This window comes from Xenopus tropicalis, chromosome 10 (assembly GCF_000004195.4).
Source record: "Xenopus tropicalis strain Nigerian chromosome 10, UCB_Xtro_10.0, whole genome shotgun sequence".
Classification (NCBI taxonomy): domain Eukaryota; kingdom Metazoa; phylum Chordata; class Amphibia; order Anura; family Pipidae; genus Xenopus; species Xenopus tropicalis.
In genome coordinates this window covers 28,834,521-28,978,699 of record NC_030686.2, presented here as the reverse complement: position 1 = coordinate 28,978,699, position 144,179 = coordinate 28,834,521, and the positions used below count along the sequence as shown (strand labels likewise).

The 144,179-nt window shown below is 40.1% G+C and overlaps 4 protein-coding genes and 3 long non-coding RNA genes across 7 annotated transcripts; 2 read left to right on the top strand and 5 right to left on the bottom strand.

Annotated features, from left to right (window-relative positions):
- Positions 1-4,067: 4,067 nt before the first annotated feature.
- LOC116408010 lies at positions 4,068-5,283 on the bottom strand. The gene is made up of 2 exons (XR_004220670.1): positions 5,038-5,283; positions 4,068-4,257 (listed from the first exon to the last, which is right to left on the bottom strand). It is a non-coding gene; the product is annotated as an uncharacterized LOC116408010 (long non-coding RNA).
- Positions 5,284-17,276: 11,993 nt separating this feature from the next.
- Positions 17,277-19,391, bottom strand: LOC116407921. The gene is made up of 3 exons (XM_031894193.1): positions 19,373-19,391; positions 18,509-18,582; positions 17,277-17,852 (listed from the first exon to the last, which is right to left on the bottom strand). The coding sequence occupies exons 1-3, from the start codon at positions 19,389-19,391 to the stop codon at positions 17,310-17,312; spliced, it is 636 nt and encodes a 211-aa protein (XP_031750053.1). The 3' UTR covers positions 17,277-17,309.
- A 45,099-nt stretch (positions 19,392-64,490) lies between these two features.
- LOC116408009 lies at positions 64,491-65,838 on the bottom strand. Its single transcript, XR_004220669.1, has 2 exons — positions 65,804-65,838; positions 64,491-65,045 (listed from the first exon to the last, which is right to left on the bottom strand). It is a non-coding gene; the product is annotated as an uncharacterized LOC116408009 (long non-coding RNA).
- Positions 65,839-80,263: 14,425 nt separating this feature from the next.
- On the bottom strand, positions 80,264-82,636 carry LOC116407920. Its single transcript, XM_031894192.1, has 3 exons — positions 82,547-82,636; positions 81,991-82,064; positions 80,264-80,806 (listed from the first exon to the last, which is right to left on the bottom strand). The coding sequence occupies exons 1-3, from the start codon at positions 82,563-82,565 to the stop codon at positions 80,264-80,266; spliced, it is 636 nt and encodes a 211-aa protein (XP_031750052.1). The 5' UTR covers positions 82,566-82,636.
- Positions 82,637-85,252: 2,616 nt separating this feature from the next.
- On the bottom strand, positions 85,253-88,341 carry LOC116408067. Its single transcript, XR_004220710.1, has 2 exons — positions 88,299-88,341; positions 85,253-86,080 (listed from the first exon to the last, which is right to left on the bottom strand). It is a non-coding gene; the product is annotated as an uncharacterized LOC116408067 (long non-coding RNA).
- Positions 88,342-102,812: 14,471 nt separating this feature from the next.
- LOC101732615 (tubulin gamma-1 chain) lies at positions 102,813-104,715 on the top strand. The gene is made up of 2 exons (XM_031894838.1): positions 102,813-102,842; positions 104,177-104,715. The coding sequence occupies exons 1-2, from the start codon at positions 102,813-102,815 to the stop codon at positions 104,372-104,374; spliced, it is 228 nt and encodes a 75-aa protein (XP_031750698.1). The 3' UTR covers positions 104,375-104,715.
- A 2,131-nt stretch (positions 104,716-106,846) lies between these two features.
- On the top strand, positions 106,847-141,068 carry LOC105947951. Its single transcript, XM_031894777.1, has 4 exons — positions 106,847-106,879; positions 107,844-107,913; positions 108,360-108,433; positions 140,454-141,068. Exons 2-4 carry the CDS (start codon positions 107,895-107,897, stop codon positions 140,994-140,996), a joined length of 636 nt encoding a protein of 211 aa, XP_031750637.1. The 5' UTR covers positions 106,847-106,879; positions 107,844-107,894; the 3' UTR covers positions 140,997-141,068.
- Positions 141,069-144,179: the final 3,111 nt, after the last annotated feature.

The following is a 144,179-nucleotide window of genomic DNA, read 5'->3' as shown; positions in this document are numbered from 1 at the left end:
CTCCATTTTGGTTAAAAATGTCATATAAGCTTCATCTCATGGAATCCTACATGTAGAGACAGATTGCTGAGGGATTGTGACAATAACTTTTTAAATGATTTGGTTTAGAAAGTCTCTTTCCATGAGATTTATGTTATATTAAATGTTTATTTTGATGAAAGTTCCCCATAAATTAAATATTTTAATATCCTTACCGTTTTCCTGCATGGCAGGCAACAAAAAAGTCTGGAACACATTTTTAAAAAACTGCGATATCTCTGTTTTTTTTTATCAGATGACAAGCTCGCCTTCACGCTCTGATGGGAGGAATCAAATGTGGCTGTGCCTGAGTGTGTGTGTTCTACAGCTAAACAGTGACCATTGTGACATCATCACATTGTGATGATGTCATAATGGCTCTGGTGTTTACATTGTGGAATACACTCAGCCTTAGAATGTCGTTTCTATGGAAACCTATTGCACACATACCTACAGAGAGTTTCAATGCTCTAAATTGCAGTTAAATGGTAACTGTCAAGAAAACAAAAGTGTAATACAGGCTTCATTTCATGAAGGTCTCCATGTTGAGACAGATTGCTGAGAGGGGGATAGCGAAAAGCCATTTTTAAAATGACTTTGTTTAGAAAGCTCTATTAAATTACATGTAAAACTATACTTAATAGTTCCCCAGAAATTAAATACTTGTTTAAACTTTTCTTGCAAGTAAATACCTCTCTTCCAGCCTCTGACTTTATTATAATATACAATCGATATCAAATGTCAGTAACTAACCTTAAAATATTAAATACTCATGAAGTGTAAACTTGAACACAAAAAATAATAAAGAATCAGTTACTGGGTCAGGAGTGAGTTTTATAGTGATCGCTGATGCACAAATATCCAAATACAACATCCAGTATCAGGGCTGCCATCTGGGGGGGAGGGGCAGTTGTGCTGGGCCTGGTGAGATCTGCATATGAATTTGGGCCCAATTGTATCATTAAAGTCATGAAAATTGCACAAGTTACCTATAAAGTTACACTAAAACTTACACACGTTGCCTAGAAACTTAATGTAACTTAATAAATAGGAGCTTACATAACTAGCGTAGCAAGCAGTGGCAATGCTGAGAAGCTTAACAGGGGCAGGGGCAAACTCCACTGATCATCAATGAATTAAAGAACTTAGGGTGATGTCAGATGTGGCGTATTCTTGTCAAGCCGAAAACGCTTGCCGAGTATACGCCCCGCTACTGGAAATGCCCCCTATATGTGCCTGCACCCGAATGAATGAGATACGCATAAAAACGTGAGAGAATGCAAAGTCTGGCGGTTTTATGCATATTTCGGCTACATGTGCCTGCACCTGAGCGTATCTCATTCATTCGGGTGCAGGCACAGGTTGGACGCATTTACAGAAGCGGGGCGTATTCTCGCTAAGCGTTTTTCAGCCTTAAGGTAAATTCCGCATTCCCCCCAATGACTAAATATCACATTAACTGTTTTATTAACTGTTTATCTGAACTGCTTGTTAGAGAGTATGGCAGTTTATATTTCGATCTATTTACTGAATTATATAAGCTATTAACTTCATGATTATTGGGCCCCTAGACTTACTTCTAGACAATTTACGTAAATTATGCAGAAACTTGCAAAGGTTGAAAGAAATGTACTTAAGTTACTTATCAAGCAATGAGAGTACAGAGCAGCGTGACAGGGGCCGGTAGGGGGGTAGGGTCTAACTTGGGCAAGCTCCACTGAGCCCCAAATCAACTGACTGACTTATTAGCAAATTAATCATTTTTACTGTATATATGAACTACTACTGTCTAGTTACTGGCCCCCTAAATGTAATGGAGATTATTGGGGGGTGGCGCCCTGATGGCAAATCCGATGCTGCGTGGCTCTTAAGAATATTCTCGAGTATAGTCGCATTTGCGTTTTTTTCACTAAATATGAAAAAAAAACAAACTTGAATTTTGATAAATCAGCCCCTATGTTTTTGAAACTAAATAGAGCAAAACAGTAAATGGCAGCACCCAGAGCACTGCTCAGTGAGAGCTGTAAATGACTGGCCTGCTATTGTTTAAATAAAGATAAGTAAAATGCTTTTTATATTTTTTAATATGGAATATCAAAATAAGTGCGAAAGAAAACATAACATTTATAGCAAGGAAATTCTGTGGAACTAAGCAATGTTATTAAAAGGCACCTATTGTAGCAAAACAGTTTTCCCGACCAGAGGTGCCAGCTAACAGAGCCTGTAGTCTGATTGGGGAATATCATTTTGGCCAGAAAACGCTCCTAGCGAGCACTATGCTACCAGCAGGGTATTATATCAGCTGAGCGCTGTGATTGCCAAACCTCTTCACATAATTTTCAGGATTCATTGAGGTCTGGCATGGTGCCAAGAGACTGGCGGATTGCTAATGTGGTGCCGTTATTTAAAAAGGGATCCCGTTCTCAGCCTGAAAACTATAGGCCTGTTAGTCTGACATCAGTAGTAGGAAAACTTTGGAAGGGGTAATAAGGGATAGGGTACTTGAATACATTGCAGTTCACAATACTATTAGTTTGTGCCAGCATGGTTTTATGCGTAACAGATCTTGCCAGACTAATTTAGTTGCCTTTATGAGGAGGTGAGCAGGAACCTTGATGCTGGAATGGCAGTTGATGTCATCTACTTGGACTTTGCTAAAGCGTTTGATACAGTACCTCACAGAAGGTTAATGATCAAATTGAGGAATATTGGCCTAGAACATAATATTTGTAATTGGATAGAGAACTGGCTGAAGGATAGAGTACAAAGAGTGGTTGTAAGTGGAACATTTTCTAATTGGACCAGTGTGGTTAGTGGAGTACCGCAGGGGTCAGTCCTTGGGCCTTTGCTTTTTAACTTGTTTATTAATGACCTGGAGGTGGGCATAGAGAGTACTGTTTCTATTTTTGCTGATGACACAAAATTGTGCAAAACTATAAGTTCCATGCAGGATGCTGCCGCTTTGCAGAGCGATTTGACAAAATTAGAAAACTGGGCAGCAGACTGGAAAATGAGGTTCAATGTTGATAAGTGCAAAGTTATGCACTTTGGTAGAAATAATATAAACGCAAACTATCTACTGAATGGTAGTGTGTTGGGGGTTTCCTTAATGGAGAAGGATCTAGGGGTTTTTGTAGATAACAAGTTGTCTAATTCCAGGCAGTGTCATTCTGTGGCTACTAAAGCAAATAAAGTGCTGTCTTGTATAAAAAAGGGCATTGACTCAAGGGATGAGAACATAATTTTGCCCCTTTATAGGTCCCTGGTAAGGCCTCACCTTGAGTATGGGGGGCAGTTTTGGGCTCCAGTCCTTAAGAAGGATATTAATGAGCTGGAGAGAGTGCAGAGACTGCAACTAAACTGGTAAAGGGGATGGAAGATTTAAGCTATGAGGTTAGACTGTCGAGGTTGGGGTTGTTTTCTCTGGAAAAGAGGCGCTTGCGAGGGGACATGATTACTCTGTACAAGTACATTAGAGGGGATTATAGGCAGATGGGGGATGTTATTTTTTCCCATAAAAACAATCAACGCACCAGAGGTCACCCCTTTAGATTAGAGGAAAGGAGTTTCCATTTGAAGCAGCGTAGGTGGTTTTTCACGGTGAGGGCAGTGAGGTTATGGAATGCCCTTCCTAGTGATGTGGTAATGGCAGATTCTGTTAATGCCTTTAAGAGGGGCCTGGATGAGTTCTTGATCAATCAGAATATCCAAGGCTATTGTGATACTAATATCTACAGTTAGTACTAGTGGTTGTATTTATAGTTTATGTATGTGAGTGTATAGATTGGTAGGTGTGGGTTAGGTGTGCTGGGTTTACTTGGATGGGTTGAACTTGATGGACACTGGTCTTTTTTCAACCCTATGTAACTATGTAACTATGTAAGCATCGAAGCACTTTCTGGCTAAAACAGTATGGGGTCCCCCAACCAGAGTGCAGGCAAATAATAGTAACCGGCAAGTGCTTTTATTTCCTTCTAAAGGAAAGCAATTTACTCCAATAAACAATATGAAAGATGAATATAATTTAACTATATATTCCTACTGTTACATGCTAAAATGTAGCACATAAACACACAAGTGAAAAGGCCCAAATAACAAATCATCCAGAAACTGCACAGATAAAATGGGAGGCAACAACGGTCTCGAAACATGTCAAAACATGTCTTCCTTACGGAACTGCTCCAGGAAAGCCTCACGTTTTCGCAGTTTATCGTACTGCCGACAAGTTCTCTCAAACAGCTGGAGAAGAGAATATAAAGTAGATGAAGCTGGAGCAGAGCGTAGTATAGATATGAATAACCTTAAAATCATTCAGAAATCCATGGAATAACTATACTTCCTGGAAACTAATTGTATCATTTTGAGGGCTGGGACTGCATGAGATGATACCACTGGGTCAGTGCCAAAAAAAAAGTTCATGGAAAAGGATTTTTTATGATCAGAACACAGGGCCCTCAAAGTAATATGTCTTTAAAGGTTGCTAAAACTTAGATAATGATGCAGTTGCCTTGGGCTGGTACAGAAGCCCAAAACATAATGTACATTTCTAGCCTATTTCTAAGCATTAGTTCTCCTTTAAACTATGGGGGTAGACTGTCAAGGTTGGGTCTGGAAAAAAAGGTGCTTGCAGGGACATTATTATTATCAACTCACCAGAGGCCCCACCCCTTTAGATTAGACTAACAGAAGTTTCATTAGAAGCAGTGATGGTGGTTAATTGCAGTGCGAGCAATGAGGTTGTGGAATTCCATGCCAGGTGCTGCTGTGATGGCAGATAAGAGGGGCTTGGATGATTTCCTTATATGTTATGTATAGCAGAAATAAACAGAGGAAATGCCCAGTATACGTGATAAGCAACACCCTTATCCTTTTCTATATATGTAAGAGAAGTTAACCGAAACAGAAATTACTTTCTATAACAGTATAATAGCCTACTCACCGAGGAGATATTGGTGTAATTAGCCATTAATCATTGTAGCATAAATAAAACAGCTAGAAAGCCCTAAAAGCCCTGTATACCTGTGTGGGATCCACTTCCCCTTGAATGATGTTCAGTATTGCAATATAGCAGTGGTTGGTTTGCCGGTCACTGCCAGTGGATACCATAACATTTTTAGGCTGCAGTAGCCTTCTCATGACATCCAGCACTGTGGTCTTACGCACACTGGCCACCTATGAACAAGAAGAATAATTACTTGCATGGAAATACAGGATTTGGTTTTCACGCAGAAGTAGGAAATGTTGATAGTATTTGTGTTCTCTCTCTGCAAAGAGCAGATATTTTTATCTGGTGCTCACAGCACAGCAGGCAGAGGGGTGCAAGTGCTTGGCAAGTGAGCATTAAAGATCGCACTTTTTAACCCCTTAGTGTTCTTGCAATTGCTCCCCCTGGGGTCACAAATGATCTCAAGTGGTGCTAAAGTGCTAGAGTTACATACAATAGGTTATGTAGGCTGATACAAGTTCTTTTTTCTTTAGATAATTCCCTATGGGAGCAGGCAAGTTAAGATAAAACAAATTGACCAAATTGTGAGCATTTTGTAAAGTAAAGGAAACAAAATATTAATTTCATACATGAAGAGCGAATAACGTTCTATGTTCTGCAACATATATACTAATGCTAACTCCTTATAAATGGTTTATGTTAAAACTAATACGTACCAAGGTTTTTCAAGGTTTACTTGGAAAAACATGAGCAGATGCATTCCACCATTAACACATTTATATGCAGTCCTTATTTAAACACAAGTAAGTCATTTATTATATGAAATCAATTATATTTGTATGTCAAAATAAAAAATTCAGTAATGTAAGGGGTGAGAACGGGGGAAGAGATGGATGTAGGTCAGGGATCCCCAACCTTTTATACTTGTGAGCCACATTCAAATGGGAAAAGTATTGGGGAGCAACACAAGCATGGAAACAGTTCCTGGGGTGCAAATAAGAGCTATTATTGGCTATTTAGTAGCCTCTATGTGAACTGGCAGCCTATAGAAGGCTCTGTTTGGCTTTACACTGGGTTTTATGCAACCAATACTTGCCCCCAAGCCAGAAATGAAAAAATAAGCACCTGCTTTGAGGCCCCTGGGAGCAACATCCAAGGGGTTGGGGATCAACATGTTTCTCACGAGCCACTGGTTGGGGATCACTGATTGTAGGGGGTGCAGATATAGGATACAAAGGCCCAAGTAACCCCAATTATAACTGTATAGTGATGACACAAGATCTTGACTTGTAAGAAACATTAAAGGAATTCTGTGATGATTTTTGTTGTGGAGCTTTTATTACTATATTATACTGTTCACATTGCAAATAATTCATTATACCATTTGAAATGCTATTCTCCAATCAATAAATGTATTGTTTTTGCTGTAATATTGCTGTGTAGGTGCCATCTCGGTGCATTGTGCCTGAGTCTGAGCTTTCAGAAGGAGCCAGCACTACTCATTAGAACTGCTTTCAGGTAACCTATTGTTTCTCCTACTCCCATGTAACTGGAGGAGTCCCAAGCCGGACTTGAATTTTTACTATTGACTGTTATTCTCGTATCACCACTAGGAGGCATGGGAACATTTTTATCAGGGAGCTGCTATCTGTAACCTTCCCATTGTTCTGCTGATTGGCTGCTGAGGGGGGAAGGGGGTTAGATCACTTCAACTTGTAGTGCAACAGTAAAGTGTGAGTGAAGTTTATAAGAGCGCATGTCATATCACTAAGGGCACCTAGGAAACTAAGAATATGCCTTGCCCCATTTTCAAATTTGAAAATTAAATATAAAAAAGTCTGTTTGCTCTTTTGAAAAACAGATTTCCATTCAGGATTTTGTTGGAGAAGCACTATTAAATGATGCGTTTTGTAAAACACATGTTTTCCGATGACAGAATCCATTTAAGATGAGATGAAATCTTGCAGCAATTTGTGTGTACTGTAGAGTGACCTCCCTGCTATTCTTACAGGACCCCCAAACAATGTTCCCTAACTGTGTGCTCGTGGGCACGCACACAAATTTTTTAATTCTGCAACTATCAGTTTTTTCATTGGAACAGCTACCTTGTTGCTTGAGCTTAATTACCCTAGCAACCAAGCAGCAGCTGGGAAGACAGAATGGGAAGACAACTGAAAAGGATTACAATAACAATAATCAATAATAAAAGTGAAAAATTGCTGATTTTAGTTGCTGGGGTTAGTGATCCTGACAACCAGTATTTTCAGTTGCTGGTAAGGTAGGCCAATGAAAAAAACTCAAGAAATAAAAATGAAGGCTTATTTCAGAAGTGCTTAGAATAGGTCCATCTTTAACATACAAAGGTGTAGTTCTTCTTACGTGTGTCTAGCACTGCAAATACACGAGGCCCAAAGTGTGTGATTCTTGTATTGTAATTATGGCTACAAATTATTACATCAAAGATACATATTAAAAACATATAGTAACTACACAAATGACATATAAAGCTGCTGATTAGTCATTTTATTTAATTACATCATTAGATACCAGAATAAAACATCCTAAATATAAATGCCACTGAACAGTTTGATGCCCAATGTACATAGGTTTACCTATTTTGCATGCAGGGACCCCAAGATAGAGAAACTCCATATTATCTGTCATTTCTGTCATTTCAGGCAAAACCAACACATTTGCAACATTGCATGTGGGGTAAAGTCACAAAAAGTGCACCCCAAAAAGCCATATATTTTTGGAAAGTACTCACGCACCCAAATTCAAAATGGGTTACCAAGTCAAGTACCAAACCATTTTCCTAAAATTGTTTCAAAGTTTCCACTTTGCGGGATCTTATCTCCCATGTATCAATAGATGCCATGAAACTCCCTAAATATGAGTGCCATGAAATGAAAGGGAAAGATACCCCCAAAAGATCTATAATTTATGTAATTTCAGCAACTGCAAAATCAACACTTTTGCAGCATTTTATGTGGGATGTGACAAAAAAGTACACACCCCAGAAATCCAAATGGGTACACAGCTTAAGTACCAAGCTGCAAAACAAAATTGACTCTACTGCTGAAAAAAACACATTTACTGCATTTTTTCGTAAAGCCACAAAGAAATACATTTACACCCCAAACCATATTTGTTTGGAAAGAAAGTAAGCATTTAAGCAAATCCAAAATGGGTAACCATGTCTTTCTACTCCAGTCTACTAACCCTTTACTAAAATTAGGGTTTTTAATGAAATACCTGAAAATTGCTTCAAAACTTTCACTTTCTAGCATCTCATCTCCCACATTTATCCAGGGCTACACTTTGTGGCAATAACAGAACAGAGAGGATCAGAAGTTTCTCTGCAAATGATCCAACGCAGTTACAAATATAACTAGGTTTCTTTTCAGAAAAAGCCTGTGATATAAATTTGTGTCGTATTTAGTTGCTTTGCAGCTCACCAGTCACTAGATGGCACTGTTTAATCCATATTGCCTCTCACTCTCTTGTCCAAATGCTGAGCTTTTTAATTTACCAAGAGCCTATAGTGCCCTAGAGCAGTGCCCATCATTTTTCCAAAATTGCTCCTGTACAGTCAGTTATCCCCCAATACTGAGTTTAAGAAGTCATTGTCCTGGTTTTTCCTGGGCAATGTTTGTATACGTAAAAATAGGGATTTGCGAGCTAGCATGAAGGGTAAGAATAGGATAAGGAGAGAATTAATGAAGGTTACCCAAGCTTTCAATGTACTTTTTGTTAGCCAAGGTCAGTCACATTAACAACAAGGTAGCAGTTTAAATGAAAGGCTGGATAGAGCACAAATGATTTATTTTTATATTGTAATTAAATTGTTTAATCATTGATTCACTGATTCCTAGGAGCTGGCAATCTAATTTCCATAGAAGACACATTATTAAGGGATACTAAGACAAATTCAGGGAGCACATCCAAGTCTCAGACAGATAGTATCCCGGTTGCAGTGCTCACACTGTGCCAACATCAGAATAAAGAGGCTTATAATACACACAAATATAAATAATACAATAGATGATTATGATGATGATGATCTTCATATTTTAGTGAATTATATGCAGGGTCAGACTGGCTGAAGAGAGTGCCAGAGAAACATTTGGTGGGTGCAGACCCTAATGTGCCCCAGCCTAGGAGATTTCCCACCAGCCTGTCTTTATTTCCATTGTATGAAAAAATTTAATTTGAAATGCTTTACACATATAATACTTTAGTAAAGTATGCAGCTAATAATAATAATAAATAATAATAGCAGCGTGGTAATAGAACTGCATGAATTACACCACTGATCCCCGACCAGTAGCTCACAAGCAAAATGTTACTCACCAACCCCCGGATGTTGCTTCCAGTGGCCTCAAAGTATGTGCTTCTTTTTGCATTCATGGCTTTTGGGCAAGTTTTAGTTGCAAAAGAAACAGTTGTACTTACAATCACAGCCTCCTGTAGGCTTCCAGTCCACGTAGGGAATAACAAATAGCCAATTCGGCACCCCTAGGAACTTGTTTTTATGCTTCTTGTTGCTCCCAAACTCTTTTTACATTTGAATCTGGCTAACAAGTAAAAAAGGTTGGGGACCTCTGAATTACACTATAATCACTAAGGGTACACAGGGCTCTTTTAGCCAAAAACCAAGGCATTACAGTGCCCAAAAAGTCTGCAAGTCAGATGACTTGTAGTGTTAGTCTACATGGGTGTCTGTTTTGGGTGCTTTTGTACTGTGTGTAATTACCCTATGGGCATGTACAAACAAGCATTTCTTGGTCTATTTGGGCAGCTCTGGGGTTGAACAAATTGTAATAGTGTGGTGACTTGAAGTACATGTGTCAGACATGGCTAGACAGGTCTTTTTGTGCATCTGGTGCACGTACTAGTGATCTCCATGTCACAAAATGAAGGGAGGAGACCAGTTTTATGGAGTCCCAGGATTGATGGTGCTGCTTCCATCATGGCCTTTGTTTAAGTAGTGTTCTCCTCTAAGGCCATGGGCACATGAAGCATTTGCCTTAAGACACAAAAGCAGGCATTTTTGGGCGGACCTCCCCTCCATGTACCTGCAATCAAGCAGGAGCTGTACTTTTTAGTGCAGATACACGGGGATGCGGAAGGGAGCAGATCCCCTTCTCTAACCCTGCAGACAAAATGCTCTCCTACATAACCAACTGTAATATTGTACCATGCTGACATCTAGAGATAATACAGCAATATTTCTGTATGACAGAGATACTCAAAATTTATTTTGGTATGTATTAACCCATTAGGTACCCTGTCCATTTCTAGTGGTTTAGAAGGGAATGTACTAAGTGCTACTGAATTGTAGGCAAAGAATCACAACCCTCAAAGGTCTTGAAAAAAAAGAATTCTTCTTTATCTTTAAAATTTGTAAATAACTAGTGATAGTCAAATCCTCAATATTGAAGGTGCTAATAGTTTTATTGTAAGGCTTATATTCTTGTTTCATGACATCACTTTACTGAAACGAAACCAACAAATTACTGTAAACTTCAAGTTTTGCAATAAAGAACGGAGTTCAAAACATTCCAACAATTATAGTGAAATGCCAATTAATGTAGTGTTGCCTGATTACTCTCTGTATAACCTGTCAGATGTATATATTTATATGGACTGGTTATTATAGAATAACATCAGCAATTTATATTGGGATCTGTTTACTGAATTATATCAGCGTTTTATACATTATCTTTTCAGCAGGGTAATGGCTCATTTTTGGGCCCCACAGCAACATTTTTGGGTCCTTACAATTACACAATTTACCAAATTTATTCCAAAATTTACGCTACTTTTAAATAAATTTAACTTACTTATAAACTCCACTGTCCCCTCCCCAATTCAAAGACTGACCTATTAGCACATTTTTGTTACTATTTTTTTGAACTAATACTGACTAGTTATTGGGCCCCTAAATTTACGTACTTTACAAAACCTTGTGCAAAAACTCACGTAACTTACATACAGTATAAAGCAATGACAGCACAGAGCAGGGGCAGGTAGGTGGGAAGGGGTTAAACTTTGAACAAACTCCACTGACCCCCAATGAACTGACTTTTTAACACATTAATCAGTGGAACTCTTTATATGAACCGCTTATTGTAGAGTAACATCCGCTGTTTATATTGCACACATGGACACAAGGGGCATGGGCAGAATTGTAGTACTGAGCACTTGTGTTAATGGGGGGCCCATATAAATAACTTGAACGGAGCCCCATGTTTTCCATATTTATATAATGCTTCATAACCCACAAAAGCACACCCCATCATAGAAAAGTGCTGCGTTTCCATTGTTTTATTATACTGAGATTCCCCCCCCCCCGAGTGTGAGCTGTGCCGCTACACTATGCTTACTGAGTGCCGGGGCCACAGGCTGAGGATGAGCATTCGCACTACTGAATTTTAGCTGCAGGAAGTGGCGATAAGTAAAGCCAAGATAGGGGCCACAATGTATAAGGTATAGGTCATACATGTGAAGGCCATGCCTTTAGTTTAACAAATTGGAAGAAAAATCTGTAGGAGACATAATGATGCAAATCTGGGTAGGATAATGGGACAATAATTGAAAGAAAGAATCCTAGTTTCGCCATTTTCGCCAAGTTCTTACCCATAGTTGAACCCAGCCTGGTTTCAGTGTGCATCCAACTCTACACAGAATGATGGGAAATGTTAGCTTTTATCAAGGAAATTGGGAGTGGGCTTTGGGGCCTGGGTATATCAGACCTACTCTTGTTGAACTTTTTTGTGCTTGGTGAATGCACAGTTGGCTTGTTATTTTCAGTACTTTCTGGAACCATGCAATGGCTTGAGTTGTTTAAAGAAAATTTCAAATATTCTATGGCAAAATTCTAAAGTTCATACAAGGACAATATTTTTTATAAAAAACAGTTTTAAACCCCAACCTACTGTTGTTCGACTTCAGCTTATTCTTCTTCTTCTTAGCGCCCCCCATTTTCTAAACGTTACTCCTCCTACAGCTTTAGGGGTACAACACCCAAACTCCCCACACATCTTCGCCCTATAGCAGAGCAGGTTGCTTGTGCTTTTCTAAGCAATCCTGCCCCCCATCTTTTTGTAGCGCCGCTCCGAACCCCCCAATTTTCCCATTGACTTTGACGGAAGACTTTCAAACTGCTGCCACACTTACAGCTTTGAAGCTACACCCCCCCAAACTTGAATAACATAATAATGGGATCACCTGAATGAAACAGCGACATTTGTTGGATGACTCCAAAGTGGGAGGGGCCACCAGCAGCCAATCAGATTTAACCAAACTTTGCACAGTTTGTCACTGGGTGACTATGTTCCAAGTTTAGAAAAGAGGGCAGTGCCAACAACAGCCAATCAGATTTCACCTATAGACTTCATATGTTTACATTTAAACTGCTGCCATTCTTTATATATTAATACTAAGGTCCCCAAACTTTGCAGAGCTAGTCACCAGGTAACTGCAGTTCAGAGTTAGAAAAAGTGGGTGGAGCCACCAACCTGCTGCCATTCTCACTGTATTAACAACAGGGTCACTAGGGGGCTGCATTTTTAGGTTTTAAAAAGTGGGTGGAGCCACCAACAGCCAATCAGACTTCACCTATTGGGTTTTTTTTTTGGTTTAAATTTAAAATGCTGCCTTTCTCACACTATTTATTTCAGGGTTCCCAAACTTAGCACAATCAGTCACTGGCTGACTACATATTCAGGGTTAGAACAAGTGGGAGGAGCCACCAACAGCCAATCCATTTCCACCCATTACATTTCATTGGTTTATATTTAAACTGATGCAATTATTTAAGTATTAATTCCAGGGTTGTTAAACTTTCAAGAGTTAGTCACTGGGTATTTGCAGTTCAAAGTTAGAAAAAGGTGGGTGGGTCCACATTCACCTATTTACTTTCAATGGTGAAGTGTAAAATACTGTCAGTCCCACAATTTTTATGCCTGAGTTCCTAAAGTTGGTCACTGGGGGACTGCAGTTCAAAAATAGGAAAAGTGGGTTGGGCCACTAACAGCCAATCAGATTCCATCCATTGAATTTTATTGGTTTAAATTTAAAATTCTGCCATTCTCACACTATTTATGCCAGGGTGCCCACTGTTTGTCACTGGGTGACTTCGACTCAAGGTTAGAAAAAGTGGGCGGAGCCACCAACCGCCAATCACAATTTACCTATTGACTTTTATTGGTTTAAATTTAAACTGCTGCCGTTCTTTAACTATTAATCTCAGGGTCTCTAAACTTTGCAGTCGCTGGGTAACTGCAGTTCCAGGTTAGAAAAAGGGGGCAGAGCCACCAACTATTAAAACCAGGGTCCCCAAACTTTGCACAGTGGTTTTTACTATATAAATGTGGTCCAAAAATTAGAAAAAAGTGGGCGGAGCCTACAACAGATCAGATTTCATTCAGTGACTTCACGCTTTTCAACCCAACTTTTAGTATGATGTAGAGAGTAATATTCTGAGACAATTTGCAATTGGTCTTCATTTTTTATCATTTGTAGTTATTTCATTTTAAGTTCAGCAGGTCCCCAGTTTGAAGTTTCAGCAGTTATTTGGTTGCTAGGGTCCACATTCCTTTAACAACCAGGGAGTAGTTTGGATGAGAGACTATATGAACAAGAGAAGGCCTGAATAGATTCTTATTAGGTTACAAAAAGTAACAATAACAATAAAACTGTAACAGGCGTAGACAGCAGGAGCGCTTATGTGAAAAATAAAGAATATATAATAGTGTAACAACGTTTTACACAGATTTGGTATTATATATACCCCACTAACAATAAAACTGTAGCCTCACAGAGCAATAGCTTTTTGGCTGTCGGGTCAGTGACCCCCATTTGAAAGCTGGAGAGGGGCAGAAGAGAAAGGCAAATAATTCAAAAACTATATAATAAAAACCAATTGCAAAGTTGTTAGGAATAGGGAATTCTATAACATACTAAAAGTTAGCTCAAAGGTGAACCACCCCGTCAAGTTTTTAAGTTTTCAACATTTTTTTTTTAATAACTACATTTTTTGAGCTTCTAAGTTGTTAATAAATTAACTCATATTCGAGTTTGGTGAGTTTTTGAGTTTTGCTTATTTAACTAAGCTTTTATTTGAAAATTCAATTTTTGTTAAATGGGCCTTTCAATTGATTTTGGTCACTCTCAGGAGACCTTGCTCAAGACATTAAAACAAACAAAACCCCCCACAACCTTTAAACCCAATGGTACAAACACCAGAACACTCCCCCTGATGTCACATTCATTGTATAACCAGTTTAAAAGAAAACACAGTTGCCAGTCACCTATACCAAATATCTTAGTCAAAGTGTATTAATATTAAGCCCAAAAACACAAGTACATCTTCCCGATAAAGCCCTGCACTGCTACAGGGGGAGTATATATAGGAACACACGTATGAAGTGTGCTGGAGCGATGACAGAGCATATAACTAGCACTTCCACAGAAACGTACTGTTACAATCATGAGCAGATCCCAACCATGAGTATCTGTTACATTTGCACAGCCTATAGGGCTATCCCAAACCCAAACCACGCACTGTTAAAGGAGAAGGTTACATTACTAAATGTTAGGCACGGCCCCATGATTATAATTGTTTATATGATACCCCGGGCCAGTGCTCCTGTTAGAAGCAAAGTACACCGGGCTGGGGTACTTCTGAGTGAGCACCATGGTGCGATTGTCTTCTTCCCCTACTTCTTTCTCTGATTGCCCTAGGCCTACACACGCTCACTGGGGTGAAAAAAATAGTTACGCTTTCACTCTCCTGTGCATGCACATCCAGAGCAGGGAAGAAAGAAGGTCGCTCCGTGGTGCTTGCGCACAAGTACCCCTGGCCAGGGCAGTTTTTTTGCTAACAGGAGCACTGGCTTGGGGCATCAGGTAAGTGATTATAATTACTAGGGGTGCTTTATTGATAATTTACTTCATGGTTAAAAAACATCAACGTTTTGGTCCTGGTCTGGGACCTTGTTCACAATGTCAAACCCCAGAACCTATACACACAATGAAGCTATATAAAGGAAACATAACCCCACCCACCTGTTTCGTATCAGCACCCTGGCACCACAACCCCCAACCTGCATACCATGTAGAAATCATATATATATATATATATATACACACAACCAACCACCCTAAATTTGTATCTTACAATATGGTCTGTACTATGGTGCATTCACATACAATCTGTTCAATGTGTGGCCAACTTTCATTGGGGAAAGGACAAAAATAGAGAGCCCTTTAAGTATTATGTTATTAAGTTAAACACATTTTTAGATTTTGAATCCTGTTTTATTTAAAATATAGAAATACATGTGTAATAAATAACATATTTTTGAAGAATCACATAGTTATTCATCACAGCTTTTTTTCCATCAAGGGATCTCATTGTAGGTGCAGAGATCTTCTGTAAATGTAACTTGCTTCTCCTTCTGTCGTAGTTATACTTCTCCCCATCATCTCTTCATCCTCATTTTCTTCCTCTGACAAAACCATGCTTAAACCAATTTCTAAGTGAAACCCACGGAACTTCCAGTTGATCCAGAGGAAGGCAAAAAAACCCATCTGAAGTTGTGGCCAATTTGTCTCAGATGGGGAAAAATTCCTTCCTGACTCCAAATAGGCAGTCGGACCAGTCCCTGGATCAACTTTGCAACAAGAAGTCAGTTCACTAATCTTGTAGTTTCTCCTTCACTAAACACAAATCTATCAAGATCAACGTTTTGCTTCTAAGAGAAACCCGCCAAGCTTCCAGTTAATCCAGATTAAGACAAGAAACCCCAGGCAATTAGCCTAAGATAGGGAATTCCTTCCAACTTCTGAGTCCATCAAGATGAAACTTTTATTCTATATAAAACCCACCAAACTCTCAGTTGACTCCAAAAAGGCAGGCAGGCCATTCCCTTGATCAACTTTGCAGTATGAGGTCATTTCAGTCAACTTGCATTTTTCTCCTGCTAAAAATCCATCCAACGCCGTAAACTATCTTTATAGTTTCCAATAGTACAAGATTCCAATAGTACAAGATTCAAAGAATGCAGATAAAAATCCAGTTCAGAGCCTATCATAGGAAATAAATAACCACTAAAAACATTTCATATCAGACAAAATAGTAACTGCAAACAGCTAGATACAGGGATCTGCCCCTCCACTCGATAAAGTTACCCGCTCGCAATTCATAATCACAATTTTCCCAACTCCCGCTGCCTGCTCCCCACTCCCTGCAGCGTCCTCAATCTACGGCCCGCTCCTGCGTCCTTCCTCGCTCTGTACTGCCGCTCCCCACTGTGTCCTCCCACTCCCTGCTGCGTCTTCCTCACCTGATCTTTTCTCTTCATTTCCATTATCAGGGCCTGTATATTGGTTATGACCCTTGATATTTCATCTACTCTGCCCTACAAGGAACTTGTAGCTGGACTTTTACAAGCATCTAGGGCAGGGTTGCTCAAACTTTTTTAACAGGGGGCCAGTTCACGGACTGTTCGGGAGCCAGTCTATAGTCCTCAAAGTACAACCCCGCCCCCCCACTCCCCACTGTGTCCTCAAAATTACGGCCTGCCCCCACTCTCCCTGCTGTATCCTCAAACTGTGGCCCCGCCCCCTCTCCCCGTTGCATCCACATACTACGGCCCGCTCCAGCTCCATGCTCCCCACTCGCAGCTGCGTCCTCAAACTATGGGCCGCTCCTGCGTCCTTCCTCGCTCCGTACTGCCGCCCCCCCTCTCCCCACTGCGTCCTCATACTACGGCCAGCTCCAGCTCCCTCCTGCATCCTCAAACTATGGGCCGCTCCTGCATCCTTCCTCGCTCCATACTGCCGCTCCCCACTGCGTCCTCCAACTACGGTCCGCTCCTGCGTCCTTCCGCGCTCTGTACTGCCGCTCCCCACTGCGTCCTCCAACTACGGGCCGCTCCTGCGTCCTTCCGCGCTCTGTACTGCTGCTCCTCACTGCGCCCTCAAACTACGGGCCGCTCCTGCGTCCTTCCGCGCTCTGTACTGCCGCTCCCCACTGCGTCCTCCAACTACGGCCCCGCCCCCCCTCTCCCCGCTGCGTCCTCATACTACGGCACGCTCCAGCTCCATGCTCCCCACTTCCAGCTGCATCCTCAAACTACGGGCCGCTCCTGCGTCCTTCCTCGCTCCGTACTGGCACTTCTGCAGTCTTCTATTATTTCTTTTTTTTTTTGCCTTTTTTGCTTTTTTTGTATTTTGTCTTTTTTTAATTTTTTTTGCTTTTTTGTTTTTTTTAAATTTTTTTTTAAATTTTGCTTTTTGTTTTTTTTAAATTTTCTCACTGCTTCCTCGGACTGCTTTAATCATTCAGCAGCCGATCTTCCTCATGATCAAGCATTGCGCTCTTCCAATGCCGGGTCCCATCATCTATTATGGTGGTAGACCCTCTTTCCATGTCTGTGCGTTGTCCACTTTCATCGCAGTTTTCCGTGTTCTCTTTAATCCAACTTTTCTTAGCTTTCTTTCCAAAGATTCTTCTAAAGAATCTTATGAATTTGCTTCCTTTTTCCTTCTTCCTTTGCGGGATCTCATGAAAAGTGCAGAGGTTTCCTGCGAAGCTCACTTGCTTCACATTGTTTTTATCCTCTGCACTTTCACTTTTCTCCATTCTTTCTTCCTTACTTGTCCCGCTTTCCGATCCTTCCTGTTCCTCTCCCTCACTGTTAGAGCCCTCACTGCTTGTAGGTTGCTCCTCGGCAGTGTTTTCACTGCTTAAGGAACTCCCCATAGCAGTTTCATAAGACTCTTCAGTGAGTTCTAATTCTTTCCTTTCTTTTGCCTTCATTTCAAATATTAGGGTCTGCATATCGTCTATGACCCCTAATATATCATCAATTCTGTCCTGCAAGTAAAGCAAAGAATAAAATCATCAGGCCAATCATTTTTACATTTCTAATTTCATACAAAAAAGTAGTTGTATTTTAAGATAAATAAGTCCATTTATACCATTTAAGAAAGCTGACCTACTGCAACAATTCAGAATCTGGGAATAACTGGCCTTTGTTCTATACAGTAAATACAGGGTGAGGCTCTGCACAAGTGTTGGGAGGTGGTACATTGGGGTGAGTGGCAGATGGCTGGGTATTGTGGGCTGGTAATTAAAATGTCATTTAGATGCAGGTACAAATGATTGCTCTGCAGCCAGATTCTAGTTATTACGTTAGATGTAACCCTGAAGATGAAAAACTGCAATACTGAAAGTACTAAAGGTAGCAACAAGGAAACCATATTCCCTATGGGTAGTGCTTTAAGTTATACGGGAAGCCACAGTTACATAGGAACTGAGCGCGCAGTGAGGTCATCTGGGCTCATTGGGAACCAACTAAAGGACTGTCTTAATGGGGACTAAGGGGCACTAATCATGAAAACGGTAAATAAAGGAAGCTGCATTTGAACATTGAACCATTTGGGTGCTCAGCTCTCTTGATATATCATATATTTATATACAGTATATAGAATTCTTTAGTGGAACACAGAGTATATTTATTATTTACATACCTCTAAATGAGCCAGCGAATCCATCCAGGCTTCCCGGATCTCCTCTAGCTGCTCCTTGTAGATTCCTTCTATTTCTGGAGAAAAGGAAAAATATTTGTGAGATATGTTCTGCTTTACATAAACGATAACTCAAACCTTGTGATTAAATTGAAAAGGCGCAGAAAGGTTGTTGAAGTAAAGGTTTAGTGCTATTACAGGGGAAATATGTCTAATTGTTAGGTTCTTTTATACAGATATTCTTATTTATATATATATATATATATATATATATACAGATGCTTGGAAGAAGGTACCGCTCACGCAGGTCTTAGATTCAATTTTGTAAATTTTTATTATAGAGGCAAGAGAACTGACGTTTCGGCTGCAACACCAGCCTTTGTCAAAGGCTGGTGTTGCAGCCGAAACGTCAGTTCTCTTGCCTCTATAATAAAAATTTACAAAATTGAATCTAAGACCTGCGTGAGCGGTACCTTCTTCCAAGCATCTGTGTACATACTAGTGGAACTGCACCCAGGCATATTTTTTCGCTTTACACGTGAGTGCCGGCTTCTACTGCATATTATATATATATATATATATAAAATATATATAACTAGAAGCTGCCATGCTGATTGCTTCTTACTTGTTTTTAATCTTGTTCTTAGTCTTTAAACAAACACTGCCTTCCAGTGGCTAAATTGCCATAAAAACAAGCAAAATATTTATTTTTCTATATCCATAATTGGCCCCTATACTGTCCTTAGAGAGATAATCCATAGTACATTATTAAATGGTTATAGAGTTCCAAACTTTGTGTGTGTAGGTACATAGGAGTTAGCTTATGAAATATCTATTAAGGGAATATCGAAAGAATTTGATTATTACCTTTCAATTCGCGCTCCATTTCGCTTCTGAATTGTCCAATGACAACTTCAAACTCATCCAGCTTTTTCTGCTGAAATATAGATATTTATATGATTAGTGAATTCAGGTTAAATGAAGACATTTCACTTCAAACTAATTCACTTTAAATTGAAATGCAGTCAGATCAACTACTGGGGCGCATCTGAGTTTCTTTAACTGTTACATTAGCTGATTCATTATTTTGATTAACATCTGCATACACATACTTCTAATAAGCTAATACTACACATACTTCTAATAAGCTAATACTACACATACTTCTAATAAGCTAATACTACACATACTTCTAATAAGCTAATACTACACATACTTCTAATAAGCTAATACTACACATACTTGTAATAAGCTAATACTACACATACTTCTAATAAGCTAATACTACACATACTTCTAATAAGCTAATACTACACATACTTCTAATAAGCTAATACTACACATACTTCTAATAAGCTAATACTACACATACTTCTAATAAGCTAATACTACACATACTTCTAATAAGCTAATACTACAGATGCTTATAATAAGCTTGATTACAGTTAAGGAGTGGGAAAAAAAAAATTAACAAAAACCGCCAATTAACAATGCATTTTGCATATTTTTCAGCAGTTTCATGATTTTTTTGCTGAAGCAAAATGGGACAGATTGGCTCGTCACTATTCCCCAGAGTTTATATTAGAGGATTTATTGGATTGTAGAATCTGCATACAGATCGCTCTGACATTCTCCATTTTGGTTAAAAATGTCATATAAGCTTCATCTCATGGAATCCTACATGTAGAGACAGATTGCTGAGGGATTGTGACAATAACTTTTTAAATGATTTGGTTTAGAAAGTCTCTTTCCATGAGATTTATGTTATATTAAATGTTTATTTTGATGAAAGTTCCCCATAAATTAAATATTTTAATATCCTTACCGTTTTCCTGCATGGCAGGCAACAAAAAAGTCTGGAACACATTCTTTAAAAAACTGCGGTATCTCGGGTTTTTTTATCAGATGACAAGCTCGTCTTCGCACTCTGATGTGAGGAACCAAATGTGGCTGTGCCTGAGTGTGTGTGTTCTACAGCTAAACAGTGACCATTGTGACATCATCACATTGTGATGATGTCATAATGACTCTGGTGTTTACACTGTGGAATACACTCAGCCTTAGAATGTCGTTACTATGGAAACCAATTGCACACATACCTACAGAGAGTTTCAATGCTCTAAATTGCAGTTAAATGGTAACTGTCGAGAAAACAAAAGTGTAATACAGGCTTCATTTCATGAAGGTCTCCATGTTGAGACAGATTGCTGAGAGGGGGATAGCAAAGAGACATTTTTAAAATGACTTTGTTTAGAAAGCTCTATTAAATTACATGTAAAACTATACTTAATAGTTCCCCAAAAATTAAATACTTGTTTAAACTTTTCTTGCAAGTAAATACCTCTCTTCCAGCCTCTGACTTTATTATAATATACAATCGATATCAAATGTCAGTAACTAACCTTAAAATATTAAATACTCATGAAGTGTAAACTTGAACACAAAAAATAATAAAGAATCAGTTACTGTGTCAGGAGTGAGTTTTATAGTGATCGCTGATGCACAAATATCCAAATACAACATCCAGTATCAGGGCTGCCATCTGGGGGGGAGGGGCAGTTGTGCTGGGCCTGGTGAGATCTGCATATGAATTTGGGCCCAATTGTATCATTAAAGTTATTAAAATTGCTCAAATTACCTATAAAGTTACATTAAACTTACACACGTTGCCTAGAAACTTAAAGTAATTTAATAAATAGGAGCTTATATAACTAGCGTAGCAAGCAGTGGCAATGCTGAGAAGCTTAACAGGAGCGAACTCCACTGACCATTAATGAATTAAACAACTTAGGCCGATGTCAGACGTGGCGTATTCTTGTCAAACCGAAAACACTTGCCGAGTATACGCTCCACTACTGGAAGTGCGTCCTACCTGTGCCTGCACCCGAATGAATGAGATACGCTCAGGTGCAGGCACATGTAGCCGAAATACGCATAAAAACGCGAGAGAATGCAAAGTTTATGTGTATTTCGGCTACATGTGCCTGTACCTGAGCGTATCTCATTCATTCGGGTGCAGGCACAGGTTGGACGCATTTACAGAAGCGGGGCGTATTCTCGGTAATCGTTTTTCGGCTTGCCGAGAATACGCCACGTCTGACTTCAGCCTTAAGGTAAATTCCGCATTCCCCCCAATGAAATGACTGACTAAATATCATATTAACTGTTTTATTAACTGTTTATCTGAACTGCTTGTTACAGAGTATGGCAGTTTATATTTGGATCTATTTACTGAATTATATAAGCTATTAACTTCATGAACTTTCCAGCAGTTGAAGGATTGGTTATTGGGCCCCACAGCAAGATTATTGGGCCCCTAGACTTACTTCTAGACAATTTATGTAAATTGTGCAGAAACTTGCAAAGGTTGAAAGAAATGTACTTAAGTTACTTATCAAGCAATGAGAGTACAGAGCAGCATGACAGGGGCAGGTAGGGTCTAACTTGGGCAAGCTCCACTGAGCCCCAAATCAACTGACTGACTTATTAGCATATTAATCATTTTTACTATATATATGAACTACTACTGTCTAGTTATTGGCCCCCTAAATGAGGCAGGGAGGTGGGTAGGTTAAACTTAGGGAAAACTCCGCTGACCCAATGAACTGGCTGTTAATTAGTTTATTATAGAGTAACATCAGCTGTTTATATTGAGATCTATTTACTCAATGATATGAGCATCTTCTACATGAACTTTCCAGCAGTGGAATGATCAGTATTGGCTCTTCACTTCCTGCTGTTCCAAATGTTGGCCCTACTTATTGGAACAATAGAAAGGTGCCCATGCATAAGTCTGGCCCATCACATGGTATTCGTTTGGTTGGGCTGTGGGCCAATCAGTTAGAGTCTGTTAATTGTTGGACCTTTAGATGATTCAAAATCTATTGCTGATTGGTTTGATACCTATATTAGTAAGTAAGCCCCCCCGGAGTTATTGTTACCAGCACTTTCAGTATGAAAGAAATTGACTCTGCTACTGAAAAATCAACACATTTACTGCATTTTTGGGTAAAGCCACAAAGAAATACATTTACACCCCAAACCATATTTTTTGGAAAGAAAGTACGCATTTAAGCAAATCCGAAATGGGTAACCATGTCTTTCTACTCCAGTCTACTAACCCTTTACTAAAATTAGGGTTTTTAATGAAATACCTGAAAATTACTTCAAAGCTTTCACTTTCTAGCATCTCATCTCCCACATTTATCCAGGGCTACACTTTGTGGCAATAACATAACAGAGAGGATCAGAAGCTTCTCTGCAAATGATGGGAGATTTCCTACCAGCCTGTCTTTCCATCGTAGGCCTGTATGAAAAAATGTAATTTGAAATGCTTTACACACATACTACTTTAGTGAAGTATGCAGCTAATAATAATAATAAATAATAATAGCAGCGTGGTAATAGAACTGCATGAATTACACCAGTGATCCCCGACCAGTAGCTCACAAGCAAAATGTTACTCACCAACCCCCAGATGTTGCTTCCAGTGGCCTCAAAGTATGTGCTTCTTTTTGCATTCATGGCTTTTGGGCAAGTTTTAGTTGCATAAGAAACAGTTGTACTTACAATCACAGCCTCCTGTAGGCTTCCAGTCCACGTAGGGAATAACAAATAGCCAATTCGGCACCCCTAGGAACTTGTTTTTACATTTGAATGTGGCTAACAAGTTAAAAACGTTGGAGACTTCTGAATTACACTATAATCACTAAGGGTACACAGGGCTCTTTTAGCCAAAAACCAAGGCATTACAGTGCCCAAAAAATCCTCCCCTGCAAGTCTGATGATTGTAATGTTAGTCTACATGGGTGGCTGTTTTGGGTGCTCTAAGGAAAAACTTCCTAACTGTGTGTAATTACCCTATGGGCATGTACAAACAAGCATTTCTTGGTATATTTGGGCATCTCTGGGGTTGAACAAATTGTAATAGTGTGGGGACTCGAAGTACATGTGTCAGACATGGCTAGACAGGTCTTTTTGTGCATCTGGTGCACGTACTAGTGATCTCCATGTGGTTGGTGGCACTGCAGGTCCTCCAGCTGCTGTTAATGCATGGTCAAATACATTCCAGCAGAAACACACCAAGTAAACACACCCCAGCCCAGGTCTATAGCGCCCAAGTTTTTGCTTGTATCCATTATCCATTACACCATATATATATATAGTTGAAGAATGGTAATAAAATGATGATATCATGAAAAGGCATCAGTGGAGTTGGGAATGATGAGAACCAATATATTGGACGGCCACATCTGACTATAATACTCCAGCTAGACAGGCCTCTAGTTGGCTATACATGCCCAGATATTGTAGGCAGTTTTGGCTAGCTTTGACTATGCTGCCCGACCATCTAGGCATGTATGTCCAGCCAAATGGCCCCTCCAACAAATAATTCTATGATCCTTGTGGGTTAATGATTATTGGCCCTGAAAGAAATTGAAGAAATTGAAGAGAAACTGCATCTTTGTGTCACTTAGATGGTTAAGGAATAGGAAACAATCTGATGGGCCATTATGGATAATAGCTTAGAGGGCACAGAACTGAACTGTAATGGCTCCCAGGCAATATACCGAGTATTCCTGCCAAAATTCTGCTCGTCACCACTAGTGCCAGACTGATTTTATTCTAGTAAATGATAGAATGCAAGGCCATGTAAAGGCTTCTCCTCCTACAGTTTTCAGAGCACATCCCAGGGGCCATTGGCATAAGGCTTTACAGGCACATGAAATTGTATTTGATGTATTGTGAAGTTTTATGTGTTTCCCCTTAATAAGATATAAAGATATAAAAGTCTTTTCCCCAGAGGACGTGCAAATGAAACAGGGCTGTCAGGTTTAAAGAATCCCTAAGCTGAGCACTTGAAATCAGATCTAAGATTCCAGTCTTCCCTGCTCCAAACTGTAGAACACAAAAACCTAACACATATATATATAGTTTATCAGTAAGAAACCAAGAGCCAGTGCAAAGTATGTGATACTGTTCTATTCAGTAACAGGTACACAGCATGGGCAAACAGAACTGCTGGGACAATGCGTTGCCAGCAACAAAAAGGTTAAAGGGCACATTTGACAACGTAGGCAGATTTTTAAAATTCATTTTATATCATTTTCAGAAGGGTCAAGATTATAATAACAGTGGATTTATTTTCACGGTGCAATGTCATTATCCTGTGCAGGGCCTTAGATGATCAACCTGCAGGCCTCTGACTGTTATGAAACATGTCCCAGCATGCCCTGACAGCCTGTGCCTGCTAGGGGTGCTGGGAAATGTAGTGCTAAACCAATAAAGAAGGAATCCACTCCTTCCCTCCCGAGAGGCTTATTTAAGATGCAAACGTAGAAGAAAGCAGTGTGTGTACTCAGTACAGCTCTGCAGTGCAGCGGCGTCAGCGAGGCTAAAGAGTGCAGTAGTCGTGCTGGTTAAGATCTGTGCCAATCAATAATGAGCCTGACTGTGCAAAAGGCAAAGAAAGGGAACCCAGTAATCCCATGTGAAGAATGCACAGATAGCTGGATGCTGAGCCTGTCAGTGCAAACTATAGATAAAGCAGAAAGTTCTTCAGAAAATGTTATGTGTTGTGTTTCTGCTGCCTGGAGAATGTATATTGCAATCATTTTAATGCATATGGATAATGCAGACAAAAGGATATTCATTGTGAGGCTTCTACAGAAACATTTATATCAATATATTAAAGGGCACTATTAGCCTGCACCTCAGGCGGAGGAAACCATATTCTCAAGATAGGTGCCCTTTAGGGCTAAACTCCACCGGAGATTTTGATCAGATTCAGTGGGTCAGATTTTACCTGATCTTGTCATGCAACAGCACCCAACCCAACCAAATCTGATCTCCATAAGCTGTAATGTAAAGTTGGATCAGATCAAGTCTGATGGAATGTTCTGTTCCTGCATCTTCATCAGACTTTATCTTGTCGGATGCAACATAGAGCGTTTGTATCCCACAGGCGTGTTGTGTCGATGGCAAATCTTTAGGGAAGGGGTATTTGGTAAGATCCTGCTGTCAGACATGGCTGTATATTGATGATGACCAGATTTATGCAGTGAATGCAATGAATTGGATCTATTGTTTATTCACATGGCCAGAAGTCTACAATCTGTCCTTAATTGGAAAATGTGTTCCCCTGAAGTATTTATAGGGATTTATATTGGTGAGACAATTCTTCAGGGCCAGAAGGGATCCTTCAGATCTACAGATCAGATTCAGCCATGAACGTTAGTGGCGGATTGAACGATCTTTTGATCTTTTGTGCGCCACGTGTATCGCCACCTATATGCCTATATATAACCTGCCTACCTGCTAATATGTAATATGTTGGAAAGTAGATAATTTGTAAAGAATTTAATAAACAGTAACCTCAGATTATAATAATTCGTATTTTTAAGATCCTGGATCTGTGTGGATTCTGATGCTGCAGTGCCATCACACACGGAGCCAGGCACACTGCTGTGGGGTATCAGGGCCGGCACAAAAACACTGGGTTGAATGAAGCAGTGTGATCTGCCACCTCCCCGTGCCTCACTGTAGGCTCACAGTCATGGGCACAAATATTGCAATCTGCAAGACAAGTTATTTTGTTCCCATAATTCCTTGTTTCTCTATTAAGGGTACATTACTTGATAAAGATCTTAAAGGGAATTTTACCTTCAAAAATAAGTGTGAAATTGCCCTTCTGAGTGCCACTGCAAGTTTTCTAGTTTTCATGATATTAGCTGTTTTACACTGTTATGATGAATTTAAAACAACAGTGCCACCTGCTTTTGGTTGTCTGACAGGACACAGCCAGCGGTCTGATCAGAGATATGTCAGATGACTCTTCACTGCTCACTAACTTAAGTTTCTTCCGAAATGCTACATTTTACTTTTTTAACATCAAATAGTTTTCACACTAATAAATTTTTTTTAAAATATTTAACTAAAATGTGCCTTCTATTCAGCAGGCTCCCATAGACCTTTCTGAAATTTGTTGTACTGTGTGGGTACACCACTTACATAATTCCATAGGGTGCATTCAGTTCCACTGCTGCTTCAAGCCAAATCCATAGATCTCCAGAAGCACCCCGGCACACCAGCAATTGCCTTTAGCACATTTACATGTAGCCACAGCTTTCTGCAATTGCCAGTATGCCGGTGTGCTTCTTCCCTCTATGGAGGTGCACAAAAAAGGCAACTTTACTCCTTGGCCTCTATAGCACTGTGCCATGTGTCTTCATTAGAAATAGGCACAAAGGAAATACAGGTATGGGATCTATTATCTGGAAACCCATTGAATTACTAGAAATGCCATGATCAACTTCATATTATATATAAGCAAATAATTCTATTTTTTTTTCAATAAATTCCTTTTTCTCTGTAATAATAAAACACTACTTTGTACTTGATCCCAACTAAGATACTAAAGATAAAATTAACCCTTATTGGAGGCAAAACACTCGATTCAAGGCTACTGACTGATGTGAAAAAACTTTTTTCCCAAATCTGCCTCTGCATGTATTTTTGGTGTTACACATGCCTGACTTTTAAATACAATCAGCACACTGAGTTTTACTGATTCCTGGAAATAAAATACATCTCCTATAGCAACGAGCTATGGTTTCAGACTATAAACCTTTTCTATCACAAGGATCCCCCTCCCATATTTGAAATTGTGTGGGGTATTTTTGTTGTTTGAGAGATGTTGAGGAAATGTCGCACACAGAAAGAAACAGAGTCACAAAACAGAAATGATAATCAAAGTATATTCAGAATTAAAAGTGCATTAACCTTGAGGGACTGGCGGGGCCAGACCCGACCTCCATTTAGAAAGGTTTCACAAAGACCTAAAACAAAGCTCAGTCTTATTACCAAAACAAACCTAAAGCCACAGTCTGCACAACACTATTACACCTTCTTGAATCTGGTAACAATCTTCTGGAAGATCAACATTGCATTTTATCTAGTTCCATGGAAATGTAAGGTTAAAGTGCCAGATACAGGCTAGAACATACACTATGAGCAAAACAAAGTGTGCAAAGGAAAATTAAAATGCCACAAACGCATTTAAACATAATGTTCATGTAACGTGTACTTGTGTTTTTTACAAAGTATGATGTTTACATAAAGTTTCTTTTGAAGGACATTTGGGGGAATGTCTAGAAATACACATGATCTAAAGCTGCCTATACACAGTAAGTAAACCATTGGGCCAATCCAATCATAATGACCCTACACCAACAGTCCAATTAAATGGTAGGGTCAGACCTGTCAGAACAGGACCACACCCACAACCTGGTCCTCAACTGATGGACTTTTCCAGCCTCTCCACACATGGTACTTTCCTCCACTTGTGTATTTCAGCCAATGTTATCACAGAATTACCCATGTGGATAATACCATTTATTTTATTTTTACACAAGCTTTGGGCTATAGAATGCATTGAATGACAATACATCCCTTGCGCCATTACTCTTAGAAGTGTTTTTTGTTTCACTGGAGCTTCAGATATCATGCACTTACATGAATTATAATTATAAGGCGTCTGTTTCATATCCTCAGCTAGCCCTCATTCTCTCTTTTGCAGGCATTCTAAGCCACAGTGTAGTAAATGTTATTCACCAATTAAGATAAAGGGTATTTGTTCCTATTTTGTCCAATGGGACACAGACTCTGATCCAGAGCGTGTATCTAAAAACCCTGCCATAATGCAAGAGAGGCTTCTGTTGTTTTCCTTGAAGTACACAGAATTAGTGTGATGTGCACCGGAAATAAGTTCCCCCATTAAAGCACAGAAAAGCCAATAACTCTTCTCCCAAAACAACAGAATGTAAAACAATATTTCACAATGTATTTAGTTCAAAGTGAACGCACTACAGTGCCAGGACTAGTGTTAGACCTAACTGGAGCCAATACCAGTGCAGTCAGATGTTTCCCATTTAAATTGATGAAAGGCTGCGTGGGTAGATGCCGTCACTTCTCCGCTGGCTGAAATATACAGGGAGAATAAACGTCCCATGAGCCATCAGCCTATTGAATATATCAGACCAGGTGGGACCTTGTTTAGTCAACAGAAAAAATGATCATTGCTTCAATGAAAACCTTCAAAAGAATAATGCTCATTTGTTCATATTGCTGGTCTTTTTAAGTGCTAAAGCAAGATTTTATCAGTGCAAATCCATAGGAACTAGATATCACATTCCTCTCCGTTATACCAATAGGATAAAAACACTGAACATTTTGTCTGTAAAAACAGATAAATGGGCAACACAATTAATACAATTAAAAAAAAAACACTAGTTGTTTATGAATCCAAAGAATAATTACACGTCTACTTAACAAATGGATCTCCTTATCCTGTAGAAATCACCTTTAAAATAGTGTGTATTTATTTATTCTAGACTCACTACTGGTACAGACTTCACAGTGATAAAACGGCAGACGATATATCAGTCTGCAATAAGAAATGAAGTCCACACGCCTGAGCCCAATTAGTCTTCCACTATCCAAACACTTGAGAGTAGAAGCGCAGTTGTACAGCACGGCCAAAGATAACCCATCCTTCCTTATAGAGAAGATAATATGGTCTTGTTGTTGTTAATCAACTTACCTGAGAGCGAGTGTGCACTTCTCTGCTCTGGGATCACAGAGTTAATGTAGATATTGTATGTATTAGCAAAGGGAAGATTCACAGGAGGAGAGGTTATTTATTCCCCTTAACAATTTACTGGCAAGGCCTCAAGTTCCCTATAGGTCATGGTGATCATTTCTCACTAATATGGCTGCTTTTGTAAGTAATTGTTAGTTGAAGTCCCTAAACCTGACTGTTTTGCCAACCTGACTGTCCCTTCTCAGCCTGTCAGTTATAGCTTCTAATTCTAACAGCCTCCTGCTGCACAAATATGGCCGCCCCCTCATAGAGGAACATGGAGGGTAATAGGTAATGGGTAATGTAAAAGCACTGGGCAAATATTCTATGGCAAAATTCTAAATCTCATGCAAGGACAATATTATTCACCGTATATACTCGAGTGTAAGCCGAGTTTTTCAGCACCGAAAACGTGCTGAAAAAGTAACCCTCGGCTTATACTCGAGTCAGGTAATAGCAGCGCATCCGGCATTCGATTCGCACCCGCCCCCCCCGCCTGTGTGTACGTACACATGCACGGGGGGAGGGTGGTGCGAGACGAATCTTATGTTCTGACCTCCACATGAAACATGCTTCCGGAGCACGCATGCGCAATCTTCCCCTTTCAGCGCTACAACGTTATTCGCTGCCCGGCATCACGTTGCATTATGGTACTTGTAGTTCCAGGGTTTGCTTTCCTTTACACGTACTATATGCTCGTGGACTACACCTCCCATAGTAGATTGGGCTGACGTGACAATTCATTGGCGGTCTCAACTGTCATGCGAAAAGGGGAGGTGAAATGCAGTGTCAAGGGCGGTCTAAATTAACTCTATCCTCAGGCTGATGAAATCGTTAGCAAACCATTTTATTTCTCTGCATGCCTGGAATTTAGCCTTTAGTAGGGGAGGGCAGGGTGGACCCGTACGTGAAGTGCTCCAGCTAGCTAGATAACTCCTGTTGCTCTCTGTATGTAATACAATAAATATAATTACTGCTTCCTCATGCTCCATTTTCCTACTTTGTACAGGATTCTGTACTGAGAACCTCCCTGCCTGTGTCCACCTGTGGTTTAGCAAGCCTTTTAAACTCAATGGTGTTGGACTGCACCATCTCTTCACACAGGGGGATCCTACTGTAGCAAAGGAATATACATATGTGTGCGAGACGAATGCCGGATGCTCTGTTACCTGACTCGGATATATATACAGTACCCTTCAGTCACTAGTCATGCCTTTTAAACTCCAAGTCCCACCATTAGTGCGGTGGGACAAGCATGGGCACTGGAAATCCTGTCCTTTAGGTGGAACACATAAAGGGGGCCATTTACTTATTGTCTGGTCAAGGCAGGGCCACCCTTAGCCAGAGCATGTTGCGCCCTGCGCCCTTATACACCAGCTACACACAGCAAAATGGTGTTTGTTGCTGTTCTCTCTCTACGTAAAATATAAACGAAAATATTAACTATTTAATAAAACAGACAATTGCGGGTTAATAACAAAATGATCACTCCTTTTATTGTCACATAACATTATGTTAAACCCTAGAATTGACTTTTTATCTAGTTCACTCCCAAACACTGAGCACAAAGAGCAGATATTTTCATCTGGAGCTCACAGCACAGCAGGCAGAGGGGTGCAAGTGCTTGGCAAGTGAGCATTAAAGGTCGCACTTTTTAACCCCTTCATGCAATTGCTCCCCCTGGGGTCACAAGTGATCTCAAATGGTGCTAAAGTGCTAGAGTTACATACAGTAGGTTACGTAGGTTGATACAAGTCCTTTATTCTGTAGATAATTCCCTATGGGAGCAGGCAAGGTAAGATAAAACAAATGGACCAAATTGTGAGCATTTTGTAAAGTAAAGGAAACAAAATATTCAGTTCATACATGAAGAGCGAATAACGTTCTATGTTCTGCAACATATATACTAATGCTAACTCCTTATAACTGGTGTATGTTAAAACCAATATGTACCAAGGTTTTTCAAGGTTTAATTAGAAAAACAAGAGCAGATGCATTTCACCATTAACACATTTATATGCAGTCCCTTATTTAAACACAAGTAAGTCATTTATTATATGAAATCAATTATATTTGTATGTCAAAATAAAAAAATTCAGTAATGTAAGGGGTGAGAACGGGGGAAGAGATGGATGTAGGTCAGGGATCCCCAACCTTTTATACTTGTGAGCCACATTCAAATGGGAAAAGTATTGGGGAGCAACACAAGCATGGAAAATGTTCCTGGGAGGTGCAAATAAGAGCTATAATTGGCTATTTAGTAGCCCCTATGTGAACTGGCAGCCTATAGAAGGCTCTGTTTGGCTTTACACTGGGTTTTATGCAACCAAAACTTGCCTCTAAGCCAGAAATTCAAAAATAAGCACCTGCTTTGAGGCCCCTGGGAGCAACATCCAAGGGGTTGGGGATCAACATGTTACTCACGAACCACTGGTTGGGGATCACTGATTGTAGGGGGTGCAGATATAGGATACAAAGGCCCAAGTAACCCCAATTATAACTGTATAGTGATGACACAAGATCTTGACTTGTAAGAAACATTAAAGGGATTCTGTGATGATTTTTGTTGTGTAGTTATTATTACTATATTTTACTGTTCACATTGCAAATAATTGATTATACCATTTGAAATGTTATTCTCCAATCAATAAATGTATTGTTTTTGCTGTAATATTGCTGTGTAGGTGCCATCTCAGTGCATTGTGCCTGAGTCAGAGCTTTCAGAAGGAGCCAGCGCTACACATTAGAACTGCTTTCAGGTAACGTATTGTTTCTCCTACTCCCATGTAACTGGAGGAGTCCCAAGCCGGACTTGAATTTTTACTATTGACTGTTATTCACGTATCACCACTAGGAGGCATGGGAACATTTTTATCAGGGAGCTGCTATCTTGTTACCTTCCCATTGTTCTGCTGATTGGCTGCTGAGGGGGGAAGGGAAGGGGGTTAGATCACTTCAACTTGTAGTGCAACAGTAAAGTGTGAGTGAAGTTTATAAGAGCGCATGTCATATCACTGAGGGCACCTAGGAAACTAAGAACATGCCTTGCCCCATTTTCAAATTTGAAAATGAAATATGAAAAAGTCTGTTTGCTCTTTTGAAAAACAGATTTCCATTCAGGATTTTGTTGGAGAAGCACTATTAAATGATGCGTTTTGTAAAACACGTGTTTTCCAATGACAGAATCCATTTAAGATGAGATGAAATCTTGCAGCAATTTGTGTGAACTGTAGAGTGACCTCCCTGCTATTCTTACAGGACCCCCAAACAACCTTCCCTAACTGTGTGCTCGTGGGCACGCACACAAATTTTTTAATTCTGCAACTATCAGTTTTTTTTTATTGGAACAGCTACCTTGTTGCTTGAGCTTAATTACCCTAGCAACCAAGCAGCAGCTGGGAAGACAGAATGGGAAGACAACTGAAAAGGATTACAATAACAATAATCAATAATAAAAGTGAAACATTGCTGATTTTCTGATTTTAGTTGCTGGGGTTAGTGATCCTGACAACCAGATAGTATTTTCAGTTGCTGGTAAGGTAGGCCAATGAAAAAACTCAAGAAATAAAAATGAAGCCTTATTTCAGAAGTGCTTAGAATAGGTCCATCTTTAACATACAAAGGTGAAGTTCTTCTTACGTGTGTCTAGCACTGCAAATACACGAGGCCCAAAGTGTGTGATTCTTGTATTGTAATTATGGCTACAAATTATTACATTAAAGATACATATTAAAAACATATAGTAACTACACAAATGACATATAAAGCTGCTGATTAGTCATTTTATTTAATTACATCGTTAGATACCAGAATAAAACATCCTAAATATAAATGCCACTGAACAGTTTGATGCCCAATGTACATAGGTTTACGTATTTTGCATGCAGGGACCCCAAGATAGAGAAACTCCATATTATCTGTCATTTCTGTCATTTCAAAGGCAAAATCAACACATTTGCAGCATTGTATGTGGGGTAAAGTCACAAAAAATTGCACCCCAAAAAGCCATATATTTTTGGAAAGTACTCACGCACCCAAATTCAAAATGGGTTATACTGCACCAAGTACCAAGCCACGGAGCTTTCCTAAATTTGGCGAATTTGCTAACATTTCCACTTTGCAGCATCTTATCTCCCATGTATCAATAGATGCCATGAAACTCCCTAAATATGAGTGCCATGAAATGAAAGGGAAACATAGGTTTACCTGAGTATTTGGCATGTAGAGGTCCCGAGGTAAAGATACCCAGGCTCGGATTTGTGGAGAGGCCACAAAGGCCCGGGCCTAGGGCGGTAGAAGTTTAGGGGCGGCATGCCGTCCCGCCACAACTAAATTTTAAAATGTTGCTCCCATATGGAGCAATGGGGACCTACCTCTCCCCACTGCTCCATATGGGAGAATAAATGTATGCACATGCGCACTTGCGCTCGCTGCTGGGGGGGGGGTGGGTGTCTTCGTGCATGTGCTCGCTGCCGCGCGGGGGGGAGGTTTGTGCATGCCCACAGGGGGAGGTGGAGGCGACCAACGGGGGCGGCCTCGGGGCACCCGTATCACAAATCCGGCGCTGAAGATACCCCCAAATGATCTATAATTTATGTAATTTCAGTGACTGCAAAATCAACACTTTTGCAGCATTTTATGTGGGATAATGTGACAAAAAAGTAGACACCCCAGAAATCCAAATGGGTACACAGCTTAAATACCAAGCTGCAAAAATAACTGACTCTGCTACTGAAAAATCAACACATTTACTGCATTTTTGGTTGGGTAAAGCCACAAAGAAATACATGTACACCCAAAACCATATTTTTTTGGAAAGAAAGTACGCATTTAAGCAAATCTGAAATGGGTAACCATGTCTTTCTACTCCAGTTTACTAACCCTTTACTAAAATTAGGGTTTTTAATGAAATACCTGAAAATTGCTTCAAAGCTTTCACTTTGATTATTTACGTTTTAATCTACTTTTATATTCTCTTCTCCAGCTGTTTGAGAGAACTTGTCGGCAGTACGATAAACTGCGAAAACGTGAGGCTTTCCTGGAGCAGTTCCGTAAGGAAGACATTTTTAAGGACAACTTTGATGAGCTGGATAATTCAAGGGAAATTGTGCAGCAGTTAATAGATGAGTACCATGCAGCTACTCGTCCAGACTACATCTCTTGGGGAACCCAGGATAAATAAAAGGCCCTATAAGGGTTAAGAGCTTGAGTACAAGGAGTGACAGTCCTGAGAGAGAACACAATCCTTAACTCTAAATACCACTGTCCTCCAAGTCAAAAGACATTAAAACCTGGAAAGTAACAAGCATTACCATAAAGAGCAAGAGAAATATACAAAACATGTAACAGTTCTGTTGTCGAGACCGTTGTTGCCTCCCATTTCATCTGTGCAGTTTCTGGATGATTTGTTATTTGGGCCTTTTCACTTGTGTGTTTATGTGCTACATTTTAGCATGTAACAGTAGGGATATATAGTTAATTTATATTCATATTGTTTATTGGAGTAAATTTCTTTCACTCACTGCTTACTATTATTTGCCTGCACTCTGGTTGGGGGACCCCATACTGTTTTAGCCAGAAAGTGCTTCGATGCTGGTAGCATAGTGCTCGCTAGGAGCGTTTTCTGGCCAAAATGATATTCCCCAATCAGACTACAGGCTCTGTTAGCTGGCACCTCTGGTCGGAAAAAAGGTTTTGCTACAATAGGTGCCTTTTAATAACATTGCTTAGTTCCACAGAATTTCCTTGCTATAAATGTTATGTTTTCTTTCGCACTTATTTTGATATTCCATATTAAAAAATCTAAAAAGCATTTTACTTATCTTTATTTAAACAATAGCAGGCCAGTCATTTACAGCTCTCACTGAGCAGTGCTCTGGGTGCTGCCATTTACTGTTTTGCTCTATTTAGTTTCAAAGACATAGGGGCTGATTTATCAAAATTCAAATCAAAGTTTTTTTTTTTTCATATTTAGTAAAAAAACGCAAATGCGACTATACTTGAGAATATTCTTGAGAGCCACGCAGCATCGGATTTGTCATCAGGGCGCCACCCCCCAATTATCTCCATTACATTTAGGGGGCCAATAACTAGACAGTAGTAGTTCATATATACAGTAAAAATGATTAATTTGCTAATAAGTCAGTCAGTTGATTTGGGGCTCAGTGGAGCTTGGTCAAGTTAGACCCTACCCCCCTACCGGCCCCTGTCACGCTGCTCTGTACTCTCATTGCTTCATAAGTAACTTAAGTACATTTCTTTCAACCTTTGCAAGTTTCTGCATGAATTACGTAAATTGTCTAGAAGTAAGTCTAGGGGCCCAATAATCTTGCTGTGGGGCCCAATAACCAATCCTTCAACTGCAGGAAAGTTCATGAAGTTAATAGCTTATATAATTCAGTAAATAGATCGAAATATAAACTGCCATACTCTGTAACAAGCAGTTCAGATAAACAGTTAATAAAACAGTTAATGTGATATTTAGTCAGTCATTTCATTGGGGGGAATGCGGAATTACCTTAAGGCTGATGTCAGATGTGGTGTATTCTCGGCAAGCCGAAAAACGCTTAGCGAGAATACGCCCCGCTTCTGTAAATGCGTCCAACCTGTGCCTGCACCCGAATGAATGAGATACGCTCAGGTGCAGGCACATGTAGCCAAAATATGCATAAAACCGCCAGACTTTGCATTCTCTCACGTTTTTATGCGTATTTCGGCTACATGTGCCTGCACCTGAGCGTATCTCATTCATTCGGGTGCAGGCACAGGTAGGGGGCATTTCCAGTAGCGGGGCGTATACTCGGCAAGTGTTTTCGGCTTGACAAGAATACGCCACATCTGACATCACCCTAAGTTCTTTAATTCATTGATGATCAGTGGAGTTTGCCCCTGCAACGGTTAAGATTCTCAGCATTGCCACTGCTTGCTACGCTAGTTATGTAAGCTCCTATTTATTAAGTTACTTTAAGTTTCTAGGCAACGTGTGTAAGTTTTAGTGTAACTTTATAGGTAACTTGTGCAATTTTCATGACTTTAATGATACAATTGGGCCCAAATTCATATGCAGATCTCACCAGGCCCAGCACAACTGCCCCTCCCCCCCAGATGGCAGCCCTGATACTGGATGTTGTATTTGGATATTTGTGCATCAGCGATCACTATAAAACTCACTCCTGACCCAGTAACTGATTCTTTATTATTTTTTGTGTTAAAGTTTACACTTCATGAGTATTTAATATTTTAAGGTTAGTTACTGACATTTGATATCGATTGTATATTATAATACAGTCAGAGGCTGGAAGAGAGGTATTTACTTGCAAGAAAATTTTAAACAAGTATTAAACAAGTATTTAATTTCTGGGGAACTATTAAGTATAGTTTTACATGTAATCTAATAGAGCTTTCTAAACAAAGTCATTTTAAAAATGGCTCTTCGCTATCCCCCTCTCAGCAATCTGTCTCAACATGGAGACCTTCATGAAATGAAGCCTGTATTACACTTTTGTTTTCATGACAGTTACCATTTAACTGCAATTTAGAGCATTGAAACCCTCTGTAGGTATGTGTGCAATTGGTTTCCATAGTAACGACATTCTAAGGCTGAGTGTATTCCACAATGTAAACACCAGAGCCATTATGACATCATCACAACGTGATGATGTCACAATGGTCACTGTTTAGCTGTAGAACACACACACCCAGGCACAGCCACATTTGATTCCTCACATCAGAGCGTGAAGGCGAGCTTGTCATCTGATAAAAAAAAACAGAGATATCGCAGTTTTTTAAAGAATGTGTTCCAGACTTTTTTGTTGCCTGCCATGCAGGAAAACGGTAAGGATATTAAAATATTTAATTTATGGGGAACTTTCATCAAAATAAACATTTAATATAACATAAATCTCATGGAAAGAGACTTTCTAAACCAAATCATTTAAAAAGTAATTGTCACAATCCCTCAGCAATCTGTCTCTACATGTAGGATTCCATGAGATGAAGCTTATATGACATTTTTAACCAAAATGGAGAATGTCAGAGCGATCTGTATGCAGATTCTACAATCCAATAAATCCTCTAATATAAACTCTGGGGAATAGTGACGAGCCAATCTGTCCCATTTTGCTTCAGCAAAAAAATCATGAAACTGCTGAAAAATATGCAAAATGCATTGTTAATTGGCGGTTTTTGTTAATTTTTTTTCCCCACTCCTTAACTGTAATCAAGCTTATTATAAGCATCTGTAGTATCAGCTTATTAGAAGTATGTGTAGTATTAGCTTATTAGAAGTATGTGTAGTATTAGCTTATTAGAAGTATGTGTAGTATTAGCTTATTAGAAGTATGTGTAGTATTAGCTTATTAGAAGTATCTGTAGTATTAGCTTATTAGAAGTATCTGTAGTATTAGCTTATTAGAAGTATCTGTAGTATTAGCTTATTAGAAGTATGTGTAGTATTAGCTTATTAGAAGTATGTGTATGCAGATGTTAATCAAAATAATGAATCAGCTAATGTAACAGTTAAAGAAACTCAGATGCCCCCCAGTAGTTGATCTGACTGCATTTAAATTTCAATTGAATTAGTTTGAAGTGAAATGTCTACATTTAACCTGAATTCACTAATCATATAAATATCTATATTTCAGCAAAAGAAGCTGGACAATTTTGAAGTTGTCATTCGACAATTCAGAAGCGAAATGGAGCGCGAATTGAAAGGTAATAATCAAATTCTTTCAATATACCCTTAATAGATATTTCATAACCTAACTCCTATGTACCTACACACACACAGTTTGGAACTCTATAACCATTCAATAATGTACTATGGATTATCTCTCTAAGGACAGTATAGGGGCCAATTATGGATATAGAAAAATGAATATTTTGCTTGTTTTTATGGCAATTTAGCCACTGGAAGGCACTGTTTGTTGAAAGACTAAGAACAAGATTAAAAATAAGAAGCAATCAGCATGGCAGCTTCTCTCTATATAAAAATAAGAATATCTGTATAAAAGAACCAAACAATTAGACATATTTCCCCTGTAATAGCACTAAACCTTTACTTCAACAACCTTTCGGCACCTTTTCAATTTAATCACAAGGTTTGAGTTATCGTTTATGTAAAGCAGAACATATCTCACAAATATTTTTCTTTTTCTCCAGAAATAGAAGGAAACTACATTGAGCAGCTGGAGGAGATCCGGGAAGCCTGGATCGATTCGCTGGCTCATGTAGAGGTATGTAAATAATAAATATACTCTGTGTTCCACTAAAGAATTCTATATACTGTATATAAATATATGATATATCAAGAGAGCTGAGCACCCAAATGGTTCAATGTTCAAATGCAGCTTCCTTTATTTACCGGGTCTTCACCATGTTGGTTACGTATGTGAATATCCAGAGGGAAGCGCATGAAACACTAATAGTGCAATACTGTAAACTCTAACGGTAACAATAAGTTATACGGGAAGCCCCTTAATAATGTTCTGCACGCAAGTTGTAGTTAAACAACAGAAATCATTTTCACCCCAGTGGTTCCAATCCCCAGGTAGGTGGGTACTCACAGGATCATAAGCAGAAATTGAATAATATCCTTAGGGGCTGATTTACTTACCCACGAACGGGTCGAATGGAGTCCGATTGCGTTTTTTTCGTAATGATCGGTACTTTGCGATTTTTTCGTATGTTTTGCGATTTTTTCGGATTCTTTACGAATTTTTCGTTACCAATACGATTTTTGCGTAAAAACGCGAGTTTTCCTATCCATTACGAAAGTTGCGTAAAAAGTTGCGCATTTTTCGTAGCGTTAAAACTTACGCGAAAGTTGCGCATTTTTCGCGTAAGTTTTAACGCTACGCAAAATGCGCAACTTTTTACGCAACTTTCGTAATGGATAGGAAAACTCGCGTTTTTACGCAAAAATCGTATTGGTAACGAAAAATTCGTACAGAATCCGAAAAAATCGCAAAACATACGAAAAAGTCGCAAAATGTTCGTTTTCAAGTCGGAACTTTTCCAATTCGGGTCGGATTCGTGGGTTAGTAAATCAGCCCCTTAGTCTCACAATATCAGTATTCCTCTCCGATGAACATAGAAATGATAGCAAGGTATAGATAGTATTATACTGTTTTACTATGAAAAACATTACAATAACATGTTTACTCACTTTACTTTGTATGAATCTTGCGCTCACTATATTAAAAGTGTTTGTCCAGCAAACGAATAATTGTTGAATAAAAAAGCTCTGTTTTTTGCCGCTCTATACCTCTACTCGTTTCGAGGGCTTCCGACTCAGGAGGAGTGGCTATTAAATTAATTGAACATCTATTTAAATTATCTCAACGTAACGACTATTTCCCTGATTAGTGCCCCTTAGTCCCCATTAAGACAGTCCTTTAGTTGGTTCCCAATGAGCCCAGATGACCTCACTGCGCGCTCAGTTCCTTGTGCGTCCCTGTCGGTTCTGCTCTCGCTTATGAGCTGTATTGTGCCTGTGCGTTTCAAAGAGCAGAGCACATCTTGAGGGCGCATTGTGCTGCTACGATGGTATGTGTCCCCATCCCATGTAACTGTGGCTTCCCGTATAACTTAAAGCACTACCCATAGGGAATATGGTTTCCTTGTTGCTACCTTTAGTACTTTCAGTATTGCAGTTTTTCATCTTCAGGGTTACATCTAACGTGATAACTAGAATCTGGCTGCAGCGCATTTGTACCTGCATCTAAATTACATTTTAATTACCAGCCCACAATGCCCAGCCATCTGCCACTCACCCCAATGCACCACCTCCCAACACTTGTGCAGAGCCTCACCCTGTATTTACTGTATAGAACAAAGGCCAGTTATTCCCAATTTCTGAATTGTTGCAGTAGGTCAGCTTTCTTAAATGGTATAAATGGACTTATTTATCTTAAAATACAACTACTTTTTTGTATGAAATTAGAAATGTAAAAATGATTATCCTGATGATTTTATTTATTCTGTGCTTTACTTGTAGGACAGAATTGATGAAATATTAGGGTCCATAGACAATATGCAGGCCCTAATACTTCAAATGAAGAGAGAAGAAGGGAAAGAAGAAGAAGAAGAAGAGAGTTATGAAACTGCTTTGGGGAGTTCCTTAAGCAGTGAAAACACTGCCGAGGAGCAACCTACAAGCAGTGAGGGCTCTAACAGTGAGGGAGAGGAACGGAAAGGATCGGAAAGCAGAAGTGAAGAAGAAAGAATGGACAACAGTGAAAGTGCAGAGGATACAAACAATGCGAAGCAAGTACACTTCGCAGAAAACCTCTGCACTTTTTATGAAATCCCACTAGGGAAGAACAAAAAAGAAAGCAAATTTCTAAGATTCATTAGAAGAATCTTCAGAAAGAATGCTAAGAAAAGTGGGATTAAAGAAAAAACAGAAAACTGCGATAAAAGTGGATGCACAGATGACATGGAAAAAGGGTCTACCACCATAATAGATGATGGGACCCGGCATTGGAAGAGTGCAATGCTAGATCATGAGGAAGATCGGCTGCTGAATGATTAAAGAAGTCACAGCAAGCAGTGAGAAAATTTAAAAAAAAACAACAAAAAGCAAAATGTAAAAAAAAAATTTAAAACAAACAAAAAGCAAAAAAAATTAAAAAAAGACAAAATACAAAAAAATCAAAAAACAAAAAGGCAAAAAAAAATTTAAAAAACCCAAAGCACAAAAAAAAGAAATAGAAGACTGCAGATGAAAACTCTGAAAGCAGGGGCAAGGGTAGGGGTGGGGGTCTCAGAATGAAGGCTTATTTGCATGACATTTGGAAAAACGGACGGAGCGGGGGAGCAGGAAGGACGCAGGAGCGGCCCGTAGTTTGAGGACGCAGCATGGAGCTGGAGGGGGCCGTAGTATGAGGACGCAGTGGGGAGAGGGGGAGTGGGGCCGTAGTTGGAGGACGCAGTGGGGAGCGGCAGTACGAAGCAAGGAAGGACGCAGGAGTGGCCCGTAGTTTGAGGACGCAGCAGGGAGTGGGGAGCATGGAGCTGAAGCGGGCCATAGTATGAGGACGCAGTGGGGAGGGGCGGGCAGGCCGTAGTTTGAGGACGCAGCAGGAAGAGGGGGGCAGGCCGTAGTTTTGAGGACACAGTGGGGAGTGGAGGGGCAGGGTCGTACTTTGAGGACTATAGAGTCCTAACAGTCTGAGGGACCTTGAACTGACCCCCTGTTTAAAAAGTTTAAGGAACCCTGCCCTAGATGCATGTAAAAGTCCAGCAACAAGTTACTTGTAGGGCAGAGTAGATGAAATATCAGGGGTCATAACCAATATACAGGCCCTGATAATGGAAATGAAGAGAAAAGATCAGGTGAGGAAGACTATAGAACACCAAAAGAAGAACTCACTGAAGAGAGTTACAAAACTACGCAGGAGCAGCCCGTAGTATGAGGATGCAGCAGGGAGTGGGGAGCAGGCAGCGGGAGTGGGCTGTAGTATGAGGACTCAGCGGGGAGAGGAGGGGCGGGGCTGTAGTATGAGGACGCAGCGGGGAGAGGAGGGGGCGGGGCCATAGTTTGAGGATTATAGTCTGGCCCCAAACAGTCTGAGGCACCATGAACTGGCCCTCTGTTTAACCGCTGCTTTGAACAATGGCTGAAATGCTGTTATACCAATGTGTTACATTTTTGTTATGGAAGCAAGCAAGAAGGCACTGGGCAGAGTGTAAAAAACAGGCACAATCCGCCATTTTTAAGCTTTGCACACTGCCTTTCTTTTTAAATTGTGATTATGAATTGAGAGTGGGTAACTTTATCGAGTGGAGGGGCAGGTCCCTGTATCTAGCCGTTTGCAGTTACTATTTTGTCTGATATTTGAATTTTTTTTAGTGGTTATTTATTTCCTATGATAGGCTCTGAACTGGATTTATATCTGCATTGTTTGAATCTTGTACTATTGGATATATTAGATAGTTTACAGGGTTGGATGGATTTTTAGCAGGAGATATATGCAAGTTGGCTGAAATGACCTCATACTGCAAAGTTGATCAAGGGAATGGCCTGCCTGCCTTTTTGGAGGCAACTGAGAGTTTGGTGGGTTTTATATAGGAAAAAAGTTTGATCTTGATGGACTCAGAAGTTGGAAGGAATTCCCTATCTTAGGCTAATTGCCTGGGGTTTCTTGTCTTATTCTGGATTAACTGGAAGCTTGGCGGGTTTCTCTTAGAAGCAAAACGTTGATCTTGATGGATTTGTGTTTAGTGAGGGAATAACTACAAGATTATTGAACTGACTTCTTGTTGCAAAGTTGATCCAGGGACTGGTCCGACTGCCTATTTGGAGTCAGGAAGGAATTTTTCCCCATCTGAGACAAATTGGCCACAACTTCAGATGGGTTTTTTGCCTTCCTCTGGATCAACTGGAAGTTCCGTGGGTTTCACTTGGAAATTGGTTTAAGCATGGTTTTGTCAGAGGAAGAAAATGAGGATGAAGAGATGATGGGGAGAAGTATAACTACGGCAGAAGGAGAAGCAAGTTACATTTACAGAAGATCTCTGCACCTACAATGAGATCCCTTGATGGAAAAAAAGCTGTGATGAATAACTATGTGATTCTTCAAGAAATATGTTATTTATTACACATGTATTTCTATATTTTAAATAAAACAGGATTCAAAATCTTAAAATCTTTAACATAATACTTAAAGGGCTCTTTATTTTTGTCCTTTTTCCAATGAAAGTTAACCATGAAGTAAATTATCAATAAAGCGGGTTGAAGGAAGCTGGAGTGCGCATAATTATTGGGAATATATATATATATGAATTTTTATCTGGAATGCTTAATGTGTAAATACAGTTACACATTAAATAAAACAAGTATAATTGCTTTGGCACTAATATGGATTCCTGCAGCTTACTTACAATCAAGCAAAAGCTTTTATTATTTCAGAGAAAAAAAATTGACCTATTTGAGTATAAAGGAATCTATGGAAGATGGCTTCCCTGTAACTCAGAGGATCCTGGATAACTGGAAATCCTCTCTCTCCATATATATATATATATACAATTGCAATAAAGGCTAGCACTCACAGGACTTTGGTTAATATTCAACAAGAATAAAACAAAAAAGAGTTTTAGCAATATCTTACATGGTTTTTATTAATCCGACGTTTCAGCTCCACACAGGAGCTTTCTTCAGGGAGAGGAAGAAAGCTCCTGTGTGGAGCTGAAACGTGACCCCAGGAGTGCTACCTTTGCCTGAACTGTGTGTATATATATATATATATAGAGAGAGAAATGTGTTTATTTCACATACCATCGGTCCTGCTTGTAAAGACTATAAACTGTGCCCCTTCCAGGAGACGTACATGCACAGAAGCGCTTACCCTGGGAATCTCCTTACACCCTGCTGCTTATCTGTGTGGGGAGTGGGTGATAGCGCATCATTAAGGGTCCAGTTATTGGAAATTTTAACCACTTAGGATGAAGAAATAATTTTTTCAAACTGATTCCACTTTGTTAGGACTTTGCAAAAGATGAACATTCCCTTTAAACACTGGGTAATGACAAATTTTAGGCACCCCTAGTAATTATAATCACTTACCTGATACCCCAAGCCAGTGCTCCTGTTAGCAAAAAAACTGCCCTGGCCAGGGGTACTTGTGCGCAAGCACCACGGAGCGACCTTCTTTCTTCCCTGCTCTGGATGTGCATGCACAGGAGAGTGAAAAGCGTAACTATTTTTTTCACCCCAGTGAGCGTGTGTAGGCCTAGGGCAATCAGAGAAAGAAGTAGGGGAAGAAGACAATCGCACCATGGTGCTCGCTCAGAAGTACCCCAGCCCGGTGTACTTTGCTTCTAACAGGAGCACTGGCCCGGGGTATCATATAAACAATTATAATCATGGGGCCGTGCCTAACATTTAGTAATGTAACCTTCTCCTTTAACAGTGCGTGGTTTGGGTTTGGGATAGCCCTATAGGCTGTGCAAATGTAACAGATACTCATGGTTGGGATCTGCTCATGATTGTAACAGTACGTTTCTGTGGAAGTGCTAGTTCATACGCTCTGTCATCGCTCCAGCACACTTCATACGTGTGTTCCTATATATACTCCCCCTGTAGCAGTGCGGGGCTTTATCGGGAAGATGTACTTGGGATTTTGGGCTTAATATTAATACACTTTGACTAAGATATTTGGTATAGGTGACCGGCAACTGTGTTTTCTTTTAAACTGGTTATACAATGAATGTGACATCAGGGGGAGTGTTCTGGTGCCAGTTTGTACCATTGGGTTTAAAGGTTGTTGGGGGTTTTGTTTGTTTTAATGTCTTGAGCAAGGTCTCCTGAGAGTGACCAAAATCAATTGAACGGCCCATTTAACAAAAATTGAATTTTCAAATAAAAGCTTAGTTAAATAAGCAAAACTCAAAAACTCACCAAACTCGAATATGAGCTTATTTATTAACAACTTAGAAGCTCAAAAAATGTAGTTATTAAAAAAAAATATTGAAAACTTGACGGGGATGTTCACCTTTGAGTTAACGTTTAGTATGTTATAGAATTCCTTATTCCTAACAACTTTGCAATTGGTTTTTATTATATAGTTTTTGAATTATTTGCCTTTCTCTTCTGCCCCTCTCCAGCTTTCAAATGGGGGTCACTGACCCGACAGCCAAAAAACTCTGTGAGGCTACAGTTTAACTGTTATTGTTACTTTTTGTAACCTAATAAGAATCTATTCAGGCCTTCTCTTGTTCATATAGTCTCTCATCCAAACCACTCCCTGGCTGCTAAAGTAACGTGGACCCTAGCAACCAAATAACTGCTGAAACTTCAAACTGGGGAGCTGCTGAACTTAAAATGAAATAACTAAAAAAACTACAAATGATAAAAAATGAAGACCAATTGCAAATTGTCTCAGAATATTACTCTCTACATCATACTAAAAGTTGGGTTGAAAAGCATGAAGTCACTGAATGAAATCTGATCTGTTGTAGGCTCCTCCCACTTTTTTCTACTTTTGGACCACATTTATATAGTAAAAACCACAGAGCAAAGTTTGAGGACCCTGGTTTTAATAGTGTCTAAATGGCAGCAATTTAAATTTCCCCACTGAAAGTCAACGAGTGACATCTGATTGGCGGTTGGTGGCTCCGCCCCCTTTTTCTAACCTGGAACTGCAGTTACCCAGCGACTAGGGTTTAGGGACCCTAGGATTAATAGTTAAAGAACGGCAGCAGTAAATTTAAACCAATAAAAGTCAATAGGTAAATTGTGATTGGTGGTTGGTGGGTGTGCCCACTTTTTCTAACCTTGAGTTGAAGTCACCCAGTGACAAACCGTGGGCACCCTGGCATAAATAGTGTGAGAATGGCAGCATTTTAAATTTAAACCAATAAAACTCAATGGATGAAATCTGATTGGTTGTTAGTGGCCCAACCCACTTTTCCTATTTTTGAACTGCCGTCCCCCAGTGACCAACTTTGAAAAGTTTAGGGACTCAGGCATAAAAATTGTGGGACTGACAGCCTTTTACACTTCACCATTGAAAGTAAATAGGTGAAATGTGATTGGCTGTTGGTGACCCCACCCACCTTTTTCTACCTTTCAACTGCAAATACCCAGTGACTAACTCTTGAAAGTTGAACAACCCTAGAATTAATACTGAAATAATGGCATCAGTTTAAATATAAACCAATGAAATTTAATGGGTGGAAACGGATTGGCTGTTGGTGGCTCCTCCCACTTGTTCTAACCCTGAATAAAACCTAAAAATGCAGCCCCCTAGTGACCCTGTTGTTAATACAGTGAGAATGGCAGCAGGTTGGTGGCTCCACCCACTTTTTCTAACTCTGAACTGCAGTTACCTGGTGACTAGCTCTGCAAAGTTTGGGGACCTTAGTATTAATATATAAAGAATGGCAGCAGTTTAAATGTCAACATATGAAGTCTATAGGTGAAATCTGATTGGCTGTTGTTGGCACTGCCCTCTTTTCTAAACTTGGAACATAGTCACCCAGTGACAAACTGTGCAAAGTTTGGGGACCCTGGCATCAAATCAATAAAATTCAATAGGTTAAATCTGATTGACTGTTGGTGGCTCCGCCCACTTTTTAAAACCTAAAAATGCAGTCCCCTAGTGACCCTGGGGTTAATACTGTGAGACTGGCAGCAGGCTGAAATTCCCCATTGAAAATCATTATTTAAAATCTGATTGGCTGTTTGTGGCCCCTCCCACTTTGGGGTCATCCAGCAAATGTCATTGTTTCATTCGGTTGACCCCATTATTATGTTATTCAAGTTTGGGGGGTGTAGCTTCAAAGCTGTAAGTGTGGCAGCAGTTTGAAAATCTTCCCTGTCAAAGTCAATGGGAAAATTGGGGGGTTCGGAGCGGCGCCACAAAAAGATGGGGGGGGGCGGGATCACTTAGAAAAGCACAAGCAACCTGCTCCGCTATAGGGCAAAGAAGTGTGGGGAGTCTGGGTGCTGTACCCCTAAAGCTGTAGGAGGAGTAGCGTTTAGAAAATGGGGGGCGCTAAGAAGAAGAAAAAGTGGAAGAATCAGCTGAAGTCGAACAACAGTAGGTTGGGGTTTTAAACTGTTTTTTAAATCTATAAATTATATTGTCCTTGTATGAGATTTAGAATTTTGCCATAGAATATTTGCCCAGTGCTTTTACATTACCCATTCCCTATCTGATCCCCATGTTCCTCTATGAGGGGGCGGCCATATTGTGCAGCAGGAGGCCGTTAGCATTAGAAGCTATAACTGACAGGCTGGGAAGGGACAGTCAGGTTGGCAAAACAGTCAGGTTTAGGGACTTCAAGTAACAATTACTTACAAAAGCAGCCATATTAGTGAGAAATGATCACCATGACCTATAGGGAACTTGAGGCCTTGCCAGTACATTGTTAAGGGGAAGAAATAACCTCTCCTCCTGTGAATCTTCCCTTTGCTAATACATACAATACCTACATTAACTCTGTGATCCCAGAGCAGAGAAGTGCACACTCGCTCTCAGGTAAATTGATTAACAACAACAAGACCATATTATCTTCTCTATAGGGAAGGATGGGTTATCTTTGGCCGTGCTGTACAACTGCGCTTCTACTCTCAAGTGTTTGGATAGTTGAAGGCTGCAGGATTTAAATGGTACAGTATATACAATATGGCCAATAGTATTCCATTATTTGCCTGTCTGAAGTCTCCTTCCCAGACCATATATTCATATAAAGCTGGTTTTCTCTTTTTTCCTATAGCGGCTTTACTATTCCCAGGAGGCTTTCCCTTAGATGTTGGAAAATTGTTGGGGGGATCTACTTCCAATGTTGGGCACTGATGTCAGGCCTGTATTGCAGTTAGTGTTCCAATTGATCCCACAGATGTACAGTTGGGTCAGGGCTCTGTGTAGGCCAGTCAGGTTCTGCATGGACTTCCCTTTGTCCCTGTTTATGGGCACTGTTGTGCTGAAACAGAAAAGAGCCTTTCCCAAGCTGCCTTACCGACATATCTTACCGATATATTAACATACACAGTAAAAAGGGGTAAATCAGGGATACATTTAAGGTTACATTTTTTATCCTTATGGTATGGAGATCTAATTTACAGAAAAAAACCCAGGTCCCAAACATTCTCAATAACATGTCCCATCCCTGTATTTTTGAAAATATTCCTTGGAATGCAAAAATCCCAAATAGTAATTCAATCACAGTACATTGCTCTGTTACACAAAGCGAGTGTTCCTTGCAGCCACTTTCACTAGAGTGGGGCTCTGTGATATATTCTTGGCACCTGATGCCAATGAAACCCTTTCCAGGAGGTAAAAAGATTAGGATTATTTAGCAGTTTCAGGCAGATTACATTGCCCTCCAAACATGCCTGCAGTTGTTCCTGCACCATTTCTGTATGTAGATGAGTTTATTAGGTGAGTTCATATTTTTCATATGAATTTTTCACCGCGCTCACTTCCGTATTCTAATCTACATATGTAAATTAGGATTTGGATTTGGTTAAGAATTCGGCCAAATCCGTTACGAAGGATTCTGGGTTCGGCCGAATCCAAAAAATAGTGGATTTGGTGCATCCCTAACAGCAAGTGCAGTGTGCCCTTGGTGGTTGATAGATATCAGGGTGATATACAGCCAGATACCTGACTGGCAGGCCTTCCTGAGGGTCAAGTCAGTAGTTTTTATTGGCCTGTGTATGACCAGTTTAAAGGTGACCATCGGTCGCACGAAAGATCCTCAGATCCACCACTAACCTTCAGGGCTGAAACAGGCAGATAAGGAGGTAGAAACAATAGGATTTCTACCTCCTTCTGCCGATTCAGCGCTGAAGGCAGATTTTGGTAAGGGGCCTTCTATGGCGCCCAATCAAAATCTTTTAACTGGCCCGATCGGCGAGTCGACCGATAGCAGCAGGTTCCTGCTCGCCGACTTGCCATACACGCACCGAATATCGTACGAAACGAGGTTTCGTACAATATTATCGGTGCGTGTATGGCCAGCTTAAGACTGGGGGATAGACCCTTATTTGCAATTCTAACTATTCTTGGAACTGTGGATGACTGGCTGGCACAGCAGCATGTTCATATGTCTCTAACCTGGATATGAGGTACGGGGGCTCTAGTCAAATGATGGGCAGTTGGACTTGAACGGCTTGTACCAAATGATGGGCAGTTGGACTTGAAGGGCTTGTATTGATAGCTTCTGCTGTGCAACTCTGAACTGTACAACTGTATCTGAATTGAAAACCTTATCTTAGTTTGAGAAATGCTTGCAATACAATCATATGGAAAACCCCCTTTCAGTATTCACAAGTGTTCTACTGATATTAACCCATGATACCCCATAACTACATGCTTCCCACTGAGAAGCGTTATTGGTACAGCCCAGAACTGCTCAGTCAATCCAGTGGTGTCTATAACCCTAACACCGGGAACATCTGCCCTTTGCAGTAACCCATGTCATCCTAATAAGGGATTTGGTTTTAATAATCAGGTTGCAGTAGACTGATCAAAGAAAATTGCTGATTGGTTGCCAGGATGTACGGGGCAAGTCGGCGAGCAGGAACCTGCTGATATCGGTCGACTCGCCGATCGGGCCAGTTAAAAGATTTTGATTGGGCGCCATAGAAGGCCCCTTACCAAAATCTGCCTTCAGCGCTGAATCGGCAGAAGGAGGTAGAAATCCTATTGTTTCTACCTCCTTATCTGCCTGTTTCAGCCCTGAAGGTTAGTGGTGGATCTGAGGATCTTTCGTGCGACCGATGGTCACCTTTAAACTGGTCATACACAGGCCAATAAAAACTACTGACTTGACCCTCAGGAAGGCCTACCAGTCAGGTATCTGGCTGTATATCACCCTGATATCTATCAACCACCAAGGGCACACTGCACTTGCTGTTAGGGATGCACCAAATCCACTATTTTTTGGATTCGGCCGAACCCAGAATCCTTCGTAACGGATTTGGCCGAATTCTTAACCAAATCCAAATCCTAATTTACATATGTAGATTAGAATACGGAAGTGAGCGCGGTGAAAAATTCATATGAAAAATATGAACTCACCTAATAAACTCATCTACATACAGAAATGGTGCAGGAACAACTGCAGGCATGTTTGGAGGGCAATGTAATCTGCCTGAAACTGCTAAATAATCCTAATCTTTTTACCTCCTGGAAAGGGTTTCATTGGCATCAGGTGCCAAGAATATATCACAGAGCCCCACTCTAGTGAAAGTGGCTGCAAGGAACACTCGCTTTGTGTAATAGAGCAATGTACTGTGATTGAATTACTATTTGGGATTTTTGCATTCCAAGGAATATTTTCAAAAATACAGAGATGGGACATGTTATTGAGAATGTTTAGGACCTGGGTTTTTTTTTCTTTAAATTAGATCTCCATACCATAAGGATAAAAAATGTAACCTTAAATGTATCCCTGATTTACCCCTTTTTACTGTGTATGTTAATATATCGGTAAGATATGTCGGTAAGGCAGCTTGGGAAAGGCTCTTTTCTGTTTCAGCACAACAGTGCCCATAAACAGGGACAAAGGGAAGTCCATGCAGAACCTGACTGGCCTACACAGAGCCCTGACCCAACTGTACATCTGTGGGATCAATTGGAACACTAACTGCAAGTCAGGCCTGACATCAGTGCCCAACATTGGAAGTAGATCCCCCCAACAATTTTCCAACATCTAAGGGAAAGCCTCCTGGGAAAAGTAAAGCCGCTATAGGAACAAAGAGAAAACCAGCTTCATATGAATATATGGTCTGGGAAGGAGACTTCAGACAGGCAAATAATGGAATACTATTGGCCATATTGTATATACTGTACCATTTAAATCCTGCAGCCTTCAACTATCCAAACACTTGAGAGTAGAAGCGCAGTTGTACAGCACGGCCAAAGATAACCCATCCGTCCCTATAGAGAAGATAATATGGTCTTGTTGTTGTTAATCAATTTACCTGAGAGCGAGTGTGCACTTCTCTGCTCTGGGATCACAGAGTTAATGTAGGTATTGTATGTATTAGCAAAGGGAAGATTCACAGGAGGAGAGGTTATTTCTTCCCCTTAACAATGTACTGGCAAGGCCTCAAGTTCCCTATAAGTCATGGTGATCATTTCTCACTAATATGGCTGCTTTTGTAAGTAATTGTTACTTGAAGTCCCTAAACCTGACTGTTTTGCCAACCTGACTGTCCCTTCCCAGCCTGTCAGTTATACCGTCTAATGCTAACGGCCTCCTGCTGCACAATATGGCCGCCCCCTCATAGAGGAACATGGGGATCAGATAGGGAATGGGTAATGTAAAAGCACTGGGCAAATATTCTATGGCAAAATTCTAAATCTCATGCAAGGACAATATAATTTATAGATTTAAAAAACAGTTTAAAACCCCAACCTACTGTTGTTCGACTTCAGCTGATTCTTCCACTTTTTCTTCTTCTTCTTAGCGCCCCCCATTTTCTAAACGCTACTCCTCCTACAGCTTTAGGGGTACAGCACCCAGACTCCCCACACTTCTTTGCCCTATAGCGGAGCAGGTTGCTTGTGCTTTTCTAAGTGATCCCGCCCCCCCCCATCTTTTTGTGGCGCCGCTCAGAACCCCCCAATTTTCCCATTGACTTTGACAGGGAAGATTTTCAAACTGCTGCCACACTTACAGCTTTGAAGCTACACCCCCCAAACTTGAATAACATAATAATGGGGTCAACCGAATGAAACAATGACATTTGCTGGATGACCCCAAAGTGGGAGGGGCCACAAACAGCCAATCAGATTTTAAATAATGATTTTCAATGGGGAATTTCAGCCTGCTGCCAGTCTCACAGTATTAACCCCAGGGTCACTAGGGGACTGCATTTTTAGGTTTTAAAAAGTGGGCGGAGCCACCAACAGTCAATCAGATTTAACCTATTGAATTTTATTGATTTGATGCCAGGGTCCCCAAACTTTGCACAGTTTGTCACTGGGTGACTATGTTCCAAGTTTAGAAAAGAGGGCAGTGCCAACAACAGCCAATCAGATTTCACCTATAGACTTCATATGTTGACATTTAAACTGCTGCCATTCTTTATATATTAATACTAAGGTCCCCAAACTTTTGCAGAGCTAGTCACCAGGTAACTGCAGTTCAGAGTTAGAAAAAGTGGGTGGAGCCACCAACCTGCTGCCATTCTCACTGTATTAACAACAGGGTCACTAGGGGCTGCATTTTTAGGTTTTATTCAGGGTTAGAACAAGTGGGAGGAGCCACCAACAGCCAATCCGTTTCCACCCATTAAATTTCATTGGTTTATATTTAAACTGATGCGATTATTTCAGTATTAATTCTAGGGTTGTTCAACTTTCAAGAGTTAGTCACTGGGTATTTGCAGTTGAAAGGTAGAAAAGGTGGGTGGGGCCACCAACAGCCAATCACATTTCACCTATTTACTTTCAATGGTGAAGTGTAAAAGGCTGTCAGTCCCACAATTTTTATGCCTGAGTCCCTAAACTTTTCAAAGTTGGTCACTGGGGGATGGCAGTTCAAAATAGGAAAAGTGGGTTGGGCCACTAACAACCAATCAGATTTCATCCATTGAGTTTTATTGGTTTAAATTTAAAATGCTGCCATTCTCACACTATTTATGCCAGGGTGCCCACGGTTTGTCACTGGGTGACTTCGACTCAAGGTTAGAAAAAGTGGGCACACCCACCAACCACCAATCACAATTTACCTATTGACTTTTATTGGTTTAAATTTACTGCTGCCGTTCTTTAACTATTAATCCTAGGGTCCCTAAACTTTGCAGTCGCTGGGTAACTGCAGTTCCAGGTTAGAAAAAGGGGGCGGAGCCACCAACCGCCAATCAGATGTCACTCGTTGACTTTCAGTGGGGAAATTTAAATTGCTGCCATTTAGACACTATTAAAACCAGGGTCCTCAAACTTTGCTCTGTGGTTTTTACTATATAAATGTGGTCCAAAAGTAGAAAAAAGTGGGAGGAGCCTACAACAGATCAGATTTCCATTCAGTGACTTCATGCTTTTCAACCCAACTTTTAGTATGATGTAGAGAGTAATATTCTGAGACAATTTGCAATTGGTCTTCATTTTTTATCATTTGTAGTTTTTTTAGTTATTTCATTTTAAGTCAGCAGCTCCCCAGTTTGAAGTTTCAGCAGTTATTTGGTTGCTAGGGTCCACGTTACTTTAGCAGCCAGGGAGTGGTTTGGATGAGAGACTATATGAACAAGAGAAGGCCTGAATAGATTCTTATTAGGTTACAAAAAGTAACAATAACAGTTAAACTGTAGCCTCACAGAGTTTTTTGGCTGTCGGGTCAGTGACCCCCATTTGAAAGCTGGAGAGGGGCAGAAGAGAAAGGCAAATAATTCAAAAACTATATAATAAAAACCAATTGCAAAGTTGTTAGGAATAAGGAATTCTATAACATACTAAACGTTAACTCAAAGGTGAACATCCCCGTCAAGTTTTCAATATTTTTTTTTAATAACTACATTTTTGAGCTTCTAAGTTGTTAATAAATAAGCTCATATTCGAGTTTGGTGAGTTTTTGAGTTTTGCTTATTTAACTAAGCTTTTATTTGAAATTCAATTTTTGTTAAATGGGCCGTTCAATTGATTTTGGTCACTCTCAGGAGACCTTGCTCAAGACATTAAAACAAACAAAACCCCCAACAACCTTTAAACCCAATGGTACAAACTGGCACCAGAACACTCCCCCTGATGTCACATTCATTGTATAACCAGTTTAAAAGAAAACACAGTTGCCGTCACCTATACCCAAATATCTTAGTCAAAGTGTATTAATATTAAGCCCAAAATCCCAAGTACATCTTCCCGATAAAAGCCCCGCACTGCTACAGGGGGAGTATATATAGGAACACACGTATGAAGTGTGCTGGAGCGATGACAGAGCGTATGAACTAGCACTTCCACAGAAACGTACTGTTACAATCATGAGCAGATCCCAACCATGAGTATCTGTTACATTTTGCACAGCCTATAGGGCTATCCCAAACCCAAACCAACGCACTGTTAAAGGAGAAGGTTACATTACTAAATGTTAGGCACGGCCCATGATTATAATTGTTTATATGATACCCCGGGCCAGTGCTCCTGTTAGAAGCAAAGTACACCGGGCTGGGGTACTTCTGAGCGAGCACCATGGTGCGATTGTCTTCTTCCCCTACTTCTTTCTCTGATTGCCCTAGGCCTACACACGCTCACTGGGGTGAAAAAAATAGTTACGCTTTTCACTCTCCTGTGCATGCACATCCAGAGCAGGGAAGAAAGAAGGTCGCTCCGTGGTGCTTGCGCACAAGTACCCCTGGCCAGGGCAGTTTTTTTGCTAACAGGAGCACTGGCTTGGGGTATCAGGTAAGTGATTATAATTACTAGGGGTGCCTAAAATTTGTCATTACCCAGTGTTTAAAGGGAATGTTCATCTTTGCAAAGTCCTAACAAAGTGGAATCAGTTTGAAAAAATTATTTCTTCATCCTAAGTGGTTAAAATTTCCAATAACTGGACCCTTAATGATGCGCTATCACCCACTCCCCACACAGATAAGCAGCAGGGTGTAAGGAGATTCCCAGGGTAAGCGCTTCTGTGCATGTACGTCTCCTGGAAGGGGCACAGTTTATAGTCTTTACAAGCAGGACCGATGGTATGTGAAATAAACACATTTCTCTCTCTATATATATATATATACACACAGTTCAGGCAAGGTAGCACTCCTGGGGTCACGTTTCAGCTCCACACAGGAGCTTTCTTCCTCTCCTGAAGAAAGCTCCTGTGTGGAGCTGAAACGTCGGATTAATAAAAACCATGTAAGATATTGCTAAAACTCTTTTTTGTTTATTCTTGTTGAATATTAACCAAAGTCCTGTGAGTGCTAGCCTTTATTGCAATTGTATATATATATATTATATGGAGAGAGAGGATTTCCAGTTATCCAGGATCCTCTGAGTTACAGGGAAGCATCTTCCATAGATTCCTTTATACTCAAATAGGTCAATTTTTTTCTCTGAAATAATAAAAGCTTTTGCTTGATTGTAAGTAAGCTGCAGGAATCCATATTAGTGCCAAAGCAATTATACTTGTTTTATTTAATGTGTAACTGTATTTACACATTAGCATTCCAGATAAAAATTCATATATATATATATTCCCAATAATTATGCGCACTCCAGCTCCTTCAACCCGCTTTATTGATAATTTACTTCATGGTTAACTTTCATTGGAAAAAGGACAAAAATAAAGAGCCCTTTAAGTATTATGTTAAAGATTTGTAAGATTTTGAAATCCTGTTTTATTTAAAATATAGAAATACATGTGTAAATAAAATAACATATTCTTGAAGAATCACATAGGTTTTTATTCATCACAGCTTTTTTTCCAATCAAGGATCTCATTGTAGGTGCAGAGATCTTCTGTAAATGTAACTTGCTTCTCCTTCTGCCGTAGTTATACTTCTCCCATCATCTTCTTCATCCTCAAATTTTCTTCCTCGACAAAACCATGCTTAAACCAATTTCCAAGTGAAACCCACGGAACTTCAGTTGATCCAGAGGAAGGCAAAAAACCCATCTGAAGTTGTGGGCCCAATTTGTCTCAGATGGGGAAAAATTCCTTCCTGACTCCAAATAGGCAGTCGGACCAGTCCCTGGATCAACTTTGCAACAAGAAGTCAGTTCAATAATCTTGTAGTTATTCCCTCACTAAACACAAATCCATCAAGATCAACGTTTTGCTTCTAAGAGAAACCCGCCAAGCTTCCAGTTAATCCAGAATAAGACAAGAAACCCCAAGGCAATTAGCCTAAGATAGGAATTCCTTCCAACTTCCTGAGTCCATCAAGATCAAACTTTTTTCCTATATAAAAACCCACCAAACTCTCAGTTGCCTCCAAAAAGGCAGGCAGGCCATTCCCTTGATCAACTTTGCAGCTATGAGGTCATTTCAGCCAACTTGCATATATCTCCTGCTAAAAATCCATCCAACCCTGTAAACTATCTAATATATCCAATAGTACAAGATTCAAACAATGCAGATATAAATCCAGTTCAGAGCCTATCATAGGAAATAAATAACCACTAAAAAAAATTCAAAATATCAGACAAAATAGTAACTCAAGAGCTAGATACAGGGACCTGCCCCTCCACTCGATAAAGTTACCCACTCTCAATTCATAATCACAATTTAAAAAGAAAGGCAGTGTGCAAAGCTTAAAAATGGCGGATTGTGCCTGTTTTTTACACTCTGCCCAGTGCCTTCTTGCTTGCTTCCATAACAAAATGTAACACATTGGTATAACAGCATTTCAGCCATTGTTCAAAGCAGCGGTTAAACAGAGGGCCAGTTCATGGTGCCTCAGACTGTTTGGGGCCAGACTATAATCCTCAAACTATGGCCCCGCCCCCTCCTCTCCCGCTGCGTCCTCATACTACAGCCCCGCCCCTCCTCTCCCCGCTGAGTCCTCATACTACAGCCCACTCCCGCTGCCTGCTCCCCACTCCCTGCTGCATCCTCATACTACGGGCTGCTCCTGCGTAGTTTTGTAACTCTCTTCAGGTGAGATCTCTCAACCCATATATATATGGAGAGAGAGGATTTCCAGTTATCCAGGATCCTCTGAGTTACAGGGAAGCCATCTTCCATAGATTCCTTTATACTCAAATAGGTCAATTTTTCTCTGAAATAATAAAAGCTTTTGCTTGATTGTAAGTAAGCTGCAGGAATCCATATTAGTGCCAAAGCAATTATACTTGTTTTATTTAATGTGTAACTGTATTTACACATTAAGCATTCCAGATAAATTCATATATATATATATATATATATATTCCCATAATTATGCGCACTCCAGCTTCCTTCAACCCGCTTTATTGATAATTTACTTCATGGTTAACTTTCATTGGAAAAAGGACAAAAATAAAGAGCCCTTTAAGTATTATGTTAAAGATTTTAAGATTTTGAATCCTGTTTTATTTAAAATATAGAAATACATGTGTAATAAATAACATATTTCTTGAAGAATCACATAGTTATTCATCACAGCTTTTTTTCCATCAAGGGATCTCATTGTAGGTGCAGAGATCTTCTGTAAATGTAACTTGCTTCTCCTTCTGTCGTAGTTATACTTCTCCCCATCATTCTTTCCTCATTTTCTTCCTCTGACAAAACCATGCTTAAACCAATTTCCAAGTGAAACCCACACAACTTCCAGTTGATCCAGAGGAAGGCAAAAAACCCATCTGAAGTTGTGCCAATTTGTCTCAGATGGGGAAAAATTCCTTCCTGACTCCAAATAGGCAGTCGGACCAGTCCCTGGATCAACTTTGCAACAAGAAGTCAGTTCAATAATCTTGTAGTTTGTCCCTCACTAAACACAAATCCATCAAGATCAACGTTTTGCTTCTAAGAGAAACCCGCCAAGCTTCCAGTTAATCCAGAATAAGACAAGAAACCCCAGGCAATTAGCCTAAGATAGGGAATTCCTTCCAACTTCTGAGTCCATCAAGATCAAACTTTTTTCCTATATAAAACCCACCAAACTCTCAGTTGCCTCCAGAAAGGCAGGCAGGCCATTCCCTTGATCAACTTTGCAGTATGAGGTCATTTCAGCCAACTTGCATATATCTCCTGCTAAAAATCCATCCAACCCTGTAAACTATCTAATATATCCAATAGTACAAGATTCAAACAATGCAGATATAAATCCAGTTCAGAGCCTATCATAGGAAATAAATAACCACTAAAAACATTTCAAATATCAGACAAAATAGTAACAGCAAACGGCTAGATACAGGGACCTGCCCCTCCACTCGATAAAGTTACCCACTCTCAATTCATAATCACAATTTAAAAAGAAAGGCAGTGTGCAAAGCTTAAAAATGGCGGATTGTGCCTGTTTTTTACACTCTGCCCAGCCTTCTTGCTTGCTTCCATAACAAAAATGTAACACATTGGTATAACAGCATTTCAGCCATTGTTCAAAGCAGCGGTTAAACAGAGGGCCAGTTCATGGTGCCTCAGACTGTTTGGGGCCAGACTATAATCCTCAAACTATGGCCCCGCCCCCTCCTCTCCCCGCTGCGTCCTCATACTACAGCCCCGCCCCTCCTCTCCCCGCTGAGTCCTCATACTACAGCCCACTCCGCTGCCTGCTCCCCACTCCCTGCTGCATCCTCATACTACGGGCTGCTCCTGCGTAGTTTTGTAACTCTCTTCAGTGAGTTCTTCTTTTGGTGTTCTATAGTCTTCCTCACCTGATCTTTTCTCTTCATTTCCATTATCAGGGCCTGTATATTGGTTATGACCCCTGATATTTCATCTACTCTGCCCTACAAGTAACTTGTTGCTGGACTTTTACATGCATCTAGGGCAGGGTTCCTTAAACTTTTTAAACAGGGGGTCAGTTCACGGTCCCTCAGACTGTTAGGACTCTATAGTCCTCAAAGTACGACCCTGCCCCTCCACTCCCCACTGTGTCCTCAAAACTACGGCTTGCCCCCCTCTTCCTGCTGCGTCCTCAAACTACGGCCCGCCCGCCCCTCCCCACTGCGTCCTCATACTATGGCCCGCTTCAGCTCCATGCTCCCCACTCCCTGCTGCGTCCTCAAACTACGGGCCACTCCTGCGTCCTTCCTTGCTTCGTACTGCCGCTCCCCACTGCGTCCTCCAACTACGGCCCGCCCCCCCTCTCCCCACTGCGTCCTCATACTACGGCCCCCTCCAGCTCCATGCTGCGTCCTCAAACTACGGGCCGCTCCTGCGTCCTTCCTGCTCCCCGCTCCGTCCGTTTTCCAAATGTCACTAAATAAGCCTTCATCTGAGACCCCCACCCCTACCCTTGCCCCTGCTTTCAGAGTTTTCATCTGCAGTCTTCTATTTCTTTTTTTTGTGCTTTGGGTTTTTTAAATTTTTTTGCTTTTTGTTTTTTGATTTTTTTGTATTTTGTCTTTTTAATTTTTTTTTGCTTTTTGTTTGTTTTAAATTTTTTTTTTACATTTTGCTTTTTGTTGTTTTTTTTTTAAATTTTCTCACTGCTTGCTGTGACTTCTTTAATCATTCAGCAGCCGATCTTCCTCATGATCTAGCATTGCACTCTTCCAATGCCGGGTCCCATCATCTATTATGGTGGTAGACCCTTTTTCCATGTCATCTGTGCATCCACTTTTATCGCAGTTTTCTGTTTTTTCTTTAATCCACTTTTCTTAGCATTCTTTCTGAAGATTCTTCTAATGAATCTTAGAAATTTGCTTTCTTTTTTGTTCTTCCCTAGTGGGATTTCATAAAAAGTGCAGAGGTTTTCTGCGAAGTGTACTTGCTTCGCATTGTTTGTATCCTCTGCACTTTCACTGTTGTCCATTCTTTCTTCTTCACTTCTGCTTTCCGATCCTTTCCGTTCCTCTCCCTCACTGTTAGAGCCGTCACTGCTTGTAGGTTGCTCCTCGGCAGTGTTTTCACTGCTTAAGGAACTCCCCATAGCAGTTTCATAACTCTCTTCTTCTTCTTCTTTCCCTTCTTCTCTCTTCATTTGAAGTATTAGGGCCTGCATATTGTCTATGGACCCTAATATTTCATCAATTCTGTCCTACAAGTAAAGCACAGAATAAATAAAATCATCAGGACAATCATTTTTACATTTCTAATTTCATACAAAAAAGTAGTTGTATTTTAAGATAAATAAGTCCATTTATACCATTTAAGAAAGCTGACCTACTGCAACAATTCAGAATTGGGAATAACTGGCCTTTGTTCTATACAGTAAATACAGGGTGAGGCTCTGCACAAGTGTTGGGAGGTGGTGCATTGGGGTGAGTGGCAGATGGCTGGGCATTGTGGTAATTAAAATGTAATTTAGATGCAGGTACAAATGCTCTGCAGCCAGATTCTAGTTATTACGTTAGATGTAACCCTGAAGTGAAAAACTGCAATACTGAAAGTACTAAGGTAGCAACAAGGAAATCCATATTTCCCTATGGGTAGTGCTTTAAGTTATACGGGAAGCCCACAGTTACATGGGATGGGGGACACATACCATCGTAGCAGCACAATGCGCCCTCAAGATGTGCTCTGCTCTTTGAAACGCACAGGCACAATATAGCTCATAAGCGAGAGCAGAACCGACAGGACGCACAAGGAACTGAGCGCGCAGTGAGGTCATCTGGGCTCATTGGGAACCAACTAAAGGACTGTCTTAAGGGGACTAAGGGGCACTAATCAGGGAAATAGTCGTTACGTTGAGATAATTTAAATAGATGTTCAATTAATTTAATAGCCACTCCTCCTGAGTCGGAAGCCCTCGAAACGAGTAGAGGTTATAGAGCGGCAAAAAACAGAGCTTTTTTATTCAACAATGATTCATTTGCTGGACAAACACTTTAATATAGTGAGCGCAAGATTCATACAAAGTAAAGTGAGTAAACATGTTATTGTAATGTTTTCATAGTAAAACAGTATAATACTATCTATACCTTGCTATCATTTCTATGTTCATCGGAGAGGAATACTGATATTGTGAGACTAAGGATATTATTCAATTTCTGCTTATGATCCTGTGAGTACCCACCTAACTGGGGATTGGAACCACTGGGTGAAAATGATTTCTGTTGTTTAACTACAACTTGCGTGCAGAACATTATTAAGGGCTTCCCGTATAACTTATGTTACCGTTAGAGTTTACAGTATTGCCACTATTAGTGTTTCATGCGCTTCCCTCTGGATATCACATACGTAACCAACATGGTGAAGACCCGGTAAATAAAGGAAGCTGCATTTGAACATTGAACCATTTGGGTGCTCAGCTCTCTTGATATATCATATATTTATATACAGTATATAGAATCTTTAGTGGAACACAGAGTATATTTATTATTTACATACCTCTACATGAGCAGCGAATTGATCCAGGCTTCCGGATCTCCTCCAGCTGCTCAATGTAGTTTCCTTCTATTTCTGGAGAAAAGAAAAATATTTGTGAGATATGTTCTGCTTTACATAAACGATAACTCAAACCTTGTGATTAAATTGAAAGGTGCCGAAAGGTTGTTGAAGTAAAGGTTTAGTGCTATTACAGGGGAATATGCTAATTGTTTGGTTCTTTTATACAGATATTCTTATTTTTATATATAGAGAAGCTGCCATGCTGATTGCTTCTTATTTTAATCTTGTTCTTAGTCTTTCAACAAACAGTGCCTTCCAGTGGCTAATTGCCATAAAAACAAGCAAATATTCATTTTTCTATATCCATAATTGGCCCCTATACTGTCCTTAGAGATAATCCATAGTACATTATTGAATGGTTATAGAGTTCCAAACTTTGTGTGTGTAGGTTCATAGAGTTAGGTTATGAAATATCTATTAGGGTATATTGAAGAATTCGATTATTACCTTTCAATTCGCGATCCATTTCGCTTCTGAATTGTCGAATGACAACTTCAAAATTGTCCAGCTTCTTTTGCTGAAATATAGATATTTATATGATTAGTGAATTCAGGTTAAATGTAGACATTTCACTTCAAACTAATTTACTTTAAATTGAAATGCAGTCAGACCAACTACTGGGGCATCTGAGTTTCTTTAACTGTTACATTAGCTGATTCATTATTTTGATTAACATCTGCATACACATACTTCTAATAAGCTAATACTACACATACTTCTAATAAGCTAATACTACACATACTTCTAATAAGCTAATACTACACATACTTTCTAATAAGCTAATACTACACATACTTCTAATAAGCTAATACTACACATACTTCTAATAAGCTAATACTACACAACTTCTAATAAGCTAATACTACACATACTTCTAATAAGCTAATACTACACATACTTCTAATAAGCTAATACTACACATACTTCTAATAAGCTAATACTACACATATACTACAACTTCTAATAAGCCAATACTACACATACTTCTTAATAAGCTAATACTACCACATACCTTCTAATAAGCTAATACTTACACATACTCTAATTAGCTAATACTACACATACTTCTTAATAAGCGAATACTACACATACTTCTAATAAGCTAATACTACACATACTTCTAATAAGCCAATTACTACACATACTTCGTAATAAGCTAATACTACACATACTTCTAATAAGCTAATACTACAGATACTTCTAATAAGTCAAAACTACAGATGCTTATAATAAGCTTGATTACAGTTAAGGAGTGGGGGAAAAAAAATTAACAAAAACCGCCAATTAAACAATGCATTTGCATATTTTCAGCAGTTTCATGATTTTTTTTGTTGAAGCAAAATGGGACAGATTGGCTCGTCACTAATTCCCAGAGTTTATATTAGAGGATTTATTGGATTGTAGAATCTGCATACAGATCGCTCTGACATTCTCCATTTTGGTTAAAAATGTCATATAAGCTTCATCTCATGGAATCCTACATGTAGAGACAGATTGCTGAGGGATTGTGACAATAACTTTTTAAATGATTTGGTTTAGAAAGTCTCTTTCCATGAGATTTATGTTATATTAAATGTTTATTTTGATGAAAGTTCCCCATAAATTAAATATTTTAATATCCTACCGTTTTCCTGCATGGCAGGCAACAAAAAAGTCTGGAACACATTCTTTAAAAAACTGCGGGTATCTCTGTTTTTTTTTTATCAGCATGGCTGGCTCGTCTTCACGCTCTGATGTGAGGAATCAAATGTGGCTGTGCCTGGGTTGTGTGTTCTACAGCTAAACAGTGACCATTGTGACATCATCACGTTGTGATGATGTCATAATGGCTCTGGTGTTACATTGTGGAATACACTCAGCCTTAGAATGTCGTTACTATGGAAACCAATGCACACATACCTACAGAGGGTTTCAATGCTTCTAAATTGCAGTTAAATGGGAAATGTCATGAAAACAAAAGTGGTAATACAGGCTTCATTTCATGAAGGTTTCCATGTTGAGACAGATTGCTGAGAGGGGGATAGCGAAGAGCCATTTTTAAATTGACTTTGTTTAGAAAGCTCTATTAGATTACATGTAAAACTATACTTAATAGTTCCCCAGAAATTAAATACTTGTTTAAACTTTTCTTGCAAGTAAATACCTCTCTTCCAGCCTCTGACTTTATTATAATATACAATCGATATCAAATGTCAGTAACTAACCTTAAATATTAAATACTCATGAAGTGTAAAACTTGGAACACAAAAAATAATAAAGAATCAGTTACGGGTCAGGAGTGAGTTTTATAGTGATCGCTGATGCACAAATATCCAAATACAACATCCAGTATCAGGACTGCCATCTGGGGGGAGGGGCAGTTGTGCTGGGCCTGGTGAGATCTGCATATGAATTTGGGCCCCAATTGTATCATTAAAGTCATGAAAATTGCACAAGTTACCTATAAAGTTACACTAAAACTTACACACGTTGCCTAGAAACTTAAAGTAACTTAATAAATAGGAGCTTATATAACTAGCGTAGCAAGCAGTGGCAATGCTGAGAAGCTTAACAGGGGCAGGGGCAAACTCCACTGATCATCAATGAATTAAAGAACTTAGGGTGATGTCAGACGTGGCGTATTCTTGTCAAGCTGAAAACGCTTGCCGAGTATACGCCCCGCTACTGGAAATGCCCCCTACCTGCTGCCTGCACCCGAATGAATGAGATACGCTCAGGTGCAGGCACATGTAGCCGAAATACGCATAAAAACGTGAGAGAATGCAAAGTCTGGCGGTTTTATGCATATTTTGGCTACATGTGCCCGCACCTGAGCGTATCTCATTCATTCGGGTGCAGGCACAGGTTGGACGCATTTTACAGAAGCGGGGCGTATTCTCGCTAAGCGTTTTTCGGCTTGCCGAGAATACACCACATCTGACATCAGCCTTAAGGTAATTCCGCATTCCCCCCAATGAAATGACTGACTAAATTATCACATTAACTGTTTTATTAACTGTTTATCTGAACTGCTTGTTACAGAGTATGGCAGTTTATATTTCGATCTATTTACTGAATTATATAAGCTATTAACTTCATGAACTTTCCAGCAGTTGAAGGATTGGTTATTGGGCCCCACAGCAAGATTATTGGGCCCTAGACTTACTTCTAGACAATTTACGTAAATTATGCAGAAACTTGCAAAGGTTGAAAGAAATGTTACTTAAGTTACTTATGAAGCAATGAGAGTACAGAGCAGCGTGACAGGGGCAGGTTAGGGGGTAGGGTCTAACTTGGGCAAGCTCCACTGAGCCCCAAATCAACTGACTGACTTATTAGCAAATTAATCATTTTACTGTATATATGAACTACTACTGTCTAGTTATTGGCCCCCTAAATGTAATGGAGATAATTGGGGGGTGGCGCCCCTGATGACAAATCCGATGCTGCGTGGCTCTCGAGAATATTCTCGAGTATAATCGCATTTGCGTTTTTTCACTAAATATGAAAAAAAAAAAACTTTGATTTGAATTTTGATAAATCAGCCCCTATGTTTTTGAAACTAAATAGAGCAAAACAGTAAATGGCAGCACCCAGAGCACTGCTCAGTGAGAGCTGTAAATGACTGGCCTGCTATTGTTTAAATAAAGATAAGTAAAATGCTTTTTAGATTTTTTAATATGGAATATCAAAATAAGTGCGAAAGAAAACATAACATTTATAGCAAGGAAATTCTGTGGAACTAGCAATGTTATTAAAAGGCACCTATTGTAGCAAAACAGTTTTCCCGACCAGAGGTGCAGCTAACAGAGCCTGTAGTCTGATTGGGGAATATCATTTTGGCCAGAAAACGCTCCTAGCGAGCACTATGCTACCAGCATCGAAGCACTTTCTGGCTAAAACAGTATGGGGTCCCCCAACCAGAGTGCAGGCAAATAATAGTAAGCGGTGAGTGAAAGAAATTTACTCCAATAAACAATATGAAAGATGAATATAATTTAACTATATATTCCTACTGTTACATTGCTAAAATGTAGCACATAAACACACAAGTGGAAAAGGGCCCAAATAACAAATCATCCAGAAACTGCACAGATAAAATGGGAGGCAACAACGGTCTCGACAACAGAACTGTTACATGTTTTGTATATTTCTCTTGCTCTTTAAGGTAATGCTTGTTACTTTCCAGGTTTTAATGTCTTTTGACTTGGAGGACAGTGGTATTTAGAGTTAAGGATTGTGTTCTCTCTCAGGACTGTCACTCCTTGTACTCAAGCTCTTCACCCTTATAGGGCCTTTTATTTATCCTGGGTTCCCCAAGAGATGTAGTCTGGACGAGTAGCTGCATGGTACTCATCTATTAACTGCTGCACAATTTCCCTTGAATTATCCAGCTCATCAAAGTTGTCCTTAAAATGTCTTCCTTACGGAACTGCTCCAGGAAAGCCTCACGTTTTCGCAGTTTATCGTACTGCGACAAGTTCTCTCAAACAGCTGGAGAAGAGAATATAAAAGTAGATGAAGCTGGAGCAGAGCGTAGTATAGATATGAATAACCTTAAAATCATTCAGAATCCATGGAATAACTATACTTCCTGGAAACTAATTGTATCATTTTGAGGGCTGGGACTGCATGAGATGATACCACTGGGTCAGTGCCAAAAAAAAGTTCATGGAAAAGGATTTCTTATGATCAGAACACAGGGCCCTCAAAGTAATATGTCTTTAAAGGTTGCTAAAACTGAGATAATGATGCAGTTGCCTTGGGCTGGTACAGAAGCCCAAAACATAATGTACAACATTTCTAGCCTATTTCTAAGCATTAGTTCTCCTTTAAACTATGAGGGTAGACTGTCAAGGTTGGGTCTGGAAAAAAAGGTGCTTGCAGGGACATTATTACCCTGTGCGAGTTCACTAGAGGGCATTATGGACAGATAGCAGGGAATCTTTTTGCCATAAAACAATCAACTCACCAGAGGCCCTTTAGATTAGACTAACAGAAGTTTCATTAGAAGCAGTGATGGTGGTTAATTGCAGTGCGAGCAATGAGGTTGTGGAATTCCATGCCAGGTGCTGCTGTGATGGCAGATAAGAGGGGCTTGGATGATTTCCTTATATGTTATGTATAGCAGAAATAAACAGAGGAAATGCCCAGTATATGTGATAAGCAACACCCTTATCCTTTTCTGTCTATGTAAGAGAAGTTAACCGAAACAGAAATTACTTTCTACAACAGTATAATAGCCTACTCACCGAGGAGATATTGGTGTGATTAGCCATCATTAGCCATTAATCATTGTAGAATAAATAAAACGGCTAAAAAGCCCTAAAAGCCCTGTATACCTGTGTGGGATCCACTTCCCCTTGAATGATGTTCAGTATTGCAATATAGCAGTGGTTGGTTTGCCGGTCACGGCCAGTGGATACCATAACATTTTTAGGCTGCAGTAGCCTTCTCATGACATCCAGCACTGTGGTCTTACGCACACTGGCCACCTATGAGCAAGAAGAATAATTACTTGCATGGAATACAGGATTTGGTTTTCACGCAGAAGTAGGAAATGTTGATAGTTGATAGATATTTTTATCTGGTGCTCACAGCACAGCAGGCAGAGGGGTGCAAGTGCTTGGTAAGTGAGCATTAAGATCGCACTTTTTAACCTCTTAGGGGCACATTTACTAAGACACGAATTCGAATATGAATTGGAAAAATCCGATTGGAAACAAACATTTTGCGACTTTTTCGTATTTTTGCAACTTTTTCGTTACCAATACGATTTGCGCGAAAAAACACGAGTTTTTCGTAGCCATTACGATGCGCTCGTATCTTGTCTCAACTTTTTCGTATTGAGTGCTCGTAAGTGGCGGGCGAAACTTTCAGACTTAGCATGATTTTGGAAGGCTCCCATAGGACTCAATGGCACCCTGCAGCTCCAACCTGGCCCAAGGAAAGTCTCCCATAGGGCTCAATGGCACTCTGCAGCTCCAACCCGGCCCAAGGAAAGTCTCCCATAGGGCTCAATGGCACTCTGCAGCTCCAACCCGGCCCAAGGAAAGCCTCCCATAGGGCTCAATGGCACTCTGCAGCTCCAACCTGGCCCAAGGAAAAGCCTCCCATAGGGCTCAATGCCACTCTGCAGCTCCAACCTGGCCCAAGGAAAGTCTCCCATAGGGCTCAATGGCACTCTGCAGCTCCAACCTGGCCCAAGGAAAGCCTCCCATAGGACTCAATGGCACTCTGCAGCTCCAACCCGGCCCAAGGAAAGTCTCCCATAGGGCTCAATGGCACTCTGCAGCTCCAACCTGGCCCAAGGAAAGTCTCCCATAGGACTCAATGGCACTCTGCAGCTCCAACCCGGCCCAAGGAAAGTCTCCCATAGGGCTCAATGGCACTCTGCAGCTCCAACCCGGCCCAAGGAAAGTCTCCCATAGGGCTCAATGGCACTCTGCAGCTCCAACCTGGCCCAAGAAAAGTCTCCCATAGGGCTCAATGGCACTCTGCAGCTCCAACCCGGCCCAAGGAAAGTCTCCCATAGGGCTCAATGGCACTCTGCAGCTCCAACCCGGCCCAAGGAAAGTCTCCCATAGGGGCTCAATGGCACTCTGCAGCTCCAACCTGGCCCAAGGAAAGTCTCCCATAGGGCTCCAATGGCACTCTGCAGCTCCAACCCGGCCCAAGGAAAGCCTCCCATAGGGCTCAATGGCACTCTGCAGCTCCAACCCGGCCCAAGGAAAGTCTCCCATAGGGCTCAATGGCACTCTGCAGCTCCAACCCGGCCCAAGGAAAGTCTCCCATAGGGCTCAATGGCACTCTGCAGCTCCAACCCGGCCCAAGGAAAGTCTCCCATAGGGCTCAATGGCACCCTGCAGCTCCAACCTGGCCCAAGGAAAGTCTCCCATAGGGCTCAATTGCACTCTGCAGCTCCAACCCGGCCCAAGGAAAGTCTCCCATAGGGCTCAATTGCACTCTGCAGCTCCAACCCGGCCCAAGGAAAGTCTCCCATAGGGCTCAATGGCACTCTGCAGCTCCAACCCGGCCCAAGGAAAGTCTCCCATAGGGCTCCAATGGCACCCTGCAGCTCCAACCCGGCCCAAGGAAAGTCTCCATAGGGCTCAATGGCACTCTGCAGCTCCAACCCGGCCCAAGGAAAGTCTCCCATAGGGCTCAATGGCACTCTGCAGCTCCAACCCGGCCCAAGGAAAGTCTCCCATAGGGCTCAATGGCACCCTGCAGCTCCAACCTGGCCCAAGTAAAGTCACCATACTGAAGCTTGAATGAATCCAAATGTTTCGCACTCGGCACGAAGGCTATGAAAAAGTCGTGACAAAATACGAGCGCATTATAACGGCTACGAAAAACCTGCGTTTTTTCGCGCAAATCGTATTGGTAACGAAAAAGTCGCGACAATTTTCCGAAAAAAACGCAATCGGACACATTCGGCCCGTATGTGAGTAAGTAAATGGACCCCTTAGTGTTCTTGCAATTGCTCCCCCTGGGGTCACAAATGATCTCAAGTGGTGCTAAAGTGCTAGAGTTACATACAATAGGTTATGTAGGCTGATACAAGTTCTTTTTTCTCCCATAATTCCCTATGGGAGCAGGCAAGGTAAGATAAAACAAATGAACCAAATTGTGAGCATTTTGTAAAGTAAGGTAAACAAAATATTCATTTCATACATGAAGAGCGAATAACGTTCTATGTTCTGCAACATATATACTAATGCTAACTCCTTATAACTGGTGTATGTTAAAACTAATACGTACCAAGGTTTTTCAAGGTTTACTTGGAAAAACATGAGCAGATGCATTCCACCATTAACACGTTTATATGCAGTCCCTTATTTAAACACAAGTAAGTCATTTATTATATGAAATCAATTATCTTTGTATGTCAAAATAAAAAAATTCAGTAATGTAAGGGGTGAGAACGGGGGAAGAGATGGATGTAGGTCAGGGATCCCCAACCTTTTATACTTGTGAGCCACATTCAAATGGGAAAAGTATTGGGGAGCAACACAAGCATGGAAACAGTTCCTGGGGGTGCAAATAAGAGCTATAATTGGCTATTTAGTAGCCCCTATGTGAACTGGCAGCCTATAGAAGGCTCTGTTTGGCTTTACACTGGGTTTTATGCAACCAAAACTTGCCTCCAAGAAGGAAATTCAAAAATAAGCACCTGCTTTGAGGCCCCTGGGAGCAACATCCAAGGGGTTGGGGATCAACATGTTACTCACGAGCCACTGGTTGGGGATCACTGATTGTAGGGGGTGCAGATATAGGATACAAAGGCCCAAGTAACCCCAATTATAACTGTATAGTGATGACACAAGATCTTGACTTGTAAGAAACATTAAAGGGATTCTGTGATGGTTTTTGTTGTGGAGTTTTTATTACTATATAATACTGTTCATATTGCAAATAATTCATTGTACCATTTGAAATGTTATTCTCCAACCAAAAAATTTATTGTTTTTGCTGTAGGTGCCATCTCGGTGCATTGTGCCTGAGTCTGAGCTTTCAGAAGGAGCCAGCGCTACACATTAGAACTGCTTTCAGGTAACCTATTGTTTCTCCTACTCCCATGTAACTGGAGGAGTCCCAAGCCGGACTTGAATTTTTACTATTGACTGTTATTCTCGTATCACCACTAGGAGGCATGGGAACATTTTTATCAGGGAGCTGCTATCTTGTTACCTTCCCATTGTTCTGCTGATTGGCTGCTGAGGGGGGAAGGGGGTTAGATCACTTCAACTTGTAGTGCAACAGTAAAGTGTGAGTGACGTTTATAAGAGCGCATGTCATATCACTGAGGGCACCTAGGAAACTAAGAATATGCCTTGCCCCATTTTCAAATTTGAAAATTAAATATAAAAAAGTCTGTTTGCTCTTTTGAAAAACAGATTTCCATTTGTTGGAGAAGCACTATTAAATGATGCGTTTTGTAAAACACATGTTTTCCAATGACAGAATCCATTTAAGATGAGATGAAATCTTGCAGCAATTTGTGTGTACTGTAGAGTGACCTCCCTGCTATTCTTACAGGACCCCCAAACAACCTTCCCTAACTGTGTGCTCGTGGGCACGCACACAAATTTTTTAATTCTGTAACTATCAGTTTTTTCATTGGAACAGCTACCTGGTTGCTTAAGCTTAATTACCCTAGCAACCAAGCAGCAGCTGGGAAGACAGAATGGGAAGAGAACTGAAAAGGATTACAATAACAATAATCAATAATAAAAGTGAAACCTTGCTGATTTTCTGATTTTAGTTGCTGGGGTTAGTGATCCTGACAACCAGTATTTTCAGTTGCTGGTAAGGTAGGCCAATGAAAAAAACTCAAGAAATAAAAATGAAGCCTTATTTCAGAAGTGCTTAGAATAGGTCCATCTTTAACATACAAAGGTGAAGTTCTTCTTACGTGTGTCTAGCACTGCAAATACACGAGGCCCAAAGTGTGTGATTCTTGTATTTAAAATGTAATTATGGCTACAAATTATTACATTAAAGATACATATTAAAAACATATAGTAACTACACAAATGACATATAAAGCTGCTGATTAGTCATTTTATTTAATTACATCATTAGATACCAGAATAAAACATCTTAAATATAAATGCCACTGAACAGTTTGATGCCCAATGTACATAGGTTTACGTATTTTGCATGCAGGGACCCCAAGATAGAGAAACTCCATATTATCTGTCATTTCTGTCATTTCAAAGGCAAAATCAACACATTTGCAGCATTGCATGTGGGGTAAGGTCACAAAAAAGTGCACCCCAAAAAGCCATATATTTTTGGAAAGTACTCACTCACCCAAATTCAAAATGGGTTACCAAGTCAAGTACCAAGCCACGGAGCTTTCCTAAATTTGGCGAATTTGCTAACATTTCCACTTTGCAGCATCTTATCTCCCATGTATCAATAGATGCCATGAAACTCCCTAAATATGAGTGCCATGAAATGAAAGGGAAACATAGGTTTACCTGAGTATTTGGCATGTAGAGGTCCCGAGGTAAAGATACCCCCAAATGATCTATCATTTATGTAATTTCAGCGACGGCAAAATCAACACTTTTGCAGCATTTTATGTGGGATAATGTGACAAAAAAGTAGACACCCCAGAAATCCAAATGGGTACACAGCTTAAGTACCAAGCTGCAAAACAAAATTGACTCTGCTGCTGAAAAAACACATTTACTGCATTTTTTGGTTGGGTAAAGCCACAAAGAAATACATTTACACCCCAAACCATATTTGTTTGGAAAGAAAGTACGCATTTAAGCAAATCTGAAATGGGTAACCATGTCTTTCTACTCCAGTCTACTAACCCTTTACTAAAATTAGGGTTTTTAATGAAATACCTGAAAATTGCTTTAAAGCTTTTACTTTCTAGCATCTCATCTCCCACATTTATCCAGGGCTACACTTTGTGGCAATAACAGAACAGAGAGGATCAGAAGTTTCTCTGCAAATGACCCAACGCAGTTACAAATATAACTAGGTTTCTTTTCAGAAAAAGCCTGTGATATAAAGGTGAATTTGTGTCGTATTTAGTTGCTTTGCAGCACACCAGTCACTAGATGGCACTGTTCAATCCATATTGCCTCTCACTCTCTTGTCCAAATACTGAGCTTTTTAATTTACCAAGAGCCTATAGTGTCCTAGAGCAGTACCCATCATTTTTTCAAAATTGCTCCTGTACAGTCAGTTATCCCCCAATACTGAGTTTAAGAAGTCAATGTCCTGGTTTTTCCTGGGCAATGTTTGTATACGTAAAAATAGGGATTTGCGAGCTAGCATGAAGGGTAAGAATAGGATAAAGATAAGGAGAGAATTAATGAAGGTTACCCAAGCTTTTAATGTACTTTTTGTTTGCCAAGGTCAGTCTTATTGACAACAACGTAGCAGTTTAAATTAAATGCTGCATAGAGAAGAAATAATTTATTTTTATATTGTAACTAAATTGTTTAATCATTGATTCACTGATTCCTAGGAGCTGGCAATCTAATTTCCATAGAAGACCCATTATTATGGGATACTAAGACAAATTCAGGGAGCACATCCAAGTCTCAGACAGATAGTATCCTGGTTGCAGTGCTCACACTGTGCCAATAAAGAGGCTTATAATACACACAAATATAAATAATACAATAGATTATGATGATCTTCATATTTTAGTGAATTATATGCAGGGTCAGACTGGCTGAAGAGAGTGCCAGAGAAACATTTGGTGGGTGCAGACCCTAATGTTCCCCAGCCTAGGAGATTTCCCACCAGCCTGTCTTTATTTCCATTGTAGGCCTGTATGAAAAAATGTTATTTGAAATGCTTTACACACATACTACTTTAGTGAAGTATGCAGCTAATAATAATAATAAATAATAATAGCAGCGTGGTAATAGAACTGCATGAATTACACCACTGATCCCTGACCAGTAGCTCACAAGCAAAATGTTACTCACCAACCCCCGGATGTTGCTTCCAGTGGCCTCAAAGTATGTGCTTCTTTTTGCATTCATGGCTTTTGGGCAAGTTTTAGTTGCATAAGAAACAGTTGTACTTACAATCACAGCCTCCTGTAGGCTTCCAGTCCACGTAGGGAATAACAAATAGCCAATTCGGCACCCCTAGGAACTTGTTTTTATGCTTCTTGTTACTCTTTTTACATTTGAATGTGGCTAACAAGTAAAAAAGGTTGGGGACTTCTGAATTACACTATAATCACTAAGGGTACACAGGGCTCTTTTAGGGCATTACAGTGCCCAAAAATCCTCCTCTGCAAGTCTGATGATTGTAATGTAAGTCTACATGGGTGGCTGTTTTGGGTGCTCTAAGGAAAAACTTTTTAGCTGTGTGTAATTACCCTATGGGCATGTACAAACAAGCATTTCTTGGTCTATTTGGGCATCTCTGGGGTTGAACAAATTGTAATAGTGTGGTGACTTGAAGTACATGTGTCAGATATGGCTAGACAGGTCTTTTTGTGCATATGGTGCACGTACTAGTGATCTCCATGTCACAAAATGAAGGGGGGAGACCAGTTTTATGGAGTCCCAGGACTGACGGTGCTGCTTCCATCATGGCCTTTGTTTAAGTGGTGTTCTCCTCTAAGGCCATGGGCACATGAAGCATTCGCCTTAAAACACAAAAGCAGGCATTTTTGGGCGGCACTCCTCTCCATGTACCTGCAATCAAGCAGAAGCTGTACTTTTTAGTGCAGATACACAGGGATGCGGACGGGAGCAGATCCCCTTCTCTAACCCTGCAGACAAAATGCTCCCCTACATAACCAACTGTAATATTGTACCATGCTGACATCTAGAGATAATACAGCAATATTTCTGTATGACAGAGATACTCTGTAGGATTCTACAGTCTTTATGCAAAATTTACACTGGTATTTATTAACCCATTAGGTACCCTGTCCATTTCTGGAAAAAAAAAGAATTGTAATTGTCAAATCCGCAATATTGAAGGTGCTAATAGTTTTATTGTAAGGCTTATATTTTTGTTTCATGACATCACTGTACTGAAACGAAACCAACAAATTACTGTAAACTTCAAGTTCCGCAATAAAGAACGGAGTTCAAAACATTCCAACAATTATAGTGAAATGCCAATTAATGTAGTGTTGCCTAATTACTCTCTGTATAACCTGTCAGATGTATATATTTATATGGACTGGTTATTATAGAATAACATCAGCAATTTATATTGGGATCTGTTCACTGAATTATATCAGCGTTTTATACATTATCTTTTCAGCAGGGTAATGGCTCATTTTTGGGCCCCACAGCAACATTTTTGGGTCCTTACAATTACACAATTTACAAAACGTATTCCAAAATTTACGCTACTTTCAAATAAATTTAACTTACTGATAAACTCCACTGTCCCCTCCCCAATTCAAAGACCTATTAGCACATTTTTGTTACTATTTTTGTGAACTAATACTGACTAGGTATTGGGCCCCTAAATTTACGTACTTTACAAAACCTTGTGCAAAAACTCACATAACTTACATACAGTATAAAGCAATGACAGCACAGAGCAGGGGCAGGTAGGTGGGAAGGGGTTAAACTTTGAACAAACTCCACTGACCCCCAATGAACTGACTTATTAACACATTAATCAATGGAACTCTTTATATGAACCGCTTATTGTAGAGTAACATCCGCTGTTTATATTGCACACATGGACACAAGGGGCATGGGCAGAATTGTAGTACTGAGCACTTGTGTTAATGGGGGGCCCATATAAATAACTTGAACGGAGCCCCATATTTTCCATATTTATATAATGCTTCATAACCCACAAAAGCACACCCCATCATAGAAAAGTGCTGCGTTTTCATTGTTTTATTATACTGAGATTCCCCCCCCCCCCGAGTGTGAGCTGTGCCACTACACTATGCTTACTGAGTGCCGGGACCACAGGCTGAGGATGAGCATTCGCACTACTGAATTTTAGCTGCAGGAAGTGGCGATAAGTAAAGCCAAGATAGGGGCCACAATGTATAAGGTATAGGTCATACATGTGAAGGCCATGCCTTTAGTTTAACAAATTGGAAGAAAAAACTGTAGGAGACATAATGATGCAAATCTGGGTAGGATAATGGGACAATAATTGAAAGAAAGAATCCTAGTTTAGCCATTTTACAAGTTCTTACCCATAGTTGAACCCAGCCTGGTTTCAGTGTGCATCCAACTCTACACAGAATGATGGGAAATGTTAGCTTTTATCAAGGAAATTGGGAGTGGGCTTTGGGGCCTGGGTATATCAGACCTACTCTTGTTGAACTTTTTTGTTCTTGGTGAATGCACAGTTGGCTTGTTATTTTCAGTACTTTCTGGAACCATGCAATGGCTTGAGTTGTTTAAAGGAAATTTCAAATATTCTATGGCAAAATTCTAAAGTTCATACAAGGACAATATTTTTTATAGATTTAAAAAACAGTTTAAAACCCCAACCTACTGTTGTTCGACTTCAGCTTATTCTTCCACTTTTTCTTCTTCTTCTTAGCGCCCCCCATTTTCTAAACGCTACTCCTCCTACAGCTTTAGGGGTACAACACCCAAACTCCCCACACATCTTTGCCCTATAGCGGAGCAGGCTGCTTGTGCTTTTCTAAGCAATCCTGCCCCCCATCTTTTTGTGGCGCTGCTCCAAACCCCCCAATTTTCCCATTGACTTTGACGGAAGACTTTCAAACTGCTGCCACACTTACAGCTTTGAAGCTACACCCCCCAAACTTGAATAACATAATCATGGGATCACCCGAATGAAACAGCGACATTTGTTGGATGACTCCAAAGTGGGAGGGGCCACCAGCAGCCAATCAGATTTAACCTATTGAATTTTATTGATTTCATGCCAGGGTCCCCAAACTTTGCACAGTTTGTCACTGGGTGACTATGTTCCAAGTTTAGAAAAGAGGGCAGTGCCAACAACAGCCAATCAGATTTCACCTATAGACTTCATATGTTTACATTTAAACTGCTGCCATTCTTTATATATTAATACTAAGGTCCCCAAACTTTGCAGAGCTAGTCACCAGGTAACTGCGGTTCAGAGTTAGAAAAAGTGGGTGGAGCCACCAACCTGCTGCCATTCTCACTGTATTAACAACAGGGTCACTAGGGGGCTGCATTTTTAGGGTTTAAAAAGTGGGTGGAGCCACCAACAGCCAATCAGACTTCACCTATTGGTTTTTTTTTTGGTTTAAATTTAAAATGCTGCCTTTCTCACACTATTTATTTTCAGTCACTGGCTGACTACATATTCAGGGTTAGAACAAGTGGGAGGAGCCACCAACAGCCAATCCATTTCCACCCATTACATTTCATTGGTTTATATTTAAACTGATGCGATTATTTCAGTATTAATTCCAGGGTTGTTAAACTTTCAAGAGTTAGTCACTGGGTATTTGCAGTTCAAAGTTAGAAAAAGGTGGGTGGGTCTACCAACAGCCAATCACATTTCACCTATTTACTTTCAATGGTGAAGTGTAAAATACTGTCAGTCCCACAATTTTTATGCCTGAGTTCCTAAAGTTGGTCACTGGGGGACTGCAGTTCAAAAATAGGAAAAGTGGGTTGGGCCACTAACAACCAATCAGATTTCATCCATTGAATTTTATTGGTTTAAATTTAAAATGCTGCCATTCTCACACTATTTATGCCAGGGTGCCCACTGTTTGTCACTGGGTGACTTCGACTCAAGGTTAGAAAAAGTGGGCAGAGCCACCAACCACCAATCACAATTTACCTATTGACTTTTATTGGTTTAAATTTAAACTGCTGCCGTTCTTTAACTATTAATCCTAGGGTCTCTAAACTTTGCAGTCGCTGGGTAACTGCAGTTCCAGGTTAGAAAAAGGGGGCAGAGCCACCAACCGCCAATCAGATGTCACTCGTTGACTTTCAGTGGGGAAATTTAAATTGCTGCCATTCAGACACTATTAAAACCAGGGTCCCCAAACTTTGCACAGTGGTTTTTACTATATAAATGTGGTCCAAAAATTAGAAAAAAGTGGGCGGAGCCTACAACAGATCAGATTTCATTCAGTGACTTCACGCTTTTCAACCCAACTTTTAGTATGATGTAGAGAGTAATATTCTGAGACAATTTGCAATTGGTCTTCATTTTTTATCATTTGTAGTTATTTCATTTTAAGTTCAGCAGGTCCCCAGTTTGAAGTTTCAGCAGTTATTTGGTTGCTAGGGTCCACGTTCCTTTAACAACCAGGGAGTGGTTTGGATGAGAGACTATATGAACAAGAGAAGGCCTGAATAGATTCTTATTAGGTTACAAAAAGTAACAATAACAGTAAAACTGTAACAGACGTAGACAGCAGGAGCGCTTATGTGAAAAATAAAGAATATATAATAGTGTAACAACGTTTTACACAGATTTGGTATTATATATACCCCACTAACAATAAAACTGTAGCCTCACAGAGCAATAGATTTTTGGCTGCCAGTGTCAGTGACCCCCATTTGAAAGCTGGAGAGGGGCAGAAGAGAAAGGCAAATAATTCAAAAACTATATAATAAAAACCAATTGCAAAGTTGTTAGGAATAAGGAATTCTATAACATACTAAACGTTAGCTCAAAGGTGAACCACCCCGTCAAGTTTTTAAGTTTTCAACATTTATTTTTTTAATAACTACATTTTTTGAGCTTCTAAGTTGTTAATAAATAAACTCATATTCGAGTTTGGTGAGTTTTTGAGTTTTGCTTATTTAACTAAGCTTTTATTTGAAAATTCAATTTTTGTTAAATGGGCCTTTCAATTGATTTTGGTCACTCTCAGGAGACCTTGCTCAAGACATTAAAACAAACAAAACCCCCCACAACCTTTAAACCCAATGGTACAAACACCAGAACACTCCCCCTGATGTCACATTCATTGTATAACCAGTTTAAAAGAAAACACAGTTGCCGGTCACCTATACCAAATATCTTAGTCAAAGTGTATTAATATTAAGCCCAAAATCCCAAGTACATCTTACTGATAAAGCCCCGCACTGCTACAGGGGGAGTATATATAGGAACACACGTATGAAGTGTGCTGGAGCGATGACAGAGCATATAACTAGCACTTCCACAGAAACGTACTGTTACAATCATGAGCAGATCCCAACCATGAGTATCTGTTACATTTGCACAGCCTATAGGGCTATCGCAAACCCAAACCACGCACTGTTAAAGGAGAAGGTTACATTACTAAATATTAGGCACGGCCCCATGATTATAATTGTATATATGATACCCCGGGCCAGTGCTCCTGTTAGAAGCAAAGTACACCGGGCTGGGGTACTTCTGAGCGAGCACCATGGAGTGATTGTCTTCTTCCCCTACTTCTTTCTCTGATTGCCCTAGGCCTACACACGCTCACTGGGGTGAAAAAAATAGTTACACTTTCACTCTCCTGTGCATGCACATCCAGAGCAGGGAAGAAAGAAGGTCGCTCCGTGGTGCTTGCGCAGAAGTACCCCTGGCCAGGGCAGTTTTTTTGCTAACAGGAGCACTGGCTTGGGGTATCAGGTAAGTGATTATAATTACTAGGGGTGCTTTATTGATAATTTACTTCATGGTTAAAAAACATCAACGTTTCGGTCCTGGTCTGGGACCTTGTTCACAATGTCAAACCCCAGAACCTATACACACAATGAAGCTATATAAAGGAAACATAACCCCACCCACCTGTTTCGTATCAGCACCCTGGCACCACAACCCCCAACCTGCATACCATGTAGAAATTATATATATATATCAGTCCTGATGGTGTCTGCACTCCAAGGCTTTAGTATTCCATGGGGTGCACAGCCAAAATTCGAGTATTTAAATGAAATAATCTGTGGCCGGCACACCCGTAAAAAAAAAAAAAATAATCTTTTTATTGAAGACTCATTGTTCAGAACCAACGTCCTAATGAGGACCGAAACGTTGGTTCTGAACAATGAGTCTTCAATAAAAAGATTTTTTTTTTACGGGTGTGCCGGCCACAGATTATTTCATTTATATATATATATATATATATATATATATATATATATATACACACACACAACCAACCACCCTAAATTTGTATCTTACAATATGGTCTGTACTATGGTGCATTCACATACAATCTGTTCAATGTGTGGCCAACTTTCATTGGGGAAAGGACAAAAATAGAGAGCCCTTTAAGTATTATGTTATTAAGTTAAACACATTTTTAGATTTTGAATCCTGTTTTATTTAAAATATAGAAATAAATGTGTAATAAATAACATATTTCTTGAAGAATCACATAGTTATTCATCACAGCTTTTTTTCCATTAAGGGATCTCATTGTAGGTGCAGAGATCTTCTGTAAATGTAACTTGCTTCTCCTTCTGTCGTAGTTATACTTCTCCCCATCATCTCTTCATCCTCATTTTCTTCCTCTGACAAAACCATGCTTAAACCAATTTCTAAGTGAAACCCACAAAACTTCCTGTTGATCCAGAGGAAGGCAAAAAACCCATCTGAAGTTGTGGCCAATTTGTCTCAGATGGGGAAAAATTCCTTCCTGACTCCAAATAGGCAGTCGGACCAGTCCCTGGATCAACTTTGCAACAAGAAGTCAGTTCAATAATCTTGTAGTTTCTCCCTCACTAAACACAAATCTATCAAGATCAACGTTTTGCTTCTAAGAGAAACCCGCCAAGCTTCCAGTTAATCCAGAATAAGCCAAGAAACCCCAGGCAATTAGCCTAAGATAGGGAATTCCTTCCAACTTCTGAGTCCATCAAGATCAAACTTTTTTTCTATATAAAACCCACCAAACTCTCAGTTGCCTCCAAAAAGGCAGGCAGGCCATTCCCTTGATCAACTTTGCAGTATGAGGTCATTTCAGTCAACTTGCATATATCTCCTGCTAAAAATCCATCCAACGCCGTAAACTATCTTTATAGTTTCCAATAGTACAAGATTCCAATAGTACAAGACTCAAAGAATGCAGATAAAAATCCAGTTCAGAGCCTATCATAGGAAATAAATAACCACTAAAAACATTTCATATCAGACAAAATAGTAACTGCAAACAGCTAGATACAGGGATCTGCCCCTCCACTCGATAAAGTTACCCGCTCGCAATTCATAATCACAATTTTCCCAACTCCCGCTGCCTGCTCCCCACTCCCTGCTGCGTCCTCAATCTACGGCCCGCTCCTGCGTCCTTCCTCGCTCTGTACTGCTGCTCCCCACTGTGTCCTCCCACTCCCTGCTGCGTCTTCCTCACCTGATCTTTTCTCTTCATTTCCATTATCAGGGCCTGTATATTGGTTATGACCCCTGATATTTCATCTACTCTGCCCTACAAGTAACTTGTAGCTGGACTTTTACAAGCATCTAGGGCAGGGTTGCTCAAACTTTTTTAACAGGGGGCCAGTTCACGGACTGTTCAGGAGCCAGTCTATAGTCCTCAAAGTACAACCCCGCCCCCCCACTCCCCACTGTGTCCTCAAAATGACGGCCTGCCCCCACTCTCCCTGCTGTATCCTCAAACTGTGGCCCCGCCCCCTCTCCTCGTTGCATCCACATACTACGGCCCGCTCCAGCTCCATGCTCCCCACTCGCAGCTGCGTCCTCAAACTACGGGCCGCTCCTGCGTCCTTCCTCGCTCCGTACTGCCGCCCCCCCTCTCCCCACTGCGTCCTCATACTACGGCCAGCTCCAGTTCCCTCCTGCATCCTCAAACTATGGGCCGCTCCTGCATCCTTCCTCGCTCCATACTGCCGCTCCCCACTGCGTCCTCCAACTACGGGCCGCTCCTGCGTCCTTCCGCGCTCTGTACTGCTGCTCCTCACTGCGCCCTCAAACTACGGGCCGCTCCTGCGTCCTTCCGCGCTCTGTACTGCCGCTCCCCACTGCGTCCTCCAACTACGGCCCCGCCCCCCCTCTCCCCGCTGCGTCCTCATACTACGGCACGCTCCAGCTCCATGCTCCCCACTCCCAGCTGCATCCTCAAACTACGGGCCGCTCCTGCGTCCTTCCTCGCTCCGTACTGGCACTTCTGCAGTCTTCTTTTATTTCTTTTTTTTTTGTGCTTTTTTTGCTTTTTTTGTATTTTGTCTTTTTTTAATTTTTTTTGCTTTTTGTTTTTTTTAAAATTTTTTTAAAATTTTGCTTTTTGTTGTTTTTTTTTTTAAATTTTCTCACTGCTTCCTCTGACTGCTTTAATCATTCAGCAGCCGATCTTCCTCATGATCAAGCATTGCGCTCTTCCAATGCCGGGTCCCATCATCTATTATGGTGGTAGACCCTCTTTCCATGTCCGTGCGTTGTCCATTTTCATCGCAGTTTTCCGTGTTCTCTTTAATCCCACTTTTCTTAGCTTTCTTTCCAAAGATTCTTCTAAAGAATCTTATGAATTTGCTTCCTTTTTCCTTCTTCCTTTGCGGGATCTCATGAAAAGTGCAGAGGTTTCCTGCGAAGCTCACTTGCTTCACATTGTTTTTATCCTCTGCACCTTCACTTTTCTCCAATCTTTCTTCCTTACTTGTCCCGCTTTCCGATCCTTCCTGTTCCTCTCCCTCACTGTTAGAGCCCTCACTGCTTGTAGGTTGCTCCTCGGCAGTGTTTTCACTGCTTAAGGAACTCCCCATAGCAGTTTCATAAGACTCTTCAGTGAGTTCTTCTTCTTTCCTTTCTTTTGTCTTCATTTCAAATATTAGGGCCTGCATATCGTCTATGGACCCTAATATATCATCAATTCTGTCCTGCAAGTAAAGCAAAGAATAAATAAAATCATCAGGCCAATCATTTTTACATTTCTAATTTCATACAAAAAAGTAGTTGTATTTTAAGATAAATAAGTCCATTTATACCATTTAAGAAAGCTGACCTACTGCAACAATTCAGAATCTGGGAATAACTGGCCTTTGTTCTATACAGTAAATACAGGGTGAGGCTCTGCACAAGTGTTGGGAGGTGGTACATTGGGGTGAGTGGCAGATGGCTGGGCATTGTGGTAATTAAAATGTCATTTAGATGCAGGTACAAATGATTGCGCTGCAGCCAGATTCTAGTTATTACGTTAGATGTAACCCTGAAGATGAAAAACTGCAATACTGAAAGTACTAAAGGTAGCAACAAGGAAACCATATTCCCTATGGGTAGTGCTTTAAGTTATACGGGAAGCCACAGTTACATAGGAACTGAGCGCGCAGTGAGGTCATCTGGGCTCATTGGGAACCAACTAAAGGACTGTCTTAATGGGGACTAAGGGGCACTAATCAGGGAAATAGTCGTTACATTGAGATAATTTAAATAGATGTTCAATTAATTTAATAGCCACTCCTCCTGAGTTGGAAGCCCTCGAAACGAGTAGAGGTATAGAGCGGCAAAAAACAGAGCTCTTTTATTCAACAATTATTCGTTTGCTGGACAAACACTTTTAATATAGTGAGCGCAAGATTCATACAAAGTAAAGTGAGTAAACATGTTATTGTAATGTTTTTCATAGTAAAACAGTATAATACTATCTATACCTTGCTATCATTTCTATGTTCATCGGAGAGGAATACTGATATTGTGAGACTAAGGATATTATTCAATTTCTGCTTATGATCCTGTGAGTACCCACCTAACTGGGGATTGGAACCACTGGGGTGAAAATGATTTCTGTTGTTTAACTACAACTTGCGTGCAGAACATTATTAAGTGGCTTCCCGTATAACTTATTGTTACCGTTAGAGTTTACAGTATTGCACTATTAGTGTTTCATGCGCTTCCCTCTGGATATTCACATACGTAACCAACATGGTGAAGACCCGGTAAATAAAGGAAGCTGCATTTGAACATTGAACCATTTGGGTGCTCAGCTCTCTTGATATATCATATATTTATATACAGTATATAGAATTCTTTAGTGGAACTCAGAGTATATTTATTATTTACATACCTCTACATGAGCCAGCGAATCCATCCAGGCTTCCCGGATCTCCTCCAGCTGCTCCTTGTAGATTCCTTCTATTTCTGGAGAAAAGGAAAAATATTTGTGAGATATGTTCTGCTTTACATAAACGATAACTCAAACCTTGTGATTAAATTAAAAAGGTGCAGAAAGGTTGTTGAAGTAAAGGTTTAGTGCTATTACAGGGGAAATATGTCTAATTGTTAGGTTCTTTTATACAGATATTCTTATTTATTTTTATATATATATATATATATATATATATATATATAACTAGAAGCTGCCATGCTGATTGCTTCTTACTTGTTTTTAATCTTGTTCTTAGTCTTTAAACAAACAGTGCCTTCCAGTGGCTAAATTGCCATAAAAACAAGCAAAATATTCATTTTTCTATATCCATAATTGGCCCCTATACTGTCCTTAGAGGATAATCCATAGTACATTATTGAATGGTTCTAGAGTTCCAAACTGTGTGTGTGTAGGTACATAGGAGTTAGCTTATGAAATATCAATTAAGGGAATATCGAAAGAATTTGATTATTACCTTTCAGTTCGCGATCCATTTCGCTTCTGAATTGTCCAATGACAACTTCAAACTCATCCAGCTTTTTCTGCTGAAATATAGATATTTATATGATTAGTGAATTCAGGTTAAATGTAGATATTTCACTTCAAACTAATTCACTTTAAATTGAAATGCAGTCAGACCAACTACTGGGGGGCATCTGAGTTTCTTTAACTGTTACATTAGCTGATTCATTATTTTGATTAACATCTGCATACACATACTTCTAATAAGCTAATACTACACATACTTCTAATAAGCTAATACTACAGATGCTTATAATAAGCTTGATTACAGTTAAGGAGTGGGGAAAAAAAATTAACAAAAACCGCCAATTAACAATGCATTTTGCATATTTTTCAGCAGTTTCATGATTTTTTTGCTGAAGCAAAATGGGACAGATTGGCTCGTCACTATTCCCCAGAGTTTATATTAGAGGATTTATTGGATTGTAGAATCTGCATACAGATCGCTCTGACATTCTCCATTTTGGTTAAAAATGTCATATAAGCTTCATCTCATGGAATCCTACATGTAGAGACAGATTGCTGAGGGATTGTGACAATTACTTTTTAAATGATTTGGTTTAGAAAGTCTCTTTCCATGAGATTTATGTTATATTAAATGTTTATTTTGATGAAAGTTCCCCATAAATTAAATATTTTAATATCCTTACCGTTTTCCTGCATGGCAGGCAACAAAAAAGTCTGGAACACATTCTTTAAAAAACTGCGGTATCTCGGGTTTTTTTATCAGATGACAAGCTCGACTTCGCACTCTGATCTGAGGAACCAAATGTGGCTGAGCCTGAGTGTGTGTGTTCTACAGCTAAACAGTGACCATTGTGACATCATCACATTGTGATGATGTCATAATGACTCTGGTGTTTACATTGTGGAATACACTCAGCCTTAGAATGTCGTTACTATGGAAACCTATTGCACACATACCTACAGAGAGTTTCAATGCTCTAAATTGCAGTTAAATGGTAACTGTCAAGAAAACAAAAGTGTAATACAGGCTTCATTTCATGAAGGTTTCCATGTTGAGACAGATTGCTGAGAGGGGGATAGCAAAGGGACATTTTTAAAATGACTTTGTTTAGAAAGCTCTATTAAATTACATGTGAAACTATACTTAATAGTTCCCCAAAAATTAAATACTTGTTAAAACTTTTCTTGCAAGTAAATACCTCTCTTCCAGCCTCTGACTTTATTATAATATACAATCGATATCAAATGTCAGTAACTAACCCTAAAATATTAAATACTCATGAAGTGTAAACTTTAACACAAAAAATAATAAAGAATCAGTTACTGGGTCAGGAGTGAGTTTTATAGTGATCACTGATGCACAAATATCCAAATACAACATCCAGTATCAGGGCTGCCATCTGGGGGGGAGGGGCAGTTGTGCTGGGCCTGGTGAGATCTGCATATGAATTTGGGCCCAATTGTATCATTAAAGTCATGAAAATTGCACAAGATACCTATAAAGTTACACTAAAACTTACATTAAGTTTCTAGGCAATATGTGTAACTTAATAAATAGGAGCTTACATAACTAGCGTAGCAAGCAGTGGCAATGCTGAGAATCTTAACAGGGGCAGGGGCAAACTCCACTGATCATCAATGAATTAAAGAACTTAGGGTGATGTCAGACGTGGCGTATTCTTGTCAAGCCGAAAACGCTTGCCGAGTATACGCCCCGCTACTGGAAATGCCCCCTACCTGTGCCTGCACCCGAATGAATGAGATACGCTCAGGTGCAGGCACATGTAGCAGAAATACGCATAAAAACGTGAGAGAATGCAAAGTCTGGCGGTTTTATGCATATTTTGGCTACATGTGCCTGCACCTGAGCGTATCTCATTCATTCGGGTGCAGGCACAGGTTGGACGCATTTACAGAAGCGGGGCGTATTCTCGCTAAGCGTTTTTCGGCTTGCCGAGAATACACCACATCTGACATCAGCCTTAAGGTAATTCCGCATTCCCCCCAATGAAATGACTGACTAAATATCACATTAACTGTTTTATTAACTGTTTATCTGAACTGCTTGTTACAGAGTATGGCAGTTTATATTTCGATCTATTTACTGAATTATATAAGCTATTAACTTCATGAACTTTCCTGCAGTTGAAGGATTGGTTATTGGGCCCCACAGCAAGATTATTGGGCCCCTAGACTTACTTCTAGACAATTTACGTAATTCATGCAGAAACTTGCAAAGGTTGAAAGAAATGTACTTAAGTTACTTATCAAGCAATGAGAGTACAGAGCAGCGTGACAGGGGCAGGTAGGGGGGTAGGGTCTAACTTGGGCAAGCTCCACTGAGCCCCAAATCAACTGACTGACTTATTAGCAAATTAATCATTTTTACTGTATATATGAACTACTACTGTCTAGTTATTGGCCCCCTAAATGTAATGGAGATAATTGGGGGGTGGCGCCCTGATGACAAATCCGATGCTGCGTGGCTGTCAAGAATATTCTCAAGTATAGTTGCATTTGCGTTTTTTCACTAAATATGAAAAAAAAAAAACTTTGATTTGAATTTTGATAAATCAGCCCCTATGTCTTTGAAACTAAATAGAGCAAAACAGTAAATGGCAGCACCCAGAGCACTGCTCAGTGAGAGCTGTAAATGGCTGGCCTGCTATTGTTTAAATAAAGATAAGTAAAATGCTTTTTAGATTTTTTAATATGGAATATCAAAATAAGTGCGAAAGAAAACATAACATTTATAGCAAGGAAATTCTGTGGAACTAAGCAATGTTATTAAAAGGCACCTATTGTAGCAAAACAGTTTTCCCGACCAGAGGTGCCAGCTAACAGAGCCTGTAGTCTGATTGGGGAATATCATTTTGGCCAGAAAACGCTCCTAGCGAGCACTATGCTACCAGCATCGAAGCACTTTCTGGCTAAAACAGTATGGTGTCCCCCAACCAGAGTGCAGGCAAATAATAGTAAGCGGTGAGTGAAAGCAATTTACTCCAATAAACAATATGAATATAAATTAACTATATATCCCTACTGTTACATGCTAAAATGTAGCACATAAACACACAAGTGAAAAGGCCCAAATAACAAATCATCCAGAAACTGCACAGATGAAATGGGAGGCAACAACGGTCTCGACAACAGAACTGTTACATGTTTTGTATATTTCTCTTGCTCTTTAAGGTAATGCTTGTTACTTTCCAGGTTTTAATGTCTTTTGACTTGGAGGACAGTGGTATTTAGAGTTAAGGATTGTGTTCTCTCTCAGGACTGTCACTCCTTGTACTCAAGCTCTTAACCCTTATAGGGCCTTTTATTTATCCTGGGTTCCCCAAGAGATGTAGTCTGGACGAGTAGCTGCATGGTACTCATCTATTAACTGCTGCACAATTTCCCTTGAATTATCCAGTTCATCAAAGTTGTCCTTAAAAATGTCTTCCTTACGGAACTGCTCCAGGAAAGCCTCACGTTTTCGCAGTTTATCGTACTGCCGACAAGTTCTCTCAAACAGCTGGAGAAGAGAATATAAAAGTAGATTAAAACGTAAATAATCAAAGTGAAAGCTTTGAAGCAATTTTCAGGTATTTCATTAAAAACCCTAATTTTAGTAAAGGGTTAGTAGACTGGAGAAGAAAGACATGGTTACCCATTTCAGATTTGCTTAAATGCGTACTTTCTTTCCAAAAAAATATGGTTTTGGGTGTACATGTATTTCTTTGTGGCTTTACCCAACCAAAAATGCAGTAAATGTGTTGATTTTTCAGTAGCAGAGTCAGTTATTTTTGCAGCTTGGTACTTAAGCTGTGTACCCATTTGGATTTCTGGGGTGTCTACTTTTTTGTCACATTATCCCACATAAAATGCTGCAAAAGTGTTGATTTTGCAGTCACTGAAATTACATAAATTATAGATCATTTGGGGGTATCTTCAGCGCCGGATTTGTGATCCAGGTGCCCCGAGGCCGCCCCCGTTGGTCGCCTCCACCTCCCCCTGTGCGCATGCACAAACCTCCCCCCCGCGCGGCAGCGAGCACATGCACGAAGACACCCACCCCCCCAGCAGCGAGCGCAAGTGCTCATGTGCATACATTTATTCTCCCATATGGAGCAGTGGGGAGAGGTCCCCATTGCTCCATATGGGAGCAACATTTAAAAATTTAGTTGTGGCGGGACGGCATGCCGCCCCTAAACTTCTACCGCCCTAGGCCCGGGCCTTTGTGGCCTCTCCACAAATCCGAGCCTGGGTATCTTTACCTCGGGACCTCTACATGCCAAATACTCAGGTAAACCTATGTTTCCCTTTCATTTCATGGCACTCATATTTAGGGAGTTTCATGGCATCTATTGATACATGGGAGATAAGATGCTGCAAAGTGGAAATGTTAGCAAATTCGCCAAATTTAGGAAAGCTCCGTGGCTTGGTACTTGGTGCAGTATAACCCATTTTGAATTTGGGTGAGTGAGTACTTTCCAAAAATATATGGCTTTTTGGGGTGCAATTTTTTGTGACTTTACCCCACATACAATGCTGCAAATGTGTTGATTTTGCCTTTGAAATGACAGAAATGACAGATAATATGGAGTTTCTCTATCTTGGGGTCCCTGCATGCAAAATAGGTAAACCTATGTACATTGGGCATCAAACTGGTCAGTGGAATTTATATTTAGGATGTTTTATTCTGGTATCTAATGATGTAATTAAATAAAATGACTAATCAGCAGCTTTATATGTCATTTGTGTAGTTACTATATGTTTTTAATATGTATCTTTAATGTAATAATTTGTAGCCATAATTACAATACAAGAATCACACACTTTGGGCCTCGTGTATTTGCAGTGCTAGACACACGTAAGAAGAACTTCACCTTTGTATGTTAAAGATGGACCTATTCTAAGCACTTCTGAAATAAGGCTTCATTTTTATTTCTTGAGTTTTTTCATTGGCCTACCTTACCAGCAACTGAAAATACTATCTGGTTGTTAGGATTACTAACCCCAGCAACTAAAATCAGAAAATCAGCAATGTTTCACTTTTATTATTGATTATTGTTATTGTAATCCTTTTCAGTTGTCTTCCCATTCTGTCTTCCCAGCTGCTGCTTGGTTGCTAGGGTAATTAAGCTCAAGCAACAAGGTAGCTGTTCCAATAAAAAAAAACTGATAGTTGCAGAATTAAAAAATTTGTGTGCGTGCCCACGAGCACACAGTTAGGGAAGGCTGTTTGGGGGTCCTGTAAGAATAGCAGGGAGGTCACTCTACAGTTCACACAAACTGCTGCAAGATTTCATCTCATCTTAAATGGATTCTGTCATCGGAAAACACGTGTTTTACAAAACGCATCATTTAATAGTGCTTCTCCAACAAAATCCTGAATGGAAATCTGTTTTTCAAAAGAGCAAACAGACTTTTTCATATTTAATTTTCAAATTTGAAAATGGGCCAAGGCATATTCTTAGTTTCCTAGGTGCCCTCAGTGATATGACATGCACTCTTATAAACTTCACTCACACTTTACTGTTGCACTACAAGTTGAAGTGATCTAACCCCCTTCCCTTCCCCCCTCAGCAGCCAATCAGCAGAACAATGGGAAGGTAACAAGATAGCAGCTCCCTGATAAAAATGTTCCCATGCCTCCTAGTGGTGATACGAGAATAACAGTCAATAGTAAAAATTCAAGTCCGGCTTGGGACTCCTCCAGTTACATGGGAGTAGGAGAAACAATACGTTACCTGAAAGCAGTTCTAATGTGTAGCGCTGGCTCCTTCTGAAAGCTCAGACTCAGGCACAATGCACCGAGATGGCACCTACACAGCAATATTACAGCAAAAACAATACATTTATTGATTGGAGAATAACATTTCAAATGGTATAATCAATTATTTGCAATGTGAACAGTAAAATATAGTAATAATAACTACACAACAAAAATCATCACAGAATCCCTTTAATGTTTCTTACAAGTCAAGATCTTGTGTCATCACTATACAGTTATAATTGGGGTTACTTGGGCCTTTGTATCCTATATCTGCACCCCCTACAATCAGTGATCCCCAACCAGTGGCTCGTGAGTAACATGTTGATCCCCAACCCCTTGGATGTTGCTCCCAGGGGCCTCAAAGCAGGTGCTTATTTTTGAATTTCTGGCTTAGAGGCAAGTTTTGGTTGCATAAAACCCAGTGTAAAGCCAAACAGAGCCTTCTATAGGCTGCCAGTTCACATAGGGGCTACTAAATAGCCAATTATAGCTCTTATTTGCACCCCCTGAAACATTTTCCATGCTTGTGTTGCTCCCCAATACTTTTCCCATTTGAATGTGGCTCACAAGTATAAAAGGTTGGGGATCCCTGACCTACATCCATCTCTTCCCCCGTTCTCACCCCTTACATTACTGAATTTTTTTATTTTGACATACAAAGATAATTGATTTCATATAATAAATGACTTACTTGTGTTTAAATAAGGGACTGCATATAAATGTGTTAATGGTGGAATGCATCTGCTCATGTTTTTCAAAGTAAACCTTGAAAAACCTTGGTACGTATTAGTTTTAACATACACCAGTTATAAGGAGTTAGCATTAGTATATATGTTGCAGAACATAGAACGTCATTCGCTCTTCATGTATGAACTGAATATTTTGTTTCCTTTACTTTACAAAATGCTCACATTTTCTCCATTTCTTTTATCTTACCTTGCCTGCTCCCATAGGGAATTATCTACAGAATAAAGGACTTGTATCAACCTACGTAACCTACTGTATGTAACTCTAGCACTTTAGCACCATTTGAGATCACTTGTGACCCCAGGGGGAGCAATTGCATGAAGGGGTTAAAAAGTGCGACCTTTAATGCTCACTTGCCAAGCACTTGCACCCCTCTGCCTGCTGTGCTGTGAGCTCCAGATGAAAATATCTGCTCTTTGTGCTCAGTGTTTGGGAGTGAACTAGATAAAAAGTCAATTCTAGGGTTTAACATAATGTTATGTGACAATAAAAGGAGTGATCATTTTGTTATTAACCCGCAATTGTCTGTTTTATTAAATAGTTAATATTTTCGTTTATATTTTACGTAGAGAGAGAACAGCAACAAACACCATTTTGCTGTGTGTAGCTGGTGTATAAGGGCGCAGGGCGCAACATGCTCTGGCTAAGGGTGGCCCTGCCTTGACCAGACAATAAGTAAATGGCCCCCTTTATGAGTTCCACCTAAAGGACAGGATTTCCAGTGCCCATGCTTGTCCCACCGCACTAATGGTGGGACTTGGAGTTTAAAAGGCATGACTAGTGACTGAAGGGTACTGTATATATATCCGAGTCAGGTAACAGAGCATCCGGCATTCGTCTCGCACGCATATGTATATTCCTTTGCTACAGTAGGATCCCCCTGTGTGAAGAGATGGTGCAGTCCAACACCATTGAGTTTAAAAGGCTTGCTAAACCACAGGTGGACACAGGCAGGGAGGTTCTCAGTACAGAATCCTGTACAAAGTAGGAAAATGGAGCATGAGGAAGGAGTAATTATATTTATTGTATTACATACAGAGAGCAACAGGAGTTATCTAGCTAGCTGGAGCACTTCACGTACGGGTCCACCCTGCCCTCCCCTACTAAAGGCTAAATTCCAGGCATGCAGAGAAATAAAATGGTTCGCTAACGATTTCATCAGGCTGAGGATAGAGTTAATTTAGACCGCCCTTGACACTGCATTTCACCTCCCCTTTTCGCATGACAGTTGAGACCGCCAATGAATTGTCACGTCAGCCCAATCTACTATGGGAGGTGTAGTCCACGAGCATATAGTACGTGTAAAGGAAAGCAAACCCTGGAACTACAAGTACCATAATGCAACGCGATGCCGGGCAGCGAATAACGTTGTAGCGCTGAAAGGGGAAGTTTGCGCATGCGTGCTCCGGAAGCGTGTTTCATGTGGAGGTCAGAACATAAGATTCGTCTCGCACCACCCTCCCCCCGTGCATGTGTACGTACACACAGGCGGGGGGGCGGGTGCGAAACGAATGCCGGATGCGCTGCTTTTTTCAGCACGTTTTCGGTGCTGAAAAACTCGGCTTACACTCGAGTATATACGGGTTAGGGACTTCAACTAACAATTACTTACAAAGGCAGCCATATTAGTGAGAAATGATCAACATGACCTATAGGGAACTTGAGGCCTTGCCAGTAAATTGTTAAGGGGAAGAAATAACCTCTCCTCCTGTGAATCTTCCCTTTGCTAATACATACAATACCTACATTAACTCTGTGATCCCAGAGCACAGCAGAGAAGTGCACACTCGCTCTCAGGTAAGTTGATTAACAACAACAAGACCATATTATCTTCTCTATAAGGAAGGATGGGTTATCTTTGGCCGTGCTGTACAACTGCGCTTCTACTCTCAAGTGTTTGGATAGTGGAAGACTAATTGGGCTCAGGCGTGTGGACTTCATTTCTTATTGCAGACTGATATATCGTCTGCCGTTTTATCACTGTGAAGTCTGTACCAGTAGTGAATCTAGAATAAATAAATACACACTATTTTAAAGGTGATTTCTACAGGATAAGGAGATCCATTTGTTAAGTAGACATGTAATTATTCTTTGGATTCATAAACAACTAGTGTTTTTTTTTTTAATTGTATTAATTGTGTTGCCCATTTATCTGTTTTTACAGACAAAATGTTCAGTGTTTGTTATCCTATTGGTATAACGGAGAGGAATGTGATATCTAGTTCCTATGGATTTGCACTGATAAAATCTTGCTTTAGCACTTAAAAAGACCAGCAATATGAACAAATGAGCATTATTCTTTTTAAGGTTTTCATTGAAGCAATGATAATTTTTTCTGTTGACTAAACAAGGTCCCACCTGGTCTGATATATTCAATAGGCTGATGGCACATGGGGCGTTTATTCTCCCTGTATATTTCAGCCAGCGGAGAAGTGACGGCATCTACCCACGCAGCCTTTCATCAATTTAAATGGGAAACATCTGACTGCACTGGTATTGGCTCCAGTTAGGTCTAACACTAGTCCTGGCACTGTAGTGCGTTCACTTTGAACTAAATACATTGTGAAATATTGTTTTACATTCTGTTGTTTTGGGAGAAGAGTTATTGGCTTTTCTGTGCTTTAATGGGGGAACTTATTTCCAGTGCACATCACACTAATTCTGTGTACTTCAAGGAAAACAACAGAAGCCTCTCTTGCATTATGGCAGGGTTTTTAGATACACGCTCTGGATCAGAGTCTGTGTCCCATTGGACAAAATAGGAACAATACCCTTTATCTTAATTGGTGAATAACATTTACTACACTGTGGCTTAGAATGCCTGCAAAAGAGAGAAGGAGGGCTAGCTGAGGATATAAACAGACGCCTTATAATTATAATTCATGTAAGTGCATGATATCTGAAGCTCCAGTGAAACAAAAAACACTTCTAAGAGTAATGGCGCAAGGGATGTATTGTCATTCAATGCATTCTATAGCCCAAAGCTTGTGTAAAAATAAAATAAATGGTATTATCCACATGGGTAATTCTGTGATAACATTGGCTGAAATACACAAGTGGAGGAAAGTACCATATGTGGAGAGGCTGGAAAAGTCCATCAGTTGAGGACCAGGTTACATAGTTACATAGTTACATAGTTACATAGGGTTGAAAAAAGACCTGTGTCCATCAAGTTCAACCCATCCAAGTAAACCCAGCACACCTAACCCACACCTACCAATCTATACACTCACATACATAAACTATAAATACAACCACTAGTACTAACTGTAGATATTAGTATCACAATAGCCTTGGATATTCTGATTGATCAAGAACTCATCCAGGCCCCTCTTAAAGGCATTAACAGAATCTGCCATTACCACATCACTAGGAAGGGCATTCCATAACCTCACTGCCCTCACCGTGAAAAACCACCTACGCTGCTTCAAATGGAAACTCCTTTCCTCTAATCTAAAGGGGTGACCTCTGGTGCGTTGATTGTTTTTATGGGAAAAAAGAACATCCCCCAACTGCCTATAATCCCCTCTAATGTACTTGTACAGAGTAATCATGTCCCCTCGCAAGCGCCTCTTTTCCAGAGAAAACAACCCCAAACTCGACAGTCTAACCTCATAGTTTAAATCTTCCATCCCCTTAACCAGTTTAGTTGCACGTCTCTGCACTCTCTCCAGCTCATTAATATCCTTCTTAAGGACTGGAGCCCAAAACTGCACTGCATACTCAAGGTGAGGCCTTACCAGGGACCTATAAAGGGGCAAAATTATGTTCTCATCCCTTGAGTCAATGCCCTTTTTTATACAAGACAGCACTTTATTTGCTTTAGTAGCCACAGAATGACACTGCCTGGAATTAGACAACTTGTTATCAACAAAAACCCCTAGATCCTTCTCCATTAAGGATACCCCCAACAAACTACCATTCAGTAGATAGTTTGCGTTTATATTATTTCTACCAAAGTGCATAACTTTGCACTTATCAACATTGAACCTCATTTTCCAGTTTGCTGCCCAGTTATCTAATTTTGTCAAATCGCTCTGCAAAGCGGCAGCATCCTGCATGGAACTTATAGTTTTGCACAATTTAGTGTCGTGGGTGTTGTCCTGTTCTGACAGGTCTGACCCTACCATTTAATTGGACTGTTGGTGTAGGGTCATTATGATTGGATTGGCCCAATGGTTTACTTACTGTGTATAGGCAGCTTTAGATCATGTGTATTTCTAGACATTCCCCCAAATGTCCTTCAAAAGAAACTTTATGTAAACATCATACTTTGTAAAAAACACAAGTACACGTTACATGAACATTATGTTTAAATGCGTTTGTGGCATTTTAATTTTCCTTTGCACACTTTGTTTTGCTCATAGTGTATGTTCTAGCCTGTATCTGGCACTTTAACCTTACATTTCCATGGAACTAGATAAAATGCAATGTTGATCTTCCAGAAGATTGTTACCAGATTCAAGAAGGTGTAATAGTGTTGTGCAGACTGTGGCTTTAGGTTTGTTTTGGTAATAAGACTGAGCTTTGTTTTAGGTCTTTGTGAAACCTTTCTAAATGGAGGTCGGGTCTGGCCCCGCCAGTCCCTCAAGGTTAATGCACTTTTAATTCTGAATATACTTTGATTATCATTTCTGTTTTGTGACTCTGTTTCTTTCTGTGTGCGACATTTCCTCAACATCTCTCAAACAACAAAAATACCCCACACAATTTCAAATATGGGAGGGGGATCCTTGTGATAGAAAAGGTTTATAGTCTGAAACCATAGCTCGTTGCTATAGGAGATGTATTTTATTTCCAGGAATCAGTAAAACTCAGTGTGCTGATTGTATTTAAAAGTCAGGCATGTGTAACACCAAAAATACATGCAGAGGCAGATTTGGGAAAAAAGTTTTTTTCCCATCAGTCAGTAGCCTTGAATCGAGTGTTTTGCCTCCAATAAGGGTTAATTTTATCTTTAGTATCTTAGTTGGGATCAAGTACAAAGTAGTGTTTTATTATTACAGAGAAAAAGGAATTTATTGAAAAAAAAAATAGAATTATTTGCTTATATATAATATGAAGTTGATCATGGCATTTCTAGTAATTCAATGGGTTTCCAGATAATAGATCCCATACCTGTATTTCCTTTGTGCCTATTTCTAATGAAGACACATGGCACAGTGCTATAGAGGCCAAGGAGTAAAGTTGCCTTTTTTGTGCACCTCCATAGAGGGAAGAAGCACACCGGCATACTGGCAATTGCAGAAAGCTGTGGCTACATGTAAATGTGCTAAAGGCAATTGCTGGTGTGCCGGGGTGCTTCTGGAGATCTATGGATTCGGCTTGAAGCAGCAGTGGAACTGAATGCACCCTATGGAATTATGTAAGTGGTGTACCCACACAGTACAACAAATTTCAGAAAGGTCTATGGGAGCCTGCTGAATAGAAGGCACATTTTAGTTAAATATTTTTAAAAAAATTTATTAGTGTGAAAACTATTTGATGTTAAAAAAGTAAAATGTAGCATTTCGGAAGAAACTTAAGTTAGTGAGCAGTGAAGAGTCATCTGACATATCTCTGATCAGACCGCTGGCTGTGTCCTGTCAGACAACCAAAAGCAGGTGGCACTGTTGTTTTAAATTCATCATAACAGTGTAAAACAGCTAATATCATGAAAACTAGAAAACTTGCAGTGGCACTCAGAAGGGCAATTTCACACTTATTTTTGAAGGTAAAATTCCCTTTAAGATCTTTATCAAGTAATGTACCCTTAATAGAGAAACAAGGAATTATGGGAACAAAATAACTTGTCTTGCAGATTGCAATATTTGTGCCCATGACTGTGAGCCTACAGTGAGGCACGGGGAGGTGGCAGATCACACTGCTTCATTCAACCCAGTGTTTTTGTGCCGGCCCTGATACCCCACAGCAGTGTGCCTGGCTCCGTGTGTGATGGCACTGCAGCATCAGAATCCACACAGATCCAGGATCTTAAAAATACGAATTATTATAATCTGAGGTTACTGTTTATTAAATTCTTTACAAATTATCTACTTTCCAACATATTACATATTAGCAGGTAGGCAGGTTATATATAGGCATATAGGTGGCGATACACGTGGCGCACAAAAGATCAAAAGATCGTTCAATCCGCCACTAACGTTCATGGCTGAATCTGATCTGTAGATCTGAAGGATCCCTTCTGGCCCTGAAGAATTGTCTCACCAATATAAATCCCTATAAATACTTCAGGGGAACACATTTTCCAATTAAGGTCAGATTGTAGACTTCTGGCCATGTGAATAAACAATAGATCCAATTCATTGCATTCACTGCATAAATCTGGTCATCATCAATATACAGCCATGTCTGACAGCAGGATCTTACCAAATACCCCTTCCCTAAAGATTTGCCATCGACACAACACGCCTGTGGGATACAAACGCTCTATGTTGCATCCGACAAGATAAAGTCTGATGAAGATGCAGGAACAGAACATTCCATCAGACTTGATCTGATCCAACTTTACATTACAGCTTATGGAGATCAGATTTGGTTGGGTTGGGTGCTGTTGCATGACAAGATCAGGTAAAATCTGACCCACTGAATCTGATCAAAATCTCCGGTGGAGTTTAGCCCTAAAGGGCACCTATCTTGAGAATATGGTTTCCTCCGCCTGAGGTGCAGGCTAATAGTGCCCTTTAATATATTGATATAAATGTTTCTGTAGAAGCCTCACAATGAATATCCTTTTGTCTGCATTATCCATATGCATTAAAATGATTGCAATATACATTCTCCAGGCAGCAGAAACACAACACATAACATTTTCTGAAGAACTTTCTGCTTTATCTATAGTTTGCACTGACAGGCTCAGCATCCAGCTATCTGTGCATTCTTCACATGGGATTACTGGGTTCCCTTTCTTTGCCTTTTGCACAGTCAGGCTCATTATTGATTGGCACAGATCTTAACCAGCACGACTACTGCACTCTTTAGCCTCGCTGACGCCGCTGCACTGCAGAGCTGTACTGAGTACACACACTGCTTTCTTCTACGTTTGCATCTTAAATAAGCCTCTCGGGAGGGAAGGAGTGGATTCCTTCTTTATTGGTTTAGCACTACATTTCCCAGCACCCCTAGCAGGCACAGGCTCTCAGGGCATGCTGGGACATTTTTCGTAACAGTCAGAGGCCTGCAGGTTGATCATCTAAGGCCCTGCACAGGATAATGACATTGCACCGTGAAAATAAATCCACTGTTATTATAATCTTGACCCTTCTGAAAATGATATAAAATGAATTTTAAAAATCTGCCTACGTTGTCAAATGTGCCCTTTAACCTTTTTGTTGCTGGCAACGCATTCTCCCAGCAGTTCTGTTTGCCCATGCTGTGTACCTGTTACTGAATAGAACAGTATCACATACTTTGCACTGGATCTTGGTTTCTTACTGATAAACTATATATATATATATGTGTTAGTTTTTTGTGTTCTACAGCAGGGAAGACTGGAATCTTAGATCTGATTTCAAGTGCTCAGCTTGGGATTCTTTAAACCTGACAGCCCTGTTTCATTTGCACGTCCTCTGGGGAAAAGACTTTTATATCTTTATATCTTATTAAGGGGAAACACATAAAACTTCACAATACATCAAATACAATTTCATGTGCCTGTAAAGCCTTATGCCAATGGCCCCTGGGATGTGCTCTGAAAACTGTAGGAGGAGAAGCCTTTACATGGCCTTGCATTCTATCATTTACTAGAATAAAATCAGTCTGGCACTAGTGGTGACGAGCAGAATTTTGGCAGGAATACTCAGTATATTGCCTGGGAGCCATTACAGTTCAGTTCTGTGCCCTCTAAGCTATTATCCATAATGGCCCATCAGATTGTTTCCTATTCCTTAACCATCTAAGTGACACAAAGATGCAGTTTCTCTTCAATTTCTTCAATTTCTTTCAGGGCCAATAATCATTAACCCACAAGGATCATAGAATTATTTGTTGGAGGGGCCATTTGGCTGGACATACATGCCTAGATGGTCGGGCAGCATAGTCAAAGCTAGCCAAAACTGCCTACAATATCTGGGCATGTATAGCCAACTAGAGGCCTGTCTAGCTGGAGTATTATAGTCAGATGTGGCCGTCCAATATATTGGTTCTCATCATTCCCAACTCCACTGATGCCTTTTCATGATATCATCATTTTATTACCATTCTTCAACTATATATATATATGGTGTAATGGATAATGGATACAAGCAAAAACTTGGGCACTATAGACCTGGGCTGGGGTGTGTTTACTTGGTGTGTTTCTGCTGGAATGTATTTGACCATGCATTAACAGCAGCTGGAGGACCTGCAGTGCCACCAACCACATGGAGATCACTAGTACGTGCACCAGATGCACAAAAAGACCTGTCTAGCCATGTCTGACACATGTACTTCGAGTCCCCACACTATTACAATTTGTTCAACCCCAGAGATGCCCAAATATACCAAGAAATGCTTGTTTGTACATGCCCATAGGGTAATTACACACAGTTAGGAAGTTTTTCCTTAGAGCACCCAAAACAGCCACCCATGTAGACTAACATTACAATCATCAGACTTGCAGGGGAGGATTTTTTGGGCACTGTAATGCCTTGGTTTTTGGCTAAAAGAGCCCTGTGTACCCTTAGTGATTATAGTGTAATTCAGAAGTCTCCAACGTTTTTAACTTGTTAGCCACATTCAAATGTAAAAACAAGTTCCTAGGGGTGCCGAATTGGCTATTTGTTATTCCCTACGTGGACTGGAAGCCTACAGGAGGCTGTGATTGTAAGTACAACTGTTTCTTATGCAACTAAAACTTGCCCAAAAGCCATGAATGCAAAAAGAAGCACATACTTTGAGGCCACTGGAAGCAACATCCGGGGGTTGGTGAGTAACATTTTGCTTGTGAGCTACTGGTCGGGGATCAGTGGTGTAATTCATGCAGTTCTATTATCCCGCTGCTATTATTATTTATTATTATTATTATTAGCTGCATACTTCACTAAAGTAGTACAGGTATAGGACCCATTATCCAGAATGCTCGGGACCAAGGGTATTCCGGATAAGGGGTCTTTCCGTAATTTGGATCTCAATACTTTAAGTCTACTAAAAAATCAATAAAACATTAATTAAACCCAATAGGATTGTTTTGCATCCACTAAGGATTAATTATATCTTAGTTGGATTCAAATAAAAGGTTCTGTTTTATTTCGACATAGAAAAAGGAAATCAGTTTTAAAATTGTGAATTATTTGATTAAAATGGAGTCTATGGGAGACGGGCATTCCGTAATTCGGAGCTTTCTGGATAACGGGTTTCCGGATAAGGGGTCCGATACCTGTATGTGTGTAAAACACAAGGCCTACAATGGAAATAAAGACAGGCTGGTGGGAAATCTCCTAGGCTGGGGCACATTAGGGTCTGCACCCACCAAATGTTTCTCTGGCACTCTCTTCAGCCAGTCTGACCCTGCATATAATTCATTAAAATATGAAGATCATCATCATCATAATCATCTATTGTATTATTTATATTTGTGTGTATTATAAGCCTCTTTATTCTGATGTTGGCACAGTGTGAGCACTGCAACCGGGATACTATCTGTCTGAGACATGGATGTGATCCCTGAATTTGTCTTAGTAATAATGGGTCTTCTATGGAAATTAGATTGCCAGCTCCTACGAATCAGTGAATCAATGATTAAACAATTTAGTTACAATATAAAAATAAATAATTTCTTCTCTATTGAGCCTTTCATTTAAACTGCTACCTTGTTGTTAATGTGACTGACCTTGGCAAACAAAAAGTACATTGAAAGCTTGGGTAACCTTCATTAATTCTCTCCTTATCCTTATCCTATTCTTACCCTTCATGCTAGCTTGCAAATCCCTATTTTTACGTATACAAACATTGCCCAGGAAAAACCAGGACATTGACTTCTTAAACTCAGTATTGGGGTATAACTGACTGTACAGGAGCAATTTTGAAAAAATGAGGGTACTGCTCTAGGACACTATAGGCTCTTGGTAAATTAAAAAGCTCAGCATTTGGACAAGAGAGTGAGAGGCAATATTAATTAAACAGTGCCATCTAGTGACTGGTGTGCTGCAAAGCAACTAAATACGACACAAATTCACTTTTATATCACTGGCTTTTTTCTGAAAAGAAACCTAGTTATATTTGTAACTGTGTTGGGTCATTTGCAGAGAAGCTTCTGATCCTCTCTGTTCTGTTATTGCCACAAAGTGTAGCCCTGGATAAATGTGGGAGATGAGATGCTAGCAGGGTCGGACTGGTCCGATCCTTGCCGGCGCTCCCTCAACTGACTGTTCCTCCCCTGCCGCGTTCAATCTATATGCGCTCGGGGAGGACGTCGGGTGGGGGGCCCTGCGGGGGGTTAGGGGGGCCCCTGGGGGAGGGTAGGGGACACGGCTGGCTAGGGCACCTACAGGGCCCCTGGGGCGGGAGCCCCAGTGGGCCTTGCACCCCCAGTCCGACCCTGGATGCTAGAAAGGGAAAGCTTTGAAGCAATTTTCAGGTATTTCATTAAAAACTCTAATTTTAGTAAATGGTTAGTAAACTGGAGTAGAAAGACATGGTTACCCATTTCAGATTTGCTTAAATGCGTACTTTCTTTCCAAAAAATTATGGTTTTGGGTGTAAATGTATTTCTTTGTGTCTTTACCCAACCAAAAATGCAGTAAATGTGTTGATTTTTCAGTAGCAGAGTCAGTTATTTTTGCAGCTCGGTACTTAAGCTGTGTACCCATTTGGATTTCTGGGGTGTCTACTTTTTTGTCACATTAGCCCACATAAAATGCTGCAAAAGTGTTGATTTTGCAGTCGCTGAAATTACATAAATGATAGATCATTTGGGGGTATCCTCGGGACCTCTACATGCCAAATACTCAGGTAAACCTATGTTTCCCTTTCATTTCATGGCACTCATATTTAGGGAGTTTCATGCCATCTATTGATACATGGGAGATAAGATGCTGCAAAGTGGAAATGTTAGCAAATTTGCCAAATTTAGGAAAGCTCCGTGGCTTGGTACTTGGTGCAGTATAACCCATTTTGAATTTGGGTGAGTGAGTACTTTCCAAAAATATATGGCTTTTTGGGGTGCACTTTTTTGTGACTTTACCCCACATGCAATGCTGCAAATGTGTTGGTTTTGCATTTGAAATGACAGAAATGACAGATAATATGGAGTTTCTCTATCTTGGGGTCCCTGCATGCAAAATAGGTAAACCTATGTACATTGGGCATCAAACTGGTCAGTGGAATTTATATTTAGGATGTTTTATTCTGGTATCTAATCATGTAATTAAATAAAATGACTAATCAGCAGCTTTATATGTCATTTGTGTAGTTACTATATGTTTTTAATATGTATCTTTAATGTAATAATTTGTAGCCATAATTACATTTTAAATACAAGAATCACACACTTTGGGCCTCGTGTATTTGCAGTGCTAGACACACGTAAGAAGAACTTCACCTTTGTATGTTAAAGATGGACCTATTCTAAGCACTTCTGAAATAAGGCTTCATTTTTATTTCTTGAGTTTTTTTCATTGGCCTACCTTACCAGCAACTGAAAATACTGGTTGTCAGGATCACTAACCCCAGCAACTAAAATCAGAAAATCAGAAATGTTTCACTTTTATTATTGATTATTGTTATTGTAATCCTTTTCAGTTGTCTTCCCATTCTGTCTTCCCAGCTGCTGCTTGGTTGCTAGGGTAATTAAGCTCAAGCAACAAGGTAGCTGTTCCAATAAAAAAACTGATAGTTGCAGAATTAAAAAATTTGTGTGCGTGCCCACGAGCACACAGTTAGGGAAGGTTGTTTGGGGGTCCTGTAAGAATAGCAGGGAGGTCACTCTACAGTTCACACAAATTGCTGCAAGATTTCATCTCATCTTAAATGGATTCTGTCATCGGAAAACATGTGTTTTACAAAATGCTTCATTTAATAGTGCTTCTCCAACAAAATCCTGAATGGAAATCTGTTTTTCAAAAGAGCAAACACTTTTTCATATATAATTTTCAAATTTGAAAATGGGCCAAGGCATATTCTTAGTTTCCTAGGTGCCCTCAGTGATATGACATGCACTCTTATAAACTTCACTCACACTTTACTGTTGCACTACAAGTTGAAGTGATATAACCCCCTTCCCTTCCCCCCTCAGCAGCCAATCAGCAGAACAATGGGAAGGTTACAGATAGCAGCTCCCTGATAAAAATGTTCCCATGCCTCCTAGTGGTGATACGAGAATAAAAGTCAATAGTAAAAATCCAAGTCCGGCTTGGGACTCCTCCAGTTACATGGGAGTAGGAGAAACAATAGGTTACCTGAAAGCAGTTCTAATGTGTATCCCTGGCTCCTTCTGAAAGCTCAGACTTGGGCACAATGCACTTAGATGGCACCTACACAGCAATATTAAAGCAAAAACAATACATTTATTGATTGGAGAATAGCATTTCAAATGGTATAATGAATTATTTGCAATGTGAACAGTATAATATAATAATAAAAACTCCACAACAAAAACCATCACAGAATCCCTTTAATCTTTCTTACAAGTCAAGATCTTGTGTCATCACTATACAGTTATAATTGGGGTTACTTGGGCCTTTGTATCCTATATCTGCACCATCTACAATCAGTGATCCCCAACCAGTGGTTCATGAGTAACATGTTGCTCCCCAACCCCTTGGATGTTGCTCCCAGGGGCCTCAAAGTAGGTGCCCATTTTTGAATTTCTGGCTTGGAAGCAAGTTTTGGTTGCATAAAACCCAGTGCAAAGCCAAACAGAGCCTTCTATAGGCTGCCAGTTTACATAGGGGCTACTAAATAGCCAATTATAGCTCTTATGTGCACCCCCCAGGAACATTTTCCATGCTTGTGTTGCTCCCCAATACTTTTTCCATTTGAATGTGGCTCACAAGTATAAAAGGTTGGGGATCCCTGACCTACATCCATCTCTTCCCCCGTTCTCACCCCTTACATTACTGAATTTTTTTTTATTTTCACATACAAATATAATTGATTTTATAATAAATGACTTGCTTGTTTTTAAATAAGGCACTGCATATAAATGTGTTAATGGTGGAATGCATCTGCTCATGTTTTTCTAAGTAAACCTTGAAGAACCTTGGTACATACTGGTTTTAACATACACCAGTTATAAGGAGTTAGCATTAGTATATATGTTGCAGAACATAGAACGTCATTCGCTCTTCATGTATGAACTGAATATTTTGTTTCCTTTACTTTACAAAACCTCACAATTTGTACCATTTATTTTATCTCACCTTGCCTGCTCCCATAGGGAATTATCTACAGAATAAAGGACTTGTATTAACCTACGTAACCTACTGTATGTAACTCTAGCACCATTTGAGATTATTTGTGACCCCAGGGGGAGCATGTGCAAGAACACTAAGGGGTTAAAAAGTGCGACCTTTAATAATCACTTGCCAAACACTTGCACCCCTCTGCCTGCTGTGCTGTGAGCACCAGATGAAAATATCTGCTCTTTGTAGAGAGAGAACACAAATACCATCAACATGTGGTATCCACTGGCCGTGACCAGCAAACCAACCACTGCTATATTGCAATACTGAACATCATTCAAGGGGAAGTGGATCCCACACAGGTATACAGGGCTTTTAGGGCTTTTTAGCTGTTTTATTTATTCTACAATGATTAATGGCTAATGATGGCTAATCACACCAATATCTCCTCGGTGAGTAGGCTATTATACTGTTATAGAAAGTAATTTCTGTTTTGGTTATTCTCTTACATAGACAGAAAAGAATAAGGGTGTTGCTTATCATATATACTGGGCATTTCCTGTATAATTCTGCTATACATTCCATATAAGGAAAGCTCTTGTGACATAGGTACATAGTTTAAGTTCAAGAATCATTAAAGCCCCTCTTATCTGCCATCACAGCAGCAACTGGCATGGAATTCTACAACCTCATTGCTCGCACTGCAAATAACCACCATCACTGCTTCTAATGAAACTTCTGTTAAGGTGGCCATACACGAGCAGATCCGCTCGCTTGGCGATGTCGCCAAGCGAGCGGATCTTCCCCCGATATCCCCACCTACCGGTGGGCGATATCGGGGAGCATTTAGGTTAAAAAAAAAATAATCCGATCGTTTGGCCCTGGGGCCAAACGATCGGATTATGTGGGCGGCAATGGGGCAGTCGGATCGGGGACCGCATCAACGAGCCGATGCGGTCCCCGATCCGACCAGATTTTCTAACCTGGCCGATCGAGATCTGGCCAATTTCAGGCCAGATCTCGGTCGGCCAGGCCGCTCTGCTCTCCCCATACACGGGCTGATTAGCTGCCGAATCGGTCCAAGGGACCGATATCGGCAGCTATAGTCGGCCCGTGTATGGCCACCTTAAGTCTAGAAAAAGATTCCCTGCTATCTGTCCATAATGCCCTCTAGTGAACTCGCACAGGGTAATAATGTCCCCGCAAGCACCTTTTTTCCAGACCCAACCTTGACAGTCTTCCCCCATAGTTTAAAGGAGAACTAACACTTAGAAATAGGCTAGAAATGTTGTACATTATGTTTTGGGCTTCTGTACCAGCCCAAGGCAACCCCAGCCCTTTAGCAGGGAATATCTGTGCCCCCAATATAGGCCCCCAGTAGTTCCCCATCTTCCTTTACTGCATCCACTAATGCACTAGTGCCTTGTGTATATTCAGTAGGAATGCACCAAATCCAGTATTTTTGGTTAAGCTGAACACTCCATTCTCTAGGATTTTGCCAAATAACAAACTAAATCAGAATTCTAATTTGTATATTAAGATTCGAACTTTAAAAAACTGCATCATTATCTCAGTTTTAGCAACCTTTAAAGACATATTACTTTGAGGGCCCTGTGTTCTGATCATAAGAAATCCTTTTCCATGAACTTACATAGAGCTCAGAACAGTATTTTTGGCACTGACCCAGTGGTATTATCTCATGCAGTCCCAGCCCTCAAAATGATACAATTAGTTTCTATACTACACTCTGCTCCAGCTTCATCTACTTTTATATTCTCTTCTCCAGCTGTTTGAGAGAACTTGTCGGCAGTACGATAAACTGCGAAAACGTGAGGCTTTCCTGGAGCAGTTCCATAAGGAAGACATTTTTAAGGACAACTTTGATGAGCTGGATAATTCAAGGGAAATTGTGCAGCAGTTAATAGATGAGTACCATGCAGCTACTCGTCCAGACTACATCTCTTGGGGAACCCAGGATAAATAAAAGGCCCTATAAGGGTTAAGAGCTTGAGTACAAGGAGTGACAGTCCTGAGAGAGAACACAATCCTTAACTCTAAATACCACTGTCCTCCAAGTCAAAAGACATTAAAACCTGGAAAGTAACAAGCATTAACTTAAAGAGCAAGAGAAATATACAAAACATGTAACAGTTCTGTTGTCGAGACCGTTGTTGCCTCCCATTTTATCTGTGCAGTTTCTGGATGATTTGTTATTTGGGCCTTTTCACTTGTGTGTTTATGTGCTACATTTTAGCATGTAACAGTAGGAATATATAGTTAATTTATATTCATCTTTCATATTGTTTATTGGAGTAAATTTCTTTCCTTTAGAAGGAAATAAAAGCACTCACCGCTTACTATTATTTGCCTGCACTCTGGTTGGGGGACCCCATACCGTTTTAGCCAGAAAGTGCTTCGATGCTGGTAGCATAGTGCTCGCTAGGAGCGTTTTCTGGCCAAAATGATATTCCCCAATCAGACTACAGGCTCTGTTAGCTGGCACCTCTGGTCGGGAAAACTGTTTTGCTACAATAGGTGCCTTTTAATAACATTGCTTAGTTCCACAGAATTTCCTTGCTATAAATGTTATGTTTTCTTTCGCACTTATTTTGATATTCCATATTAAAAAATCTAAAAAGCATTTTACTTATCTTTATTTAAACAATAGCAGGCCAGCCATTTACAGCTCTCACTGAGCAGTGCTCTGGGTGCTGCCATTTACTGTTTTGCTCTATTTAGTTTCAAAAACATAGGGGCTGATTTATCAAAATTCAAGTTTGTTTTTTTTCATATTTAGTGAAAAAACGCAAATGCGACTATACTCGAGAATATTCTTGAGAGCCACGCAGCATCGGATTTGTCATCCCCCAATTATCTCCATTACATTTAGGGGGCCAATAACTAGACAGTAGTAGTTCATATATATAGAGTAAAAATGATTAATTTGCTAATAAGTCAGTCAGTTGATTTGGGGCTCAGTGGAGCTTGCCCAAGTTAGACCCTACCCCCCTACCTGCCCCTGTCACGCTGCTCTGTACTCTCATTGCTTGATAAGTAACTTAAGTACATTTCTTTCAACCTTTGCAAGTTTCTGCATAATTTCCGTAAATTGTCTAGAAGTAAGTCTAGGGGCCCAATAATCTTGCTGTGGGGCCCAATAACCAATCCTTCAACTGCTGGAAAGTTCATGAAGTTAATAGCTTATATAATTCAGTAAATAGATCGAAATATAAACTGCCATACTCTGTAACAAGCAGTTCAGATAAACAGTTAATAAAACAGTTAATATGATATTTAGTCAGTCATTTCATTGGGGGGAATGCGGAATTTACCTTAAGGCTGATGTCAGATGTGGCGTATACGCCCCGCTTCTGTAAATGCGTCCAACCTGTGCCTGCACCCGAATGAATGAGAGACGCTCAGGTGCAGGCACAGGTAGGATGCATTTCCAGTAGTGGGGCGTATACTCGGCAAGCGTTTTCAGCTTGACAAGAATACGCCACGTCTGACATCACCCTAAGTTCTTTAATTCATTGATGGTCGGTGGAGTTTGCCCCTGCCCCTGTTAAGCTTCTCAGCATTGCCACTGCTTGCTACGCTAGTTATATAAGCTCCTATTTATTAAGTTACATTAAGTTTCTAGGCAACGTGTGTAAGTTTTAGTGTAACTGTATAGGTAACTTGTGCAATTTTCATGACTTTAATGATACAATTGGGCCCAAATTCATATGCAGATCTCACCAGGCCCAGCACAACTGCCCCTCCCCCCCAGATGGCAGCCCTGATACTGGATGTTGTATTTGGATATTTGTGCATCAGCGATCACTATAAAACTCACTCCTGACCCAGTAACTGATTCTTTATTATTTTTTGTGTTCAAGTTTACACTTCATGAGTATTTAATATTTTAAGGTTAGTTACTGACATTTCATATCGATTGTATATTATAATAAAGTCAGAGGCTGGAAGAGAGGTATTTACTTGAAAGAAAAGTTTAAACAAGTATTTAATTTCTGGGGAACTATTAAGTATAGTTTTACATGTAATTTAATAGAGCTTTCTAAACAAAGTCATTTTAAAAATGGCTTTTCGCTATCCCCCTCTCAGCAATCTGTCTCAACATGGAAACCTTCATGAAATGAAGCCTGTATTACACTTTTGTTTTCTTGACAGTTACCATTTAACTGCAATTTAGAGCATTGAAACTCTCTGTAGGTATGTGTGCAATAGGTTTCCATAGAAACGACATTCTAAGGCTGAGTGTATTCCACAATGTAAACACCAGAGCCATTATGACATCATCACAATGTGATGATGTCACAATGGTCACTGTTTAGCTGTAGAACACACACACTCAGGCACAGCCACATTTGATTCCTCCCATCAGAGCGTGAAGGCGAGCTTGTCATCTGATAAAAAAAAACAGAGATATCGCAGTTTTTTAAAAATGTGTTCCAGACTTTTTTGTTGCCTGCCATGCAGGAAAACGGTAAGGATATTAAAATATTTAATTTATGGGGAACTTTCATCAAAATAAACATTTAATATAACATAAATCTCATGGAAAGAGACTTTCTAAACCAAATCATTTAAAAAGTTATTGTCACAATCCCTCAGCAATCTGTCTCTACATGTAGGATTCCATGAGATGAAGCTTATATGACATTTTTAACCAAAATGGAGAATGTCAGAGCGATCTGTATGCAGATTCTACAATCCAATAAATCCTCTAATATAAACTCTGGGGAATAGTGACGAGCCAATCTGTCCCATTTTGCTTCAGCAAAAAAATCATGAAACTGCTGAAAAATATGCAAAATGCATTGTTAATTGGCAGTTTTTGTTAAATTTTTTTCCCACTCCTTAACTGTAATCAAGCTTATTATAAGCTTCTGTAGTATTAGCTTATTAGAAGTATGTGTAGTATTAGCTTATTATAAGCATATGTAGTATTAGCTTATTAGAAGTATGTGTAGTATTAGCTTATTAGAAGTATGTGTAGTATTAGCTTATTAGAAGTATGTGTAGTATTAGCTTATTAGAAGTATGTGTAGTATTAGCTTATTAGAAGTATGTGTAGTATTAGCTTATTAGAAGTATGTGTAGTATTAGCTTATTAGAAGTATGTGTAGTATTAGCTTATTAGAAGTATCTGTAGTATTAGCTTATTAGAAGTATGTGTAGTATTAGCTTATTAGAAGTATCTGTAGTATTAGCTTATTAGAAGTATGTGTAGTATTAGCTTATTAGAAGTATGTGTAGTATTAGCTTATTAGAAGTATGTGTATGCAGATGTTAATCAAAATAATGAATCAGCTAATGTAACAGTTAAAGAAACTCAGATGCCCCCCAGTAGTTGGTGTGACTGCATTTAAATTTAAATTGAATTAGTTTGAAGTGAAATGTCTACATTTAACCTGAATTCACTAATCATATAAATATCTATATTTCAGCAAAAGAAGCTGGACGATTTTGAAGTTGTCATTCGACAATTCAGAAGCGAAATGGATCGCGAATTGAAAGGTAATAATCAAATTCTTTCAATATACCCTTAATAGATATTTCATAAGCTAACTCCTATGAACCTACACACACACAGTTTGGAACTCTATAACCATTTAATAATGTACTATGGATTATCCTCTAAGGACAGTATAGGGACCAATTATGGATATAGAAAAATGAATATTTTGCTTGTTTTTATGGCAATTTAGCCACTGGAAGACACTGTTTGTTGAAAGACTAAGAACAAGATTAAAAATAAGAAGCAATCAGCATGGCAGCTTCTCTATATATAAAAATAAGAATATCTGTATAAAAGAACCAAACAATTAGACATATTTCCCCTGTAATAGCACTAAACCTTTACTTCAACAACCTTTCTGCACCTTTTCAATTTAATCACAAGGTTTGAGTTATCGTTTATGTAAAGCAGAACATATCTCACAAATATTTTTATTTTTCTCCAGAAATAGAAGGAAACTACATTGAGCAGCTGGAGGAGATCCGGGAAGCCTGGATGGATTCGCTGGCTCATGTAGAGGTATGTAAATAATAAATATACTCTGTGTTCCACTTAAGAATTCTATATACTGTATATAAATATATGATATATCAAGAGAGCTGAGCACCCAAATGGTTCAATGTTCAAATGCAGCTTCCTTTATTTACCGGGTCTTCACCATGTTGGTTACGTATGTGAATATCCAGAGGGAAGCGCATGAAACACTAATAGTGCAATACTGTAAACTCTAACGGTAACAATAAGTTATACGGGAAGCCACTTAATAATGTTCTGCACGCAAGTTGTAGTTAAACAACAGAAATCATTTTCACCCCAGTGGTTCCAATCCCCAGTTAGGTGGGTACTCACAGGATCATAAGCAGAAATTGAATAATATCCTTAGTCTCACAATATCAGTATTCCTCTCCGATGAACATAGAAATGATAGCAAGGTATAGATAGTATTATACTGTTTTACTATGAAAAACATTACAATAACATGTTTACTCACTTTACTTTGTATGAATCTTGCGCTCACTATATTAAAAGTGTTTGTCCAGCAAATGAATCATTGTTGAATAAAAAAGCTCTGTTTTTTGCCGCTCTATACCTCTACTCGTTTCGAGGGCTTCCAACTCAGGAGGAGTGGCTATTAAATTAATTGAACATCTATTTAAATTAACTCAACGTAACGACTATTTCCCTGATTAGTGCCCCTTAGTCCCCATTAAGACAGTCCTTTAGTTGGTTCCCAATGAGCCCAGATGACCTCACTGCGCGCTCAGTTCCTTGTGCGTCCCTGTCGGTTCTGCTCTCGCTTATGAGCTATATTGTGCCTGTGCGTTTCAAAGAGCAGAGCACATCTTGAGGGCGCATTGTGTTGGTACGATGGTATGTGTCCCCATCCCATGTAACTGTGGCTTCCCGTATAACTTAAAGCACTACCCATAGGGAATATGGTTTCCTTGTTGCTACCTTTAGTACTTTCAGTATTGCAGTTTTTCATCTTCAGGGTTACATCTAATGTGATAACTAGAATCTGGCTGCAGCGCATTTGTACCTGCATCTAAATGACATTTTAATTACCAGCCCACAATGCCCAGCCATCTGCCACTCACCCCAATGCACCACCTCCCAACACTTGTGCAGAGCCTCACCCTGTATTTACTGTATAGAACAAAGGCCAGTTATTCCCAGATTCTGAATTGTTGCAGTAGGTCAGCTTTCTTAAATGGTATAAATGGACTTATTTATCTTAAAATACAACTACTTTTTTGTATGAAATTAGAAATGTAAAAATGATTGTCCTGATGATTTTATTTATTCTTTGCTTTACTTGTAGGACAGAATTGATGAAATATTAGGGTCCATAGACAATATGCAGGCCCTAATACTTCAAATGAAGAGAGAAGAAGGGAAAGAAGAAGAAGAAGAGAGTTATGAAACTGCTATGGGGAGTTCCTTAAGCAGTGAAAACACTGCCGAGGAGCAACCTACAAGCAGTGACGGCTCTAACAGTGAGGGAGAGGAACGGAAAGGATCGGAAAGCAGAAGTGAAGAAGAAAGAATGGACAACAGTGAAAGTGCAGAGGATACAAACAATGCGAAGCAAGTCCGCTTCGCAGAAAACCTCTGCACTTTTTATGAAATCCCACTAGGGAAGAACAAAAAAGAAAGCAAATTTCTAAGATTCATTAGAAGAATCTTCAGAAAGAATGCTAAGAAAAGTGGGATTAAAGAAAAAACAGAAAACTGCGATAAAAGTAGATGCACAGATGACATGGAAAAAGGGTCTACCACCATAATAGATGATGGGACCCGGCATTGGAAGAGTGCAATGCTAGATCATGAGGAAGATCGGCTGCTGAATGATTAAAGAAGTCACAGCAAGCAGTGAGAAAATTTAAAAAAAAACAACAAAAAGCAAAATGTAAAAAAAAAATTTAAAACAAACAAAAAGCAAAAAAAATTAAAAAAAGACAAAATACAAAAAAAGCAAAAAACAAAAAAGCAAAAAAAAATTTAAAAAACCCAAAGCACAAAAAAAAGAAATAGAAGACTGCAGATGAAAACTCTGAAAGCAGGGGCAAGGGTAGGGGTGGGGGTCTCAGATTGAAGGCTTATTTACGTGACATTTGGAAAAACGGATGGAGCGTGGGAGCAGGAAGGACGCAGGAGCGGCCCGTAGTTTGAGGACGCAGCATGGAGCTGGAGGGGGCCGTAGTATGAGGACGCAGTGGGGAGAGGGGGGGCGGGGCCGTAGTTGGAGGACGCAGTGGGGAGCGGCAGTACGAAGCAAGGAAGGACGCAGGAGCGGCCCGTAGTTTGAGGACGCAGCAGGGAGTGGGGAGCATGGAGCTGAAGCGGGCCATAGTATGAGGACGCAGTGGGGAGGGGCGGGCGGGCCGTAGTTTGAGGACGCAGCAGGAAGAGGGGGGCAAGCCGTAGTTTTGAGGACACAGTGGGGAGTGGAGGGGCAGGGTCGTACTTTGAGGACTATAGAGTCCTAACAGTCTGAGGGACCGTGAACTGACCCCCTGTTTAAAAAGTTTAAGGAACCCTGCCCTAGATGCATGTAAAAGTCCAGCAACAAGTTCCTTGTAGGGCAGAGTAGATGAAATATCAGGGGTCATAACCAATATACAGGCCCTGATAATGGAAATGAAGAGAAAAGATCAGGTGAGGAAGACTATAGAACACCAAAAGAAGAACTCACTGAAGAGAGTTACAAAACTACGCAGGAGCAGCCCGTAGTATGAGGATGCAGCAGGGAGTGGGGAGCAGGCAGCGGGAGTGGGCTGTAGTATGAGGACTCAGCGGGGAGAGGAGGGGGCGGGGCTGTAGTATGAGGACGCAATGGGGAGAGGAGGGGGCGGGGCCATAGTTTGAGGATTATAGTCTGGCCCCAAACAGTCTGAGGCACCATGAACTGGCCCTCTGTTTAACCGCTGCTTTGAACAATGGCTGAAATGCTGTTATACCAATGTGTTACATTTTTGTTATGGAAGCAAGCAAGAAGGCACTGGGCAGAGTGTAAAAAACAGGCACAATCCGCCATTTTTAAGCTTTGCACACTGCCTTTCTTTTTAAATTGTGATTATGAATTGAGAGTGGGTAACTTTATCGAGTGGAGGGGCAGGTCCCTGTATCTAGCTGTTTGCAGTTACTATTTTGTCTGATATTTGAAATGTTTTTAGTGGTTATTTATTTCCTATGATAGGCTCTGAACTGGGTTTATATCTGCATTGTTTGAATCTTGTACTATTGGATATATTAGATAGTTTACAGGGTTGGATGGCTTTTTAGCAGGAGATATATGCAAGTTGGCTGAAATGACCTCATACTGCAAAGTTGATCAAGGGAATGGCCTGCCTGCCTTTTTGGAGGCAACTGAGAGTTTGGTGGGTTTCATATAGGAAAAAAGTTTGATCTTGATGGACTCAGAAGTTGGAAGGAATTCCCTATCTTAGGCAAATTGCCTGGGGTTTCTTGTCTTATTCTGGATTAACTGGAAGCTTGGCGGGTTTCTCTTAGAAGCAAAACGTTGATCTTGATAGATTTGTGTTTAGTGAGGGAGAAACTACAAGTTTAGTGAACTGACTTCTTGTTGCAAAGTTGATCCAGGGACTGGTCCGACTGCCTATTTGGAGTCAGGAAGGAATTTTTCCCCATCTGAGACAAATTGGCTACAACTTCAGATGGGTTTTTTGCCTTCCTCTGGATCAACTGGAAGTTCCGTGGGTTTCACTTGGAAATTGGTTTAAGCATGGTTTTGTCAGAGGAAGAAAATGAGGATGAAGAGATGATGGGGAGAAGTATAACTACGACAGAAGGAGAAGCAAGTTACATTTACAGAAGATCTCTGCACCTACAATGAGATCCCTCGATGGAAAAAAAGCTGTGATGAATAACTATGTGATTCTTCAAGAAATATGTTATTTATTACACATGTATTTCTATATTTTAAATAAAACAGGATTCAAAATCTTAAAATCTTGAACATAATACTTAAAGGGCTCTTTATTTTTGTCCTTTTTCCAATGAAAGTTAACCATGAAGTAAATTATCAATAAAGCGGGTTGAAGGAAGCTGGAGTGCGCATAATTATTGGGAATATATATATATATATATGAATTTTTATCTGGAATGCTTAATGTGTAAATACAGTTACACATTAAATAAAACAAGTATAATTGCTTTGGCACTAATATGGATTCCTGCAGCTTACTTACAATCAAGCAAAAGCTTTTATTATTTCAGAAAAAAAAATTGACCTATTTGAGTATAAAGGAATCTATGGAAGATGGCTTCCCTGTAACTCAGAGGATCCTGGATAACTGGAAATCCTCTCTCTCCATATATATATATATATATATATACAATTGCAATAAAGGCTAGCACTCACAGGACTTTGGTTAATATTCAACAAGAATAAAACAAAAAAGAGTTTTAGCAATATCTTACATGGTTTTAATTAATCCGACGTTTCAGCTCCACACAGGAGCTTTCTTCAGGGAGAGGTAGAAAGCTCCTGTGTGGAGCTAAAACGTGACCCCAGGAGTGCTACCTTTGCCTGAACTGTGTGTATGTATATATATATATATATAGAGAGAGAGAGAGAGAAATGTGTTTATTTCACATACCATTGGTCCTGCTTGTAAAGACTATAAACTGTGCCCCTTCCAGGAGACATACATGCACAGAAGCGCTTACCCTGGGAATCTCCTTACACCCTGCTGCTTATCTGTGTGGGGAGTGGGTGATAGCGCATCATTAAGGGTCCAGTTATTGGAAATTTTAACCACTTAGGATGAAGAAATAATTTTTTCAAACTGATTCCACTTTGTTAGGACTTTGCAAAAGATGAACATTCCCTTTAAACACTGGGTAATGACAAATTTTAGGCACCCCTAGTGATTATAATCACTTACCTGATACCCCAAGCCAGTGCTCCTGTTAGCAAAAAAACTGCCCTGGCCAGGGGTACTTCTGCGCAAGCACCACGGAGCGACCTTCTTTCTTCCCTGCTCTGGATGTGCATGCACAGGAGAGTGAAAAGTGTAACTATTTTTTTCACCCCAGTGAGCGTGTGTAGGCCTAGGGCAATCAGAGAAAGAAGTAGGGGAAGAAGACAATCGCACCATGGTGCTCGCTCAGAAGTACCCCAGCCCGGTGTACTTTGCTTCTAACAGGAGCACTGGCCCGGGGTATCATACAAACAATTATAATCATGGGGCCGTGCCTAATATTTAGTAATGTAACCTTCTCCTTTAACAGTGCGTGGTTTGGGTTTGGGATAGCCCTATAGGCTGTGCAAATGTAACAGATACTCATGGTTGGGATCTGCTCATGATTGTAACAGTACGTTTCTGTGGAAGTGCTAGTTATATGCTCTGTCATCGCTCCAGCACACTTCATACGTGTGTTCCTATATATACTCCCCCTGTAGCAGTGCGGGGCTTTATCAGTAAGATGTACTTGGGATTTTGGGCTTAATTTTAATACACTTTGACTAAGATATTTGGTATAGGTGACCGGCAACTGTGTTTTCTTTTAAACTGGTTATACAATGAATGTGACATCAGGAGGAGTGTTCTGGTGTTTGTACCATTGGGTTCAAAGGTTGCGGGGGGTTTTGTTTGTTTTAATGTCTTGAGCAAGGTCTCCTGAGAGTGACCAAAATCAATTGAAAGGCCCATTTAACAAAAATTTAATTTTCAAATAAAAGCTTAGTTAAATAAGCAAAACTCAAAAACTCACCAAACTCGAATATGAGTTTATTTATTAACAACTTAGAAGCTCAAAAAATGTAGTTATTAAAAAAAAATATTGAAAACTTGACGGGGATGTTCACCTTTGAGTTAACGTTTAGTATGTTATAGAATTCCTTATTCCTAACAACGTTGCAATTGGTTTTTATTATATAGTTTTTGAATTATTTGCCTTTCTCTTCTGCCCCTCTCCAGCTTTCAAATGGGGGTCATTGACCTGACAGCCAAAAAACTCTGTGAGGCTACAGTTTTACTGTTATTGTTACTTTTTGTAACCTAATAAGAATCTATTCAGGCCTTCTCTTGTTCATATAGTCTCTCATCCAAACCACTCCCTGGCTGCTAAAGTAACGTGGACCCTAGCAACCAAATAACTGCTGAAACTTCAAACTGGGGAGCTGCTGAACTTAAAATGAAATAACTAAAAAAACTACAAATGATAAAAAATGAAGACCAATTGCAAATTGTCTCAGAATATTACTCTCTACATCATACTAAAAGTTGGGTTGAAAAGCATGAAGTCACTGAATGAAATCTGATCTGTTGTAGGCTCCTCCCACTTTTTTCTACTTTTGGACCACATTTATATAGTAAAAACCACAGAGCAAAGTTTGAGGACCCTGGTTTTAATAGTGTCTGAATGGCAGCAATTTAAATTTCCCCACTGAAAGTCGAGTGACATCTGATTGGCGGTTGGTGGCTCCGCCCCCTTTTTCTAACCTGGAACTGCAGTTACCCAGCGACTGCAAAGTTTAGGGACCCTAGGATTAATAGTTAAAGAACGGCAGCATTAAATTTAAACCAATAAAAGTCAATAGGTAAATTGTGATTGGTGGTTGGTGGGTGTGCCCACTTTTTCTAACCTTGAGTCGAAGTCACCCAGTGACAAACCGTGGGCACCCTGGCATAAATAGTGTGAGAATGGCAGCATTTTAAATTTAAACCAATAAAACTCAATGGATGAAATCTGATTGGTTGTTAGTGGCCCAACCCACTTTTCCTATTTTTGAACTGCCGTCCCCCAGTGACCAACTTTGAAAAGTTTAGGGACTCAGGCATAAAAATTGTGGGACTGACAGCCTTTTACACTTCACCATTGAAAGTAAATAGGTGAAATGTGATTGGCTGTTGGTGGCCCCACCCACCTTTTTCTACCTTTCAACTGCAAATACCCAGTGACTAACTCTTGAAAGTTGAACAACCCTAGAATTAATACTGAAATAATCGCATCAGTTTAAATATAAACCAATGAAATTTAATGGGTGGAAATGGATTGGCTGTTGGTGGCTCCTCCCACTTGTTCTAACCCTGAATAAAACCTAAAAATGCAGCCCCCTAGTGACCCTGTTGTTAATACAGTGAGAATGGCAGCAGGTTGGTGGCTCCACCCACTTTTTCTAACTCTGAACTGCAGTTACCTGGTGACTAGCTCTGCAAAGTTTGGGGACCTTAGTATTAATATATAAAGAATGGCAGCAGTTTAAATGTCAACATATGAAGTCTATAGGTGAAATCTGATTGGCTGTTGTTGGCACTGCCCTCTTTTCTAAACTTGGAACATAGTCACCCAGTGACAAACTGTGCAAAGTTTGGGGACCCTGGCATCAAATCAATAAAATTCAATAGGTTAAATCTGATTGACTGTTGGTGGCTCCGCCCACTTTTTAAAACCTAAAAATGCAGTCCCCTAGTGACCCTGGGGTTAATACTGTGAGACTGGCAGCAGGCTGAAATTCCCCATTGAAAATCATTATTTAAAATCTGATTGGCTGTTTGTGGCCCCTCCCACTTTGGGGTCATCCAGCAAATGTCATTGTTTCATTCGGTTGACCCCATTATTATGTTATTCAAGTTTGGGGGGTGTAGCTTCAAAGCTGTAAGTGTGGCAGCAGTTTGAAAATCTTCCCTGTCAAAGTCAATGGGAAAATTGGGGGGTTCTGAGCGGCGCCACAAAAAGATGGGGGGGGCGGGATCACTTAGAAAAGCACAAGCAACCTGCTCTGCTATAGGGCAAAGAAGTGTGGGGAGTCTGGGTGCTGTACCCCTAAAGCTGTAGGAGGAGTAGCGTTTAGAAAATGGGGGGCGCTAAGAAGAAGAAGAAAAAGTGGAAGAATAAGCTGAAGTCGAACAACAGTAGGTTGGGGTTTTAAACTGTTTTTTAAATCTATAAATTATATTGTCCTTGCATGAGATTTAGAATTTTGCCATAGAATATTTGCCCAGTGCTTTTACATTACCCATTCCCTATCTGATCCCCATGTTCCTCTATGAGGGGGCGGCCATATTGTGCAGCAGGAGGCCGTTAGCATTAGAAGCTATAACTGACAGGCTGGGAAGGGACAGTCAGGTTGGCAAAACAGTCAGGTTTAGGGACTTCAAGTAACAATTACTTACAAAAGCAGCCATATTAGTGAGAAATGATCACCATGACCTATAGGGAACTTGAGGCCTTGCCAGTACATTGTTAAGGGGAAGAAATAACCTCTCCTCCTGTGAATCTTCCCTTTGCTAATACATACAATACCTACATTAACTCTGTGATCCCAGAGCAGAGAAGTGCACACTCGCTCTCAGGTAAATTGATTAACAACAACAAGACCATATTATCTTCTCTATAGGGAAGGATGGGTTATCTTTGGCCGTGCTGTACAACTGCGCTTCTACTCTCAAGTGTTTGGATAGTTGAAGGCTGCAGGATTTAAATGGTACAGTATATACAATATGGCCAATAGTATTCCATTATTTGCCTGTCTGAAGTCTCCTTCCCAGACCATATATTCATATGAAGCTGGTTTTCTCTTTGTTCCTATAGCGGCTTTACTATTCCCAGGAGGCTTTCCCTTAGATGTTGGAAAATTGTTGGGGGGATCTACTTCCAATGTTGGGCACTGATGTCAGGCCTGTATTGCAGTTAGTGTTCCAATTGATCCCACAGATGTACAGTTGGGTCAGGGCTCTGTGTAGGCCAGTCAGGTTCTGCATGGACTTCCCTTTGTCCCTGTTTATGGGCACTGTTGTGCTGAAACAGAAAAGAGCCTTTCCCAAGCTGCCTTACCGACATATCTTACCGATATATTAACATACACAGTAAAAAGGGGTAAATCAGGGATACATTTAATGTTACATTTTTTATCCTTATGGTATGGAGATCTAATTTACAGAAAAAAACCCAGGTCCCAAACATTCTCAATAACATGTCCCATCCCTGTATTTTTGAAAATATTCCTTGGAATGCAAAAATCCCAAATAGTAATTCAATCACAGTACATTGCTCTGTTACACAAAGCGAGTGTTCCTTGCAGCCACTTTCACTAGAGTGCTGCTCTGTGATATATTCTTGGCACCTGATGCCAATGAAACCCTTTCCAGGAGGTAAAAAGATTAGGATTATTTAGCAGTTTCAGGCAGATTACATTGCCCTCCAAACATGCCTGCAGTTGTTCCTGCACCATTTCTGTATGTAGATGAGTTTATTAGGTGAGTTCATATTTTTCATATGAATTTTTCACCGCGCTCACTTCCGTATTCTAATCTACATATGTAAATTAGGATTTGGATTTGGTTAAGAATTCGGCCAAATCCGTTACGAAGGATTCTGGGTTCGGCCGAATCCAAAAAATAGTGGATTTGGTGCATCCCTAACAGCAAGTGCAGTGTGCCCTTGGTGGTTGATAGATATCAGGGTGATATACAGCCAGATACCTGACTGGTAGGCCTTCCTGAGGGTCAAGTCAGTAGTTTTTATTGGCCTGTGTATGACCAGTTTAAAGGTGACCATCGGTCGCACGAAAGATCCTCAGATCCACCACTAACCTTCAGGGCTGAAACAGGCAGATAAGGAGGTAGAAACAATAGGATTTCTACCTCCTTCTGCCGATTCAGCGCTGAAGGCAGATTTTGGTAAGGGGCCTTCTATGGCGCCCAATCAAAATCTTTTAACTGGCCCGATCGGCGAGTCGACCGATATCAGCAGGTTCCTGCTCGCCGACTTGCCATACACGCACCAAATATCGTACGAAACGAGGTTTCGTACAATATTATCGGTGCGTGTATGGCCAGCTTAAGACTGGGGGATAGACCCTTATTTGCAATTCTAACTATTCTTGGAACTGTGGATGACTGGCTGGCACAGCAGCATGTTCATATGCCTCTAACCTGGATATGAGGTACGGGGGCTCTAGTCAAATGATGGGCAGTTGGACTTGAAGGGCTTGTACCAAATGATGGGCAGTTGGACTTGAAGGGCTTGTATTGATAGCTTCTGCTGTGCAACTCTGAACTGTACAACTGTTTATCTGAATTGAAAACCTTATCTTAGTTTGAGAAATGCTTGCAATACAATCATATGGAAAACCCCCTTTCAGTATTCACAAGTGTTCTACTGATATTAACCCATGATACCCCATAACTACATGCTTCCCACTGAGAAGCGTTATTGGTACAGCCCAGAACTGCTCAGCCGATCCAGTGGTGTCTATTACCCTAACACCGGGAACATCTGCCCTTTGCAGTAACCCATGTCATCCTAATAAGGGATTTGGTTTTAATAATCAGGTTGCAGTAGACTGATCAAAGAAAATTGCTGATTGGTTGCCAGGATGTACTGCACGGGGCAAATTTGCCAAGAGCTAGTAAGTGAGCCACAAGAGAACTTGTCAAACAGCTTTTTGAATCCATGTTACACTGCTGTGCTGGGTAATACTACAACACACTGTGCCAGATTATATTGCTGGATTACCTTACTTCATGCTTGTGCCGCATATCAGGTAATGGAGAGCTTGTATTTTTATTTACTCTCACTCAGAATAACGTGCATGGGTGCCACTATCCACTCTGCAGTATATGTGTAATATCAATTTACAGTGTGTGTATATCTATTGCCACAGTAAGCAGAAAAGACACAATATTTCTGGCTTATTTTAAAAATAGTAAGCACAGAAACTTTGGGTACATATTCTTGCTGATGTGCTGGGCTCAGCGCCAGACTCATCTTCCGAGCCCCATTAGGCCAGCCCCGTTGATCGCAGCCCCCCCCCCAAACGCGCAGCCGTGAGCGCTCAAACATTTACAGTCCCATACGGAGCAGTGAGGGAGAGGTCCCCATTGCTCCGTATGGGAGCAAAATTTAAAAATATAATTGCGGCTGGGTGGCATGCCGCCCTACATTTTTGCCGCCCTACATTTTTGCCGTCCTAGACCCGGGCCTTTTTGACCTCTCCACAAATCCGGGCCTGGCTGGGCTATCAAACAGTTGCTATCGTTTATTTGGCTTGTTCTGCTTTGACAGGTCAGCTTCTTGGCTCCCTAATATACAAAAGCTCAATAGAAAATGACCCTTGTTTTTATCTTTGGCATTACTATTTCTTCTTATTCTAATAAGTTGTGAATTGTTCCTGCTTACCAAAATAACTGTATCCTGCATCAAGAGTATAGAGTATTCCTAGCTGTATTTGATCCTATTTTCCTCTACAGAATCCTCAGTTACTCAGCCATTAAATGACTGTATATGGGCAAGCAAAGCTGTCCTGTAACCCTTTGAGGTGAATGAACCAAATAAACAAAATTCATTGTTCTTTTCATGACTCACTCATAAAAGGCAAAAAGATATTTTGAGGTACCATTGGGATCCATGTTGTCTAGTAAAAACAAGTCCAGCTGTTGCATGAAAATGTGTTACTGCTGCAATATTATAATTGTGTTGCTATAAGGAACAGGGAATGATTATATGGGATCAAAGCGAGTATACTGTAGTTGATTTCAAAGGCAATATCAAACACTTTTGGTCGTACAATAAGGAAATCCTCTTACAGGGAGTGTTTGCCATTCACATCTGTCCCTGCGCCAGTGGAGCTTACAGTCTAAGGTCCCTATGACTATCACACACACTAGGGCGCAGGAGGAAACCCACACAGACATGAAGAGAACATTTGTTTAGAATCAAATGCAGGACCCAGTGCTGCACGGCATAAAGTGCCACCCATGGAGCCACCGTGCTGCAAAAATAAAATCTTTACAAAAGTGAAAAATGGCGTAATAAAGGATATTTGAAATTTCCTTTAAACAACTCAAGCCATTGCATGGTTCCAGAAAGTACTGAAAATAACAAGCCAACTGTGCATTCACCAAGCACAAAAAAGTTCAACAAGAGTAGGTCTGATATACCCAGGCCCCAAAGCCCACTCCCAATTTCCTTGATAAAAGCTAACATTTCCCATCATTCTGTGTAGAGTTGGATGCACACTGAAACCAGGCTGGGTTTAGGCTGATGCCACACGAGGCGTTTTTCCGCTGCGTATTTTCTAATTCTCTCAGCGGCTGAAAAACGCCTGATATCATCATCCATAGAAATAGCTTAAAAAGACGTGAAGCAAACCACACAATGCGGAAATACACTAGAAAACGCCTTAGCACGGATTTTTCAAGCTTAGGCCGAAATACGCCAGTATTTGCAAAGCAAGCTATTCCTATGTATACGCAAGGGCAGCTGCCAGACCTAGCGGAAATACGCGGCGTTTTTGCTATTTCGCACTATTAGCACCATGGAAATGGAATTTGCTTACGTCACCAATACTAGGCTGAAAAACGCCATGTGTGGCTTGTGCAGCGTTTTTAGGCCGAGAAAAAACGCAGCGGAAAAATGCCACGTGTGGCATCAGCCTTAACTACGGGTAAAATGGCTAAACTAGGATTCTTTTTTTCAATTATTGTCCCATTATCCTACCCAGATTTGCATCATTATGTCTCCTACAGTTTTTTCTTCCAGTTTGTTACACTAAAGGCATGGCCTTCACATGTATGACCTATACCTTATACATTGTGGCCCCTATCTTGGCTTTACTTATCGCCACTTCCTGCAGCTAAAATTCAGTAGTGCGAATGCTCATCCTCAGCCTGTGGCCCCGGCACTCAGTAAGCATAGTGTAGTGGCACAGCTCGCACTCGGGGGGGGGGGATCTCAGTATAATAAAACAATGAAAACGCAGCACTTTTCTATGATGGGGTGTGCTTTTGTGGGTTATGAAGCATTATATAAATAGCTCTTTGGTGCTTAGTGATTTCAGTTATAACAAATTTGTGATGTGATTTCTGTCCTTCTGACCTTGCTTTAAAGGCCTTGTGATTTTACCTATAAATTAGAATGTTCTTATATATTTTACAACAGGTGGTACATTATTCTCTTTGTATTATATAAACCGACACTCAGCATCAGGGCCGCCATCAGAAAATATGGGGCTCCGTTCAAGTTATTTATATGGGCCCCCCATTAACACAAGTGCTCAGTACTACAATTCTGCCCATGCCCCTTGTGTCCATGTGTGCAATATAAACAGCGGATGTTACTCTACAATAAGCGGTTCATATAAAGAGTTCCACTGATTATTGTGTTAATAAGTCAGTTCATTGGGGGTCAGTGGAGTTTGCCCTAAGATTAACCAATTCCCACCTACCTGCCCCTGCTCTGTGCTGTCATTGCTTCATATGTAAGTTATGTGAGTTTTTGCACAAGGTTTCGTAAAGTACGTAAATTTAGGGGCCCAATAACTAGTCAGTATTAGTTCACAAAAATAGTAACAAAAATGTGCTAATAGGTCAGTCTTTGAATTGGGGAGGGGACAGTGGAGTTTATAAGTAAGTTACATTTATTTGAAAGTAGCGTAAATTTTGGAATAAGTTATGTAAATTGTGTCCTACCATGTGTCATGGTAGGAAAATGTTGCTGTGGGGCCCAAAAATGAGCCATTACCCTGCTGAAAAGATAATGTAGGAAACGCTGATATAATTCAGTAAACAGATCCCAATATAAATTGCAGATGTTATTCTATAATAACCAGTCCATATAAATATATACATCTGACAGGTTATACAGAGAGTAATCAGGCAACACTACATTAATTGGCATTTCACTATAATTGTTGGAATGTTTTGAACTCCGTTCTTTATTGCGGAACTTGAAGTTTACAGTAATTTGTTGGTTTCGATTCAGTACAGTGATGTCATGAAACAAAAATATAAGCCTTACAATAAAACTATTAGCACCTTAAATATTGCGGATTTGACAATTACAATTCTTTTTTTTTCCAGAAATGGACAGGGTACCTAATGGGTTAATAAATACCAGTGTAAATTTTGCATAAAGACTGTAGAATCCTACAGAGTATCTCTGTCATACAGAAATATTGCTGTATTATCTCTAGATGTCAGCATGGTACAATATTACAGTTGGTTATGTAGGGGAGCATTTTGCAGGGTTAGAGAAGGGGATCTGCTCCCTTCCGCATCCCCGTGTATCTGCACTAAAAAGTACCGCTTCTGCTTGATTGCAGGTACATGGAGAGGAGTGCCGCCCAAAAATGCCTGCATTTGTGTTTTAAGGCAAATGCTTCATGTGCCCATGGCCTTAGAGAAGAACACCACTTAAACAAAGGCCATGATGGAAGCAGCACCGTCAGTCCTCGGACTCCATAAAATTGGTCTCCCCCCTTCATTTTGTGACATGGAGATCACTAGTACGTGCACCACATGCACAAAAAGACCTGTCTAGCCATGTCTGACACATGTACTTCAAGTCACCACACTATTACAATTTGTTCAACCCCAGAGCTGCCCAAATAGACCAAGAAATGCTTGTTTGTACATGCCCATAGGGTAATTACATTACAATCATCTGACTTGCAGACTTTTTGGGCACTGTAATGCCTTGGTTTTAGGCTAAAAGAGCCCTGTGTACCCTTAGTGATTATAGTGTAATTCAGAAGTCCCCAACCTTTTTTACTTGTTAGCCACATTCAAATGTAAAAAGAGTAACAAGAAACATAAAAACAAGTTCCTAGGGGTGCCGAATTGGCTATTTGTTATTCCCTACGTGGACTGGAAGCCTACAGGAGGCCGTGATTGTAAGTACAACTGTTTCTTATGCAACTAAAACTTGCCCAAAAGCCATGAATGCAAAAAGAAGCACATACTTTGAGGCCACTGGAAGCAACATCCGGGGGTTGGTGAGTAACATTTTGCTTGTGAGCTACTGGTCGGGATTCACTAGTGTAATTCATGCAGTTCTATTACCACGCTGCTATTATTATTTATTATTATTATTAGCTGCATACTTTACTAAAGTATTATATGTGTAAAGCATTTCAAATTAAATTTTTTCATACAGGCCTACAATGGAAATAAAGACAGGCTGGTGGGAAATCTCCTAGGCTGGGGCACATTAGGGTCTGCACCCACCAAATGTTTCTCTGGCACTCTCTTCAGCCAGTATGACCCTGCATATAATTCATTAAAATATGAAGATCATCATCATCATCATCTATTGTATTATTTATATTTGTGTGTATTATAAGCATCTTTATTGGCACAGTGTGAGCACTGCAACCAGGATACTATCTGTCTGAGACTTGGATGTGCTCCCTGAATTTGTCTTAGTACCCCTTAATAATGTGTCTTCTATGGAAATTAGATTGCCAGCTCCTAGGAATCAGTGAATCAATGATTAAACAATTTAATTACAATATAAAAATAAATAATTTCTTCTCTATCCAGCCTTTCATTTAAACTGCTACCTTGTTGTCAATAAGACTGACCTTGGCTAACAAAAAGTACATTGAAAGCTTGGGTAACCTTCATTAATTCTCTCCTTATCCTATTCTTACCCTTCATGCTAGCTCGCAAATCCCTATTTTTACGTATACAAACATTGCCCAGGAAAAACAAGGACATTGACTTCTTAAACTCAGTATTGGGGGATAATTGACTGTACAGGAGCAATTTTGAAAAAATGATGGGCACTGCTCTAGGACACTATAGGCTCTTGGTAAATTAAAAAGCTCAGCATTTGGACAAGAGAGTGAGAGGCAATAAGGATTGAACAGTGCCATCTAGTGACTGGTGCGCTGCAAAGCAACTAAATACGACACAAATTCACCTTTATATCACAGGCTTTTTCTGAAAAGAAACCTAGTTATATTTGTAACTGCGTTGGGTCATTTGCAGAGAAACTTCTGATCCTCTCTGTTCTGTTATTGCCACAAAGTGTAGCCCTGGATAAATGTGGGAGATGAGATGCTAGAAAGTGAAAGTTTTGAAGCAATTTTCAGGTATTTCATTAAAAACCCTAATTTTAGTAAAGGGTTAGTATACTGGAGAAGAAAGACATGGTTACCCATTTCAGATTTGCTTAAATGCGTACTTTCTTTCCAAAAAAATATGGTTTTGGGTGTACATGTATTTCTTTGTGGCTATACCCAACCAAAAATGCAGTAAATGTGTTGATTTTTCAGTAGCAGAGTCAGTTATTTTTGCAGCTCGGTACTTAAGCTGTGTACCCATTTGGATTTCTGGGGTGTCTACTTTTTTGTCACATTATCCCACATAAAATGCTGCAAAAGTGTTGATTTTGCAGTCACTGAAATTACATAAATTATAGATCATTTGGGGGTATCTTCAGCGCCGGATTTGTGATACGGGTGCCCCGAGGCCGCACAAACCTCCCCCCCGCGCGGCAGCGAGCGCATGCGCGAAGACACCTGCCCCCCCCAGCAGCGAGCGCAAGTGCGCATGTGCATACATTTATTCTCCCATATGGAGCAGTGGGGAGAGGTCCCCATTGCTCCATATGGGAGCAAAATTTAAAAATTTAGTTGTGGCGGGACAGCATGCCGCCCCTAAACTTCTACCGCCCTAGGCCCGGGCCTTTGTGGCCTCTCCACAAATCCGAGCCTGGGTATCTTTACCTCGGGACCTCTACATGCCAAATACTCAGGTAAACCTATGTTTCCCTTTCATTTCATGGCACTCATATTTAGGGAGTTTCATGCCATCTATTGATACATGGGAGATAAGATGCTGCAAAGTGGAAATGTTAGCAAATTCGCCAAATTTAGGAAAGCTCCGTGGCTTGGTACTTGGTGCAGTATAACCCATTTTGAATTTGGGTGAGTGAGTACTTTCCAAAAATATATGGCTTTTTGGGGTGCACTTTTTTGTGACTTTACCCCACATACAATGCTGCAAATGTGTTGATTTTGCCTTTGAAATGACAGAAATGACAGATAATATGGAGTTTCTCTATCTTGGGGTCCCTGCATGCAAAATAGGTAAACCTATGTACATTGGGCATCAAACTGTTCAGTGGCATTTATATTTAAGATGTTTTATTCTGGTATCTAACGATGTAATTAAATAAAATGACTAATCAGCAGCTTTATATGTCATTTGTGTAGTTACTATATGTTTTTAATATGTATCTTTAATGTAATAATTTGTAGCCATAATTACAATACAAGAATCACACACTTTGGGCCTCGTGTATTTGCAGTGCTAGACACACGTAAGAAGAACTTCACCTTTGTATGTTAAAGATGGACCTATTCTAAGCACTTCTGAAATAAGCCTTCATTTTTATTTCTTGAGTTTTTTCATTGGCCTACCTTACCAGCAACTGAAAATACTATCTGGTTGTCAGGATCACTAACCCCAGCAACTAAAATCAGAATTAAGCTCAAGCAACAAGGTAGCTGTTCCAATAAAAAAAACTGATAGTTGCAGAAAAAAAAAAAAAATTTGTGCGTGCCCACGAGCACACAGTTAGGGAAGGTTGTTTGGGGGTCCTGTAAGAATAGCAGGGAGGTCACTCTACAGTTCACACAAATTGCTGCAAGATTTCATCTCATCTTAGATGGATTCTGTCATCGGAAAACATGTGTTTTACAAAACGCATCATTTAATAGTGCTTCTCCAACAAAATCCTGAATGGAAATCTGTTTTTCAAAAGAGCAAACAGACTTTTTCATATTTAATTTTCAAATTTGAAAATGGGGCAAGGCATGTTCTTAGTTTCCTAGGTGCCCTCAGTGATATGACATGCGCTCTTATAAACTTCACTCACACTTTACTGTTGCACTACAAGTTGAAGTGATCTAACCCCCTTCCCCCCTCAGCAGCCAATCAGCAGAACAATGGGACGGTAACAAGATAGCAGCTCCCTGATAAAAATGTTCCCATGCCTCCTAGTGGTGATACGTGAATAACAGTCAATAGTAAAAATTCAAGTCCGGCTTGGGACTCCTCCAGTTACATGGGAGTAGGAGAAACAATACGTTACCTGAAAGCAGTTCTAATGAGTAATGCTGGCTCCTTCTGAAAGCTCAGACTCAGGCACAATGCACCGAGATGGCACCTACACAGCAATATTACAGCAAAAACAATACATTTATTGATTGGAGAATAACATTTCAAATGGTATAATCAATTATTTGCAATGTGAACAGTAAAATATAGTAATAATAACTACACAACAAAAATCATCACAGAATTCCTTTAATGTTTCTTACAAGTCAAGATCTTGTGTCATCACTATACAGTTATAATTGGGGTTACTTGGGCCTTTGTATCCTATATCTGCACCCCCTACAATCAGTGATCCCCAACCAGTGGTTCATGAGCAACATGTTGCTCCCAAACCCCTTGGATGTTGCTCCCAGGGGCCTCAAAGCAGGTGCTTATTTTTGAATTTCTGGCTTAGAGGCAAGTATTGGTTGCATAAAACCCAGTGTAAAGCCAAACAGAGCCTTCTATAGGCTGCCAGTTCACATAGGGGCTACTAAATAGCCAATTATAGCTCTTATTTGCACCCCCAGGAACTGTTTCCATGCTTGTGTTGCTCCCCAATACTTTTCCCATTTGAATGTGGCTCACAAGTATAAAAGGTTGGGGATCCCTGACCTACATCCATCTCTTCCCCCGTTCTCACCCCTTACATTACTGAATTTTTTTATTTTGACATACAAAGATAATTGATTTCATATAATAAATGACTTACTTGTGTTTAAATAAGGCACTGCATATAAATGTGTTAATGGTGGAATGCATCTGCTCTTGTTTTTCTAATTAAACCTTGAAAAACCTTGGTTTTAACATACACCAGTTATAAGGAGTTAGCATTAGTATATATGTTGCAGAACATAGAACGTTATTCGCTCTTCATGTATGAACTGAATATTTTGTTTCCTTTACTTTACAAAATGCTCACAATTTGGTCCATTTCTTTTATCTCACCTTGCCTGCTCCCATAGGGAATTATCTACAGAATAAAGGACTTGTATCAACCTACGTAACCTATTGTATGTAACTCTAGCACTTTAGCACCATTTGAGATCACTTGTGACCCCAGGGGGAGCAATTGCATGAAGGGGTTAAAAAGTGCGACCTTTAATGCTCACTTGCCAAGCACTTGCACCCCTCTGCCTGCTGTGCTGTGAGCACCAGATGAAAATATCTGCTCTTTGTGCTCAGTGTTTGGGAGTGAACTAGATAAAAAGTCAATTCTAGGGTTTAACATAATGTTATGTGACAATAAAAGGAGTGATCATTTTGTTATTAACCCGCAATTGTCTGTTTTATAAAATAGTTAATATTTTCGTTTATATTTTACGTAGAGAGAGAACAGCAACAAACACCATTTTGCTGTGTGTAGCTGGTGTATAAGGGCGCAGGGAGCAACATGCTCTGGCTAAGGGTGGCCCTGCCTTGACCAGACAATAAGTAAATGGCCCCCTTTATGTGTTCCACCTAAAGGACAGGATTTCCAGTGCCCATGCTTGTCCCACCGCATTAATGGTGGGACTTGGGCATGACTAGTGACTGAAGGGTACCGTATATATATCCGAGTCAGGTAACAGAGCATCCGGCATTCGTCTCGCACGCATATGTATATTCCTTTGCTACAGTAGGATCCCCCTGTGTGAAGAGATGGTGCAGTCCAACACCATTGAGTTTAAAAGGCTTGCTAAACCACAGGTGGACACAGGCAGGGAGGTTCTCAGTACAGAATCCTGTACAAAGTAGGAAAATGGAGCATGAGGAAGGAGTAATTATACTTATTGTCTTACATACAGAGAGCAACAGGAGTTATCTAGCTAGCTGGAGCACTTCACGTACGGGTCCACCCTGCCCTCCCCTACTAAAGGCTAAATTCCAGGCATGCAGAGAAATAAAATGGTTCGCTAACGATTTCATCAGCCTGAGGATAGAGTTAATTTAGACCGCCCTTGACACTGCATTTCACCTCCCCTTTTCGCATGACAGTTGAGACCGCCAATGAATTGTCACGTCAGCCCAATCTACTATGGGAGGTGTAGTCCACGAGCATATAGTACGTGTAAAGGAAAGCAAACCCTGGAACTACAAGTACCATAATGCAACGTGATGCCGGGCAGCGAATAACGTTGTAGCGCTGAAAGGGGAAGATTGCGCATGCGTGCTCCGGAAGCGTGTTTCATGTGGAGGTCAGAACATAAGATTCGTCTCGCACCACCCTCCCCCCGTGCATGTGTACGTACACACAGGCGGGGGGGGGCGGGTGCGAATCGAATGCCGGATGCGCTGCTATTACCTGACTCGAGTATAAGCCGAGGGTTACTTTTTCAGCACGTTTTCGGTGCTGAAAAACTCGGCTTACACTCGAGTATATACGGTGAATAATATTGTCCTTGCATGAGATTTAGAATTTTGCCATAGAATATTTGCCCAGTGCTTTTACATTACCCATTACCTATTACCCTCCATGTTCCTCTATGAGGGGGCGGCCATATTTGTGCAGCAGGAGGCTGTTAGAATTAGAAGCTATAACTGACAGGCTGAGAAGGGACAGTCAGGTTGGCAAAACAGTCAGGTTTAGGGACTTCAACTAACAATTACTTACAAAAGCAGCCATATTAGTGAGAAATGATCACCATGACCTATAGGGAACTTGAGGCCTTGCCAGTAAATTGTTAAGGGGAAGAAATAACCTCTCCTCCTGTGAATCTTCCCTTTGCTAATACATACAATATCTACATTAACTCTGTGATCCCAGAGCAGAGAAGTGCACACTCGCTCTCAGGTAAGTTGATTAACAACAACAAGACCATATTATCTTCTCTATAGGGAAGGATGGGTTATCTTTGGCCGTGCTGTACAACTGCGCTTCTACTCTCAAGTGTTTGGATAGTGGAAGACTAATTGGGCTCAGGCGTGTGGACTTCATTTCTTATTGCAGACTGATATATCGTCTGCCGTTTTATCACTGTGAAGTCTGTACCAGTAGTGAATCTAGAATAAATAAATACACACTATTTTAAAGGTGATTTCTACAGGATAAGGAGATCCATTTGTTAAGTAGACGTGTAATTATTCTTTGGATTCATAAACAACTAGTGTTTTTTTTTTAATTGTATTAATTGTGTTGCCCATTTATCTGTTTTTACAGACAAAATGTTCAGTGTTTTTTATCCTATTGGTATAACGGAGAGGAATGTGATATCTAGTTCCTATGGATTTGCACTGATAAAATCTTGCTTTAGCACTTAAAAAGACCAGCAATATGAACAAATGAGCATTATTCTTTTGAAGGTTTTCATTGAAGCAATGATCATTTTTTCTGTTGACTAAACAAGGTCCCACCTGGTCTGATATATTCAATAGGCTGATGGCACATGGGACGTTTATTCTCCCTGTATATTTCAGCCAGCGGAGAAGTGACGGCATCTACCCATGCAGCCTTTCATCAATTTAAATGGGAAACATCTGACTGCACTGGTATTGGCTCCAGTTAGGTCTAACACTAGTCCTGGCACTGTAGTGCGTTCACTTTGAACTAAATACATTGTGAAATATTGTTTTACATTCTGTTGTTTTGGGAGAAGAGTTATTGGCTTTTCTGTGCTTTAATGGGGGAACTTATTTCCGGTGCACATCACACTAATTCTGTGTACTTCAAGGAAAACAACAGAAGCCTCTCTTGCATTATGGCAGGGTTTTTAGATACACGCTCTGGATCAGAGTCTGTGTCCCATTGGACAAAATAGGAACAAATACCCTTTATCTTAATTGGTGAATAACATTTACTACACTGTGGCTTAGAATGCCTGCAAAAGAGAGAATGAGGGCTAGTTGAGGATATGAAACAGACACCTTATAATTATAATTCATGTAAGTGCATGATATCTGAAGCTCCAGTGAAACAAAAAACACTTCTAAGAGTAATGGCGCAAGGGATGTATTGTCATTCAATGCATTCTATAGCCCAAAGCTTGTGTAAAAATAAAATAAATGGTATTATCCACATGGGTAATTCTGTGATAACATTGGCTGAAATACACAAGTGGAGGAAAGTACCATGTGTGGAGAGGCTGGAAAAGTCCATCAGTTGAGGACCAGGTTGTGGGTGTGGTCCTGTTCTGACAGGTCTGACCCTACCATTTAATTGGACTGTTGGTGTAGGGTCATTATGATTGGATTGGCCCAATGGTTTACTTGCTGTGTATAGGCAGCTTTAGATCATGTGTATTTCTAGACATTCCCCCAAATGTCCTTCAAAAGAAACTTTATGTAAACATCATACTTTGTAAAAAACACAAGTACACGTTACATGAACATTATGTTTAAATGCGTTTGTGGCATTTTAATTTTCCTTTGCACACTTTGTTTTGCTCATAGTGTATGTTCTAGCCTGTATCTGGCACTTTAACCTTACATTTCCATGGAACTAGATAAAATGCAATGTTGATCTTCCAGAAGATTGTTACCAGATTCAAGAAGGTGTAATAGTGTTGTGCAGACTGTGGCTTTAGGTTTGTTTTGGTAATAAGACTGAGCTTTGTTTTAGGTCTTTGTGAAACCTTTCTAAATGGAGGTCGGGTCTGGCCCCGCCAGTCCCTCAAGGTTAATGCACTTTTAATTCTGAATATACTTTGATTATCATTTCTGTTTTGTGACTCTGTTTCTTTCTGTGTGCGACATTTCCTCAACATCTCTCAAACAACAAAAATACCCCACACAATTTCAAATATGGGAGGGGGATCCTTGTGATAGAAAAGGTTTATAGTCTGAAACCATAGCTCGTTGCTATAGGAGATGTATTTTATTTCCAGGAATCAGTAAAACTCAGTGTGCTGATTGTATTTAAAAGTCAGGCATGTGTAACACCAAAAATACATGCAGAGGCAGATTTGGGAAAAAAGTTTTTTTCCCATCAGTCAGTAGCCTTGAATCGAGTGTTTTGCCTCCAATAAGGGTTAATTTTATCTTTAGTATCTTAGTTGGGATCAAGTACAAAGTAGTGTTTTATTATTACAGAGAAAAAGGAATTTATTGAAAAAAAAAATAGAATTATTTGCTTATATATAATATGAAGTTGATCATGGCATTTCTAGTAATTCAATGGGTTTCCAGATAATAGATCCCATACCTGTATTTCCTTTGTGCCTATTTCTAATGAAGACACATGGCACAGTGCTATAGAGGGCAAGGAGTAAAGTTGCCTTTTTTGTGCACCTCCATAGAGGGAAGAAGCACACCGGCATACTGGCAATTGCAGAAAGCTGTGGCTACATGTAAATGTGCTAAAGGCAATTGCTGGTGTGCCGGGGTGCTTCTGGAGATCTATGGATTTGGCTTGAAGCAGCAGTGGAACTGAATGCACCCTATGGAATTATGTAAGTGGTGTACCCACACAGTACAACAAATTTCAGAAAGGTCTATGGGAGCCTGCTGAATAGAAGGCACATTTTAGTTAAATATTTTTAAAAAAATTTATTAGTGTGAAAACTATTTGATGTTAAAAAAGTAAAATGTAGCATTTCGGAAGAAACTTAAGTTAGTGAGCAGTGAAGAGTCATCTGACATATCTCTGATCAGACCGCTGGCTGTGTCCTGTCAGACAACCAAAAGCAGGTGGCACTGTTGTTTTAAATTCATCATAACAGTGTAAAACAGCTAATATCATGAAAACTAGAAAACTTGCAGTGGCACTCAGAAGGGCAATTTCACACTTATTTTTGAAGGTAAAATTCCCTTTAAGATCTTTATCAAGTAATGTACCCTTAATAGAGAAACAAGGAATTATGGGAACAAAATAACTTGTCTTGCAGATTGCAATATTTGTGCCCATGACTGTGAGCCTACAGTGAGGCACGGGGAGGTGGCAGATCACACTGCTTCATTCAACCCAGTGTTTTTGTGCCGGCCCTGATACCCCACAGCAGTGTGCCTGGCTCCGTGTGTGATGGCACTGCAGCATCAGAATCCACACAGATCCAGGATCTTAAAAATACAAATTATTATAATCTGAGGTTACTGTTTATTAAATTCTTTACAAATTATCTACTTTCCAACATATTACATATTAGCAGGTAGGCAGGTTATATATAGGCATATAGGTGGCGATACACGTGGCGCACAAAAGATCAAAAGATCGTTCAATCCGCCACTAACGTTCATGGCTGAATCTGATCTGTAGATCTGAAGGATCCCTTCTGGCCCTGAAGAATTGTCTCACCAATATAAATCCCTATAAATACTTCAGGGGAACACATTTTCCAATTAAGGTCAGATTGTAGACTTCTGGCCATGTGAATAAACAATAGATCCAATTCATTGCATTCACTGCATAAATCTGGTCATCATCAATATACAGCCATGTCTGACAGCAGGATCTTACCAAATACCCCTTCCCTAAAGATTTGCCATCGACACAACACGCCTGTGGGATACAAACGCTCTATGTTGCATCCGACAAGATAAAGTCTGATGAAGATACAGGAACAGAACATTCCATCAGACTTGATCTGATCCAACTTTACATTACAGCTTATGGAGATCAGATTTGGTTGGGTTGGGTGCTGTTGCATGACAAGATCAGGTAAAATCTGACCCACTGAATCTGATCAAAATCTCCGGTGGAGTTTAGCCCTAAAGGGCACCTATCTTGAGAATATGGTTTCCCCCGCCTGAGGTGCAGGCTAATAGTGCCCTTTAATATATTGATATAAATGTTTCTGTAGAAGCCTCACAATGAATATCCTTTTGTCTGCATTATCCATATGCATTAAAATGATTGCAATATACATTCTCCAGGCAGCAGAAACACAACACATAACATTTTCTGAAGAACTTTCTGCTTTATCTATAGTTTGCACTGACAGGCTCAGCATCCAGCTATCTGTGCATTCTTCACATGGGATTACTGGGTTCCCTTTCTTTGCCTTTTGCACAGTCAGGCTCATTATTGATTGGCACAGATCTTAACCAGCACGACTACTGCACTCTTTAGCCTCGCTGACGCCGCTGCACTGCAGAGCTGTACTGAGTACACACACTGCTTTCTTCTACGTTTGCATCTTAAATAAGCCTCTCGGGAGGGAAGGAGTGGATTCCTTCTTTATTGGTTTAGCACTACATTTCCCAGCACCCCTAGCAGGCACAGGCTGTCAGGGCATGCTGGGACATTTTTCGTAACAGTCAGAGGCCTGCAGGTTGATCATCTAAGGCCCTGCACAGGATAATGACATTGCACCGTGAAAATAAATCCACTGTTATTATAATCTTGACCCTTCTGAAAATGATATAAAATGAATTTTAAAAATCTGCCTACGTTGTCAAATGTGCCCTTTAACCTTTTTGTTGCTGGCAACGCATTGTTCCAGCAGTTCTGTTTGCCCATGCTGTGTACCTGTTACTGAATAGAACAGTATCACATACTTTGCACTGGCTCTTGGTTTCTTACTGATAAACTATATATATATGTGTTAGGTTTTTGTGTTCTACAGTTTGGAGCAGGGAAGACTGGAATCTTAGATCTGATTTCAAGTGCTCAGCTTAGGGATTCTTTAAACCTGACAGCCCTGTTTCATTTGCACGTCCTCTGGGGAAAAGACTTTTATATCTTTATATCTTATTAAGGGGAAACACATAAAACTTCACAATACATCAAATACAATTTCATGTGCCTGTAAAGCCTTATGCCAATGGCCCCTGGGATGTGCTCTGAAAACTGTAGGAGGAGAAGCCTTTACATGGCCTTGCATTCTATCATTTACTAGAATAAAATCAGTCTGGCACTAGTGGTGACGAGCAGAATTTTGGCAGGAATACTCAGTATATTGCCTGGGAGCCATTACAGTTCAGTTCTGTGCCCTCTAAGCTATTATCCATAATGGCCCATCAGATTGTTTCCTATTCCTTAACCATCTAAGTGACACAAAGATGCAGTTTCTCTTCAATTTCTTCAATTTCTTTCAGGGCCAATAATCATTAACCCACAAGGATCATAGAATTATTTGTTGGAGGGGCCATTTGGCTGGACATACATGCCTAGATGGTCGGGCAGCATAGTCAAAGCTAGCCAAAACTGCCTACAATATCTGGGCATGTATAGCCAACTAGAGGCCTGTCTAGCTGGAGTATTATAGTCAGATGTGGCCGTCCAATATATTGGTTCTCATCATTCCCAACTCCACTGATGCCTTTTCATGATATCATCATTTTATTACCATTCTTCAACTATATATATATATGGTGTAATGGATAATGGATACAAGCAAAAACTTGGGCACTATAGACCTGGGCTGGGGTGTGTTTACTTGGTGTGTTTCTGCTGGAATGTATTTGACCATGCATTAACAGCAGCTGGAGGACCTGCAGTGCCACCAACCACATGGAGATCACTAGTACGTGCACCAGATGCACAAAAAGACCTGTCTAGCCATGTCTGACACATGTACTTCGAGTCCCCACACTATTACAATTTGTTCAACCCCAGAGATGCCCAAATATACCAAGAAATGCTTGTTTGTACATGCCCATAGGGTAATTACACACAGTTAGGAAGTTTTTCCTTAGAGCACCCAAAACAGCCACCCATGTAGACTAACATTACAATCATCAGACTTGCAGGGGAGGATTTTTTGGGCACTGTAATGCCTTGGTTTTTGGCTAAAAGAGCCCTGTGTACCCTTAGTGATTATAGTGTAATTCAGAAGTCTCCAACGTTTTTAACTTGTTAGCCACATTCAAATGTAAAAACAAGTTCCTAGGGGTGCCGAATTGGCTATTTGTTATTCCCTACGTGGACTGGAAGCCTACAGGAGGCTGTGATTGTAAGTACAACTGTTTCTTATGCAACTAAAACTTGCCCAAAAGCCATGAATGCAAAAAGAAGCACATACTTTGAGGCCACTGGAAGCAACATCTGGGGGTTGGTGAGTAACATTTTGCTTGTGAGCTACTGGTCGGGGATCACTGGTGTAATTCATGCAGTTCTATTACCACGCTGCTATTATTATTTATTATTATTATTAGCTGCATACTTCACTAAAGTAGTATGTGTGTAAAGCATTTCAAATTACATTTTTTCATACAGGCCTACGATGGAAAGACAGGCTGGTGGCAATCTCCCATCATTTGCAGAGAAGCTTCTGATCCTCTCTGTTATGTTATTGCCACAAAGTGTAGCCCTGGATAAATGTGGGAGATGAGATGCTAGAAAGTGAAAGCTTTGAAGTAATTTTCAGGTATTTCATTAAAAACCCTAATTTTAGTAAAGGGTTAGTAGACTGGAGTAGAAAGACATGGTTACCCATTTCGGATTTGCTTAAATGCGTACTTTCTTTCCAAAAAATATGGTTTGGGGTGTAAATGTATTTCTTTGTGGCTTTACCCAAAAATGCAGTAAATGTGTTGATTTTTCAGTAGCAGAGTCAATTTCTTTCATACTGAAAGTGCTGGTAACAATAACTCCGGGGGGGCTTACTTACTAATATAGGTATCAAACCAATCAGCAATAGATTTTGAATCATCTAAAGGTAGGTATACATGGTCCAACAATTAACAGACTCTAACTGATTGGCCCACAGCCCAACCAAACGAATACCATGTGATGGGCCATACTTATGCATGGGCACCTTTCTATTGTTCCAATAAGTAGGGCCAACATTTGGAACAGCAGGAAGTGAAGAGCCAATACTGATCATTCCACTGCTGGAAAGTTCATGTAGAAGATGCTCATATCATTGAGTAAATAGATCTCAATATCAACAGCTGATGTTACTCTATAATAAACTAATTAACAGCCAGTTCATTGGGTCAGCGGAGTTTTCCCTAAGTTTAACCTACCCACCTCCCTGCCTCATTTAGGGGGCCAATAACTAGACAGTAGTAGTTCATATATATAGTAAAAATGATTAATATGCTAATAAGTCAGTCAGTTGATTTGGGGCTCAGTGGAGCTTGCCCAAGTTAGACCCTACCTGCCCCTGTCATGCTGCTCTGTACTCTCATTGCTTGATAAGTAACTTAAGTACATTTCTTTCAACCTTTGCAAGTTTCTGCACAATTTACATAAATTGTCTAGAAGTAAGTCTAGGGGCCCAATAATCTTGCTGTGGGGCCCAATAACCAATCCTTCAACTGCTGGAAAGTTCATGAAGTTAATAGCTTATATAATTCAGTAAATAGATCCAAATATAAACTGCCATACTCTGTAACAAGCAGTTCAGATAAACAGTTAATAAAACAGTTAATATGATATTTAGTCAGTCATTTCATTGGGGGGAATGCGGAATTTACCTTAAGGCTGAAGTCAGACGTGGCGTATTCTCGGCAAGCCGAAAAACGATTACCGAGAATACGCCCCGCTTCTGTAAATGCGTCCAACCTGTGCCTGCACCCAAATGAATGAGATACGCTCAGGTGCAGGCACATGTAGCCGAAATACACATAAACTTTGCATTCTCTCGCGTTTTTATGCGTATTTCGGCTACATGTGCCTGCACCTGAGCGTATCTCATTCATTCGGGTGCAGGCACAGGTAGGACGCACTTCCAGTAGTGGAGCGTATACTCGGCAAGTGTTTTCGGTTTGACAAGAATACGCCACGTCTGACATCGGCCTAAGTTGTTAAATTCATTAATGGTCAGTGGAGTTTGCCCCTGCTCCTGTTAAGCTTCTCAGCATTGCCACTGCTTGCTACGCTAGTTATGTAAGCTCCTATTTATTAAGTTACATTAAGTTTCTAGGCAACGTGTGTAAGTTTAATGTAACTTTATAGGTAACTTGAGCAATTTTAATAACTTTAATGATACAATTGGGCCCAAATTCATATGCAGATCTCACCAGGCCCAGCACAACTGCCCCTCCCCCCCAGATGGCAGCCCTGATACTGGATGTTGTATTTGGATATTTGTGCATCAGCGATCACTATAAAACTCACTCCTGACCCAGTAACTGATTCTTTATTATTTTTTGTGTTCAAGTTTACACTTCATGAGTATTTAATATTTTAAGGTTAGTTACTGACATTTGATATTGATTGTATATTATAATAAAGTCAGAGGCTGGAAGAGAGGTATTTACTTGCAAGAAAAGTTTAAACAAGTATTTAATTTCTGGGGAACTATTAAGTATAGTTTTACATGTAATTTAATAGAGCTTTCTAAACAAAGTCATTTTAAAAATGTCTCTTTGCTATCCCCCTCTCAGCAATCTGTCTCAACATGGAGACCTTCATGAAATGAAGCCTGTATTACACTTTTGTTTTCTCGACAGTTACCATTTAACTGCAATTTAGAGCATTGAAACTCTCTGTAGGTATGTGTGTAATTGGTTTCCATAGTAACGACATTCTAAGGCTGAGTGTATTCCACAGTGTAAACACCAGAGTCATTATGACATCATCACAATGTGATGATGTCACAATGGTCACTGTTTAGCTGTAGAACACACACACTCAGGCACAGCCACATTTGGTTCCTCACATCAGAGTGCGAAGACGAGCTTGTCATCTGATAAAAAAACCCGAGATACCGCAGTTTTTTAAAGAATGTGTTCCAGACTTTTTTGTTGCCTGCCATGCAGGAAAACGGTAAGGATATTAAAATATTTAATTTATGGGGAACTTTCATCAAAATAAACATTTAATATAACATAAATCTCATGGAAAGAGACTTTCTAAACCAAATCATTTAAAAAGTTATTGTCACAATCCCTCAGCAATCTGTCTCTACATGTAGGATTCCATGAGATGAAGCTTATATGACATTTTTAACCAAAATGGAGAATGTCAGAGCGATCTGTATGCAGATTCTACAATCCAATAAATCCTCTAATATAAACTCTGGGGAATAGTGACGAGCCAATCTGTCCCATTTTGCTTCAGCAAAAAAATCATGAAACTGCTGAAAAATATGCAAAATGCATTGTTAATTGGCAGTTTTTGTTAAATTTTTTTCCCACTCCTTAACTGTAATCAAGCTTATTATAAGCATCTGTAGTATTAGCTTATTAGAAGTATGTGTAGTATTAGCTTATTATAAGCATATGTAGTATTAGCTTATTAGAAGTATGTGTAGTATTAGCTTATTAGAAGTATGTGTAGTATTAGCTTATTAGAAGTATGTGTAGTATTAGCTTATTAGAAGTATGTGTAGTATTAGCTTATTAGAAGTATGTGTAGTATTAGCTTATTAGAAGTATGTGTAGTATTAGCTTATTAGAAGTATCTGTAGTATTAGCTTATTAGAAGTATGTGTAGTATTAGCTTATTAGAAGTATGTGTAGTATTAGCTTATAATAAGCATCTGTAGTATTAGCTTATTAGAAGTATGTGTAGTATTAGCTTATTAGAAGTATGTGTAGTATTAGCTTATTATAAGCATCTGTAGTATTAGCTTATTAGAAGTATGTGTAGTATTAGCTTATTAGAAGTATGTGTAGTATTAGCTTATTAGAAGTATGTGTAGTATTAGCTTATTAGAAGTATCTGTAGTATTAGCTTATTAGAAGTATCTGTAGTATTAGCTTATTAGAAGTATCTGTAGTATTAGCTTATTAGAAGTATGTGTAGTATTAGCTTATTAGAAGTATGTGTAGTATTAGCTTATTAGAAGTATGTGTAGTATTAGCTTATTAGAAGTATGTGTAGTATTAGCTTATTAGAAGTATGTGTAGTATTAGCTTATTAGAAGTATGTGTAGTATTAGCTTATTAGAAGTATGTGTAGTATTAGCTTATTAGAAGTATGTGTATGCAGATGTTAATCAAAATAATGAATCAGCTAATGTAACAGTTAAAGAAACTCAGATGCCCCCCAGTAGTTGGTCTGACTGCATTTCAATTTAAAGTGAATTAGTTTGAAGTGAAATGTCTACATTTAACCTGAATTCACTAATCATATAAATATCTATATTTCAGCAGAAAAAGCTGGACGAGTTTGAAGTTGTCATTGGACAATTCAGAAGCGAAATGGATCGCGAATTGAAAGGTAATAATCAAATTCTTTCGATAATCCCTTAATAGATATTTCATAAGCTAACTCCTATGTACCTACACACACACAGTTTGGAACTCTATAACCATTTAATAATGTACTATGGATTATCCTCTAAGGACAGTATAGGGGCCAATTATGGATATAGAAAAATAAATATTTTGCTTGTTTTTATGGCAATTTAGCCACTGGAAGGCAGTGTTTGTTTAAAGACTAAGAACAAGATTAAAAACAAGTAAGAAGCAATCAGCATGGCAGCTTCTAGTTATATATATTTTATATATATATATATATATATAAATAAATAAGAATATCTGTATAAAAGAACCTAACAATTAGACATATTTCCCCTGTAATAGCACTAAACCTTTACTTCAACAACCTTTCTGCGCCTTTTCAATTTAATCACAAGGTTTGAGTTATCGTTTATGTAAAGCAGAACATATCTCACAAATATTTTTCCTTTTCTCCAGAAATAGAAGGAATCTACAAGGAGCAGCTAGAAGAAATCCGGGAAGCCTGGATGGATTCGCTGGCTCATTTAGAGGTATGTAAATAATAAATATACTCTGTGTTCCACTAAAGAATTCTATATACTGTATATAAATATATGATATATCAAGAGAGCTGAGCACCCAAATGGTTCAATGTTCAAATGCAGCTTCCTTTATTTACCGTTTTCATGATTAGTGCCCCTTAGTCCCCATTAAGACAGTCCTTTAGTTGGTTCCCAATGAGCCCAGATGACCTCACTGCGCGCTCAGTTCCTATGTAACTGTGGCTTCCCGTATTACTTAAAGCACTACCCATAGGGAATATGGTTTCCTTGTTGCTACCTTTAGTACTTTCAGTATTGCAGTTTTTCATCTTCAGGGTTACATCTAACGTAATAACTAGAATCTGGCTGCAGAGCAATCATTTGTACCTGCATCTAAATGACATTTTAATTACCAGCCCACAATGCCCAGCCATCTGCCACTCACCCCAATGTACCACCTCCCAACACTTGTGCAGAGCCTCACCCTGTATTTACTGTATAGAACAAAGGCCAGTTATTCCCAGATTCTGAATTGTTGCAGTAGGTCAGCTTTCTTAAATGGTATAAATGGACTTATTTATCTTAAAATACAACTACTTTTTTGTATGAAATTAGAAATGTAAAAATGATTGGCCTGATGATTTTATTTATTCTTTGCTTTACTTGCAGGACAGAATTGATGATATATTAGGGGTCATAGACAATATGCAGGCCCTAATATTTGAAATGAAGACAAAAGAAAGGAAAGAAGAAGAACTCACTGAAGAGTCTTATGAAACTGCTATGGGGAGTTCCTTAAGCAGTGAAAACACTGCCGAGGAGCAACCTACAAGCAGTGAGGGCTCTAACAGTGAGGGAGAGGAACAGGAAGGATCGGAAAGCGGGACAAGTAAGGAAGAAAGAATGGAGAAAAGTGAAGGTGCAGAGGATAAAAACAATGTGAAGCAAGTGAGCTTCGCAGGAAACCTCTGCACTTTTCATGAGATCCCGCAAAGGAAGAAGGAAAAAGGAAGCAAATTCATAAGATTCTTTAGAAGAATCTTTGGAAAGAAAGCTAAGAAAAGTTGGATTAAAGAGAACACGGAAAACTGCGATGAAAGTGGACAACGCACGGACATGGAAAGAGGGTCTACCACCGTAATAGATGATGGGACCCGGCATTGGAAGAGCGCAATGCTTGATCATGAGGAAGATCGGCTGCTGAATGATTAAAGCAGTCAGAGGAAGCAGTGAGAAAATTAAAAAAAAAAAACAACAAAAAGCTAAATTTAAAAAAAAATTTAAAAAAAACAAAAAGCAAAAAAAATTAAAAAAAGACAAAATACAAAAAAAGCAAAAAAGGCACAAAAAAAAAAGAAATAAAAGAAGACTGCAGAAGTGCCAGTACGGAGCGAGGAAGGACGCAGGAGCAGCCCGTAGTTTGAGGATGCAGCTGGGAGTGGGGAGCATGGAGCTGGAGCGTGCCGTAGTATGAGGACGCAGCGGGGAGAGGGGGGGCGGGGCCGTAGTTGGAGGACGCAGTGGGGAGCGGCAGTACAGAGCGCGGAAGGACGCAGGAGCGGCCCGTAGTTTGAGGGCGCAGTGAGGAGCAGCAGTACAGAGCGCGGAAGGACGCAGGAGCGGCCCGTAGTTGGAGGACGCAGTGGGGAGCGGCAGTACAGAGCGCGGAAGGACGCAGGAGCGGACCGTAGTTGGAGGACGCAGTGGGGAGCGGCAGTATGGAGCGAGGAAGGATGCAGGAGCGGCCCATAGTTTGAGGATGCAGGAGGGAGCTGGAGCTGGCCGTAGTATGAAGACGCAGTGGGGAGAGGGGGGGCGGCAGTACGGAGCGAGGAAGGACGCAGGAGCTGCCCATAGTTTGAGGACGCAGCTGCGAGTGGGGAGCATGGAGCTGGAGCGGGCCGTAGTATGTGGATGCAACGGGGAGAGGGGGCGGGGCCACAGTTTGAGGATACAGCAGGGAGAGTGGGGGCAGGCCGTAATTTTGAGGACACAGTGGGGAGTGGGGGAGCGGGGTTGTACTTTGAGGACTATAGACTGGCTCCCGAACAGTCCGTGAACTGGCCCCCTGTTAAAAAAGTTTGAGCAACCCTGCCCTAGATGCTTGTAAAAGTCCAGCTACAAGTTCCTTGTAGGGCAGAGTAGATGAAATATCAGGGGTCATAACCAATATACAGGCCCTGATAATGGAAATGAAGAGAAAAGATCAGGTGAGGAAGACGCAGCAGGGAGTGGGAGGACACAGTGGGGAGCGGCAGTACAGAGCGAGGAAGGACGCAGGAGCGGGCCGTAGATTGAGGACGCTGCAGGGAGTGGGGAGCAGGCAGCGGGAGTTGGGAAAATTGTGATTATGAATTGCGAGCGGGTAACTTTATCGAGTGGAGGGGCAGATCCCTGTATCTAGCTGTTTGCAGTTACTATTTTGTCTGATATGAAATGTTTTTAGTGGTTATTTATTTCCTATGATAGGCTCTGAACTGGATTTTTATCTGCATTCTTTGAATCTTGTACTATTGGAAACTATAAAGATAGTTTACGGCGTTGGATGGATTTTTAGCAGGAGAAAAATGCAAGTTGACTGAAATGACCTCATACTGCAAAGTTGATCAAGGGAATGGCCTGCCTGCCTTTTTGGAGTCAACTGAGAGTTTGGTGGGTTTTATATAGAATAAAAGTTTGAACTTGATGGACTCAGAAGTTGGAAGGAATTCCCTATCTTAGGCTAATTGCCTGGGGTTTCTTGTCTTATTCTGGATTAACTGGAAGCTTGGCGGGTTTCTCTTAGAAGCAAAACGTTGATCTTGATAGATTTGTGTTTAGTGAGGGAGAAACTACAAGATTAGTGAACTGACTTCTTGTTGCAAAGTTGATCCAGGGACTGGTCCGACTGCCTATTTGGAGTCAGGAAGGAATTTTTCCCCATCTGAGACAAATTGGCCACAACTTCAGATGGGTTTTTTTGCCTTCCTCTGGATCAACTGGAAGTTTTGTGGGTTTCACTTAGAAATTGGTTTAAGCATGGTTTTGTCAGAGGAAGAAAATGAGGATGAAGAGATGATGGGGAGAAGTATAACTACGACAGAAGGAGAAGCAAGTTACATTTACAGAAGATCTCTGCACCTACAATGAGATCCCTTGATGGAAAAAAAGCTGTGATGAATAACTATGTGATTCTTCAAAAATATGTTATTTATTACACATTTATTTCTATATTTTAAATAAAACAGGATTCAAAATCTAAAAATGTGTTTAACTTAATAACATAATACTTAAAGGGCTCTCTATTTTTGTCCTTTCCCCAATGAAAGTTGGCCACACATTGAACAGATTGTATGTGAATGCACCATAGTACAGACCATATTGTAAGATACAAATTTAGGGTGCTTGGTTGTGTGTATATATATATATATATAGATACTCAGGGTAGGATTGACAGCACACGCAGGGTTTTCATATGAAAAATCACAAAGGTGTAGATGAATAAATGTGAGGCTTTATTCAGTCCGACGTTTCAGTTCCTATCTGGAACTTTCATCAGGGACAGCTGTCCCTGATGAAAGTTCCAGATAGGAACTGAAACGTCGGACTGAATAAAGCCTCACATTTATTCATCTACACCTTTGTGATTTTTCATATGAAAACCCTGCATGTGCTGTCAATCCTACCCTGAGTATCTATACCTCCTGCACGAACACCCAGGTATTATCTTGTTCTTATGGTGTGCAGCTTTCCAGCAACTCGTTTCTATATATATATATATATATATATATATATATATATATATATATATATATATATATATATATAATTTCTACATGGTATGCAGGTTGGGGGTTGTGGTGCCAGGGTGCTGATATGAAACAGGTGGGTGGGGTTATGTTTCCTTTATATAGCTTAATTGTGTGTATAGGTTCTGGGGTTTGGCATTGTGAACAAGGTCCCAGACCAGGACCGAAACGTTGATGTTTTTTAACCATGAAGTAAATTATCAATAAAGCACCCCTAGTAATTATAATCACTTACCTGATGCCCCAAGCCAGTGCTCCCGTTAGCAAAAAAACTGCCCTGGCCAGGGGTACTTCTGCGCAAGCACCACGGAGCGACCTTCTTTCTTCCCTGCTCTGGATGTGCATGCACAGGAGAGTGAAAGTGTAACTATATTTTCACCCCAGTGAGCGTGTGTAGGCCTAGGGCAATCAGAGAAAGAAGTAGGGGAAGAAGACAATCGCACCATGGTGCTCGCTCAGAAGTACCCCAGCCCGGTGTACTTTGCTTCTAACAGGAGCACTGGCCCGGGGTATCATATATACAATTATAATCATGGGGCCGTGCCTAACATTTAGTAATGTAACCTTCTCCTTTAACAGTGCGTGGTTTGGGTTTGCGATAGCCCTA

What these genes read in the sequence shown, in the direction of transcription:
- LOC116407921 (XM_031894193.1), bottom strand. An exon ending in ATTCGCTGGCTCATTTAGAG is followed by an intron (nt 17,853 to 18,508) that starts GTATGTAAATAA and finishes CTTTACTTGCAG; the next exon opens with GACAGAATTGATGATATATT.
- LOC116407920 (XM_031894192.1), bottom strand. An exon ending in ATTCGCTGGCTCATGTAGAG is followed by an intron (nt 80,807 to 81,990) that starts GTATGTAAATAA and finishes CTTTACTTGCAG; the next exon opens with GACAGAATTGATGATATATT.
- LOC101732615 (XM_031894838.1), top strand. Translation starts at nt 102,813, where the DNA reads ATGATGGCTAATCACACCAATATCTCCTCG. An exon ending in ATCACACCAATATCTCCTCG is followed by an intron (nt 102,843 to 104,176) that starts GTGAGTAGGCTA and finishes TCTCTTCTCCAG; the next exon opens with CTGTTTGAGAGAACTTGTCG.
- LOC105947951 (XM_031894777.1), top strand. An exon ending in ATTCGCTGGCTCATGTAGAG is followed by an intron (nt 108,434 to 140,453) that starts GTATGTAAATAA and finishes CTTTACTTGCAG; the next exon opens with GACAGAATTGATGATATATT.